General features: G+C 34.4%; 2 protein-coding genes across 2 annotated transcripts; one reads left to right on the top strand and one right to left on the bottom strand.

Moving 5' to 3' along the window:
• The first annotated feature begins 19,997 nt into the window (after positions 1-19,997).
• Positions 19,998-20,501, top strand: LOC130677765 (uncharacterized). Its single transcript, XM_057484621.1, has one exon. It carries the CDS (start codon positions 19,998-20,000, stop codon positions 20,499-20,501), a length of 504 nt encoding a protein of 167 aa, XP_057340604.1.
• Positions 20,502-58,889: 38,388 nt separating this feature from the next.
• On the bottom strand, positions 58,890-128,381 carry LOC130677175 (modular serine protease-like). Its single transcript, XM_057483822.1, has 8 exons — positions 128,266-128,381; positions 128,010-128,197; positions 127,603-127,939; positions 102,095-102,417; positions 89,465-89,716; positions 59,583-60,014; positions 59,214-59,515; positions 58,890-59,137 (listed from the first exon to the last, which is right to left on the bottom strand). Exons 3-8 carry the CDS (start codon positions 127,800-127,802, stop codon positions 59,033-59,035), a joined length of 1,614 nt encoding a protein of 537 aa, XP_057339805.1. The 5' UTR covers positions 127,803-127,939; positions 128,010-128,197; positions 128,266-128,381; the 3' UTR covers positions 58,890-59,032.
• Between the last annotated feature and the right edge of the window lie 15,798 nt (positions 128,382-144,179).

The following is a 144,179-nucleotide window of genomic DNA, read 5'->3' as shown; positions in this document are numbered from 1 at the left end:
TAATTAAAATTTACTAGTGGAAACTTATAAAATCCAGTGATATTAAAACAAGTTTGTGAAGTTCAATTTTCAGGATTTCTTTTAAAATCACAACAAAAAGGTAACGATTTTTGCTCACGAAAGTATGCTCTCTTTCTCCTTTACAATAATTCAGAATTCGTAAACAATTTGTGAACAATTGAATTTTTTTTTCCTAAGAACACTAAATAGTTTTTTTTGTTTGTTTCAATAAATCCAATAAATAGACATTGCATGTATATTCTTGAACGAACCTTCTATACAAATACTAGCTATAAACATAAGCAACAAAATTAACGTTATTTTATATTAATTCGAGTGGATCTAATAAAATTCGATGTTTTGTCGTTTAACTCCATCTAGAACCTAGTTGAGTTATCCGACGGACGAAGGTTGAGGTTTGTTAGATTGATTGTTGACAATTAAAATTTGTTCAACTCAGAATTATTATTCAAATTAATAATTATTTAACTGAATTCAACTTATAATATTTTAGTACTTTAAATAAATTTGTTTTACTATTTTATTTTCAAATCGTCGAAGGTTTATTTAATAATTAGTTTCTTGTTTCCTTTTATTGAATATTCAATCTACTAACGTAATAAAAACATTAGATATTAAATCAGTTCATATCAAGTTAAGATCTATCAATTTAAAAGAATCAATAAACCTATTTTTTTTCATTTCATCATGGATTGAAATTCGTCCAAATCAAACTAGAAACATTAAACAAAAATTCATTAACAATTATATTCAAATGAGGAGTTACTTAAAAATATTTAATTCATCTAATTGCTTCAACTCTGATTAACTTGTTCTGAATTTCTATTTTAAATTCCCAATAACACTTCTCTGTCCATCGTTAATGTATTTTTCTGTAGTTTTATAAAAGGGTTGATTTCTCTCTTTTATTTAACTGAAAAATTCATTGATTGGTTTGCGGTTGAAGGGTTATTATTTCCTTGGAAACCTATTCAGGATCGGAAATTCACTCACTGATTCATTTCCATAAATTGAAATTCGAGTGTAGCAAGGATTTTATTCAAAGTATTTTTTTGTTTTTGTTTGTTGTTTTCCTATTAGAATTTCTCAATTAATCAAAATTTAATTGACATCAGTAAATGTTATTTCAAGTAAAATCACCCTACTTCCTTACCCTCTCCTCTTATCCAGGAAAATAGCTATCTTAAAACCTCCCGTAAAACACAATGATGACAGATAGCAATTAAGAGATCGACCCCCAAGGTGGTCAATGATTCTTTCGTTGGTTCGCTGAGTGTATTAAAAATTTCCTATAATTATATCACTTCCTTTCTGTCCATTTAACATTGTTGAACATAAAGTAAGCTAAAGAGGTTTAAACACTCAAATTCATGAAATCATTTGACATCATTATTGTTTTTTTTTTATGAATCCGTGAAGGAATCCTGCATCCTGAGTCCGGAACAAATTAATTGTTATATTTTCCTTTTTAATAACTAAACCACATTCTGACCTTTTATTGAGAGCGTCTTTCGGGACAAGAATCATTAACAAAATGTTTTCGAACAGAGCCAATGGCGCCAAAGCTACGCAGGTCTAAGGGCTCTGTTCCAAAACTCAAGTATTGTGATTGCTACTCCTGTACGGAGTACGCTAAGATTTGTTTTGGTGAACGTTATCACCAACCTTTAATAAGACCTAACTTATTATTTGTAAGAAGGGATATTTCTCTTACTAAACCTCGTAACCTAAAGAAGTTAAAATATAGATTGATCCCGATCACCGAGGTCGAGAGACCTTTACCTTTAGTTTATATAAGCGAAGCAGATCCACGGTTCCACTTCTACGCAGACCAATTCTTGTCCAGACCGTCGCAATTGGAACCATATACGGGGGTACCCGACGATCACGTGGAATTGATTATTCTGGAGTAATTCAAGGAAAAGGTACCTTTTAAAATAGGTCCCCTTTTCCCACCAATGTGAGTAGAAATAAAATTTTAATTCAAAGATCGGTGAATATTCCTGGGAATCTGTAGATTTCCAAAAATATTAAAATAACAACTATTTTCCCCATCGGCCCAAATATCACCGGGTCATAACATATTTTACCAGAATTAACTTTCGGAAAACCGTTTATCCGATTACTTGAATAATCATTATAACTCTTACAGTGACAGTTTTGTTTTATTTTGTTTATTTATTTTGTACAAAATTTCATTATTCTAACAGAATCAATGTCCGCAATCGAATTTCTTAACGAATGTTATTAACCAGTAATTACAGATTATAATTTCTTATGATTGAGTAGATTATTTATAGTTACTCATCTACCAAATAAATTCAAATTTCCGGTTACGCAAGATGGTTTATTCTAAACCAGTACAAACTAAATAAGAAGTAATTTGATTATTTAAGATTTTATTTTGATTAGGATTTTCAAAAAAATTTTATTTATTCTTAATCTCTTATCGTTCAGTCAAGACCAAACTTGCTACCACCTGAGAACGCCGAGCCTCACCAATAGGTCGGCAGCACTATCGCTATTTGAACTTACGCTCGAGATCTTAGCCAATGAGGAAAATCCATCATTTAAATTAATTAGTTCCAACTATGAATAAAAGAGTTGCGACATGAAACGCACTCATTGGCTTAAGATCTCAACGAGCTGCGTGGATTTTCTCTATTGGCTAAAATTTCGTTAGCGTCGTCTTCTAATTTTCTTATTGGTCTACCGCTCTGACGTCACAAGGAAACCGATGTGTGGTTTCATATATGACGTTTTCATCATTTCTAATTCACAAAGTGCTCTTCTAAAGTTCACCTCGTGTTCTAAAACCGCTTTTGCTTTTTAACCGTTTTCTTGAGTTATTAAACTAAATCTTGTGCTGATTTATATTCAATACTTAGTCAGTATATCAATGCTGCTATTTATTGAATATAAATAAATTGTCATCCGCTAATAATAAATTACTTAAAGTAATTTCCGTGAATTTAACCGCAAACAACCACGTGTTGCTTTTTATACGTGCGTATTAAGTTGCATTCGCTCTCGCGTATAATTTAAGTTGAATTCGCTAACAATAATTATTTCTCACAATAATTTTGTATAAAGTGTAAATAAATAGTTAATTTATTTTATCTAAAAAGTGTATAATTTTTAGTTGTTAAAATTACCATCACCTACACCAGATCCTCTAGTATTATTCGCTAATTTTACACTTGTTTATACTGACACTGTTACAAAAAGAAATTTTATTTTTAATCTCTTTATTATTTTTCGAAAGGATAGCCGATTTTGTTTTTTCGTTTACTTTATTGTTTGTCTACTGATGACGCGTGCGACCAATGCGTAAGCCGGTGAGTTTCGCTTTGTCTACCCGGCGCCACTGGAATTTATCGATTTTTCTCGTACGCATTAAATTTTTAATTTTTATTTCTCTCAACTATTTATATTAATTTTATTAATATTTTAATTATAATTTAATAAAGTTTTGGGCAACCAATGCAATTAGCACAATTTCTGGTGGCATAAATTTCTCTCTTCAACGGTTATTGGGGTATAAAGAAAAAATTTCAAAACTTACTTGTAATTTTTATAATTATAAATTGGTATTATATAACTATCACCAGGTCTTAAAATTTTCAGAACGAAGAACACAAGTTGGGCGCCAAATATAACGGTGGGCCCTGGCGACTCTGTGTCTAGTAGCTACGAACCACAGTTAATTAATATTTTCCGAATTTATTTAATTTAATTATTAATCATTTTAATCTTAGATTTAGGTCGTTTATCATTAGTTCGAAAATCGGGAACATCATGTGTCTCAGGAGTAAATCTGCTCGTCCTGACCGGACACGCGGCCGAAAAATAGACTTACGACTATAGGACTCTGGTGATAATTAACTTACGTGCTCGATAAAGTTCATTGGACAAATTTATTTAACCAAATTCCCATAATATATACAACTGTCCCCTTTTCTTAAGCTAAAATAATTTATGACTATTTACAAATGATTCAAAAAACTTATCAATTCAAGACGCGCGTGTTTCTTATAACAAGCAGAAATAAATAATAGGTAATTAACTACGTTGAAGAGAGAGAAAGCAAATATGAACTAATAACAATATAAAATATATTTATGGCGACCAAAAGCATTAAGGACTTACAGACGGTACTGGTCGTCTTTGCATCCTCCTGGTATTCCACTGCAAAGTCCTTGATAACGATGAGAGACGTGATTGACCCTTCAGATGGTGAGATGGTTCACAGGATCACGAACACACTATCGTAATTTATTATTTGCCACAAGTTAACTTAACTCACTATTTTATACATATAAAGATGCTCGGAAAAGAAGTATATTAGACAATTTTAGAGAGTGTAAAGTGGATAAGACTGATCGGTTACAGCTCTCAGACTTAACTGTCGTCTCTTGATGAATCGTCTTGGGTCACAACCTCGTGTTGACCCTTCCCAATGATGCGCAGTGACCAATTTACGGTCACCTGCTGCGCTAAAACTGCCGCCAAGACTCAGCCACGCTCGCAGATCAAAAAATATACAAGAGAGAGAGAGAGAGAGAGAGAAACAATGGAAGCAAGAGAGCCACACTCTCACGTCTTAAATCGCTGTTGCACGGTTACATCGAATGTGTGAGAAATTGTGTGGCATACTGTGTGGGGTAATGTTTGTCTAAATGTGTGAGATAATGTAAGGTTGAATGTGTAGGATAATGTATGGGAAATCGTGTGGGATAGTGTATGTCTGAATGTGTCGGATAAAGTGTGGGATAATGTGTGGGATTTTGTATGTTCGAATGTGTGCGCAAATATGTGGGAAAATGTGTGGGATAGTGTGTGGATAATGTATGTCTGATTGTGTGGGATAATGAATGTTTAAATATATGAGAAAATGTCCGGGAAATTGTGTGGGGTAGTGTATGTCTGAATATGTCGGATAATGTGTGGGAGAATGTGTAGGATAACGTATGTTCGAATGTGTGCAAATTGTGTAGGATAATGTTTGTCTAAACGTGTGGGATAATGTATTTATGAATGTGTGGGATAATGTATGTTTGAATGTGTCGGATAATGTGTGTGATAATGTGAAGGCAAATGTGTGGAAAAATGCGTGGGATAATGTGTGAGAAAATGTGTGGGAAAATGTGTGCGAAAATGTGTGGGATAATGTATGTTTGAATAAGTGGGAAATCGTGTGGGATAATGTGCAGGATAATGTTTGTCTAAATGTGTGGGAAAGTGTCCAGGAAATTGTGTGGGATAGTGTATGCCTGAATGTGTCGGATAATGTGAGGGATAATGTATGTTCTAATGTGTGGGATAATGTGTGGGGAAATGTGTGGGATAATGTATGTTCGAATATGTGGAAAAATGTGTGGGATAACGTATGTTCGAATAAGTGGAAAATTGTGTGGGATAATGTGAGGGATAATGTTTGTCTGATTGTGTGGGATAATGAATGTTTAAATATATGAGAAAATGTCCGGGAAATTGTGTGGGGTAGTGTATGTCTGAATATGTCGGATAATGTGTGGGAGAATGTGTAGGATAATGTGTGGAAAAATGTGTAGGATAATGGATGTTCAAAAGTGTCTGAAAATGTGTAAGATTATGTATGTTTAAATGTGTGGGAAATTGTGTGGTATAATGTGTGGGATAATGTTTGTCCGAATGTGTGGGATAACGTACGTCCGAATATGTGGGAAAATGTGTGGGATAACGTATGTTCGAATGTGTGAAAAATTGTGTGGCATAATGTGAGGGATAAAGTTTGTCTAAATGTGTGAGTTAATGTATGGTTGAATGTGTGGGATAATGTACGGGAAATTGTGTGGGATAATGTATGGGAAATTGTGTGGGATAATGTATGGGAAATTGTGTGGGATAGTGTATGTCTGAATGTGTCGGATAGTGTGTGGGAAAATATGTGGGATAATGTGTGGGATGATGTATGTTCGAATGTGTGCGCAAATATGTGGGAAAATGTGTAGGATAATGTGAGGGATAATGTTTGTCTGAATATGTGGGATAATGTATGGTTGAATCTGTGGGAAAATGTCCGGGAAATTGTGTGGGATAGTGTATGTCTTGTTACGAAGTTGCTTTGTGCGCCTCCGCTATCACGTGACCTCAGGTAATATCACGTGAGACGGTGCGTCGGCACGTTTATATAAAGGAGCGCGGTCAATCAGTTTTTCAGTTTTGGAATTAGTTTTCGACGTAGCTGTCTAGAATCCTTGTAATATTCTAGCCGGTCTAGATCAGGCTAAACCAGTCGATCCAGCAGTGCTGCATTGCATTTAGTTAATCACCAATAAAGTTAACATTTAGTTTAACTTTATCTCAGATTGACCCAATTTACATTTAGTTAAATTGAGAAAGCTCCCGTTATTAATTACGGTTATTAATTAATTTAACCGGTTTGTGTGTGTGAAGTAGCATTAATTAAGCTTTTCTTTCATAAAGTCTTAATCAATATTATATATACCAGTGTTGAGTGAATTCATCCTGTTATCCTGCCCACCTTTATCGATCAGGCATCATAAGCACATACTTATCCAGTTTACGATCCAGATGGGGTATCCAGAAGGGTCAAGCCAGTCCAAGGTCATCAGGGACATCACCATCGCTCTGAACTACAGTCGAGGCTAAGTACTAGTGTTAGTTTAGATTTGTAAGGCCAGTTCGGGTATTCATTATAAAATAAAATAAAATAAGAGTCTCATTGGGTCTGAGTAGCTAGGGTAACCGACGAAAAGGCTGTTAAAACATCTCGTACAGTTTTGAACGGCAACCCACCGTTTCAATGGCGCCCAACGGGTTTTAATTGATTTATTCAGTTAATTGAGCCTATTGTTTAATCAGTAATGAAGCCTGTATTACTTCGCCGTAAGCAATAACGCAGACGGGTTTAGTTAATTTGATTGAGCTAAAAAATTACAGCATCTAATTATATAAATTCAATTAATCACTGCATAATTAGACCTTACAGATGTAAAACAAAAATTTCGAGTAGAGTCTGTGAAATAAAAATTAAATAAGATCGGAAAAATAGCAAGCGGGTTCAATTATATAAAATTGTTCCAGAACATTCCTAAAGCCTTGACTTTTTAGGCGTTTTATCAGAAAGAAAACGCACACCGCGAGTTTTCATATTTTTTTGCTGTAAAAATATAACATTTTTTTTTCATTTTTAGTTTATTTTTTTATTTTTTTGTTAAAAAATATTACATTTTTGTTTAAAAAGAAAACTACCTGGGAGTAAGTTTTCTAAAGAATTTCTTTTTGCCCGGGAACGTACAAAGAAAAGTGGAAATTTATTTACTTAAATTATTATTTTTAGTTTAAAATTATTATTTTCAATTTCTAAACCGGAAATATTACAAGACAAATTACCCGAGAATTATTTTTCTAAAGAATTTCTTTTAGCTCGGGAAAGTTAAACCAAAGAAAAAAATTCCAAAGGAATTATTGTAAAACCAGTGATAATCATAGTTGTAAGATAAAATATTGTTAAGTGTTTTACAAGTGATAACAGTAAAAATATTGTAAAATTAATTATAAGTATTTTATAAGTAGATATTAAGAATATTAGAATTAAGTATTCAATATAAAAGTATAAATATTTTAGTGAAAAATATTTATCAAAAGATAAAAACACCAGATATATATTTAATTTTAGTAGATTTATTTTTGGTTTACTCTTTGGAAGAATTCATCAAGATGGTCAAGACAAGAAAAACCAAGAACTTAGAGGGAGTAGTAAAATCTCTAAACGAGACAGTTCAGAAGCTCAAGGAGAGACTCGACAAGAGTGATATTCAAGAACTAGACCAGAATCAAATTAAAATGGACGGACATTCAACCAAAAGGGATAGCATCATCAACCAGCAATCTCAGCCAACAAACCAGGGAACAATAAAGAAAATCCCAGTAATAACCGAAAGCAGAACGTTAACAAAGCCACTTACGTTAATAAGAACAAAGCAATGGCAAGAGGCAGCAAATTACAACTTTCAAAAAAAAATGAACGAAGAAGATATATTATTACATGATCATCCTGGACACAGTGATACATCAGGAAGGGATGAAAATCTAACGTTTTTGACAAAAGATGAAAAAGTGTGGAGATTAGACAGATTAAAAGCACAAGTATTTTTGGAAAATATCGAAAAAATTGAACAACTTCAAGCAAAAGAAACAGAATGGATCAAAACGACAGCAAATTGGATCCGATGGGCGAAATCAAAAATACAAGACGAGAAAACTGCAGCATCTCGTATTGAATCAATCGAGTCAATACCACAAATTACTGACAGTAAATTGATAAGAGATCTAGAACGAGAACTAGGTCTGAAGAAAAATGATAACGGTCATTGGCAGAACTCAATAATAAATTACATAGCAAAAGATGTACAGCTATGGGATGATACAGCAGAGCTGGAAGGAATACAAAATTCCACACAAATATTCAACAAGCAACAGCAGAATAAGAAGTCACGAGAGCAGAACGTGAGAACAGATAATTACAGTACTCACGTGGGATATCAAACAGCGCAACAACAGCAAAATAAAACGTATCAACCTGCACAACTACAGTACACATCAGAGTATCAGCAACGCCAACAATATCATAGACCAGAATATCAAAGCCAATACCAAACGTATAGGCCAGATTATTTAAGTGACTGTCATGGACAAACAAACTGTCCAATTACAATTTCTCAAAGTTACAGAGAAAATTCGATGAAAAGAATAGCAGACAAAATACATCTGATGGAAACGCTAATAAGGGTGAAAGGATTAAGATTCACGAGAGCATCACAACCTAAGCAGTGGATCAAGAAATTGACAGACGTATGCAGAGAGCAGAAATTCGATTTTGAAGACAGATTGGAATTATTAAAAATTGCCATTAACGAAGAAGAGTGGATAAACCAGAACTGTGACTTATGGTCAAATTGGGAAGAAGTCGAACGCTCATTGAAGGTAACGTTCTGTAAAACAATGAAAGATACTGATGTGTTGCAAGAACTATTCAGCACATACCAGAGGAAAAACGAAGACACCCAGGAGTTCATCAGAAATATGAGAACTAAATTCAAAGAATTAGACAGACCTCTAGGCCTATAAGGAGAGCTAGATATTTTGATACCAAAATTAACAGCAGAGATGCAGACTGAGCTTAATATTATGCCAGTAATTTCATCTCATACGCAACTACCTGAAGCAATAGCAACAGCTGAGAGAAGACTAGCAGATAAAAGAAAGGCTAGAGATGTAAATAGGTCGACTGTGAGGAGATTACAAAACACTGAGAAAACCAGCAATAAAAAATTCTCCAGATCAAGAGACACAGAGCGACAAATTGAACGATAAGAAAATCAATGTCGTATTCGACAAAAGACATGATAACAAACACAGAGACAGATCGAACTCGAACGATCGTAACAAAAGATCAGGATCAAATACATCCAGATCATCTACAAGGACGGTCGGAGGCACTTACATTTGCCTTAACTGCGGAGAAAGAGGAGGACACAGATCCCGAGACTGCAGAAATGAGCGAGTAAATATCTGTATGAATTGTTTAAAAGTAGGTGAGACTGTGAAAACATGCTGCTGTATAAAAAACTAGTAGCGCGAGTGCAACAAGTACAGGCGGTTGTACTCGCCTGACAGCAATCACCCCACGCCACACATTGGAGGGGACGGGAGGCATGCAGTCAACACTCGAGCGGGAGAGAAATGGATACAGACAACGACGAGCTATCGAGTGAGTCGGACGTATCTATTCAGAGTGAGTATGGTGATTGTAACCATTTAGTGATTGCCAGCATGGGAGACTGTTTAGCAAAGTGTTGCGGAGGCGATTATCTCGAGCCAAGTCCAACCAGAGAGAGAGCAGGACGAACCAGCGGTCAAGAAGTTCATAAACTTACGCTTAATGTAACAGCAGGAGCAACACTGGGCTGCAAAATGCAAATAAATGTGAGTAAACATTTAATTTGTCAAGTAAAAATAAATAAAATTAATTGCACGGCATTATTCGACTCGGGCGCGAGTAGAAATTTTATCACATTAAAGGTTGCAGATCTAATACCGGAAAATATAATTCAAATAAAAATTCATTTCTATTAGCAGACAACTCAGCAATAAAAAGCATCAAGAAAATATTCGTCAATATTGAAATAGATGGGGTCGAAATAAACACATGGTTCGAAGTATTTCATAAGATGCCAGATGATATCATCTTTGGTATGAAATTCATGATGGACCACGGCATTAATTTATGTGCGGATAAAATGATGTGGATGTGGAAACACGACGACCAACCCAAGGTATGTCAAGATATTAAACCAGGTAACCACATATGCACAATATATTTACAACCAGACGAACAAGAAGAACTAACCAAGTTTTTAGATGCTGAATTTAAATTAATGGACCAAGCAGACCTAGGTACATTAAAGGGAGTTGAATATGAAATTGAATTAAATGACTACTTACCGATACGTGTCAAACCCTATAGACGATCACCCAAGGTCACTGAGGATTTACATAAAATTATTGAACAACTGTTGGACCAGAAAATTATCCAGCCAAGCACCAGTGAATGGAGTTTTCAACCAGTAATGGCTAAGAAGAAATTATTACCGGGGCAAGACGCGGATGACATTAAAACATGGAGGATGTGCATCGATTACAGACCACTTAATAAAATCATGAAGATTGTAAATTATCCGATGAGAAGAATTGATACATCATTCGAAGTAATCAGAAAAGGTGCGTACCGAAGTGTAATTGATTGTACTAATGCTTATTATCAAATTCAGATTAAACCAAAACATCGCAAGTATACTGCGTTTGCTGTAGAAGGAATGGGATCATTCGAATTCGTCAGAATGCCGTTTAGACTGTCCACAGCACCAGGAACGTTCCAGCGAAATATGGATTTGATAATACAGACAATGAAAAAAGTTTTACGCCAGCTTAATCTACCAGCGTACTGGATTAATTGGTGTCACGCTTAAATAACCGCAGACAAAATAACCGCGACAAAATAACCGTGACAAAATAAGCAACGACAAAATAACCAAATGACAAAATAAACGTTTAATGGAATATTTGCTGAAAATTTAAATGTTGAGTATGAAACTTCCGTACTTTATTAGCGCATACGATAACAAGCTTATGTGTTGGTCTAATGTCGAATAAACACACACAAAAACCATGATATAAGGGCACAACACGGTAAAAAGCTTATGTGTTGGCGTATATTTCGATAAATACGTACAAAATAATTACGGATTTTTTATAAACTTTGATGTTGTGGATAAATTCTGGATAAATTCTGTGTCACTCTCACAATCACATGAAAATTGTTATGAAAACTTTGGATATCGTTTTCTATCGAACGTTATTATGTTATTATATCATTATCTTTGAATGATGATTAATTCAATAAAATTGCGATATGGAACAATAAATTGTTTTTTTTTGTTAAATTTAAAAATAAAATATTTCAAATATAAGTCGTAATCTTTAAGAATTTATAATTCCTGCTCAGTTTGACTGCAGTGGCGCTCTCTGTCATAATTAATATAGGTAAGTAAGACGGACACCATCTAACGAATTTGTGTGTGTTAGTGTCTCGTGTGTTTTCAGACTACGCTATATTAAGTCACATTCTCTGGAAGAAAGTATAAACTGGAAGAAAGTATAAAATTATTTGAAATAATATAATTGTTTATTTAAATAATTATCATTATATTTTATTGTTGTTAAAAGTGTATTAAATTAATATATCATAATAATGCCGCTAAAATTTATTATTTCTATCAAAGGAAAAAAACAGCTCCAATTGAATGGGTACATGTTTAACCTCAAAAGTAGATATCAAAGTAGCGTGACATGGCGTTGTAGAGCTTATTATTCTGATGTTAATTGCAAAGTTACTGTTTGTACTGATAGTGATAAACGTACTGGTGTGTTTTATGAAATATTTATAATATTATTTCTATTATTCATTTGTTATTTGCTTCTTATTTATCTTATTTTATAATTGAATAGGTAATGTTATTGGTGAGGTGCTTATTCACAATCATGCTGCCGACATATCTTTTGTTGAAGCCAAAAAAGTATTAAGAAAAATCAGTAAACGTTGTCGCAATAATGATGATCCACCGGCATCGGTCATTGAAAATGTTCTTGCGACGGTACCATCGCCAGTAGTGGCTCGCTTGCCAAAAATTGTATCAATGTCACGTTGTTTGAATAATTAATAAATAATTAATTACTAAGTGCGAGGATGAGAGGATCTGGTGTGTGTGAATTGGCGGGCAATGAATAAATTTATTTAACACTGATATTTTAATTAATAACCACTATCAATATTTTATTTACAATAAATACACTTGTTGCTAATTATTTATAATGAGACTTGAGATTATATACTGTCATTAATGTTTATTTTATGAAAATTACACTCGCGATCAACACGTGGCCAAGATGGCGTCGAGGCGCGAAAAGTGCCGGTACACGAGGTGAGACTAATTAATGCAAAATTCTACTGAGATTAATAATGAGACTAAAAATAATGCAATAAATAATTACTATAAATTATTTTGAACAAAAAGCACTGAGAACTTTACTGAGAACGCAAAGGATTATGATATTACGAGACGATTTATGAGAGCACGAGGCGTCAGCCATGAAATCACTGTAACTATATAAGTGAGAGAGAGCGTTGGAAGAGTGAGAGAGACAGCGCATCCGTCTTTTTCATCCTCACTCTAGCAGTCCCTTAAATGAGAATGCGACTAGCGGAGCCGCCTAAAGTGGATGACTGATCGGTAATGCCGGCGATAAGATATCGACGGTGAGAATAGAATAGCTGAGCGCGGGAGATTTGAACATTCTCCCCGCCTTCTCCTACTCATTAGAGAAGTGAGACAATTTCTGAGAATCTTCCGTGGTCGATGAGACGGGCAATAGCACTAGTTTGTTGATTGGCCTTTTGAGAGTTGGTGATGCATTTTTGAGAGTGACCACTCTGATGAGACCATCGGCACCGGGATGTAGTTGGATGACACGGGCGAGCGGCCATTCTGTTGGTGGATACCGCTCGTCTGAGAGCAAGACAAGTGATCCAACTGCGATGTCGTAATGAGAGGTGTTCCATTTTGAGATCGATTGATGAGATTGTAAGCATTCTGTGGACCACCGGTCCCAGAAATGCTGTAAGCGTACTTGTATATGCTGCAGATGAGATAGTCTTGAGGTTGAGATTGCGGTGAGATTAGGTTCTGGAATGGTGTTGATGGCAGCACCTCGGATGAATTGTCCGGGCGTGAGAGCAGTGAGATCGTCCGGATCCTCTGAGAGTGCGCTGAGAGGACGAGAATTGAGAACAGCTTCAACTTGTATGAAAAAAGTTGAGAAATCTTCATAAGTGAGAAGTGTATCAGCAATGGTTCGCTGAAGATGATACTTTATTGATTTTACTGCAGCCTCCCATTTTCCTCCCATATGAGGAGCCTCAGGTGGGTTGAATGACCACTAGGTTCCATCATTGGCGAGATGCTGCTGTAGATGAGATGATTCCTTGAGAGCACCGGTGAGAAGTTGCTTGAGAATGAGATCAGCACCCTTGAAGTTTGTTCCACAGTCACTTCGAAGTGTGCGGCAAATTCCCCGTTTACTAGTGAAACGGCGGAATGCCTTGAGAAAGCCTTCACTGGAGTAGTCTGTGACAACCTCCAAATGAACGGCTGATGTTGAGAGACAGACAAAGACAGCGATCCAGCCCTTGTAGCATCTAGTACCGCATCCTTGAAAGAACTTCAGAGACACTGGACCGGCGTAATCGACTCCAGTGTTCTCGAAGACGAGAGATGGTGAGACCCGATGAGATGGAAGTTGACCCATGAGCTGTTGAGATCTGACTCCCCGCATTCGTGCGCAGGTGAGACAGCGATGGATGAAGTTCTTAATTGGAGCTCGTCCACCAATTATCCAACACTTCTTGCGAACATGAGATAAAGTAAGCCAGGTACCTCCGTGCAAAGGGCGTAGATGAGAGTCTGAAATGATGAGACGTGAGAGCAGACAATCCTTGGGAAGGATTGCTGGATGCTTGCTGTCAGCATCCAATGCTGAATTTTGAAGACGTCCACCGACTCGGATTACACCAGTTTGATCGATGAATGCGGTAAGACGGGTGAAACAGTGAGATTTCTTGAGAGTACTGCCTTGAGATAATACTGAGATTTCTAATGAGAAATATTCCTGCTGAGTTGATTTGATCTAATGAATGAGAGCTGATTGTAATTCAGCAGGTGTGAGAGGTGAGATGCTGAGTGAGGAACCAGGTACTTTCTTAAAACATGAGATTGCTCTGAATACTGTTGCAGTACGCCGTAGTAGAGCTGTGAGTGTGGTCCATGAGTGAATGAGAGATGATAGTGGCATGAGAGGTGGACTAGTAGAGACATAAGACTTGCAAGGTCTCAGTTCTGAGTTTACTTGCTCTGTTTCATCTGCTGCTGAACTGAGAACATGATGAGATGGCCATTGAGAGGGAGGATCAGCTAGCCAGCTGGGTCCTGACCACCATAACTGATGGTTGATGAGCTGAGATGCGGTTAGACCCCTGGATGCACAGTCAGCCGGGTTTTGTTTTCCTGAGATGTATCCCCAGTGTGCATCTGGAGAATTTTGCTGGATCGCTTCAACTCGATTCTTGACGAATTCTTTCCATCTTGTTGGTTCACTAGTAACCTAAGCAAGTGTTGTTGATGAGTCAGTCCACAAATAAGTTGGAACATGAGAGAATTGCAGCGTAGATGAGACATGAGAGGCCAGTTTTGAGAGCAATAATGCAGCTGAGAGTTCGAGTCGAGGAATTGTGAGACGTTTAAGTGGTGCGACTTTAGTTTTAGCGCAGATGAGAGAGATGCTAGTCTGTTCGCCAGGTTGACAGACTCTGAGATATATCACTGCTGACATTGCAGCTTGAGATGCGTCAGAAAACCCGTGAATCTCGATTCCAGATGAATTTGGGATGAGATTGATCCATCGAGGAATTCTGAGATGAGAAAGTTGAGGTAGTTCATCGCGGAAAGTTTTCCATCGGTGAACTAGCTCTGGTGAGAGTGAATCATCCCAGTCGACCTTTTGCAGTCAAAGGTCCTGTATGATGATTTTGGCTTTTGCAATTACTAGTGAGATTAAACCCAGAGGGTCAAATAGCTGAGCAGCCTCTGAGGTGATGGTGCGCTTGGTGATACTGAGAGTTTGAGACGTCTTGCCAGTGAATGTGAGAACGTCTTCTTGACAATTCCATGAGAGACCCAAGATCTTTGAGATGTGGTCTGAGAATGAATGAGAATCTTCTGGACTGAGTGATGATGAAATTTTGCTGAACTGAGGGTGGTTGCTCTTCCATTTAGCTAGTGGAAAGCAACCTAAATTGCAAAGTGCTTCGACATTATTTGGAATGTCGTTGAGATCGCTGAGATTGTCGGCACCGCCGCCGATGTCGCCGACGTAGCTGCCCTTTTGAAAGGGTTCCACTGCTAGTGGATATTGAGACCCTTCGTCGATGAAAAGTTGTTTGAGAGCTCTGCCAGCAAGATATGGTGCTGGTCGAGTGCCATATGTGACGGTGTTGAGTTGATAAGCCACAGTGAGACCATTCTCTGTCCACAGGATGCGCTGATAGTCCCTGTCATCAGAGTGGATGAGAATTTGACGAAACATCTTAATAATGTCAGTCAAGAAGATGTATCTGTGACTTCTGAGGTACAGAAGTACATCACAGATCTTTGCTTGAAGGCTTGGGCCGATATGCAGATGATCATTGAGAGAGCTGGCTGATGATGTCTTGCTTGATCCATTGAACACGACCCTCAACTTCGTGGTTTCGCTGTCTTCGCAAACAACGCAATGATGAGGTAAATAATATACCTGAGAAGGTTCAGGCGATGTAGATGAGACTCGAGTCATGTGTCCAAGTGATTCATACTCGTTGAGAAAAGCAGTATATTGACCTTGAAGTTCTGGGTTTTGAGAAAGACGCTTCATGAGACGGTTGAGACAGCGCTGCGCAATATGACGAGATTCACCTAGCTTCTGATATGATGATTTGAATGGTAGACGGACGATGTATCGTCCTGATGCATCTCGAGAATGAGTTGATAGGAAGTGAGCTTGACACTCAGCTTCCTCGACGGTGAGAGTTTCGTTGCAGGACTCTGGAACTTCTTCAAGTTCCCAGAACTTGGTGAGAGAGTCGTGCAGTTGAGCATTTGAGATGATATGATGAGACAGGCTAGGTAAATGATGAGATTGTTCATGAACTGGGCCGAGAATTGCCCAGCCGAGCATGGTTTGCATAGCGATTGGTTCTGATGAACTTCCTGTTATGAGACCAGGTTGGATAATTTGACCGTAGAAATCTGCGCCGATGAGAAGGTCAATTTTGCCAGATTTGTGGAAATCTGGGTCAGCAAGTTCTAAATCTTGAATATGAGACCAAAGAGTGGATGATATTGAGACTGATGGAATCTGCGCTGTGATGTTTTTGAGAATATGTGCGTTGAGGTATGCGTGTTCTGATAAGATGGTAGACTGCAGTTTGAATGAGACCATGCCTGAGGTTTTCCCTGATGAGATATTGCCAACTCCTTGCAAAGGTATGTTGCATGGCTGAGAGATGAGACTGCAAGTGCGAACAGCAGCTTGAAAAATCAGAGTAAGTTCTGATCCAGGACCAATAAGAACTCTGATACGATGAGACGAACCTGATTGATGAGAGATGAGAGCATGTGCGGTTGCCAGCAGCACTGTCGGTCGAGATGTCACATGCTTGTGATCTGGAGCACGGCTGATGTCAGATCAGATGAAAGCTGCTGCGTGAGAAGAGCAAAATTGTTATTGCTGAGATGTTTGCTGCTGAGCTTCGGGATGAGAGGCAGGTGGTGATGAGACTTGCTGCGTTTCAGCAGCTGCTGCAGGTGGCTTCTTGGTAAGCCTTATGAGACGAGAGTAGTGCAGCATTGAGTGGTGAGGCTCGTCGCACTCCTTGCAGCGACGACGGCCCTTAGATTGCGGTTTTCGAAACTGTGGGCGCCAAGACAGTTTCGACAGAGATGAGAATATGCTGCTCACTGGAACCTTTCATCCGGAGACATTGCCTGGAATCTCGGGCATCCAACGATGAAATGATTGCCCTCACAGCAATGACAATAGTCTGACTTGAATGAGAGTGTGCTTTTAGGCAGTGCTGGATGAGACTGCGTGTGAGGTTGATGAGACTGAGACTGCCCTTGCTGAGATTGTTGAGCCTGAGGTGCTGTTGAAACGTGCACTTGAGCTGATGAGATGCGAGGTTTGGTACCCAGGTGGCTGCGTGAATCATGAGATGGCTTGCGTGGTGAGACACCACTCTCCATGGCTTCACGAGCTCTGGCGCGACCGGTGAGAAACCTACGAAGGTCCTCGTAGCTTGGGAACTCCGTTGACGTGCCCAAATGGACTTCCCAAGCTTCACGTAATGAGAGGTGCAGTTTCTGGACGATGAAGTGGACTAGAATCTGGTCCCAATGCTCGGTGGGCGATCCCAGAGCTTTGAGAGCTTGCACTGCCTTGTTGGCAGTGTTGATGATGGACTTGAGCTGCTTGGCAGAATTGCTGTCAGCTGGTCTAATGCTGAACAGCTTGTCCAGCTGCGCTGAGATGAGCAGACGCTTGTTGTCATACTGCTGTACGACGGCGTCCCAGGCAGATGCAAACGAGTCCCCAGTGACTCTTATATTTGCGATGAGACGGGCGGCATCACCCTCCAATGCCGATTTGAGATGATACATCTTCTCCACAGAAGTGAGAGATGTATTTTCACCGATGAGAGAAACAAACAAGTCGTGGAAATGTTTCCAGTCTTGATACTTGCCTGAGAATTTTGGCACAGGGATAGTAGGGACATTAAGCCTACTTCCAGCTGGCACGATGAGACTTGAGTTGGCTAAGGCACTACCTTATGAGGGCAGTGCTGCCTCCAACTCATGGATGCGGTGAAGCAGAGCATCTGGAGCTCCTTGGAACATCTTGAGGGCTTTTTTGGAAGGACCGTCGGTGAAATATTTGTGTTTGACCGTCACGTCGGTCTTCGACGAGAGTAATTTTTCGTGGTCTTCCGTGAACTTGTTCCAGTGCTCGGTGAGAAGGTCCAACTTTGCGTTGGCTGCACGCAATGAGAGTGATTCTATGATACCGGCTTCAGCGGATGCAGCAACAGAGGTGAAAATTGAGATGCGTTGCATCTGCAGAACAATTCTGTTAGGTACAGTAGCCATATCTGTAAATGAGATAAACGAGACACACAAAAAAAATAAAATGCTCAATTGAGAATATTAATGAGACGAGGAACGAACTGACAATAATGTTCCGCTCGATGATGAGACGCTGAGAACTGCTGCAGAGTAGACACGGGTGCGATGCTATGATGATACGCTGTTCTGAGATGAGAAATAATTTATACACTAGACACTTCACATTAATTAATTTAATCTGTTGTGTCCCTTAATTAATTTACACAAGTGCAGTACCACGTCCAGGGTACTCCGCGATGCACCTGTGTTGAAGTGAAGAATATAAACTGCACTGATTTCACTTAGTGTCACTGAGAATGTTTAATTGAAATAAATTTATTAAACCAATTCACACGATCCGGTTCGAAGGACCAAAAAATGTTTGAATAATTAATAAATAATTAATTACTAAGTGCGAGGATGAGAGGATCTGGTGTGTGTGAATTGGCGGGCAATGAATAAATTCATTTAACACTGATATTTTAATTAATAACCACTATCAATATTTTATTTACAACATATACACTTGTTGCTAATTATTTATAATGAGACTTGAGATTATATACTGTCATTAATGTTTATTTTATGAGAATTACACTCGCGATCAACACGTGGCCAAGATGGCGTCGAGGCGCGAAAAGTGCCGGTACACGAGGTGAGACTAATTAATGCAAAATTCTACTGAGATTAATAATGAGACTAAAAATAATGCAATAAATAATTACTATAAATTATTTTGAACAAAAAGCACTGAGAACTTTACTGAGAACGCAAAGGATTATGATATTACGAGACGATTTATGAGAGCACGAGGCGTCAGCCATGAAATCACTGTAACTATATAAGTGAGAGAGAGCGTTGGAAGAGTGAGAGAGACAGCGCATCCGTCTTCTTCATCCCCACTCTAGCGGTCCCTTAAATGAGAATGCGACTAGCGGAGCCGCCTATAGTGGATGACTGATCGGTAATGCCGGCGATAAGATATCGACGGTGAGAATAGAATAGCTGAGCGCGGGAGATTTGAACACACGTAATATCCAACGTGTACGTAAAGCAAATGTTAGAAATGATGATATTCCTGATGTTGCTGCTGCGAAGTCTTGTCAAGATTTGAATATTCCTGATGGGTTTTTCATAAATCAAAAAGGCGAAGACATGTTCTTTTATGATAGTGGACAGTGTAAAAATCGTATTTTGATATTAACTACTCAATCAAATTTGAATTGTCTCAATGAATCATCCCAATGGGCTGCTGATGGTACATTTTCATCTGTACCAGTAATGTTTAAGCAGCTATATACAATTCATGGATGGAAAAATATGAAAATGTTACCGTTAGTGTATATGTTATTGCCTATCAAAAAAGAACATCTCTATACTGAAGCGCTGACAATCTTGAAAAATCATATGCCTACTTTGAAGCCTACGAGAGTGATGCTTGACTTTGACAATGGTTCTTTGAATGCTTTTAAGACAATATTTCTAAATGCCGAAATTATTGGATGCTTATTTCATTATTTTCAATGCCTCTGCAGAAATATATAGTCAACTGGATTACAGCGCAAGTTTAACACTAATATTCGTTTTGCGTTGAATATACGCATGTTACTTGCTTTATCATTTGTTCCTATTGATGATGTTCGAAGTGCATTCGATCAACTTGTTGAAACGAAGTATTACAAAGATCATGAAGCCGAGTTGCATGGAATTCTTGATTATTTTGAGCGCACTTGGATAGGTGTATTGTCTAGGAGTGGCAAGTCACGATTAAAGCCGTACTTTGCATTAAGGCTATGGAATTATTATGAAGCTGTTATCAATGATTTGATTCGGAGTAATAATGCTGTTGAGGGATGGCACAACTCTTTTAATAAACAGGTCCGTGTTGCTCATGCCAGTTTCAATAAGTTTATTGATGTAATTAAATCAGAGCAGATAAAAACTGATGTATTTATTACGCAAGCTGACATTGGATTAGGCATTGCTAGTAAACGTAGACGTGAATATGTTGATTTGGATAATCGTTTAAAAAATACTGTATTATCATATGATCGTAATAAAATAATTAAATATTTACATGATATTGCGACAATTCTTATGTTGTAATTTGAAAGTTTTTTGAAAAGAATTTGATAAAATGTTTTATATTTGATATGTAAAAGTAATATTAATGATACGACTGTGATTATTAATTATTAACTAAGTTTGTTACAGAAAAAAATGTTTAATACTAGGTTTAATTCATGACTAAAAGTTAAATGTGATTTTCCAATACTAATATAATTGTAACGATGTAAAAAAATATGTTGGTTGAATATAATTAATATGTGGTGTTATCGTGTTGAACGATTATTTTGTCATTCGGTTATTTTGTCGTCAGTTATTTTGTCGCGGTTATTTAGTCGCGGTTATTTTGTCGCGGTTATTTTGTCGCGGTTATTTTGTCTTTGGTTGAACTGTTACGCAACCGATTAATTATATCCATCCGTATATGAATGACTGGGTCATCGCAACGCCAACTTTTAACATACATCTACAGACTCTGGGGATATTATTTCAAGTCTTCAGGGAAGTAGGATTGCATATAAAACGAGAAAAATGCTGTTTCTGCGTTGCCGAGATGAATTATTTGGGGTTCATTGTAAGAGGAAATGAATTATACCCAGATCCAGACAAGCTGAGCGCAATCAGAGATTACCCAGAACCACTTAATAAGAAACAACTCAGAAGGTTCTTGGGAATGGTAAATTGGTACAGAAGACACATGAAGATGGTAGCAAAAATTCAGAATCCACTCACGTCTATCACCAGTGAGAAATCAATTTGGACTTGGGGTCCTGAACAACAAGAGGCGTTCAAGCAGATGAAAGAATTACTACTGACTGCACCAGCTTTAACTGTACCAGACTATTATCTACCATTTGTATTATACACCGATGCCTGTGATACCGGGATTGGGGCTGTATTAACACAAAAAGCTCAAGACCGGGAGTACCACATCACTGCTATCAGCAGATCGTTGAATAAACATGAACGTAATTACACAACCACTGAGAAAGAATGCCTAGCAGTTATTTGGTCGTATCAAAAACTGAGGGGTCATTATGAAGAATATCCAGTAACGGTTGTCACCGATCATGCGAGCTTGAAATGGCTACAGAACATCAAGAATCCAAGAGGACGTCTAGGAAGATGGGTAGCAGAGTACTCACTTCGGACTATAACTATAGTTCATCGACCAGGTGTAAACAACGAGGCGGCTGATGCTCTCTCACGAGCATACGAGGGTGTTGAACCCGAGACAGAGAAGCTCAGTCGAGTCACCGACGTACATCTACAGTGATACACGAGGAAAGTCAAGGAGGTCAAGGCTACACCAGACCGATTTTCTCAATGGAAATATATAGACGACCTATATTACTATCGACCACGGCATCCGACACAGATATTTGAAGATGCGCCAGAGCATTGGAAACTCGTCGTTAAACCAGAGGCGCGCATGTCAATAATTCAGAATGCGCATGACGAACTAGTATCTGGACATGGAGGCATAACCAAAACATACCACCACGTATCAAGTCACTATTATTGGCCGAATATGTACCACGACGTTTTAAACTATGTAAATAATTGCGAAGTCTGCAAGATCCACAAACCAGACACTAATCCACCGTAAGTAGCACCAGGACACAGACCAATAACTGAATTATGGGAGAGTGTATCAGTTGATACTGTTGGACCATTGCCAAGATCACAGCACCAGAAAACTCATCTCATCGTCTTGTGTGACATGTACTCAAGATACCTAGAAGTTCAGCCAATATCAGAACCAACAGGTAATAAAATAGTGTTTTTCTTGAGAGCCGTATTCAACCGATGGGGTTACCCAAGAGTTGTGGTTACCGATAACGGCACAGAATTTGTGAACAAGATTGTTGCAGAATATTTGCAAGACCACCAGATTATACACGAACTAACGCCGACATATCATCCGCAGGCCAAGCCTGGGGAAGAGTAAATCGAAATTTAAAATCACTAATCCGTACTTTTCTTTCAGATAAACATTCCAAATGGGACCAAAATTTACCTGAACTTGTATATGCTTATAATACATCTGTTCACAGCTCGCTGACCGTCAGCCTCGCATATATAAATTTTGGCAGAGATCCGAGATATTTAGATCTACATCGGGGTGGAAAAGTACTGACCGAGTTAAATAAAACTGATAATCGCAATACCGTATTATCATTAATTGATGAACTTCGACATTATATCGAGTCATTTATGATAAAAGCTCAGAATCGTCAGGATGAATTATTACCTGACCCAAATATCGATATTGTCATCGGGGCTGAGGTATATATCAGAAATAAACAGTTAAGTAAAAAGGTTGATGGATTCGCAGGTAAGCTTGCACCTCCACGCAAAGGTCCGTATTATGTACACAGTTTTTACTCTAACAGTTTAGTAAATGTTTGCGATAAAAATAATATATTAATCGGTACATTTAGTATTAATGATCTTAAAATTCCGCGTCGGTCAAACCGAAATAAACCAGAGTCGGATGATGAGTCGTTAGTTCGACAAAATAATAAAATTGAATAAATTATTGTAAAGTGCAATTAAAATAACTCTAACACTAGTACGTTGCTCAGGCTAATCAATTATATTCTTTTAGTATGAATTCGTTGGGGAGCCTGATCCAGACTTCATCAGTCTCTCGACCAGGAGAAGAAGCAAACCGGCAACTACTGCGAAACTAGCGGTTCCACGGTAGAATTGGCGATAGGAATTCCCATTGGCTTAATCCAGCATTCGCTACGGCAGCTGGATATTTAAATTTCAAGATCACTGTGTCAATGAATGTTACATTGTTATCTGGATTTCATCGACGGAATAGCAACGTGTTGTTATACGAAGAGAAAGATTCCGTACTGGTCATCCCAGAAAAACCAGTAACTGCACCAGTGAAATTACCAGAGATGCCAATTTCATCTATTGCAGTACCATGTCAAATTGGTGTCGGTCAAGCATCACAATTGCTTGAGATAAATTTGAGACGCATCATATCCAAATCAGAGCGGCAGGCAGCAGTAGATAAAATTGCTCAAGACATAGTGCCAAAATCAAGGAGAACGATGGCTACGCAAACCATCGAGATCAGGCTTGCACCGGTCCCAGAACCAGGATGTCTAAAGTGCAAAGAAAAGGGGCATTCATTTGACAAGTGTCCAAATGAACTACGAGGGAACGGCTACTGTACTAACTGCAGACGATTGGGACACACCAACAACACGTGCCCATATCATGCCTGGAACAGTGAAGGGTACAGAGCAATGAAGCGGTACTGCCATCACTGTTCAACGCAGTATCCGTTTATGAATGATTCATGTCAAACCTGCAGGGTACGGGTACAAATGAGCAAGGCATCGAGGGGTGCGTATTTAACGTTACCTCCGTAATAAACCAGACTATGACCAGAGTTTATGTGGATTCAAGAAAGTTCAAGAAGTACTCAACAGAAACAGTGTGATATTAACAATAGTGATTTTTATATATACCGGTTTTTTGTTCAATTATTATTTTTATTTTTATTTTTTGGTTTATATACAATTATTATTTGAAACTTTCATTCACATAAGTCTAAAATTACCGATCTAGACAAACGTGAGTTAATTATAAACAGTTTTGTTGACCACGTATTTAACTTACCAGACAGTGACATATCAGGATCTGTAATAGTTTTTATTTTTTGTTTATTATATGTTTATTTTTTATTTTTATTATTGTGTCTACAAATCAGAAAAAAGGTACCTGAATGTCGAGTAAGGGACATTGATGAGTCCATACAGAACTGATACCAGTATTTATTTTGTATTGTTTTTTACTAATATTTATAATATTTATATTGATACTCACTATATGTAATGAAATAGTATATAAAATAATTTTTCATTTTTTGGGTGAGATACCTGCTAATAATTTGTAAAGCAGTATCTCAGTATTTTGGCCACAGAGTGAATGTGATATTATTGTAATGAATGAATGGATATGCTGTTGTCGGCGCTGAAACATCGGTTTAACTTCAACCCTGTTATCATAATAAGTCATTGATACTACCTGGGTTAAAGTTAAGGAGGGTGGTGTTACGAAGTTGCTTCGTGCGCCTCCGCCATCACGTAACCTCAGGTAATATCACGTGGGACGGTGCGTCGGCACGTTTACATAAAGGAGCGCGGTCAATCAGTTTTTCAGTTTTGGAATTAGTTTTCGACGTAGCTGTCTAGAATCCTTGTAATATTCTAGCCGGTCTAAATCAGGCTAAACCAGTCAATCCAGCAGTGCTGCATTACATTTAGTTAATCACCAATAAAGTTAACATTAAGTTCAACTTTATCTCAGATTGACCCAATTTACATTTAGTTAAATTGAGAAAGCTCCCGTTATTAATTACGGTTATTAATTAATTTAACCGGTTTGTGTGTGTGAAGTGGCATTAATTAAGCCTTTTCTTTAATAAAGTCTTAATCAATATTATATATACCAGTGTTGAGTGAATTCATCCTGTTATCCTGCCCACCTTTATCGATAAGGCATCATAAGCACATACTTATCCAGTTTACGATCCAGAAGGGGTATCCAGAAGGATCAAGCCAGTCCAAGGTCATCAGGGACATCACCATCGCTCCGAACTACAGTCTAGGCTAAGTCCTAGTGTTAGTTTAGATTTGTGAGGCCAGTTCGGGTATTTACTATAAAACAAAATAAAATAAGAGTCTTATTGGGTCTGAGTAGCTAGGGTAACCCACGAAAAGGCTATTAAAACATCTCGTACAGTTTTGAACGGCAACCCACCGATTCAGTCAATGTATCGATAAATGTGTGGGAAAATGTGGAGGATAATTTGTGCGAAAATATGTGGGATAATGTGTGGGATGATGTATGTTCGAATGTATTGGATAATCTGTGCGAAAACGTGTGAGAAAATGTGTGGGATAGTGTGTAGATAATGTATGATCGAATGTGTGAGAAAATGTGTAGAATAACGTCTGTTCGAATGTGTAGGAAATCGTGTTCGATAATGTGTAGGAAAATGTGTGGGGCAATGTGTGGAATAACGTATGTTCGAATTGTGGGAAAATGTGTGGGGCAATGTGTGGAATAACGTATGTTCGAATTGTGGGAAAATGTGTGGGATAATGTATGTTCGAAAGTGTGGGAAAATGTGTGGCATATTGTGTGGAAAAATGTGTGGGATAATGTTTGCCTGCATGTGTGGGATAATGTATGTTTGAATATGTTGGGAAATGTTCACGAAATTGTGTGGGATAGTGTATGTCTGAATGTGGTGGATAATGTATGTTCTAATGTGTGGAATAATTTATGCGAAAATGTCTGGGATAATGTGTGAAAAAATGTGTGGAATCATGTATATTCGCATTTATTGGATAATGTGTGCGCAAATGTGTGGGAAAACGTGTGGGAAAATTTATGGGATAATGTATGTTAAAATGGGTGGGAAAATGTGTAGGATAACGTATGTTCAAATGTGTGGGATACTGTTTGTCTGAATGTGTGGGATAATGTATGTTCGAATGTGTTGAAAAATGTGTGAGATAATGTATGTTCGAATGTGTGGGTTAATGTGTGGGATAATGTATAATAGAATGTGTGGGGAAATGAGTGGGATAATGTTTGTCTGAATGTGTCAGATAATGTATGTTGAAATGTGTGGGAAAATGTGCGGGAAATTGTGTGAAATAGTGTGTTGGAAAGTGTGTGGGATAATGTGTAGGAAAATGTGAGGGAAAATGTGTGTAAAAATGTTTTAGATAATGTATGTTCGAATGTGTGGGAGAATGTGTTGGATAATGTGTGTGAAAAGGTGTAGGATAATCTATGTTTGAATCTGTGGGAAAATGTTTGGGAAATTGAGTGGGATAATGTGTCGGATAATGTATGTTTGAGTGTGTGAAAAAATGTGTGGAAAAATGTCCGGGAAATTGTGGGGATAGTGTATGCCTGATTCCGTTGGATAATGTTTGGGAAAATGTGTGGGATAATGTGTGGAACAATGTGTGGGAAAATGTATGTTTGATTGTGTGGAAGAATGTCCGAGAAATTGTGTGGGATAGCGTATGCCGGAATGTGTTGGATAATGTGTGGGAAAATTTGCAGGATAATGCGTAGGATAATGTGTGGAAAATTGTGTGGAGTAATGTGTAGGAACATGTGTGGAATAATGTATGTTCGAATGTGTGGGAAAATGTGTGGGAAAATATGTAGGATGTGTTGGATAATGTGTGGGATAATGTATGTTCTAATGTGTGGGATAATTTGTGCGAAAATGTGTGGGATACTGTGTGAGAAAATGTGTGGGATAATGTGTGGGATCATGTATGTTCGAATGTGTGAAATAATGTGTGCGCGAATGTGTGGGAAAACGTGTAGGAAAATGTTTGGGATAATGTATGTTCGAATAGGTGGGAAAATGTGTAGGATAACGTATGTTCGAATATGTGGGAAATTTCGTGGGATAATGTTTGTCTGAATGTGTGGGATAATGTACGTTTGAATGTGTCGGAAAATGTGCGGGAATTCGTGAGCGATAGTGTGTTAGAAAGTGTGTAGGATAATGTGTGGGACAATTTGTCTGAATGTGTGGGATAATGTTTGTCTGAATGTCCGGGATAATGCGTGGCATAATGTGTGGCTGAATGTGTGGGAAAACGTGGAGTATACAGTATGTTCGAATGTATGGGACAATGTTTGTCCGAATTCTGTGGGATGATGTATGTCTGAATGTGTCAGATATTGTGTCGGAAAATGTGTGGGGAAATGTGTGGGATAATGTGTAGGAAATTGTGTGAGAAAATGTGTGGAATACTGTTTGTCTGAATGTGTGGGATAATGTATGTCTGAATGGGTGGCTAAATGTGTGGGATAATGTATGTCTGAATGTGTGGATAAATGTGTTGCTGAATGAGTGGGAATATGTGACGGATAATTATTATTCAATTGACACAAATTTTTTTTTATACGTTCAGGATGCCAGAATTTCATTTCGATTCATGTTGCGGATTCCTTCTCTTTTATTGAACTATTCTGTCCGATTCAATCGTTTGAATTTATTATTTTCGAATTACTATTATTTTTCATGGCAGGTTCTTCTTTTAGCTCCGAGCATAACCATTTTTTTGTTTTTCTTTGCAGGATTTCGAATAATTATTCTGAATCATGAAATTAGCTGCTCCATTCTTTGAAGTCACGACTTATGAATTTTTAAATTTTACGATTTTCATTTCTTTCTCTAGTCCTTTTTAAACGCGCAAAAGTTTCGACAACATTTATGAGAATCCACAGGAAACTATTTAGGAATGTATAGATTAACATAAAAATCCATGAGAATCAATGCAGAAAAGTATAGATTAATATACACAACCATATAATAGTAAACTATAGACATCGAAATTTCTATTTAGGAAATTTTTATGGAAACTATGGATACCTGGATTCCTATGTAGAAAATCCACATAGGAAACTATGCTTGGAAAGAAATGAACAATATAAATTGAGTATGACAAGTAATATAATGATAAAGTGATCAGTAAAACCATTATTCTAAACAGTAAGTTTTTCATTTATGATAAAAACGTGAATAATTACAGAATAAATATGAAAATTTATTGTCTATGTGAGAAAAAATATTATTCGACTGTTAAAATTCCCCATATTGACAACCGGGTTCCAGGTTATAATTACAAATAGTCATTTTAAAGTTTATTTTTCTTTCATGTGACTAACTGGATTCTCATACGAGAAATACCTGAAAAATCTTGAATATCTGGATACACATATAGATATAAGAACCTATACTCAATCCTTACATGGATTTGGTATGGTGTAAATTCTCATAGAAACCATGTCAAATCTATAAAGGGCTTTATGTCGAATTTATAAAAAATACCGTATAGAAACCCACGTAGGAATCAGGGTTGAATTCTTATATGGGCCTTTTTTCATAAGGTTCCAATGACATTTTAAATAACCGGAAATAAATTGTAAAATAAATTAATAAAATTCATAACTAGATAAAGTTGTAATTTATAACGAGATTAACCTATGTAACATTAATCTTTTTCAATTCTTGAGCAAGTCTCCTCTCATGATCGATAGGTGCTAGAGTCTTTATCTATGTATGCGTTTTGCTGCAGAAACTAATGACCAGATTTAAATTGCAAGCCTTACACAAGAAATTCGGGCCAGATTATAACTCAATTCCGCAGGAAAGCTATGGTCAAAAATAGTAGCGTATGGCTTGCTCTAGATATTTTTAAAACTCCAAATTAACCTTGAGCCTTAAACAGATTTTGAGCAAGCTATGCGTAAGTACCTACTGTAAGTTATACTGGTACAAAAAATACGTCAGACACTGTTTCATTGCACGTGTTCAAGATATCTTTAATTTTCCTGTGTACGATACCATGAGCAAGACACACACAGATCTTGTGAAAGACATAGCTAAGAGTCTTGCTCAAGATACTCACTCCAGATACTTGCTCAAACACGTGTTACTAGGGTGAAGTTGATAACGGGTAGCACGGTAATCGATTGTAATAATTTTTTATCATAATAATTAATGCTAATAAAAAATTTCGAGACCTTTCTGGCGGTTTTGAATCACCCTGGAAACACTCTGGGAACAGGGTGGTTATACGGTGGGCTTTTTTTCATTTTATCACCGTGGAATCAGGGTGGGTACACGGTATACCCACCGCGATTCCACGTACCTCGCGTAATCACCGTGTATACACCATGTATACATCGTGGAATCAGGGTGGGTACACCGTGTAACCACCGTGGAGTCACGGTGGTTACATGGTGTACCCACCCTGATTCCACGATGTATACATGGTGTATACACGGTGATTAAATGGCACAAACCCACCGTGTAACCACCCTGGATCCACCGTGATTCCACCCTGTTTCCACTCCCAGGGTGTTTCCAGGCTGTTTCCAGGGTGATTCAAAACCGCCAGGGTACAGCTGTAGAACCTTGTTGTGATTATTTTTACGATTTCTAGAAAAAGAAGAAACACCTACAAGATAATTATCGTATGCAATGTAAAAAGCCTGGGTAACTCCCATACAGACGGCATAGTATGCAGCTTAATCAAGTATTAAAAAGCAATTATTAATTTCTGAAATTAATATCAACTCGCATGAGACCCGACTTTTATGATTATTCTATTATATATATAAAAAAAAACCGTCTACATAATTAAATTTCGCTGCTCGTATGAGGCAGCTGGGTAAGTCTCACACGGGTGGCACGATATACAGCTTATATATTCAAGTATTTAATTGCAATTCCTATAATTAAAACTTAAGTCTCATTAGACCCGATTTATATAATTGTTAATTTTTATTTATTTATTAAAATTCATCAAAATATTAGAAAAAATAATCGAAGGAATAAGTAACTCAGCTGATATTATAGCTTATCGAATGAACTTTAAGATTAAAAGTGAGATATAAAATATAGTCATTGGCTACGAGCGGCAGAGAATAGGGAGTACTGGTCTTCTCTGGAGGAGGCCTTAACCTTTCATGGAGAGGGTTCTTGCTAAAAAACAGTTTTTCAATATAATTTAAAGTTAATGTTGCAATTGACATAACATAGTAACAATATTTAATGTAATAAACAATAATTAATTTTACTTATATATTTTAAATGAAATTAAAAAAAAAAAAAAAAAAAAAAAAATTGAATGGATTAGAATATAATATTAATACAATCTAATTATTTGATAATCACAATCACATTAATTTTTAATTTAATTTTGTATGCACTTTTAACTTAAATTTGTATGCACATTTGTTAATGAAATTGTAATATGAAATGCAAGAAATAAAAGGCTTTTTATTTTATTTTATTTATTTATTATAAAATATAGTGCTTGGCAAAGACGTAAAAAAGGCGATTTCAGACTTCAGGTGATGTCAGCTCTTACTCCAAATCGAGCACTTCACCCTCGTCTGTAATCAGTTTCTTTTATTTATTACCACGCTATATATTAATCTTAGAATACACTTTTAGAAATTATCTCAAAAAAAAACTTACGCTGACTGCAAAGGTCATAAATAACATTTCGAACATCGTTCTTCACTGATTCGTCAACTTCACGCTTGCCTTTTTTCCTGGAGTATCGAATCCCTCTCCAGTGGATTCAATTTTTACGTATTTCGTGACTGACTCTATTTCTGAAAAAAAAAAAAAAAAAAAAAATTCTATAAAACGTGAATATTCATTGAAACAAGCATTGCCCTAATAATCATCAGACCAGTTTTTTCCATTATTTTATTTATTAAATAATTCGTAAAGTTTAAATAATTACCTAGCTTGATTGAGTGGAATGATCGGTCCCTTGTTTATGGAATCTTCCTTCATAAACTTGTAGACTCAACAAATACAAGTTGCATTTGTGGATTAAAACTTCTTCCGGTTTTATTTGTCGTCTCCGTGGTCCACTTCTTAATTTTTCGAGGCTGCTTCGGGAACAAACCTGGCTTTCTTCGCTTCATAATTTAAAACCTAGTTGAAGAAAAGTAAGAAAATTAAACACCGCAATCGAAAATGAAAGGATAAAAAAAAAGGATAAAAAAAGGATATTGTAGAGATTGATGAGTCGCTGCCGGGTTCAAAACTTTTGGAATCTGTGAAACAATGACAATTCAATAACTAAAAAATAGAAAAATTTATAAGATTTATATTTAAAAAGTAAAACTGTTTTCATTATCGTACTTAATTAAACAATATCCTTAAAGTCAACAATATTCCTAGAAGAATAAAAATGACGTCCCAACAAAGACTGTGACGAAAATTACAATTTCGTAGAAATCTCTGTCAATAAAATCACAATAATTGATTTTAATTTATATTGAAACAATATGAAATAAAAAACGCAAGAGAAAATGTTAATTGTGTTACGTCCCAGCCTGTATGGCAGATGACGTAAGCTTTTACTTCCTTAATTACCGACCTGAAATCTAACTCATTATATCGAATATCGATAATCTAGTAATTCCAATAATATTTGATTAATCATATAAAATAATATAATATAATAATAGAATAATATTATTTAAGACATTTGAACGTTAAAGATATGAGTAATAGTTGATAAACTTATTTTTCTATATTTTATCAAATATAAATAAGCGCTGACGCCTCGAGTTAATCTTCGAGACGTGCAGCTGCACAAATATCTATTTTGTTTAAGATAGCTTTTGTTAATAGATAAGTTACTCATTTGTTAGTAACAAAAGTGGAGATATCGTGAGAACTGATTATTTTCAATAAATATTAGAATGGATCATTCGAGAACATGCGTTATCTTGAATGACCCCTCCATATGACTCGATGCGCGGGTCTGATGCCCAAACGTATTGGTAAGAGTTACTCTAGTTTTTCTCGATCAAGAGAAGTCAGTCTGAGATATAGAATCATAGAGAGCAGTCAGGCTCAATATTAAAACCTCAACTTCCTTCTCACATTCTCGAAGCTATTGTTAAGAATAACTTAACAATATTATAACACCAGAATCGTACGTTTCACAAATTCTCCAACTATCTCTTTATTCATTGAATAAAACAGATCCAGATAATATATTTAATAACATATAAATATAACCAGTTTATTTCAACCACCAAATGGTGGCTGTTCAACCCATACTTAATTATTATTTATAATTATATGTAAGTTTCCATCACGTCCAATTTAAATCGACCGCTCAACAACGCCAGTGCCAAAACATCAACCAGGACGTAACAACTTATATATAATTAAAATTGGTGGCAGCGGTGGGATTCGAACAGCCCCCGAATAGACTGGTCAAATCTCAAAAATCTGAAAATTTTTTTTAAACAAAAAAATTGACATCAAGCTATCAAAGTGAAATTATATCGACAAAAAAAGTAAACTTGTGAAACAAAAGTGAAAAATTAAGTGAGAATTGAAGTGAGTAAAATTAATAATAATAAAAATTCAAATAAACGAAATTAAAATTTTACAAATAATTAAAAGAAAATCATAAAAAATGAATAAAATAATAATATCAAATATTTAAATTAAAAATTCGGAAATTTTTTTTCAATTTCCGAGATCTGAAATTTAATTTTTTGTCGCTCTCATAAAATAATAAATGAAGAGATAAAAATCAATTGAAACAAAAATTACAAATTAAAAATTAAAGACAAGGTAAAATTTTTAATGAGTGAAGTTAGTGAATAATAAAAAAAAATTTATTACCGAAATTAAAAATAAAACTTTAAGACAATATCCAAAGAGAATATTCAGGTCGAATAAGCAGAGAATCTGAAAAATTGTTTTTTTTGCTGATTCAACTAAATTACCATCATCATTCACGGCTTCCGACGGACAGTTCAACACCAATAAGTGCTGAGAAATCTATACCATCGTGTTACCTGCTGACCTTCACCATCAACCTTCCGACGGCAACGAAGATCTTCACATCAACCATAATTTATTTTTTACAATCATCTAAGTAGTAAGTCGATTTATCGATATCATTCAATTTTGTAAATTTTTTTTTTGCGTTATATAAATTTAAAAAACATAAATTCATAAAAATGTCTAAAATAGAAGCTATGGAAGTTTCTCTCACAGAAGCAAAAGTTACAATAGAAACATTAGTGAATGAAATTCAAAAATTGAGATCAGATCATGAACAAATAAAAGATACTTTTAATGAAAATTTGGAAACTGAACTAGCGCGACGCGTACGAGAGGAAATGAATAAAACGAACACCACAAATTTAGATTCACAATCAACAATAAATCCTATCAGAACCCAAAATAATGATAATATCAATAAAATTGATTGTAAAGATTTTCTAAAAACTAGCCCAGACTTTGACGGTACAAAAGACGGTTATCCAATAGAGTCATTTACAAAAGCGTGCAGAAATGTTAAGGAAATTTTAAAAAACGATATTAACGAAGAATTTCTAGTCAAATTATTACAGACAAAATGTAAAGGCGAACCTTTAAAAAGAGTTAGTACCATGGACCTGACAAATATCGACGACTTTATTTTATTTTTAAATTTACACTTTAGACAAAGTAAAGAAATCTCACTATGGATGAGAGAATTTGATAACTTTCAACAATACCCAAACGAACGCGTCAGAGACTTCAACTATAGAATAAGCCAACATTTGCGAAATACATTGTCAGAAATTGCATATACTGACGGGGAAAATAAAACAGAAAAGGCTACGCTAGCTAAAGAAACCGCTATTCGTTCATTCATATCAGGGTTACACCCAAAATTTGCTATTTTTGTACAAGAAGATAAATACTCAAACCTCGATTGCGCGACAAAATCAGCCGAAAAAGTAGAAAAACAACTACAGCAAATGTGAAATGTCGATGATTTTTTCAATATATATGATTCTCGAACACAAAGTTAAGATTACCATCACGACTTAACCCAGAACATTCGTAATTCGAATAATGATCATAAAAATCCAAATCAATTTCAAAAAAATCATCAAAACTATTTTGAAAAATCGAGACAAGATAAATGTCAAAATCAAAGAAATTTTAATTAAAATACTAGATTTTGTAATTTCTGCAAAAGGAATAATCATAATATCGGGGAATGCAGAAATTTAATGCAAAGGAAAAATATTGAATCTAATTAAACTATAAACAAAAATATTTTTCGATGTGATTATTGTAAAATGAACGGTCATTTAATGAATAATTGCAGAAAAAAAATGTATGACGAAAGACATCATGACAGACTAGACTCAAAACCGAGTACAAGTACGGGAAACGCAAACCCGTTCCCTCGAGTCGGCGCTCCGATGGAAAACGTATCAGCTCAGCGCCAAATATCGAACAAAAATTAAGAATACCAACGCGAACTTATGTCGTAGGTGCTCTGTCAATAGATTACAAACCTACGTCTATCATGCTCAAATCTAAAGATATTATATCGAGTTACGGAAAAATTGTAATTAACACGGGATGTAGTTTAAATTTAATAAAATACGGCGAAGTAAAATATAAAAATTTAATTGATGATTCTTATTGCTATAAACTAAATGGAGTATCTGAAGCCATTACTTTAGGTAGAACTAAAATGCAAATTTTTAATGAAACTACATACTTTCATGTCGTCCCAGATGAATATTCTTTAGATTATAGTGAAATACTCGGTATGGAATTTTTACGCGAACATGGCGGAATAATTAACTTAGTAGAAAATACTATAACTTTTAAACATTTAAATAATTTAGAATTATCATTCACGGAGAGAGAATATTTCGTTTTAGAAGCTCGAACAAAAACAGCAATGTTTGTTCGAGTCGACAGTAAACTCAAAGAGGGTTATACACCTCGTATAGAATTTGGAGACGGTATTTTCGCAGGCGAAGCTTTAGTTAGGAATAATAATGGTATTGCTTATTTGTACGCGATTAATACTCTTATAACGTTCACTACTATTTCACACTACCCACGGCGGAGTGTGGTTAGTGTCAAATAGGCGTTATGGCCCACCGATGGTAAAAACTGAAAATAAAAATAATAAACAGAAAAACAAAACCAAAAATGTCCTTTGGAGATGCCCACGATCCCACTGGACACTCAGCTCTTCTCAGGCTGGGTTAGAAATCCGAATTGGGCGCCAGTTCGTGTACCCCACGAACAAAATAACAAATAAACAATAAAATAAGAAAATGAAATGAAAAATGAAAAAATAAAATATAATCAGAGAGCAGTATGCAGGTATTGGAAAAGGAAAGCAAGAAAGAGATAGTTTGCAATAAATAAATAATAATAAATTTTAATTATATCCCGGGTTGGTAGCCATTTACCCGATATATTTTAATTTATAATTATTCAGCGGTATATAAATAATAAAACAATAATAATAAAAAAAATAATAATAATCACTTCACAATATAAATGTACTGACCGTAGTCAAATAACGCAAAAACAATAAATATAATTTGTCTGACTATCACTCGCACGTGATAGCAAAAGAATATAAATAATTATAATTGATAATTATTATGCGCACACATACACTTGTCTCAAATATTTAATTATATAATTCGAAGAAAAACAATAATAATTACTCAGTTGATTGTAATTATTTAGTACCAAAATAATGGATAATAATATTGAGAAATGATTATACCAAATAATCACCCAATGTTGAAAATCATAATCATGTGAATAATTACAACTGATATTTAATTATTCACCGCAAATTTAATCCAAAAACCCACTGGTGATATTAAATAATTATAAAATAATTATACTACTGGTAAATTTTGATCACCACTAAACAAATGGGTATATATTTACCCCAAATAATAAATGATATAAATTATAATCACCATAAAATAATAAATGAGTTCAAACAATAATTAATTAAAGATAAATATCCACCAACAAGATAACTTGCAACCAAATAAATAATTCCCACACTCTTCAACAGACTGATTTGAACGTATAAATAATAGTTATAATAATGTCAATTATTTATCGGCAGCAATACACGGTCACCAATAACTAATATAAAATAATAATAGTAATTAGTATTAATTATTTACCGTCAATAATATACGGTCACCAGTAATTAATACAAATAAAATAATAATAATAATTAGTATTAATTATTTACCTTCAACAATATACGGTCACTAATAATTAATATAAATACAATAATAATAATAATTAATATTAATTATTTACCGTAAACAATACACGGTCACCAATAATTAATATAAATAAAATAATAAGGATAATGGAATTAATTATTTACCGACAATAATATGCGGTCACCGCTAATTAATAAAGACTACAAAATAATGTCAATACATATATTAATAATTATTTACCGTCAATAACATATACGGTCACTGATAATTATTAATATATAAAAATCATAAATTTACTCTCCAACTTTTGGGTTTAAGTTTTGTCGCCGGGACGAAAAAGTACGCAACTATATATATATATATTGAGACCTCTCTCTCACTCACACGTGAGATATACCCAAATGGCCACCAACGCGGGACAAATTACACGCCAATGTATGAAAGTCAAAGGTACTTACAGTCGTCACCAATCTCTAAGACTCGGACAGGCTCCATTGGTTTCAGATAATTTATTTTGACAATAAATGTCCCAACAATTCAATAATACACGTACAGCGTTTCACGCAACTTATTGATAGCCAATATAATTTATGGCGTTTAATGATTCCAAATGGCGTCTAAATATATTTTTGGCACTAACAGCAACACACCTTGCTCTCACAAGTGATTATCCACGTCTGGCCATGGCAGCACGTGAGTCCCATGCCGGCACCTCGGCCGGCGCCATCTTGTAATGGTTTCTCTTTTCAACCAATGGAGCACTATTTCTGTCGCATGTTAATTCACTCATTGACATCAACATGATGCAATGATTCGTTTGGCATGTAATTTGTCCCTTTCCGACCTTAAATGGCCATTCCCTTTTCCAGAGCCAATTAATAATATAATATTATAAATAAATATTCCCTCATTTTATTTATAAACCCCGTAAATTTGTTTAAATTAAATAAATTCACCGAGGCCAACTGTTGCGTTGCCGCGCATGCGCCAACCAATCAAAATAATAATAATAATAATAATCAAATAATTAACTAAATAAATGCGTAATTAATTATCCCGGCGGCTGTAAAATCCATTGGCAAGTTTATAAAATACAGTAATTTTTACTGGTATCGCCGCAATTTGTATCTAGTAAATTAAACAATTAATAATAACACAGTAAATAAAATAAGATAATACATAAGATAATAATAATAGTAGTATAATAATAATAATAATAATGTCGGAGACGTGCTGAGCAGCGTGTGCTGCCATCTGTTGCCCTTCTCGGACCTAATGCGAAGATGCCGCGATATTTAAATATCGTGACACTCTTAGTAAAGATGTTAAAGTAAAAGTGCCCGTAATTCCACTGTACCCCTTTGGGACAAGTGAAGACGAGGACAGTACTTTGACGCAAGACGACACAGACAAATACGATAAAAGTACCACGGCAGGGGAAAATCGTGTCAATAAAGTGTTAAAACTCTTGTGTTTAAAACATTTGAATGGAAAAGAGCGTAAAGCGATAGTTTCTCTTGTAGAAAAATACGCTGACCTGTTCCACATTCCAGGAGAATCATTGCGCGCTACAGAGACAGCGGCACACAGTATACCTACTAACGATGACGTACCGGTAAATACTCGACAATACAGACATCCACCTGCACAAAAAGACGAAATTCAAAAACAAATTACAGAATAAATGTTAATGGACATAATAGAACCTTCGACCTCTCCCTATAATTCCCCTCTATGGATAGTACCTAAAAAGGCTGATTCAAAAGGCAACAAAAGATGGCGTTTAGTAATTGATTATCGTAAATTAAACGAAAAAACTATTAAAGACGCATACCCATTACCGTTGATAAATGATATTCTTGATCAACTGGGTGGCGCAATTTATTTTTCAATTTTCGATTTAAAATCTGGATTTCACCAAATTAAAATGCATCCAAAAGATAAACATAAAACAGCATTTACAACTCCTCATGGTCATTATCAATTTAATAGAATGCCATTTGGACTTGAAAATGCTCCTGCAACGTTCCAAAGGTTAATGGATTTAGTTTTACGCGGGTTACAAGGAGCTGATCTCTTTGTTTACTTAGACGATATCGTTATTTACGCACGTTCTCTAGAAGAACATAATACTAAATTTGAAAAACTGGCCGAACGTTTGCGTGGTGCAAATCTAACTCATCAAGCTGATAAATGTGTATTATTAAAGAAAGAAGTAATTTATCTAGGCCATCTTATATCTGCTGACGGTGTCAAGCCCGATCCCGATAAAATTAAAGCGATCAAATGTTTCAAAACACCCGTAAATACAACACAAGTAAGAGAGTTTCTTGGACTTGCTGGTTATTATCGGCGATTCATTAAAGATTTCGCAAAAATCGCTAAGTGCCTATCTGATCTTACAAATAAAAACGCAAGATTTACATGAACGCCTGAACATCAGGTAGCTTTTGAAACCTTGCGAGACAAACTATGTACAGCTCCGATATTGCAATATCCTGATTTTTCGAAACCGTTAATTTTAACGACCGATGCATCTAACTATGCAGTTGGAGCAATTCTCTCACAAGGAAAAATTGGAGAGGATACTATCGTCGCGGCAGCTTCTCGTGTGCTTAATAAACACGAAAAGAATTATTCGACCACTGAAAAAGAAGTGGTCGCAGCTTTATTCGGTATGAAAACATTTAGACCGTATCTCTATGGCAGAGAGTTTACTCTTGTCACCGAGCACAGACCGCTTGTGTGGGTAAATAATATGAATGACCCAACATCGCGTGTAATGAGATGGAGAGAACGGCTTAAAGAGTTCGAATATACCGTATTATATAATGCAGGTAAAATAAACACCAACGCGGACGCTTTATCGCGTAACCCAGTAATCGAAAACAGCGAAGTTTATCGTATTAAAATTAAATGGCGACCTGGTAAACCTGGAATCGCTAGATTGTGATCTTCGGATCCATCTGACTCCGGAATAGTCATAATAAAGAAATCCAAAAAATATACTAATACAGAGTCAAGTAACTCAGAAGAAAAATTAAAAACGCGAAATATTAATGAAAATAAATTGCATGTAAATTTAAGCGAAAATACGGAAGAAAATGTAAGTTCAGAGGAAAGTTATTCAAGTAGTAAAATAAATTCGGTAATTCAAATTCTCGAGCCAAATACTCGAGCGGTCGATAATAAAAATTCGGTCGAAAAAAGTAAAGTAAATTAATCAAGAACTCAAATGGTTGGGCCCATCGATAAATTAACTACGGACCCAATAGTCAAAAATACTAGCGACGGCAACAGGATTAGCTACTCTATCGATCGGTGATTAGTGGTCAAAAATACGGAAAACGGATATACCGGTGAAAATAAAAACTTAAAAAAGAAAAAATCTAACGTTAGACGGTATAATCCATATAATAAAATTTCAGAAACCGAATCAAGAATGAATAAGAATAAAAATGAAAATGATCAAGTAAATAAAAACTTGAAAAATTATAATCCTCGAAATCTTTTGAATAAAAATTCCAATCTTAATGATGAAAATAAAAATAATAAAGAAATTAATAAAGTAACATCTAATGAAAATTTAAAAAATAATAAAAGAAAACCTTTCGAAAATTTTAAGTCAAATAAATCTATTATACTTCCTGATTATTCTGACGAATCATCCTCACCAGGAGACATTTATGATGCGGCAGCTCTAAGAAAAAGAATCACCCTTCGTATTCAAGTGACGATTCTTGTTTGACAGATTTTGGTCTTTCTTATATAGCAAATAAATCTATAAAATTCCCAGAACATAAGAAATCTCGTAATTTATCAACATCATCTCAATCCTCACATTCGTATATACCTGAAACTCCTAAAATCACTGATCCTTCATTACCATTATTAACAGACGTACAGACGCTAATTACAGCTTCAACCTCAAATTTAAGACCACAGACAAATATTGAAAATACAGAAATCAATAAAAACAAATCAGTACTTTCTCAAATTAAAAGATTACATAGACTAGCAGAATTCACACCTTCCCCAGCAGTTCACACACGCAGAAAAATAGTAAAAACTAGCAATAAGACAAAAAAAATTATTACTCTAAACACCTCAGACGACGAATCAAATACAGACGAGACAGACGGAGGCACGATTCCATGGTCATCAGAAGAAGGTGGTGACCACCCAAAAATTTTAAATGTAGAAGCTTTAGTGCATGTAGATCCTTATGTCGAATCTAACGCTCATGTAAATATGGAAATTGATAAAACTACTTTTAACAACTCACTTACACGACCGATGGACATACAGACGTCATCCGATGATAACGTAATACCGCCGACTATTGTAAACATTGATAAAAATAAAACTAACGTACAGAAAGTAGAAATAAAAAATAATCCTAAAATCAATAATGACGAACCACGACAACAAAGTCCTAGTAAAGCCATAGAAAAACATCGTGTAGTAACAAATAGTCAAACGATAGATAATTTTACTAACAGCGAACCGCAGCTACGCAGGTCAAAAAGACAGCGTAAGCCCAAAACGTGCTCGTGTTGTACAGATAAAGATAAACATACGCATACACAAAAACACATTCCATATAAGATACAAAAACTTTCAGAAAATATTAAAATAAACACAAAAAAACCCAAAAATAATAAAAATAATTTTCTACCCCAATTGCCAAAAATAATGGCTACCCTTGAAGCGATTAATCGCCAACAAAATGCAAATGATAAGCTTTCAAAGAATAAATTGAGAGTAAAAAATAAAAATGTACAACCGATCGATTCCCAAAATTCCTTTCCAAATAGAGAACCACAAAATCCTGCGAAACATATAAATCCACCCATTGATCAAAATTCGAGTTCAGTCGAACGAATTAATTCATTCAATGACCAAAATTTTGATCAACGAGAACAAATAATTTTATTTAACGATGAAAACCATCAAATCGAACAAATAAATTTATCTAGTAATATAACAAATTTTCAACAAAATTTAACAGAACTAAATTCAGATAGTAATCAAGAACAAATAGACAGTGTAATTATAGCAGAAAATAATAATCCGTCTAATGGACAAATAGATTCAGACGATGATTCATCCGTAGTTTCAGTAATGTCGAACGACTTTAGCAACGATAATATAATAGAAACTAGAGACAATTTAGAAACGCAAAAAAATAGTTATTTATGTTTTTTCAATACAGATGGTCCCGTTCCAAGCGAAATAGGAAAACAATTATTATTGTCAGGATATTTAAATTTAAGTCCATTTGCTGAATATAAAGTAGGTCAAGTAATCAAAATGGGAACACCTAAAAGAAAAGTACTTGCGTTAGTTATTCAAAATAACAACACAGATGTAGCTACCGAAAAAGATTATTGTAAAGCTTTTAAAAATTTAAAATTATATATGGAAAAATCAAAATTAAAATCAATTAGTGTTTCTCAAGGACGAAGTAATTTACCCAAAACTGTATGGTCAAAAATTAAAAATATTATAGCTAAAACATTTAAGGGAACCGATATTAAAATAATCATTTGTAGAGATAAAATAATAATACCTCCGGTAGAAGAGAGACAAAAGATAATGGCAGAGAATCATGAAACCCCAATGGCAGGTCATAAAGGTGTCACTAAAACTTACAATAGAATCAGACAAAGATATTTTTGGGATAATATTTAAAAAAATGTCGAAGATTTTGTTAGAAAATGTATCAGTTGTCAAAAAAAAAAATTAGTTAGAATTAAAACAAAACAACCGATGGTAATTACCGATACATCCGCAGAAATTTGGGATAAATTAGCATTAGATATAGTAGTACCGAATAAAACATCGGCAAACGGTTATTCATACATTTTAACGATGCAAGATGATCTCTCTAAATATTGTTTCGCAATACCATTAAAATTCATGACAGCCAAAGACATTGCGATAGCGTTAGTAGAATATTTTATTTTAAAACACGGTTGCCCAAGAGTAATTTTAACCGACCAAGGTCAGGCATTTATAGGTAAAGTTATGAGTTGTTTAGCTAAAACTTTCAAAATGAAACAAATAAAAACAACAGCTTTTCACCCTCAATCAAATAGTTCATTAGAAAGAAGTCATCAAGTCTTAACAGATTATATCAAACATTTCACAAATAAAAACGACTGGGATAAATGGTTGCCTCATGCAACTTTTGCTTATAATACGAGTGTACACGAAGGTACAAAGTTCACCCCATGTAGATTAGTTTTTGGTAAAGAAGTGCGATTACCATCAGAATTTTCATATTTAGACGATATCCCTACATACGCAGATTATGTTAAAGAACTCGCAACTCGATTGTTAGAATCAAGAAAAGAAGCAAGAGAAAATTTAGAAAATTCAAAATTTAAATCCAAAGTCCGATATGATAAGAAAATAAATCTCGTAAAGTTTAAAACAGGTCAAAATATTTATTTAATAAAAAACCAGAGAGACGGTAAATTTGATGACAATTATTTAAGTCCTTATAAAATTACCGAAATTTTTCCAGATAAAAACGACATAGAAATTGAATGTAAACCTGGAAAAAGAAAACTTATCTATTGCGACAGAGCTAAGATAGCTTATAAGTGAATCGAAATTTTTTTTTTACACCAATACCTTTTCGAAAACGCATTAAAGTAACTCTAGGGAACAAATGATTCATTAAAAGTAACAAAAAAAATAAATAATATCAAATAGTTCATGTTCTGATTTAATAACTACGTATGATTAAGGAAATTAAAATTCTAATACGAATACTTTTGAAAGACATAATTGAAATTAAATTTTTAGCAAATATAAGATTAAATAATAAAAAAAAAATATAAATAAATAAATAAAAAAATAATGATTATAAAAACAAACGAATTAAATAACGCTAGAAATATAATATTCTAGAACCAGTATAATAATAGCTAATAATTATAGTTAACAATATAACGCAGAATAGATAATAGGTAATCGTAAAAATGACCGAATAGTAACCAAATTTTTGAAATTAAAACAACATGAAATATTGAAAGTATAAAGCGAATAGAAAAGAAAAGAAAAAGTAAAATAATTAAAAAGATAAGTTAAACAGAATATATTGTATAGATACACTAAAGAAAAATGGATAAAAAGAAAAATTTTATTATAATAAATTAATAATAGACAAATAAAACAATAGAAATTTTTTTTTCTTTTCCAGATGCACAACTGAAATTAATAGTTATTTAATAATTTAGTTATAAAAAAAGAAGGAAATAAAAAAAAAAGCTTATTAAAAATAAAAAAAAAAATAATAAATAAATGAATAAATGGATAAGTAAATAATATAATTATTTTTCAATAATAATCTCAAGAAATAAACGAAATAACAACTTTTTTTTGCTAATGTAACCATTATAGTGAATAATACATTTATATTGAATAATATTACATGAGTAAATTGATATGTGAACATAATTCTCTAATGATTTAAGAAAAAAAAATATAAAATGAACACGAAAATATGATATATTAAAGAAATTAAATATGTAGAGATTTTACGTCGGTAAAATGAAACTTTAATATTTAGTATGTTTCACAGATAAGGCCCGAACGAGCGAGGGCGCTCGTCTACCGGGTTGGGGCGTGTTACGTCCCAGCCTGTATGGCAGATGACGTAAGCTTTTACTTCCTTAATTACCGACCTGAAATCTAACTCATTATATCGAATATCGATAATCTAGTAATTCCAATAATATTTAATTAATCATATAAAATAATATAATATAATAATAGAATAATATTATTTAAGACATTTGAACGTTAAAGATATGAGTAATAGTTGATAAACTTATTTTTCTATATTTTATCAAATATAAATAAGCGCTGACGCCTCGAGTTAATCCTCGAGACGTGCAGCTGCACAAATATCTATTTTGTTTAAGATAGCTTTTGTTAATAAATAAGTGACTCATTTGTTAATAACAAAAGTGGAGATATCGTGAGAACTAAGTATTTTCAATAAATATTAGAATGGATCATTCGAGAACATGCGTTATCTTGAATGACCCCTCCATATGACTCGATGCGCGGGTCTGATGCCCAAACGTATTGATAAGAGTTACTCTAGTTTTTCTCGATCAAGAGAAGTCAGTCTGAGATATAGAACCATAGAGAGCAGTCAGGCTCAATATTAAAACCTCAACTTCGTTCTAACATTCTCGAAACTATTGTTAAGAATAACTTGTTTAAATAATTAATAACTAATTAATTATCAAGTGCGAGGATCAGAGGATCTAGTGTGTGTGAATTGACGGGCAATGAATAAATTTATTTAACACTTCAAATTTGCAAGAATAAACACTATAAATATTTTATTTACAATATATACACTTTATGCTAATAGTTTATTATGAGACTTGAGATTATTTTATATTATAAATGTTAATTTTAATGAGAATTACACTCGCGATCAACACGTGGCCAAGATGGCGTCGAGGCGCGAAAAGTGCCGGTACACGAGGTGAGACTAATTAATGCAAAACTAATACTGAGATTAAAAATGAGAACAAAAATAATGCCAGATATAATTATTATGAATTATTATGAGATAAATGCACTGATTACTTTTATAAAATCGCAAAAGATATTACGGTAAGATTTATGAGAGCACGAGGCGTCAGCCATGAAATCACTGTAACTGAATGAGTGAGAGAGAGCGTTGAAAGTGCGAGAGACAGCGCATCCGTCTGCTTCATCCCCACTCTAGCGGTCCCTTGTATGAGAACGCGACTAGCGGAGCCGCCTATAGTAGATGACTGATCGGTAATGCCGGCGATAAGATATCGACGGTGAGAATAGAATAACTGAGCGCGGGAGATTTGAACATTCTCCCCGCTTTCTCCTACTCGTTGGAGAAGTGAGACAATTTATGAGAATCTTTCGTGGTCGATGAGACGGGCAATAGCACTAGTTTGCTGATTGGCCTTTTGAGAGTTGGTGATGCATTTTTGAGAGTGACCACTCTGATGAGACCATCGGCACCAGGATGTAGTTGGATGACACGGGCGAGCGGCGATTTTGTTGGTGGATACCACTCGTCTGAGAGCAAGAAAAGTGATCCAACCGCGATGTCGTGATGAGAGGTATTCCATTTTGAGATTGATTGATGAGATTGTAAGCATTCTGTAGACCACCGGTCCCAGAAATGCTGTAAGCGTTCTTGAATATGTTGCAGATGAGATAATCTTGAGGTTGAGATTGCGGTGAGATTAGGTTCTGGAATGGAGTTGATGGCAGCACCTCGGATAAATTGTCCGGGCGTGAGAGCAGTGAGATCGTCCGGATCCTCTGAGAGTGCGCTGAGAGGACGAGAATTGAGAACAGCTTCAACTTGTATGAGAAAAGTTGAGAAATCTTCATAGGTGAGATGTGTATCAGCAATGGTTCGCTGGAGATGATACTTTATTGATTTTACTGCAGCCTCTCAATTTCCTCCCATATGAGGAGCCCCAGGTGGGTTGAATGACCACTGGGTTCCATCATTGGCGAGATGCTACTGTAGATGAGATGATTCCTTGAGAGCGCCGGTGAGAAGTTGCTTGAGAATGAGATCAGCACCCTTGAAGTTTGTTCCACAGTCACTTCGAAGTGTGCGGCAAATTCCCCGTTTACTAGTGAAACGGCGGAATGCCTTGAGAAAGCCTTCACTGGAGTAGTCTGTGCCAACCTCCGAATGAACGGCTGATGTTGAGAGACAGACAAAGACAGCGATCCAGCCCTTATAGCATCTAGTACCGCATCCTTGAAAGAACTTCAGAGACACTGGACCGGCGTAATCGACTCCAGTGTTCTCGAAGACGAGAGATGGTGAGACCCGATGAGATGGAAGTTGACCCATGAGCTGTTGAGATCTGACTCCCCGCATTCGTGCGCAGGTGAGACAGCGATGGATGAAGTTCTTAATTGGAGCTCGTCCACCAATTATCCAACACTTCTTGCGAACATGAGATAAAGTAAGCCAGGTACCTCCGTGCAAAGGGCGTAGATGAGAGTCTGAGATGATGAGACGTGAAAGCATACAATCCTTAGGAAGGATTGCTGGATGCTTGCATTCAGCATCCAATGCTGAATTTTGAAGAAGTCCACCGACTCGGATTACACCAACTTGATCGATGAATGCCAGTTTTGAGAGCAATAATGCAGCTGAGAGTTCGAGTCGAGGAATTGTGAGACATTTGAGTGGTGCGACTTTTGTTTTTGAGCAGATGAGAGAGATGATAGTTTGTTCGCCAGGTTGACAGACTCTGAGATATATTACTGCAGATATTGCAGCTCGAGATGCGTCAGAAAACCCGTGAATCTCGATGCCAGATGAATTTGGGATGAGATTGATCCATCGAGGAATTCTGAGATGAGAAAGTTGAGGTAGTTCATCGCGGAAAGTTTTCCATCGGTGAACTAGCTCTGGTGAGAGTGAATCATCCCAGTCGACCTTTTGTAGCCAAAGGTCCTGGATGATGATTTTTGCTTTGACAATTACTGGTGAGATTAAACCCAGAGGGTCAAATAGCTGAGCAGCCTCTGAGGTGATGGTGCGCTTGGTGATGCTGAGAGTTTGAGACGTCTTGCCAGTAAAGGTGAGAACGTCTTCTTGACAATTCCATGAGAGACCCAAGATCTTTGCGATGTGGTCTGAGAATGAATGAGAATCTTCTCGACTGAGTGATGATGAGATTTTGCTGAACTGAGGGTGGTTGCTCTTCCATTTAGCTAGTGGAAAGCAACCTAAATTGCAAAGTGCCTCGACATTGTTTGCAATGTCGTTGAGATCGCTGAGATTGTCGGCACCGCCGCCGATGTCGTCGACGTAGCTGCCTTTTTGAAAGGGTTGCACTGCTAGTAGATATTGAGACCCTTCGTCGATGAGAAGTTGTTTGAGAGCTCTGCCAGCAAGATATGGTGCTGGTCGAGTGCCATATGTGACGGTGTTGAGTTGATAAGCCACAGTGAGACCATTCTCTGTCCAGAGGATGCGCTGATAGTCCCTGTCATCAGAGTGGATGAGAATTTGACGAAACATCTTAATAATGTCTGTCAAAAAGATGAATCTGTGACTTCTGAGGTACAGCAGAACATCACAGATCATTGCTTGAAGACTTAGGCCGATATGCAGATGATCATTGAGAGAGCTGGCTGATGATGTCTTGCTTGAACCATTGAACACGACCCTCAACTTGGTGGTTTCGCTGTCTTCGCGAACAACGCAATGATGAGGTAAATAATATACATGAGAAGGTTCAGGAGATGTAGATGAGACTCGAGTCATGTGTCCGAGTGATTCATACTCGTTGAGAAACGCAGTATATTGACCTTGAAGTTCTGGGTTTTGAGAAAGACGCTTCATGAGACGGTTGAGACAGCGCTGCGCAATATGACGAGATAGGAAGTGAGCTTGACACTCAGCTTCCTCGACGGTGAGAGTTTCGTTGCAGGACTCTGGAACTTCTTCAAGTTCCCAGAACTTGGTGAGAGAGTCGTGCCGTTGAGCATTTGAGATGATATGATGAGACAGGCTAGGTGAACGATGAGATAGTTCATGAACTGGGCCGAGAATTGTCCAGCCAAGCATGGTTTGTTGAGCTATTGGTTGTAATGAACTTCCTGTTATGAGACCAGGTCGGGTAATTTGACCGTAGAAATCTGCGCCAATGAGAAAGTGAATTTTACCAGACTTGTGGAAATCTGGGTCGGCGAGTTCTAAATTTTGAATATGAGACCAAAGAGTAGATGATATTGTGACTTATGGAATCTGCGCTGTGATGTTCTTGAGAATATGTGCGTTGAGATATGCGTGTTCTGATGAGATGGTAGACTGCAGTTTGAATGAGACCATGCCTGAGGTTTTTTCTGATGAGATATTGCCAACTCCTTGCAAAGGTATGTTGCATGGCTGAGAGATGAGACTGCAAGCGTGAACAGCAGCTTGAGAAATCAGAGTAAGTTCTGATCCAGGATCAATAAGAACTCTGATACGATGAGACGAGCCTTATTGATGAGAGATGAGAGCATGTGCGGTTGCCAACAGCACTGTCGGTCAAGATGTCACTGGTTTGTGATCTGGAGCACGGCTGATGGCAGATGAGATGAAAGCTGCTGCTTGAGAAGAGCAAAATTGTTATTGCTGAGATGTTTGCTGCTGAGCTTCGGGATGAGATGCAGGTGGTGATGAGACTTGCTGCGTTTCAGCAGCTGCTGCAGTTGGCTTCTTGGTCAGCCTCATGAGACGCGAATAGTGCAGCATTGAGTGATGCGGTTCATCGCATTCTTTGCAACGGCGACGACCCTTGGACTGGCAATTTTCAAAGCTGTGGTCGCCAAGACAGTTGCGTCAGAGGTGAGAATGCGCTGCTAGCTGGAATCGTTCATCCGGAGACATTGCCTGGAATCTCGGGCATCCGACAATGAAATGATTGCCCTCACAGCAATGACAGTAGTCCGATTTGAATGAGAGCGTGCTTTTTGGAAGTGCTGGATGAGACTGAGACGTGTTCGATTGAGATCTAGGTGGATGAGATTGCTGATGTCTTAGTGGTGGATGAGACTGCGAGTGCGTTTGATGAGACTGAGACTGCCCTTGCTGAGATTGTTGAGACTGAGGTGCTGTTGAAACGTGTACTTGAGCTGATGAGATACGAGGTTTGGTTCCCAGGTGGCTGCGTGAATCATGAAATGACTTGCGTGGTGAGACACCACCCTCCATGGCTTCACGAGCTCTGGCGCGACCGGTGAGAAACCTACGAAGGTCCTCGTAGCTTGGGAACTCCGTTGACGTGCCCAAATGGACTTCCCAAGCTTCACGTAATGAGAGGTGCAGTTTCTGGACAATGAAGTGGACTAGAATCTGGTCCCAATGCTCGGTGGGCGATCCCAGAGCTTTGAGAGCTTGCACTGCCTTGTTGGCAGTGTTGATGATGGACTTGAGCTGCTTGGCAGAATTGCTGTCAGCTGGTCTAATGCTGAACAGCTTGTCCAGCTGCGCTGAGATGAGCAGACGCTTGTTGTCATACTGCTGTACGACGGCGTCCCATGCTGAAGCAAATGAGTCTCCAGTGACTCTGATGTTGGCGATGAGACGAGCGGCATCACCCTCTAATGCCGATTTGAGGTGATACATCTACTCCACGGAAGTGAGAGATGTATTTTCGCCGATGATAGATACAAAAAAAGTCGTGGAAATGTTTCCAGTCTTGATACTTGCCTGAGAATTTTGGCACAGGGATAGTAGGGACATTAAGCCTACTTTCAGCTGGCACGATGAGACTTGAGTTGGCTAAGACATTGCCGTGTGAGGGCTGTGCTGCCTCCAACTCATGTATGCGCTGAAGGAAAGCATCTTGAGCTGCTTGGATCATCTTGAGGGCCTTTTCGAACGAACCGTCGGTGAAATATTTATGTTCGACCGTCACGTTGGTCTTCGACGAGAGTAATTTCTCGTGGTCTTCTGTGAACTTGTTCCAGTGCTCAGTGAGAAGGTCCAACTTTGCGTTGGCTGCACGCAATGAAAGTGTTTCTATTATACCGGCTTCAGCGGATGCAGAAACAGAGGTGAAAATTGAGATGCGGTGCATCTGCAGCACAATTATGTTAGGCACAGTAGCCATATCTGTAAATGAGATGAATGAGACACAAAAAAATAAAATGCTCAAGTGAGCCTGAGAATTACAATGAAACAAGGAACAAACTGACTGAGTAGAGTGCTGCTTGATGATGAGATGCTGAGAACTGCTGCAAATGGACGCAGATGAGAGACGCTGATAAATGAGAATTAATTTATACACTAGACACTTCACATTAATTAATTTGCACTGTTGTGTCCCTTAATTAATTTCCACAAATGCAGTACCACGTCCAGGGTACTCCGCAATGCACCTGTGTTGAAGTGAAAAATATAAACTGCACTGATGTCACTTAGCGTCACTGAGAATGTTTAATTTCAATAAATTTATTCAAGCATTCACACGATCCGGCTCGAAGGACCAAAAAATGTGTAAATAATTAATAACTAATTAATTATAAAGTGCGAGGATGAGACGATCTGGTGTGTGTGAATTGGCGGGCAATGAATAAATTTATTTAACACTGAATTTTTAATTAATATTATAAATGTTTATTTTAATGAGAATTACACTCGCGATCAACACGTGGCCAAGATGGCGTCGAGGCGCGAAAAGTGCCGGTACACGAGGTGAGACTAATTAATGCAAAAATAATACTGAGATTAAAAATGAGAACAAAAATAATGCCAAATATAATTATTATGAATTATTATGAGATAAATGCACTGATTACTTTTATGAGATCGCAAAAGATGAGGATATTACGGTAAGATTTATGAGAGCACGAGGCGTCAGCCATGAAATCACTGTAACTGAATGAGTGAGAGAGAGCGTTGAAAGAGTGAGAGAGACAGCGCATCCGTCTTCTTCATCCCCACTCTAGCGGTCCCTTGTATGAGAACGCGACTAGCGGAGCCGCCTATAGTAGATGACTGATCGGTAATGCCGGCGATAAGATATCGACGGTGAGAATAGAATAACTGAGCGCGGGAGATTTGAACATAACTTAACAATATTATAACACCAGAATTGTACGTTTCAAAAATTCTCCAACTATCTCTTTATTCATTGAATAAAACAGATCCAGATAATATATTTAATAACATATAAATATAACCAGTTTATTTCAACCACCAAATGGTGGCTGTTCAACCCATACTTAATTATTATTTATAATTATATGTAAGTTTCCATCACGTCCAATTTAAATCTACCGCTCAACTACGCCAGTGCCAAAACATCAACCAGGACGTAACAATTGTTTGAGGATTTTAATCATAAAGATCAAAGCAATCGCAATTAACACAAAGAGCTGTTAAATAGACCAGAGGCCATTTAAAAACAGTAGAGCATTAAGTGTAGCTATAGATAATAAACCATAACTTGAAAAAAAGTGCGAAAAAAAGGATTAATTGAATTTAGGCAAACTAATAATTATAATGCTTTATTTTTTAATTTAAGAATCAAGAGTAAATCAAAATTGAATCATACAAGATTAAGTATTAATATTTAAAATGTAATAGATATTTAAAGTGCCAACCGTGCTGCCCGTTTGAGATTTCTAGCTTTCTTACGGTTTATCAGAAATCTGATTCATACGGTACTTTTTTTTCAATTGTGAAATGGAGAATCAATTACAATATGATTATACAAGATCGAGTATTATTTATTAAAAACAATAATTACCTATCATAATAATTTAAATTGCTTACCGTGCCACCCGTATGAGATTTGTCTAGGCTTCATATAGAATATCGAAATTGGGATGATTGAGGAACTTATTTTTGATTATAAAATAAAGAATCAATCACAATGAGGTCACCCAAGACTAAGAATTATTTATAAAAATTATAATTACTCTACAATAATCATTTACACTGCTTACCGTGCCGCCCGTGTAAGACTTTTCTAGCCGTCTGACGATCTATGAGAAATCTGATTCTTGAGATTTTTTTTATTTTAAGTATATGGTAAATCAAACGCAATAAGGTCATATGAGACTGAGTTTTATTTATTTAAATTAATAAATACGCTGAAATAAGTATTTCAATTACTTACCGTGCCGCCCGTGTGAAACTTCTGCAGCCGTCTGACGGTCTATGAGAAATCTGATTCTTAAGTTCTTTATTTTTAAGTATAAGATAAAGAATCTATTGCAATAAGGTCATACCAGACAGAGTATTATTTATTTATATTAATAAATACGCTTTAACAATTATCAAAATTACTCACCGTGCCGCCCGTGTGAGACTTCTAGCATTCTTACGCTCTGACTGAAATGTATTTTGTCAGATATTTTTTTTAGGTATAGAATGAAGAATCGATTACAATCGAATCATACAAGACTGAAAATTATTTATTAAAAATAATAATTACTTTACAATAATTATTTACATCGCTTACCGTGCCGCCCGTTTTTCTAGCCGTCTGACGGTCTATGAGAAATCTGATTTTGAAGATTTTTTTTATTTCAAGTATATGGTGAATTAATCGCAATCAGGTCATACGAGACTGAGTATTATTTATTTAAATTAATAAATACGCTAATTAATTATTCAAATTACTTACCGTGCCGCCCGTGTTAGACTTTCTTAGCCTTCTCACGGTCTATCAAGAATGTAATTCTTCAGGCATTATTTTTAGTTATAGCATGAAGAATCAATCACAATGAGATCATAAAAGACTAAGAATTATTTATCAACAAAAATAATTATTTAAGTCGCTTACCGTGCCACCCGTGTGAGACTTGTCTAGGCTTTAAATGGTCCATCGAAAATGGAATGCTTTAGGTATTTTTTTCTTTAATTATAATACGAAGCATCAATCACAATAAGGACTTACAAGACTGAGTATTGTATGCCAAAATGAATAATTACGCTACAACAATTATTCAAATTGCCTACCGTGCCGCCCGTGTGAGACTTCTTTCGCCGTCTTACGGTCTATCAGAAATTTCATTATTGGGGTACTTTTTTACTATGGGAAAATAAAAAATTAATTACAATAAGATTATCCAAGCCTAAGTGTTATTTACTAAACTCAATAATTTCGATAAAATAATTATCTAACTGCTCACTGTGCCGCCCGTATTCAGAAATGTGGCATTTAGATTCTCTTTTCCTAGCTAGAAAATGATCAACTAATAATTTTGAGGTCTTACAGGTCGTTTTTCAATATTTATCAAAGTTAATCATTATATGTACGTTTTCAACAACTACTACACTTACTATTGTTTATACCACCTTCGCGAAATTCATTGTCTATTTGATTCTATTGTGAATTTTTCCTTTTTTAGGTCCAATTCTTTAATAAGAGACGGAACAAGAACTTGTAATAACGTAAATTTATATAGACAATACTCAACCGAATCTAATTAATGTCACAACATCTATTTTATTGGTCATGTGAATCTTGCATAACTACATCTGTTTCTTGAGAATACTTGGATTTCACGCATTTTATTTAAAATTCGATAAATAATTATTTGCAAGTTCAGTAGGCGGTACTTAGAGATTATAACATATTATATCTATTATTTATTTCAGTACAATTACTATTGACACATTCCTAGATTTTAAACACTAAATTTCATATAACTCTTTTTTCATTTTTTTTGATATTTTTTTCCAAACGGAACGTTTGTTCATTAGTAATACATTTGATCTTCATTTCTTTATAATTTGTATATATTTTTTTTTCTTACTTAATTATTCAGACAATACCTTCATTTTATTCAACATCCACAAGTTAATTACTTTTATTAATATTTTAAATTCATTATACCAACTATTCAATGCAAGTTTAAATTTTGCAGATAATGTGTATTGATGGGGACTACTTTTTCATCGCGTAGTATTGCTTAAATGTATGTGCGCGTTGGCTGAATCGTGTGAGACGCATGCGCTGTGCGTTCTAATCTTTTAGTGGGGGTAGTCCAAGTAGTGGGGAGCTCATCGGGTGCTGAGATCGAAAAGGGAAAACTTTCAGTAGTCCGACTATAGACCATTCTATCGCCACCGTCCATCTTGCGGTATTAATAAAATTAATTATTTATATTTATTAGAAAATTTATTAAATTTATTTTGGAAAATTTGCATAATTTGTGTTATTTTTATCAATTTTGCACACTTTAGTTACAAGGTTCGGATAGATATCTTGTGTTAAAGACATAAATTCATACAGTAAATTCCCTCCGCCGTGTGGTAGAACACGTGAAAAAAGTATAATTATAGATCTTTGAGGTGTGCGCACTTGGAACTTTGGAAAATGCGTGGAGTCGCTATTGTTAACAAATACCTAGTAATTCGCACATTTTTGCAGATACAACTTGTTTCTCAAACACGATCAGGTTAAATTGTATATAACTTTATTTATAATTATATATGAAAAAACGATTTGAATAACTCAACTATCGATTGATTAATGGACATAAAATTTTAAAATTAATTAAATTTATTGATTTTTAATGATTTACATTTTTGAATTAATCGCGAAACGGTATTTGTTAGCAATAGCGACTCTACGCATTTTCCAAAGTTCCAAGTGCGCACACCTTAAAGATCTATAATTAAACTTTTTCCACGTGTTTTACCACATGGCGGAGGGAATTCACTGTATGTATTTATGTCATTAACACAAGATATCTATCCGAACCTTGTAACTAAAGTGTGCAAAATTGATAAAAATACCACATATTATGCAAATTTTCCAAAATAAATTTATTAAATTTTCTAATAAATATAAATAATTAATTTTATTAATACCGTAAGATGGACGGTGGTGATAGAAAGGTCTAACTAAGAGTTACAAAGATTTTTTGAACTCTTGTATAGTAAAAATTGGCATATTTCTGTTATTTCAATACACTAACAGTGTACAATAGCTCACCTAACATTTTGTTGCAAGTAGTTTGGACGGTATCCGCCTTTCTTTGCTAGTATCTGGCTGAAACCCACAAAACAGTTTTATGCCGGTAAGTACTAGTAAGAGATGTAGTCTAAGGCAAGAGTGCGTTAACATAGCCTTACTGACGAGTCCGTTAACGTACTTAGGACGAAACTACAGAAATTATGGCAAATAGGCATATATCTCAAGTTTTAGTGGTTGACTTAAGAGCCAATGCATAGAATAAAAAGAAAAATATGTCAAATGGTGCAGTGTAGCACGGAACAAAAAAATTTCAAACAAAATCACTTAACCAAGCTAATTTATACCTTTGGTATACACGTACAATTTATTGATGCTTAAATAACACCTACATAAGCAATTATATCTTCAATCCGCCGACAAATGCTAGAGAATGAAACAAGTCTCTTGGCAATTTGAATATTTGCTTGATATAAACAGGTGGAGCCGCTATTCTAAGCAATTACCATAAAGTTATATACAATTTAACCTGATCGTGTTTGAAAAACAAATTATATCTGCAAAAATGTGCGAATTATTATATTACTATGAATTAATACTATGAAATATGGCTGATAAGAATTCATTTGTAATCGGAAATACAGCCATGAATTTTTCATAGTTACAAGTGGCTAATAGACGAGCGAAGCAGACTACAATCCTTCAATAACAAAAGTTGAGCAGCATCGAGGTGGATCATTAATTGGATGAGTGACCCATCCCGGAAAGAAATCATTTTATAAAATTCTACAAAATTTTACAAAATATTCTAAGACTTTATACTAAAAATGGCTTGGTAACATTTTATAAAATTTTGCAAAATTTTATAAATTTTCATATAACTTTATAAAATTTTACCAGGCCATTTTCAGTAGAAAATTTTATAAAATGTTAATACTAAAATTTTGTAAAATTTTATAAAAACATTTTTTCCCGGATAATTCTTTTCACTCTATTTATCACTGTTCATCCTATTTATATCTTATTTTACTGGTAAGATTATTAAATAGTTTAATAAAAGTATTATCAATTAATTCATAAATGATAATTCAATCATCAGTAAGAATAATCTATAAATTCTAAGCCGTGAGGTAGGTTAATAAGTTTCAACATACGTGGCCGAGTTTGAATAAGTGCGGGTCTTTGCTTTCCAAGAACCTCAGCTCACTGCTCTGTCCAAGTAATTAAAAATTTTGTTAGAGTCCATCTTAAGACAGGGTTCAACCCGCGAATTCTGGTGAAAATCGTGAAGACAAAAAGCGATTTGTCTCAACTTATCGTAATTTATGGTAAATCCACCGTAACTTGCGGTAGCTCCCACTGAAGTTTCACGGCAGACGGTAGACCGTAAAATAGGTAAATGTATCGTAAATTACGGTAGATTTACTGGAAATTAGGTCCACTAGGGTGGGCATTAATAAAAACTAGGAGTTCTAATCAATAACCTTATGAATTTCAGCCCACTATTGTAAAGGTATGTCCTGGCTTCCTCGTAGCAGGAAGTTCAAGCAATCTTCCTTCAGCAACTCTGGACTAGAGCACTGGGTTCTGAAATACCTAGTATCAGTGAGTACGCAGCTCGATTACAGGATAGGGGAAATGATGTAATGAAGTTATTTAATAGTGTGATTCTTATTATTATCATATTATTTCATTGATGTAATTAATGTTCTCTTTATTTAACAAATCCGAGCGACTGAATGTATGTTTTTGTACGTTAAAAACATATTAAAGAATTATTATAGTGAGTGCGTAAATAGTAGATACTCGGTTCGATCTCATGAGTAATATGATTGATTCGAATAATTTATCTTGTACAATATTACTATTTCTTGTGATAAAATTCAACAGCTTAAGTAATCCATCTTAATTATTTCTTATTAACAAGTTGTGAGTAAAATTTTAAAATTATAATGTTCAACAAATTAAAATAAAAGTAAAATTTAACGAAATTTTACGTACAGATAACTCCGCAAACTTATAATCAACTGCATGTAAACTTAGATCGATGATCTCTTAAAATACGTAAGACATCCTGTGCGTGGACTACAACAAACTTGATTGACCCTTTGACAAGACTATTGGCGACGACTCAACATTGTGCCACTCATTTTTGATACACAGATTTTACGACAAATAAACTGACTAGACTTTTAATGAATAAACGGACTTTACAACAAATCAACGGACTTTACTTTACAACAAGTTGACTAGACTTGAGTAGTACAAAAGATAGAACAGAAATATGTACTTGGTGAGCTGGGTAGTAAAGAGTAAGGACCTTGCTAGGCGTCATGAGCCTTTCTCTACACCTCCCAGCTGATTGCTAGATGCTAAGTGTGTACTAAGTGAGAACCAAGTGTGAACTAAGTGAGAACTAAGTCACTAAGTGAGCCGATTGCGTATGGCTCACCCTTATATACTTGTAAATCCTAGGAGGGGTTATCCACGTGATCTCGTCTGAATTGCCGTCTATGATGTTTGGCCCACTTACCCATCGGCCCGTTTCAAAGTCGTGGTGAACCGGGAAGCGAATATGTGTACTGATAAGGGTAGTGAGTGAACTAAGAGGCTTCCTAAAATGGCGCGACTGATTTGAGCAGTTGAACCTCTTGCTGCCCCGTCACACTCTTAAAACAGAGTAGAAATGGAAACATTATGTAGCCATGCTATTTCCAGCGTGTTTCAAAAGCGGGTTTATTTTATTTGACTATCATGTTTCCAGAGTGTATCCAGAGTGAATACATACTGAAATCGGAATGTACGTACAGTGAATACATATTGAAACTGGAATGTACCGACAGAGAATACATACTAAAACCAGAATGAATACATACTGAACCCAGAATGTATCCAGAATAATAAATACTGAAAAAAAAAGTTTAACCGAAATTTATTATTTTTAGAATATTCAAGAGCATTTATGAAATATAAAAATCACTTTTTTAATTACGTGAAACATACTTTTTGTTTCTGAATTATGAAAAAAAATTATTCAAGGAAACAAAAATTCAAGGAACAAAACAGTTCTAAAATATATTCGTATAGAGGCTGGGCGTGATCTAGCGGCAAGCACCAAACTACACCCACTGCTGCTGCACTGGTGACTTTCCCTCCTCCATGAAAGTAGAACAATTTCTTGGGGAAAAATATAAATGTAATGCGGAGGGGAAAGTTACCGGTACACTCTGATTTCACTCTGAAAACACTCTGAAAACATTATGGAAACACTCGGGTTTCAGTATGTATTCACTTTGGATACACTCGAGAACCATGATGGTCAAATGGAACAAATCCACTCGAGAAACACGCGGGAAACAGCATGGCTACATAATGTTTCCGGATTGTTCACAGAATTTTTCCAAAGTGGGCTTGAAGTCGCGAAGGTATGATAATTCTAACGAAGATTGATTCACTTTCATGAGTGCATGGAAAAATGCAGTTAAAAGTTTGTTTACTTTTACGTCCTAGTCTAAGCGTCTGTTTGTTCCCACGATAGAACTTGTTGGACACAATCAATAAGCTCACATTTTCTTCGATAAGCTTTTATTTATTCTTAAGATGATCTTTTTTTAAATCCGTCAATGGAATTCTAATCATTCAAAAAGTAGTAGCAAAATTTGATGAATTTTCTAAAAAATTTTCTGTAAATTTGTCGCCCATATATCTTTTTATTTCTTTTTCATATAGACATTCGTATAGACCTTGCTCTTTCTCTCTCATACGTTTTCCTAAATTCTCATCTCTTTTTCAACAATCCTTTTTATAGCTCCATGGTGTGTAAAATTGAAAACAAAAAAATTAAAAAAAAAATTGACTGTTGATATCGTAAATTTTTTAAACGTTAACTTGGGGTTTTTATAAACTTATTTTTCAATTTTAACTGAAATAATAATTGGTGAATATTGTGTCATATGATTGTAGAATAGTAATACCAAAATGAAATAAAATGTATGTTAGATTTGTAATCTAACGTGAGTATTGAAGGAGTGGACGTTCGGATTTTCCAAGATTTTTTAAAAAGTATTTTTATCTTCAAATTTTTTTTTCAATAAATGCTTGAGTGCAATTCGTAAACACTGAGCTTAGTCTGATATTTCATGCAACTGTTTTATTCCTTATCTGAAGCATCTTCTCACTTCTTAAACCGTTTAAAGTGTTCTGAACCGCTTACTATAAAATATATAAGAAAGTTGATCCTTAATCCTGTTTAACACCTCTTCAATATTTGGGACAAGAAATAAAACAACCATAAAAAAATTAAGTTTATTGTGTTGATTTATTATCTATCTGATACACGTATCACCTTTTCAAATACTTTGATCTACAAAAACGTAATATAGTTGTTTTGATCCGGAAAAATACCTGCTGTCACTATTTTTCTGCGATTTATTAATCGTGAGATTCAAGAGCATTGAAATTCTATTCAATAATAATATCTGTGTTTGGTAGTTGATTATTATCTAGTGGTCCTATAACATCAAGATTCTTTAAAATACTATCAATCCAAGAACTGTACAATGAAACCTATACATATAAATACCCATTAGCTTTTAAATAATTCAATAAAGTTTTATAACTTATTCCAACATAATATTTTTACTTTTGTAAATACTGTGAAGTAATTTGGATCGCAAATATTTGTTCCTAATCGACGAGGGCTAATCGATACAACTCCATGTAAGTCCCATAATTTTTCATCGGGTCGTTGTAATACTAATCCACCTCCACTATCTCCATTACAAACTGCAGTTCCGTTCTTCCAGCCAGCACAAAAAGTTGTATAAGTTAAGTATTTTCTAAAATCTTTTTTCTGGCTCTCTCGGCACTCATTTTCTGAAATTATTTTGACAGTCGTAACACGAAGCTTTTCACTAAATGTACCATTTTCTGTTATTCCCATTCCTATAATTGAAATAGATAGAAAATCATTTACATAAATAGCTTCAATTAAATCATTCTGAGAACATACCAGTAACTAAACCTATTTCTTCAGATCTTAAAGACACATCTGATCCTGTACGCCAATCTAAACAAACTGGCTTAACACTGTGAGTTATGATAACTGGTTCGTTTAAAATTAAAATTGCAAGATCTGATCCATAATTTCCTTCATGATCTCGATACATTTGCTGTATTTTTATGTCTGATACTTTAAGAATTTGAGTTTCTGTATTTTGTTCATCTACAGTAAAATTACTCGAAAATCCAGAGAAAATAACGCGAATCGTCTCAGGATTTGTATTCCAAACACAATGGCCAGCTGTTAAAACAGCGCGCTCTCCAATTAACGAGCTACCACAAAAAAATTTCCAGTGCCCATTTTCATGTGAGAAAAGCGTCGCGTGCCAAGGCAAACTCTCCTCCGGGGATATTTCCCAACCCTTGACAATCAAAGCAGTTGCTGAAAAATCGTAGAATGAAATAATTTTATTGACTGTAATCCATTAATGTGTGTTTTATATTGATTTGTGTCAAGAAAAGAATAAGTAAACATTCCAAATTAAAAAATTTTCTACTTCTATTGGAATATGACTTTGAAATTGAAGTCGCTAGGTTCGATTTTACATCTCCTGTGAAAAATGACTCATACATGGCCATATATGAATGCTCCATACGTGGCCATGCATGGAAATTGGCCAGACGCCCGTATATAACCCGACGTGGTCATAGATGACCATATATACCCACAAATGGCCAGATATGCCCATATATGACCAGATATGTCCATAGATGATCATAAATGACAGTGTATGAAGAAATTTTCACTAAATTCAAAAAAAAATTTTATTTAGTCGAATCGGATTTTGTTAATTCAGAGAGTAAACGCTAGACTTATTAATGATCGCACCCTCTTTAGTAGGATTCGAACCCAGGACCTTCTGTGCGACAGGCCGACGCTTGGAAGACTAGGCTATGCAACCGACAGTGATAACGAAGTTTAGTTGTGCTACGTAAGATTGAAAGAATTTATCTACTTTTGAATAATCGAAATATAATCATCAATGTCCTGTTAGTGGAATCGAAAAAATTTCTCATTTTTTTTGCACTACAACATCCTGTTCATAAGTAGTTGTAATAGCCAGCTCAAATTTATTTAAAAAATCTGTGTGTCTATTAGGGTGATCCAAAAAAATAACAAATTTTTAACTTCCCGCTAAGAAAATTGTAAATTTTCAAAAATTCGGGAAGTTATTGGTTTCGGTCCGATTTACGAAAATCGAATTTCCATCATGTGTCGACGTTTCGAGGTCCTAGGAAGCTATCCTGACTAATTTCACGATGATGTCCGAGTGTATGTATGTATGTATGTACGTACGTACGTACGTACCTATGTATGTATGTAAACATTTATAACTCTTGAACGGATAAACCGATTTTGATCGTTGATGTGTCATTCGACGCGGCTTGTTAATGTCTTGAAGCCGTAAAAATTTGAACTTAATCGGTAGAGTGCGTTCAGAGATATTTCAAAAATAAAATTTTTTCGAAAATGTTTTATTTAGATAACTTTTAATTTGCTCGATGGATTAATTCCAAAATCTAATCAGCTCTAAAACTCTATAAGCCGCGTCGAATGCCACCTCAACCATCAAAATCGGTTCATTCGTTCAAGAGAAACCGTTGACCAAAGAATTAAAAAAAAAAATTTTCCTTGGTTTTTTTGAAATTTCTCAAAAACGGCTAAATAAATCAATTGCATAATTTAATCAGCTTAGAACTTGATAAAACGCGTCGATTGCCATCTCTACCATCAAAATCGGTTAATTCGTTCGCGAGATATCGTGGGAGAAGGAAATGCTAAAAAATGGTTTTTTACAAAACAATGGCATACAAAAGTATTTGCAAGCTCGAAGAGCTCGAAAATGTATTCACAATAATGTTTTCGAGCTCAACGAGCTCGAAAACAGCGGGGAGTTTTGGGGCTGGCCCGCAGGGTCAACTGACAGACCGATTTTTTTTTCTCGGAAACAGGTTCACAAGTTTCATTTAGATGAAAAAAGACGCCTGTGAAAATTAGAGCTCTTAATATTAACATTAAAAGGTTCCTTATCGCAATTTTCTATTTTCCATAAGGATAACATGGAAAAAATTTTTTTTACGTCTTCTGATTTTTATAAGTAGCTAACGATGCGTCATAGGAATAATTGGCAGGCATGATTTGTGGGGAATTGAGTGCTCTACAAAGGTGGCACGTCTAAATACCCGAAGACAAATCACCTGCGACAAAATATCTGCGACAAAATACCCGAAGACAGAAGACCCGCAAACCAAAACACTCCCGATAAAACACCCGCAATCTAAAACACCCGCCACACGGTGTGACGCTTTTTGGGACCAACACAATTCATTCCCGACAATTTATCATTTGATTCTAATATTCTTAATAGAAATCTAGAAAATTTTTAATAAAAATCAATTAAAAAAAAAAAGAAAGGTGAAAAAAATCTCTTTGTTTTTTTTTTCCGTGAAAAAAGAGTAAGGTACCCGCGGGTAATAAGGCCTGTCGGGTAATAAGGCCTAAGTGAAAGAAATGATATTTAAAATTTAAAATAACCACCTCCGCTAAAGGCTACTCTAGTAGAAGGGTCTAGCATAGAGATGTTACGACAAGTTTATTGGGTCCCGATACCACGTTCCCCATCTACTATATTTTATCATCCGTCGTAGATGTCGTAGGGTAGAAGAAATTATAAAAAACAATCTAGTCTTCTGACTCTTAAAAAGAATACTGATAGTTTTAAGTGCTGTTGAGCAAAGCTATCGAATCTTCTGTCTTTAAAAAAGTATTGTTGCTAAATTTAAGTGATGATTCATCTCTAATACCAATTTCATTAAGTATATTTAAACTATTCCAGTTTGTTTAACCCGTAGGCTTTATCACCCTACCGTAGTAAAATGAGTTCTATTCGTATGGTTTTTGAAAAAGTTTAATTTTTTATTTGTTTGTGGTATAAATTACCATTACTCCATTATATCTTATGGCTAATGTATTGCAATAAAGATTAATGATACATTTCGATAATTAAATGCAATATTTTCGATTCTATTCAAAATCTCCCTTAGCTAGGCCTTATTACCCGCCGGTACCTTATCTCAATAAGGAGGTCCAGGAGCGAAGCCCCAGTAGGGTTCAGGGACTTAGTGCAATTTTTGACATTTTTTTTTCTGTGGTATATTCTTTCAATTGTACACACACAAAATTCATAAAAAAGAGTGCTATTTTCCATACTTTTTTGTGTGTGGGTATATTTTTGTAATTGCACACACAAAATTCGTGAAAAAAAAGCGCTATTTTTCACACCTTTTTATGTGTGAGTACATTTTTTTAATTGCACACACACAAAATCGGTATTTAATAATAATAGTTGTTGTTAGTATTTTATTTTTCGTGAAAAAAAATGTATAATTGAAAAAGAACGTGATGAGATGGCCATTGAGTGGGGGATCAGCTAGCCATCTGAGTCCTGACCACCACAGCTGATGATCGATGAGTTGCGACGCTGTGAGACCCCTGGGAGCACAGGATTAAATGACTAAATAACTAATTCAAAATATCTAATTTAAAATATCTGACGACAAAATATTTTAATCAACGATCATCGTTTTTGGTTTTAGATCAGGTTTTGATTCTATTATGGTACAAGATATTTTTGGATTAGATCTAATTTCTTAGATATTTTGACGTTAGATATTTAGGGTCAAATATTTAGTCGTGACACCGAAGCACAGTCAGCCGGGTTTTGTTTCCCTGAGATGTATCTCTATTGTGCGTCTGGAGAATACTGCTGGATGGCTTCAACTCGATTCTTGACGAATTCTTTCCATCTGGTAGGTTCACTGGTCACCGTTGCTGAGACATGAAATGCAAGTTTTGAGAGCAATAATGCAGCTGAGAGCTTAAGACGAGGAATTCTGAGCCGTTTTAGTGGTGCGACCTTGGTTTTTGAGCAAATGAGAGAAATGAGAGCCTGTTCGCCAGGTTGACAGACTCTGATATATATTTCTGCAGACATTGCAGCTTGAGATGCGTCAGAAAACCCGTGAATCTCGATGCTTGATGAGTTTGGAATGAGATTGATCCATCGAGGAATTCTGAGTTGAGATAGTTGAAGAAGTTCATCTCGGAAAGTCTTCCATCGGTGAACTAGCTCTGGTGAGAGTGCATCGTCCCAGTCAACCTTTTGTAACCGAAGGTCCTGGATGAGAATTTTTGCCTTGACGATTACTGGTGAGATTAAACCCAGAGGGTCAAATAATTGAGCAGCCTCTGAGGTGATAGTACGCTTGGTGTTGCTGAGAGTCTGAGAAGTCTTGCCAGTAAACGTGAGAACATCTTCTTGACAGTTCCATGAGAGACCCAATATTTTTAAGATATTATCTGAGAATGAATGAGAATCTTCTAGACTGAGTGATGTTGAGATTTTGCCAAACTCAGGATGATTGCTCTTCCATTTAGCTAATGGGAGGCAACCTGAGTTGCAGAGTGCTTCGACATGCCGTGCGATGTCGTTGAGATCGCTGAAATTGTCAGCATCGCCGCCGATGACGTCAACGTAGCTGCCTTTTTGGAATGGTTCCACTGCTAGTGGAAATTGAGACCCTTCGTTGATGAGAAGTTGCTTGAGAACTCGGCCAGCTAGGTACGGTGGAGTTCGAGTGCCATAAGTGACGGTGTTGAGTTGATATGTCACGGTGAGATCATTTTCAGTTCAGAGAATGCACTGATAATCCCTGATAACCCCTGGGCGAATGAGAATATGACGAAACATCTTCACGATGTCAGTCAAGAAGATGTATCTGTGACTTCTGAGATACAGTATACATCACAGATCTTTGATTGCGGGCTTGGGCCGATATGCAGATGACCATTGAGAGAGCTGGCTGATGATGTTTTGCTTGAACCGTTGAAGACGACTCTCAACTTAGTCGTTATACTGTCTTCGCGAATGACGCAATGACGAGGTAAATAATATGCATGAGATGGTTCAGGCGATGATGATGAGACTCATTGCATGTGTCCGAGTGCTTCATATCGGTGAGAAATACGGTGTATTGACTCTGCAGTTCGGAGTCCTGAAAAAGTCGCTTGATGAGACGTTTGAGACAGCGTTGCGCAATATGACGAGATTCACCTAGCTTCTGAGATGACGATTTGAATCGTAAACGGACGATGTATCGTTCTGCTGCGTCACGAGAATGAGTCGCTAGGAAGTGAGCTTCACACTCAGCTTCCTCGACGGTGGGAGTTTCGTTGCAGGACTCTGGAACTTCTTCAAGTTCCCAGAACTTTGTGAGAGAGTTGTGCAGTTGAGAATTTGAGATGATATGATGAGACAGGCTAGGTGATTGATGCGATTGTTCATGAACTGGGCCGAGGATGGTCCAGCCGAGTATTTTTTGCATGGCAATCGGTTCTAAGGTACTTCCTGATCGCAGACCAGGTCGTATGATTTGACCGTAGAAATCCGCGCCGATGAGAAGATCAATTGTACCAGATTTTTAGAATTCTGGATCGGCGAGTTCTAGATCTTGAATATGAGACCATAGCGTTGGTGAGATTGAGACTGATGGAATCTGCGCTGTCATTTTCTTGAGAATGTGCGCGTTAAGATATGCGTGTTCTGATGAGATGGTAGAATGCAGTGTGAATGAGACCATGCCTTCTGTTTTACCTGATGAGATATTGTCGACTTCTTGTAGAGGTATATGGCAATGCTGAGAGATAAGACTGCAAGGGCGAACATCAGCCTGAGAAATCAAAGTAAGCTTTGATCCAGGATCAATGAGAACTCTGATACGATGAGACGAACCTGATTGATGAGAGATGAGAGCATGTGCGGTTGCCAACAGGATTGTCGGTCGAGAGGTCACTGGTTTGTGATCTGGAGCACGGCTGATGGCAGATGAGATTAAAGCTGCTGCTCGAGAAGCACCAAATTGTTATTGTTGAGGTTGTTGAGGCTGAGACTCTGGCTGAGATGCAGGTGGTGTTGAGATCTGAGGTGTTTCAGCAGCGACTGCAGGTGGCTTCTTAGTCAACCTCATGAGATGCGAGTAGTGCAGCATCGAATGATGCGGTTCATCGCATTCTTTACAGCGACGACGATTCTCGGAGAGGCAATTTTCGAAACTGTGATCGCCGAGACAGTTGCGACGCAGATGATAGTGAGCTGCTAATTGGAATCTCTCGTCCGGAGCCATTGCTTGAAACTTAGGGCATCCAACAATGAAATGATTGCCTTCACAGCAATGGCAATAGTCGGATTTAAATGAGAGAGTGTGCTTTGGAGCCGCTGGATGAGACTGAGACGTGTTTGACTGAGACCTTGGAGGCTGAGATTGCTGTGTGCGTGGCGTTTGATGAGACTGCACCTGAGATTGATGAGATTGAGGCTGAAATTGACCCTGCGAAGCGACATGCACCTGAGCTGATGAGATGCGGGACTTGTTGCCCTGGTGGCCACGTGAATCGTGCTTAGGCTTACGTGGTGAGACGCCACACTCCATAGCTTCACGAGCTCTAGTGCGACCGGTGAGAAAAGTGCGCAAGTCTTCGTAGGTAGGAAATTCCATTGATGTGCCCAAATGAACTTCCCAGGCCTCACGTAATGAGATTTCCAGTTTCTGGACGAAGAGATGGACCAGAATCTGGTCCCAGTGCCTGGTTGGCGATCCCAGTGCCTTGAGAGCCTGCACTGCCTCGTTGGCAGTGTTGATGATAGCCTTGAGTTGTTTGGTAGAGTTGCTGTCAGCTGGTCTTATGCTGTACAGCTTTTCCAGCTGTGCCGAGATGAGAAGACGCTCGTTGTCGTATTGTTGGACAACAGCGTCTCAAGCAGATGCAAACGAGTCCCCAGTGACTCTGATGTTTGCGATGAGACGGGCGGCATCACCCTCCAATGCCGAATTGAGATGATACATCTTCTCTACTGCGGTGAGAGATGTATTTTTGCCGATGATTGATACAAACAAGTCGTGGAAATGCTTCCAATCTTAGTAGCGTCCTGAGACTTTGGGTACCGGAATAGTGGGCACGTTGAGACGACTTCCGGTTGGCAGGATGAGACTGGAGTTGGTGAGAGAACTGCCTTGAGATGGCAATGCAGCCTCCAAATCGTTAATGCGGTGCAGCAGAGCGTCCTGAGCTCCATGAAATAATTTGAGAGCCTCCTCAAACGAACCGTCAGTAAAATATGGATGTTCTATGGTTACGTTGGTCTTAGATGAGAGCAATTTTTCGTGGTGTTCCACGAACTTGGCCCAATCCTGAGAGAGCAGGTCTAACTTGGTGTTGGCTGCCCGTAAAGACATAGTATCAACTAACCCAGCTTTTGCAACTGCAGAGACTGTGGTGAAAACTGAGATGCGACTTTTCTGAAGTGCAATTCTGTTAGTGACGGCAGCCATATCTGTAAAAGAGGCAAACGAGACACAAAAAAAATAAGAGTGAACTTGTGAAAGTTACTGATATGCGGAACGAACTGACAGTAGTTGCCGCTTTGTGATGATACGCTGAGAACTGCTGCAGGCTGGACGCAGATGAGAGACGCTGTGATGAGACGCTGCAGATGAGAATCAAAAAGTACACTTCACTTCACAATAATTAATTTACACAGTGTTGTCCCTTAATTATTTTCCACAAGTGTAGTACCACGTCCTGGGTACTCCGAAATGCACCTGTGTTGAAGTGAAAAACATACACTGCACTAAACGTCACTTAGTGTCACTGAGAAAGTTTTTTAAATAAAATGATTTAACCAATTCACACGATCTGGCTCGAAGGACCAAAAAATGTTTAAATAATTAGTAATAATTTGATAAGGATGCGAGGGTCTGGTATGTGTGAATTGGCGGGTAGTAAATAATTTTATTTAACACTGAATTTAGCAATAATAAGCACTATAAATATTTTATTTACAATATATATAGGGCTTATGCGATTTATTTATGATGAGATTTTCATTAATTTAATGTCAGTAATATTTAATTTATAAGAATGAAACTCGCGATCAACACGTGACCAAGATGGCAACTTGGCAGTAACTATGCCGGTATACGAGGTGAGAACATTTAAATACAAAAAACACTGAGATTAAATCATGAGAGCAAAAATAATGAATAATTACTGAGAATTATTATACGCAATATTTCACTATTTATTAAATGAGAGCACACTTGATTACGAATAAAATGATAGATTTATTGAAAGCACGAGGCGTCTGCAATGAATAATAGTAAACTATAAGTTCGAAAGAGAACGTTAAAGAGTGAGTGAGACAGCGCTTCCGTCTTCTTCATCCCCACTCGAGCGGTCTTTACGATGAGATTGCGACTAGCAGTGCCGCCTATGATTGATTACTGATCGACTGTACTGTTGATCATGTATCATCAGTGTGAATGATAATGAAAGCGCGGGAGATTTGAACAGAACCTCTTGATGTTAATATTAGGAGCTCTAATTTTCACAGGCGTCTTTTTTTATCTAAATAAAACTTTTGAACCTGTTTCCGAGAAAAAAAAAATTTTTTATTTTTTGGATCAACCTAGTGTCTATATATGACCATGTATGCTTATATATTGCCATAGATAGGCATATACACTCATGCCATAAATTAAAGGAACAAAAATTTTAGAATTTTTTTAGTAATTTTTGCAAGGCTGTGACTTCGTGAAAAATAATCTTATCAAAAAAAAAATCGTTTTGTAGCTTGAAATGTCTAGTTTTGACGCATTTTAAGCAAATTGTTTTAGACCTTCAGCCATTGCGCAAACATGAAAAATATCGCGAGACAAAAATATTCTAAATTTTTTCTTTTCTTTGAGAGAGTTCACGGGCTGCGAAAATTTTTTTTCAGCTAAACCAATGTACAGGTTGGTTAGCAAATTTAATCAGCTTTAATTTGCATTTATTTGAGATTCGGACGACAACTTGTCGCTGAAACATCAGCCTTCAAACGGGAAATGGTCCTTGTGGGTTTGATCATCAATATTGAGGTACCAATGATCACACATTAAATTTAAGGGTGGCGTTAAAAACTTAAATAAATTCCCTACAAAACTCTTTCATCATTTTTTGAAAAAAAAAATTTTTTTCGTATTTTTAACATCCATTAGAAGGAAGTATAAAAAAATGACTTTTTCTTTGGTTTTTTGTAAATCAACCGTTACTTTGTAAATATTGATAAAAAAAATTATGTTGCCAGGTACTTATTAAGCTTGATATACCCCCAATAACCCTGAAAATTTTTAAATTGATCTATCGAACCGTTTCTCGGGGTGAATTGATCAAAGTTTTAGAAAACAATTAAAGGAACACGTTTCGTTCCGTTAAATGTGTAATTATAATCAAGATAAAAAAATAGTTTTTGCGTTGTTTACTCAGAAAATGTTACTCAAAAAAAATCGAAGAAAAAAAAAATTCAGCCTGTTTTTTTGTGTTCGAAATTTTTTTCTTGTTCCTTTAATTTATGGCATGAGTGTATGATATCTAAGATAGTATATGGGTCATTCCACCAAATAAATGTTATGTCCAGAAATGGTAGCTTGTACCGTAATATTTTGGACAAATTATTATTTTTATTATTTTCGGCCCTAGTCTTTCGACCACTAGACCGGGATCACACTGAGTGTAATTATCTGGGAGGTGTGTTGAAATAAAAGATGTTTGATGTACAAATTAAATTACTATATATTATAAAATTGAAAAATTCGATGATATGAATACAATAAACTTGATATTATTTTATGAAAGTATTAGGTGGCTAGTTAGCCGACTCTAATTTACAATAAAATTCGTTTTAATAACTAGAGAGGACTATAGAATTTTGAATACAATACAACTTTCACCATATTTCCGTGTGTTGGAAATGTTTTTGTTTTTGATACAACATAAACTTAAAATTTACAGTACCTGTAGTCGCAGCAACTGGATGTTTGTATGATCGTAGTTTTCACTGACTCTAGGTATTACCTTTGCTAACAATTTACTTCAACAGTTGAATTTAATCTTATAAAACCACTAATTTAAAGAAAATTCTTAATAATGTAAGTGTGCGGACACTTGTATAATATAAACTAGTACGGAACTAGTGAGAAAATTAGCGTGAGGACGCTGTATATAGAACTGAACTAGTACGAAACGAGCGTAAATAAAATTTAAGTGTGAGAACACTTGTATAAAATTGAACTAGTACCGAGCTAGTGTAACTTAATTTTTGTGAAGACACTGTGACTTGAACTTCACTGCCTCAATGGACCTCTTGTCCGGGACTAACTATTTTTTGTTTAACGACCCTTTTTATAATTTCTTATCGAATCCTATTTCGTCTATTGTTTGGGGGAAAATGTGTCCAATCGGAACACAGTTCCTATGGGTCCTTTCCCTTTCTCTAAGATTTTCACCTTAGGAAAGCGGTAAGAGCACACCCCTATGTTGGCCTATGTGCGTGTGCACCCACACATCCATCCACATGTACAATTTTTTTACTTATAACAATATTTTTAATTTAAACGTTTAAATTTATTTATTATTCTTTGTAATATTATGATTTGTTAACTTAAAATATTAATTTTAATTAACATTATATTTTTTTGATTGGCGTTGAGCCTATATTATTTATTTGTCGTTTAAATTTATTTATAATTAACGTTTTTTTTTAATTTTGTTTATTATACTTTGTAATATTATGATTGGTTAACTTTAGAATATCAATTTTAGTTAACGTTATGTTTTTTTGATTGGCGTTGAGCCTATTTTATTCATTTATTGTTATAAGTTTTCTACTATTTTTGTTAGTCAATTAAATCCTAATTTAAATTTGAAATAGGTGGCTGGCAGCCGACTCTATTTATTTGAGTATTAGTTATTCTTTTAATATTTAAATCTAAGAAATATTACGTTTTAGAAATTATTTATTTGGTTATTAATTATTTTTTTTTTAGAATGTCATTATTTGAATATTTCGTTTTAAAAATTATTTATTCGATTGTTAATTATTTTTTTAATTGACGTTTGAATATTTTTTAATTATTTTAAATTATTAAATTTTATTTAATGACTATTTCGTCATTAAAATTTGATTTTTCTATTTGTTTTGTGATGCCAAGATGTCTCGACAAAAGTGCACTCAAAGATAAAGTGAGGGATTAAGATTATTTTTATTTATAACTAAAAATATATTCCACGTACACTTTTTTGATAAAAATATTTTTGGGTTTCTACGAAAAGTGTTTTCAGCTGGCCTTTGGGCCTTTACAATTGCCTGAGGGGTCATTATAATTACATTTAGGTGTTTGCTCTAGCATTTCAAAAAAAATGTCAAAGAAAACAAGTCTAAATCCCTTAAAAGCATTTTACATTCGTCATGTCTTATCACTGAATATTATCGAAACATAAAAATGATAATAAAAAAATGAAATCTGGTCGTCGGCTCAATTTTAATAAATAGAACAGAAATTGTTAATAAAATACAACGTTCAGCATTTTAGCTGGACGTAGCATAAAATTATTTTTACGGGGCGACCCTCGTCGATTTAGTTCAAACTTTGTGGAGTCGTTCTATATATTAAAAAAAAAATTCTCTAAAAATTTTTTTTTTAATTACTATACAGTAAATCCTCGAATGATTTTAACAGTAGACGTATGATATATTTATCGACACAATTGTAAAATTTCGAATCGTAAAATTGGAATTACGGAAACCATTAGAAACACGTGAACCTCCTTAACGCCATCATTGAATAATTAAACCGATTCCCGCCTACCAGATCCCGCTCATCTCTCACTCCTTTTTATGAAAAGTTAAACAGAGATCATTTGTGGAATATAATCAAATAATCTACATAATAGACTTCGTAACATTTTGTGATAAGTCTAATTTCCATATAAAAGTCTTATAGCAATCTTGTCCAAGCCTGATCACCAGTACACTAGTTGTTTACGTCTTAATATAGCCATGGATATTTGTGCAGATACTGATACGAAGTTTTAAATTGCAAGCCTTGTCCAAGACTTAAATAAAAAAAAATTTCGCGTTATGTTGTACTAGAAGAAATGGTCAAGAATATTAAAGATATCTTCTCAAAGTGCATTGCTACATTGACATGAGCTAATCGTGCACCAGAATTTATTTGCATATACCAACGTATATCTTGCGCCAGATCTGTTCCAGAAGTGTCATATTGCACTGTCTGTCTCACTTCTATCTCTGTCACTTTATCCCCTCCATTGGCATATGATACATGATCCTGAGGTAAAGCCACAGAGATAGCAGTGATATATATAGATAGTGTAATATGACACTTCTGGCGCAGATCTAACGCAAGATATGCGTTAGTGTCTACCAGTAATTTGTGGTGCAAGATTCGCTCAAGATCCGCGAAAGTGACTTTGCTAACACATTTTGAGAAAGACATCTTTAATTTTTTTTTCATACGATAACCTGTACAGATCCTACAATATTTTCATTTCAAAATCTTGTATTAATATCCTATGAAAAATTAATAGGTATATAAATACCTAGACCACTAGGAGTCTTTCGCAAGATACTTCCGTAAAATTAGTACTGATACATGCAGTATCAATCAAAAGATTCTTATGATCAGTGTTTTGACCAGAAATTTGTTATGGAAATCTTTACATGGGTTGTTTTGCCGGAGATGTTAAGTAATAGTTAAATTTACTATGAATTCAAGTTTGACCCTAATTAACTCGTGATATTTAATGCAAATAAATCCTGTAAAAATAACAAAAAAAAACAATTTTCTTTGTTACGGCGTAACATCTCAAAATACGAAATGACGTATAATTAAACAAATAAAAGAAAAATTATAAATTAAAAAGTAAACATATCAAAAGTCAGATGAGTGGTCAGAATTTGTTGATGTAGAAAGAAAACATCGTACATTCTTTTTTTATCATTTATGAAGAAATCATAAACTAGCTAATAAATCGAGCTATCAATTGGGCCATGATAAGCTCCCCAATGCTTGAAACCGAAGCAGTACCACCTTCAAATAATGCCGCGTGATGTTCTTCCGTTTTTCTTTATGAAGTCATGTGTCACCACCCTGATAACCTTTACATCGACGAATCGTTGACTTTAAATTAAATTATCAAATCACTTGATCTCTCCGCATTTTCTTCTAGTATTGACTAGTCCAAATAACATCAAAATTTATTTAAAATTTTAAATAAACTTTGTTACGAAGTTGCTTCGTACGCCTCCGCCAGCACTCGATCTCAGGTAATATCACGTGGGACGGTGCGTCGGCACGTCTATATAACGGAGCGCAATCAATTGAACTCAGCTTTTACCATTTGATGTCAGAAACAATATGAATCATTTTACTGCACTAAGACTAAATAATCCTTGAAGTACTTTTGGATTTAATTTAGATAATTTAGAAAGTTTTGGTAGCATTAATAACAATGCAAATAGTAATAATTCAAATCCAGACCCGAGTTTAGGATTAAATAATTTTTCACGGCCTGTAAATAATATTAATAACAATTCAAGTAATCCATCGAGTTACTTGGACTCAAGAAATATTTCTGGAAACCCGGGTAATTATAACCAACATAGAAATACTAATATGAGAGCTGATGTAAGCCAGCCCTCTGTCGATACGGTCGACAATAACGCTTTTCCTGGGGCTAACCCAGTATTGGCTTCCGTCGAGGAGAGGATGGATCTTTTGATGAACTTGATAGCTGCTCAGAGCGCTGTTAATCGAACAAACACTCAGGCTTTGAATAACCTGGAATCAATTTTTAATAGATTGTCGGTTAATCAAGAAACAATTATACAAAATGTGAGAGACCCTCGTCAGACTGTCAGTACCGTGAACCCGGTAGTTCTCGGTCTTGGTGGGGGGGGGGAAATGGTTCATCTCGTATTTTGCATAATGATAATCGTCAAATAACATCAGCAAGTCATGACCTGCCATCAGGAAATTTTCCTGGACCGAGATTTTCTCGTTAGGGTCAGTTTATTGATCCTGCTAGTCTTAATCGCTATAATAACGGTTTTAATAATTTATCAAATTAGCCTATTGCCTCGCGTAATTCTATTCCAACTATGGATAATCGAGCAATGTCGGAACGCAGATGGAAAGATATTATGTACGAACTCAAAGTTTGGCAGTTGAGATTTCCGCAAAGTGAACTCAGTGCGGATCAATTTCTTTTATCAGTCGAAGCTAAAGCGTCGAGACAGAGGTGGTCAGATGATGAAGTTTTGCGATTAGTAGGTCATTTGTTGGTGGGTCAGGTGGCATATTGGTATGACGTAAATTATTCGAGGTGGGTTGGTTATAATCAGTTTCGAGAGGAATTATTGGATACAAATGGTTCAGTAAGAACGGACCAGCAGGTAGTAATGGAACTAGTTCAAATGCGCCCAAAAGACAATGAATCTCCATCTGAGTTTGTTTTCAGGATGCAGCAGATGTATCGTCTCATGTGTAGACCACCGTCCGAGTTTGAGCAAGTCACTACAATCCGTAATCATCTTCAGGGAGAATTGAGGAACCTGGTATTTGCACGGTCGGTGACTACATATGATGGCTTGCACGCTGCTATCCGGGAAGCAACTCAAGCGTTGGAGCAAAGTCATCGAGTTTTTGGTGATTCGGGTTCGAGTAAATTTCCAAAACCGCGTGAAAAGACACGCTTGACCGCGTTACAAGGGGCTTAGTTGTCTCTAAACACTGATGAGGATGGCCAGTCCTTAGTTATTGAAGAGGTCATCCAGGATGAGGAAGGTAATATTACAGTTTGTGCTAATTCAGGTTCTAATCAAAGAACCTGGCGTAATAGCGAGTTGCGACCTCGTCCGCATTTTAATGTTTAAGTTAAAGAAGATAGAGCGATTCCTAAAACGCCGGTACAACTTCTCGCGCCACCTACTCAGTCGTCAGGTACACAGCAGCCTCAATACCCTATCCCTCCTTCATATTATTACCCTTACCCTTATTATCCAAATCCTCAACAATTTCCTCAATTACCAGATCCTGATATAATTCCGTCTCAACCACCAGTTCCATCAAATAATACTCTGGCTCCATTACCTGCTGCTGTACCTGCACCAGTTCATAATCTACCCTGGTCGGCTCCTCAACATAAATATCCGCGTACGTGTCATAATTGTGGGCAAATCGGGCATACTTGTGATGTATGCGTTAACCCAAGAGTTGATGTTTGTAATCTTTGTCAACAGCCCGGACATACCAGAAACGTGTGTAGAATGTATCAAACGGAAACGGGTAATACATCTAACCCGGCAACAACTGCCGTCTAATATCTTCAGGTAGATCAACCTGTATCTCAAATCTCGAATTCTAATTCAAAAAACGATTAACACCCTTTCGAATAACATCTCCGTCGGATAAGGGTGGGAACGTAAGTAACCCGGGGGTGCCAGAAAATGAATTTGTAAAATTAAAATCAAATAAAAGGAAATTCAGCCTTCAGCAAATTCAACGTAGAATAAATTATCAACAATTTATTGATTTTCGAAAGAAAAGTTCTAGTAATTTAAATAATATTTGTCAGTACCGTCCAGTAAAATCATGTGAGTTAAAATTGTTTATTAATAAATTGGGAAATAAATTTCAAGGGAGAAAGGAAAGTAGTCAGAACAAGGGGAAGTCTAGCGATAAGATTAGTGTTAATGTTAGTGTTGACGATAGAGTAGGGGTAGGGGTAAAGGTAGGAGAATTTAAAAAAATTACCGACGTTTCGCGGTCGCGTGATGTTGATGCCTCTGACGTGTGTGTTCGCGTTAGGGATGCCGGTGCAGGTGGGTCATCTGTCGCTGATGCCTCTGGTGTAAATGTTTGCATCGGGGATGCCGGCACAAACGGAGTGTTTGTTGCTGATGCTCCTGATGCAGATGTTTGCATTAGGGACGCCGGTGCGGATGATGTATCCGTATCTGATGACTCTGGCGTGAATACTCAGGTTGGGGATTCTGGGGTCACGGGGCTGGGTTGCGTCGTGAGTCCTGAAGATTTAGATTTGGAGGATGGTACTAAAGAAATCTGTGATATTAGTGATAGTAATATATTTATTAATAAAGAAAATATTTTAAAACTTTTTGACTTAGATTGTTCTAAGGGAACTTTGGGATTAGTGAAGGGGCCCTTAGATAACTCGAAATTATCAATAGATTTCAATCTAGTTCATGGCAATTCTTTCAATTATTTAAACCAATTTTTACCGGACAATGATTTTAAAAATTTTATATTAAATGATAATGAAGTAAAAAAACTTTTAGATAAGGTCGGTGATGATGAATATACATTTGTTTTAAATCATCTCTTTCATGCTCTGGAAGGACTAAAATTGCCTAGTAAATGTCCGGAAATAATTTCTGTCGGTCCTGACGAATTCGAAGAAAAAAGTCAAATTGACTTTGTAGACGCTCCGTATCTTTGTGGACTTGAACCTCTTTCTTCTGATCACGAAAGTGATTCTGAGATAGAAGAGGACATCAAAGACGAAGAATTTGATGCGGGTTTCGAGTCAGATGATTTAAAAACAGGGCAAACCCCTGATACGTCTTCCTCGTTCGATACTTTAGCTGAACAATCATCTTCTCGAGCGTCCTTTTTACCATCCGTGTTGAGAAATCGTCCTTAACCAGCTCGAATAAAAAACCGTCTTGCGTATCGTAGAGTATTTCTAACAGGTACCGGACCTGGTCCACCTATAATAACAGCTAGAATTCCTACTTCGGTTTGGGTATTCGGAGTTCAATTAAACGGTCTTTTAGATACGGGAAGCGAACGCTCGTATATAAATTCTAAGGTTTATGAAAAAATTTATGAACTAAGTACTGGTGAACTCCTGTCTGATGATACTCAACGTCGTGGGGTATTATTAGCAAACCATACTCTATGTAAAACAAATGGAGGTGCTCCATTTGTTATTCAGATTGGATCTGTAGCAGGCGAACAGTACCTGAGCGTAATGGATGGTCTCAGTCATTCAATCATTCTTGGGATGGATTTTGCTTTGGCTTTTGGTTTTGGGGCCAGTACAGAGTTGCATCCATTCGAGTCTATTAATTGCAAAGAATCTCGTGTTTTGTGTGCGGGTTTAATATCTGACGAGAAGGAGGATTTGGATCAGTTCATCCAATCTGAGATTGGGAAATTTCAGGCGATACCAAATCAGGGTTTAACAGATCTGGTTCAGCATTCGATTGTTGTCCTTCCTGGTGTCAAGCCGGTTAATATTCGTCCATATCGTCGAAGTCCGGTTATCTCAGCTGAGTTAACTCGTCAGGTAAAAGACCTGCTGGAAAAGGGGTATGTCCGGGAAAGTAACAGTCCGTGGTCATGTTCACCAGTTATGGTACCAAAAGCTAATGGGGAACTGAGATTTTGCGTTGATTACAGACCAATAAATCGATTGTCTATTGTTCCAACTCATTCTCTTCCAAACATGTTGAGAATTTTAAGTGCTCTTCATGGTGCCGTGTACATTAGTACTATGGACCTGAAGGAGGCATTTCATCAAATTCTTATAGAAGAGTCGTCTATTCCGCTAACAGCTTTTTCGGTTGAAGGTCTTGGACACTTTGAATGGGTGAGGATGCCGTATGGTCTGTCTGGAGCCCCTGGGACGTTCCAGTAAGCAATGGATAAATTAAAAGAACGTTTTACTCAACGTCTTGTAGAGCGGAATTTACCTAGGATCTGGTCAGATAAAGTTTTCGCTTATTTGCATGATTGGGTAATAATCAGTGAAAATTATCAAGAAAATAAGGAGATCTTGTCGCTAGTCTTTGAGATATTCCGGGAAGCAGGTCTCACCATTAATCCCGTTAAATGTAAGTTCGCTCGGTCTGAAGTAAAGTTTTTGGGCTTTATTGTAGACCAGGAAAGATTGAGGCCTGATCCTGAAAAGATAGCGCCAATTGTTCAATATCCACGTCCGGTAAATCGAAAACAAGTTCTTCGGTTCTGTGGTATGGCAAATTGGTACCATTTTAAATTCACTTAGACTTATTTTCTTTATTTAGTTTCGGCAATGGCTACAACATCGGTGTTTCGTTCCCCAAAACAAAACTTGGCGGCACATGCAAGCCGCTTTCGCTGCTTACCGCGAAACGAAACTTTCACGGTATAAGACACGTCGTCGCGCGATTCAGGCCATAGCGCCTGCGGCCATACCGGAAAACCCAGAACTTGAAGAACCAGTACTTCCAGTACTGCCCGACCTGGAACCTGCAGTGCCACCCATGGAAGTAGAGGGTTCAAGATCTCCTCAGAAGGAACCTGCTGTGGAAACTGAAGATATAGCGGAAATTGAAGCTTCCTTACGGGAAATATTAGAAGTCCCAGTCCCGGGAGTTGGTGACCTAGTTCCCCTTCCCTCCGTTCCTGAAACTGGTTATTCCCGCTATCATCGGGTTGTACACCCTGTCTTTTTCCCTGCTCCTAGACGTCCTGGAGTCTTCTGCTCATCATCAGCTCCAGCCGTAGTAAATGGTTCGGGCCTTCAGCCCCTACGCCCGTTAATTGTTCGGCGTGCTCCCCAAGCGCTCAAAGGCGGACTCACTTACCGTCTTACTCGCCGTATTTTCCGAGGGCGTGCTGACGCTCCACCCGCGCTTGACTTTTAAAGTCGTTGAGGCCGTTAAGCCAGTTGCATTTTTCTTTTATATCTAATTATTTTTATTATATTCAATTTACTATATTATTATTTTGTTTAATACATCAAACTTATGTAGCCATTTCATTAAAAAATTCAAGTACTAGTTATGCTGTCTAATTCTGTATTCATTTCCAGTATACCTCCAACTTCTGTTCAGATACCATAGGCAGCACTGATCTCTGTATAACTGGATAGAGCATCCTGTAGCTAAGAAATGAAAATATTTGAATCATACACTAGCGCCACCAAATGAATGGCTAAAACTAAATTATGTCATACGGCCCATGCGCGAACGTAGCTATTAGAAGTAGGGATGGTCATTTTTCAACCGTAAACATACCTGCTATTTTAAAATTTAACCTAAAAAATATACTCGCAGATGCAGCATATCGTTCACGTTTCTCGTCCAAAAAGTTTATTATTGTGCAAGTGAAATTTATGAAACAAAGTGATTATTGTGAAAAACAGTGAAATTTTTAATTGAGTTCATATATAAAACTGAAAAATTGCGATCGTGCGTGTTTTGTAAAAAAAAAAGATACAAAATCAAGCGATTTATCTTTTTATAAGTAAGTACCACAAAAATTAAAGGTTATAATTTTTCATAATTATTTTACTTCATTTGAATAAAATTTTCTTTCAAGTCGTTTTAATTTAATATTTCTATCAAAAAATTTGTCAGCTTCAAGAAAACACGGGGTTAATTATAAATTTTATGTAAAGTTTGTTCTCTACATATATATATATATATAAAAATAGAACGACTTGACAGAAAATTTTATTTAAAAGAAGAAGTAAAATAATTATGAAAAATTATAAACTTAAACATACATACACTCATATGAATCATTGCTAATCTCATATATTGACATTTAAAATAGATTTCCAGCAGATAAGAAAGTTCTCCAACTCTGGATCAAAAATATGAACTACGAGCCAAATTGGAAACCATCCAAATATCATCATTTATGTTCTCAACATTTTTCAAGCCAGTGCTTAGATTTTCGCGATCAACTATTTCGTTTGCGAAAAGGCAGTATTCCAACGATTTTTGATGGACACAAAGAGAACTCACATCACAATTAACCTCAGATATTGGAAAGCAACAATCTGAATCAACAAGATTCTGATTGTTTACAAAAAAGTAAATTCCTTTAACTTTTTCATGTATATAGTATAATGAAATATTATTGTAACATTCTTCTTAATCTAAAACATTTTCTACAATTTATTTTTGTAGGACCAAAATTGCAAGATAACAAAAATTTTTTGCAAGCGATAAATGATGCAGCGTATAGTTATTCTACTGTTTTGTCAGCAACCACATCTTTGACAACCCTGACACCGAATAGTCAAATAACTGTCATTAGTTTACCTTTGCGAAGCATGCCAATCGAGAAACAAAAAGGTAATTTTTTCGTTGTGTACATTATTAATAAAATCTGAAAGTTTCTAACACACTGAGGAAAAAAATACTTTTATTATGAATATTTACTCGATACAAAAACATGTATTCTTGATTATTTTCAAGAATATATAATTTTGTCTCAAGAATTCGTAGAATTGATCGAAATAATTTTTATTTAACGTAAATGAAGCTATTCTTTTATTTACCCATACTATAATATCAAAAGCATAAAATAACAAAAATAAATTTGATGTTCTTATCTCAAGAAATTGATAATTAAAAATAATGAAATAAATATTTGTAACGGATTTTTTGAACCGAGAAATCCTTGTTTGGACAATATTATTTTATTTTCTCAGTGTACATTATAATATAATTTGAAGTACCGCATAAAAAAAAATTGTCGATAAAAATTTTTCATTAAACAGTACACTATTTTCAATTACACTAGTAATTTTATAAATAATAAGTTTTGAAACCGCTATTCAAGATTACTGGTTAAAATAAAGAAGTTATGAGAATTGAAATGAAATCATTTCATTTCTTTTTTTTTTTTTAGATGCAGTAGCTAGCAGTCGCATTATTGACCACAATCATTCATATGTGGGAACTGCAGAAAAACTGAAGAGCAATTTGATAGCAGCGAAAAGCAAACTCCATCAGCTGACAGTCAATAATCAAGTTTTGTCTCAAAAACATAAACGCAGTAAGAAGAAAATCGCCTCAATGAAACAGATTGTTAAACATCTGACAGAGAAGACTCTTCTCAAAGAGGGTTCGTATACTTTGAATGGCCTAAAAGATATTCCCGCGGAGGTTTTTTCACGCATGCATAAGAACATTCTTCTTGAAAAAAATTGTAAAGACAAGTATCCCCTAACTTACGATGCTTCGCGCTAACTTTACATTTTTATTCTCCTTCGGCTTATGATTATGTCCGAGAAAATTTTGAATGCGCGCTTCCTCATCCGGCTGTACTTCGTTCTTGGTACAGCAGCATTGATGCAGAACCAGGTTTTTTAGACGAATGTTTAAGAACTTTGAAATTAAAAAGTGAAGCTCTACAAAAAGATGATAAAAAACTAATTTGTGCTTTAATTTTTGACGAGATGGGAATTAAAAAAGGCTTTCAGTGGACTCGAGATGGCAAAATGCGAGGAAATGTTGATATTGGTACTGGCATTCACAATAACTGTCCAGAAAACATGAGTAGCAATCATATGTAACGGGGTGACCTGGTGATCGACTGCCAGGTCAGCAAAAAAATTAAATTTCGCGCCCTTTTATCTGCACACCCGCCCTTGCGTCGAACTTGGTTCAACAGCGCAACGGTAGGGGTAGACTGGACACCTCGTCGCTAGACAACCCAACCAACAATTAATTATCGTCAACTTGCTGAACTGAGCGGTCGCTCAAGTCTTTTCTCTTCTGCATTTTAAATTACTTGATCTCAGAACGTTCAACACAGTTTATTATTCAGGCAGACGCCATTAGCCGCAAGTGTAGTTTCCTTTCTTAAACATATACGTACAATCTTAAGTTTCGTTGGAAGGAAAGATCCTGTTGTTTCTCGCCAAGATGACCAGCACTGCAAAACACCTGGGACAGGTCGATGTAAGTTCTTCAGGATAAAGGTTTTTGAAATTTATAATTTTATGGTTGTCAAACACGTGGAGGAGATTCCCTCAGTTATTTTATCGTCTTTCCAAATTCTTTTGTTACGTTCATTCAAATTATTTCGTTCTCTATGCATGCGAAAATTTATTACCGGTTAACTTTATTTGTCAGGATTTTCCCTCGACATCGTTGAATCTCTTCATTAGTTTAAATTAAATAAAAGACTCGTGAATCATTTTTATAATTAAATTTATTAAGGAAATTTATATTAAATAAAGTTGGGACTGGTATCCCGGTGAAACAGAAGTGGCGCATGCGCAGTGGAACTACGTCGCGAAACTGCTAATTTATTAATTATTAATTATAAATAGATTTAACATTAAGTGTATATAGTAAACAAATAATTATTTATTCATAATAAAAGAGCAAGAATTAAATTTAGAATCAATTGTTACATTATTTTATCAACCTTCCCCCTATTCCAAATCGAGCCGCGTACTCGGCTGCATCAGACATTTCAGAACCCAAAACTTCATACACCCAAGTTCCAACCTGGAGGATTGTCCGAACTTCCTAGTACGGGGAGGCAAGGGCATACCCTTACACATATACGTTAAGATTCAATCGCAAAAGACGCTTTGGTAATGCTTGTAGTTCCATTTGATAACAGTTGGAAGTTACCTGTAGCGTATTTTTTAGTGAACGGTTTAACAGCAGATACTAAAGTAAATTTAATTCTCGAAACTTTACGACGTTTGTATGATGTAGGGGTTGAAGTTGCATCATTGACTTTAGATGGCCCAGCAGATCATATTTCAACTGTTAAAAAACTTGGAGCAGTAATGACTATGGACGAAACTGCGAAGCCTTTCTTTCTCCACCCGATTATCAACGCTCCAGATATTCACGTAATTTTAGATGCTTGTCATGATTTAAAAAATATTCGGAATGCTTTTGCCGAATATTCAATATTATGCGATGGTGATGGCAATCTCATTAAATGGGAATACGTTAAAAATTTAGCAATTCTTCAACAAGAGGAAGGATTGCGTTTGGGAAACAAACTACGTGCTATGCACGTAGAGTACAAAAGCTTAATAATGAAAGTGTTTTTGGCTGCCCAAACACTCAGCGCTAGAGTTGCTGATGCAATAGAATTTTGTGATAAAATTTTACGTTTGCCACAATTTAAAGGCTGTGAAGCGACAGTAAGGTTTATACGCTGTATAGACTGCCCTTTTGCTTTTTTAAACGTTCGTAATCCTTGGGGAAAAGGATTTAAAAGTCTTTTAAGGCGAAATAATGAACACGTTTGGCGTGCAAGAGTTTTAGACGAACTAAATTATTTACGTAAACTGAAACGAGATAATGGACAGCTAATTTTTCATAGCCAAAGAAAAACTGGATTTATTGGTTTATATACTGCCGTACTAGCTACAATAAGGATTTACGACAGATATGTTAAACCTGAAAATTCTCAATTATCTTATTTGCTGTCATATAAAATGAGCCAAGATCATCTTGAGTTATTTTTCGCCGCCATTCGAGCTAGAATTGGTTGGTGTCCTAATCCGACAGTAGCTCAATTTATTTCGGCATTCAAGAGATTACTCATTCGACATGATGTGAAAGTTGCAACAGGGAACACAGCAATAATGGATAATACAAAAATTTTACATGTTACCACTTCGAACTAAAAAGTAGCAAGGATTAAGCGCTATGATTTATCTGTTTATAGTACTGTGGAGAATCAGCAGACTTGAAAAATATGACTTAGACTGTGATAGTAATTCTGATGTAGTTTTAGACGAGCTTACTGAGTATCTAGCTTTTGCTTGGTCTTCACCCAACAATCTCAGTGAATTCACGTGTAATGTTGTTGGGTACATTGCAGGATTCGTGGTGAGAAAACTTGAAAAAAACATTAAGTGTCCGCTTTGTATCAGCGCTTGTCATGGGATATTGTCAAGTCATCAAAACGTGGACTATGATCAAAATAGTGCTACAAATCTGATAAAATTCAAAAACCGAGGCGGATTAATCACGCCCTCAGAGAGTGTTATAATAATTTGTAAAACTGCTGAAGAACTTTTTAGAAAAGCAATTAATGCCAATATGGGCAAACCACCAACGGAGAAGAACTTTTCTGCCGTATTATGTAACACAGCTTTCAAAAAGTTAGTAACGTTCCGTCACAAACTGTTCCCAGATTTTTCTGAACATTTTCGTGATAGTTTAATCGCAGATAGTTGCGTAGATCATTTTTATTCACTTTCTAAGCAAATCCTTTCTAATTATATTGAAATTCAAATGTTTGCAACCACCAAAAATCTTGCCCTTACGATTACAGGGAAAAATGTTCGGCACTTTTTAAAGCGCCAAATAGTCTGGGCCCACCAATAATAGCTTTATATCTTGTGGTTTTTATCGATTGTTGCATTTCTATCTTTGTACTTGGACAGTTTATTGATTGAACAATTTTCAAAAATATTTTGTATGTTTACATACTCGTTGTTGATTAGTCCTATTGATGATCAAATATTTATTGTATTTTATATTTTTGTACTTGGACGCTTGAGCGCCTCAAAAATTGTTGGAAAAATTTTGTATCTTTACATACTCGTTGTTGATTAGTCCTATTGATGATCAAATATTTGTTGTATTTTATAACAAATATTTATATTTTTGTACTTGGACGCTTGAAGCGCCTCGAAAATTGTTGGAAAAATTTTGTATGTTTACATGCTGTTGTTTAGTTTTATTGATGATCAAATATTTATTGTATTTTATATTTTTGTACTTGGACGCTTGAAGCGCCTCAAAAATTGTTGGAAAAATTTTGTATGTTTATATGCTATTGATTAGTTTTATTGACGATTTTATGTTTATTTACTTCTTCCCGATTAAGTATTTATTGCTCGTATTTTCTGTGATTTCGACATAATTCAGTCAATATTTTATATGTACGGCTGTGATTTTCAGAAAATATAATTTTGTTTGAATAGAGTAAGGCTTGTTGTTATTGACGTAATTGAATAGTTTTTATTTACACTCAAGAACACAAATTTATAAATCACATTGTTTTTTGATATTTTAAACAATATAATCGTTTGATTGAGGTCTAATGTACTCTACTCGCAGCTCTACTTTTCTTAATAGAAATTTTTCATCAGATTTGTATATTTTTTTAATTTTCTAATTTTTATTGCAGACTATTCAGCCACATTAATCACAATTTTGGAAGCTGAGGATTCAGAATCTTCTATGTGTTTGTAGGAGGAACTAACATCACGAGTTGCCGATCAATATTCCCACGACGGAATGAATTTACGTAAATTATACATTTTTTATTGTTAAAAAAAAAATTAATTTAGTTAAGTAATGACTCATTCTAATTGTATATAACATAAATTAATTTTTATAATACATTATAAAGAGTAAACAGATCATGTTTAATTTCGTTAATTGTGTTTTTTTCTTCCAAGACAATTTTTTATAACTTTTTTCTAGTTTGTATTAAACTAATAAAAAAAAAAAATTTTAGTGATGAAAATTTGAACACGGCATATATTGAATTTTGAAACTTGCGTTTGTTATGAAAATTGATAACACTTTTGTTTACTCAGTGTACAATAAAATCAGATTAATGCAAATGTAGCAGAAATACGACAAATTTTTTTAAGATACATAAGAAAATTAAATAATTAATACAATAAAATTAAGAATACTGCATGTACTGAGTTTAGAATTTTCAAAACATGGATTTTTTTTTATTTTATAAACATTTTTATTTATTATTTCAAAATTTTAGAAATTGTCAGATGTCCGCTAACTTGACTATCATAAAATCACTCGTAAGAAATTACATTTAATTGTATTATTAAAATATTTTGACAGTTCTTAGTAAATTATGGTTATTGTTACAAAAACATTTTTTTTTTGTAACTTCGTTACGGTAAAATGACCATCCCTACTGATATAGCCACAATTCGCGCAAGCGCTCATTTCCTTTATTTAGTTTCCAACCACTCATTTAGCGGCGCTAGTGTATGCTTCAATGAAAATTATTTTTTTTATTTCACGCCATATGGATGCGTTATCCAGTGAAACGATGTTGAGGTCCACCCTCTTTAATAGTGGGTGAATCAACCGTCCGTTACCTATTTCTGACTTTCGTAAGAAATAGGCCCCTGTCCCTTTTAGCCAGCGAGCTAATTATTTGGTAACTGATCCTGGTGTTACCTGGTTCGTAAGGACCAGACGACCGGTTGGCCTTGAGTTTATATATGCAAAATGCACATAAAGGATCGGGAATCGTGGGGCGTTACAAATTATATAAAAAGAAATTCGATTACAGGTATTTATGTAGCAAGCCAAAGAGTGATAAGCACGAGAGGTTGAAAAGGTGTGAAAATAATGGAATTATACTTACTTATAAATAGCTGGTTCAATGATGCAGGTAAATAGAAATAGCAGGTAATAATTAAAAGAAACAATTGTGGTCTAAGCCCCACAATTGTTGATTAAAAACCACATAAAAGGTGGATTACGGGGTAACCGTCTTCTATAGGAAATGCTATAGGCTGTGGTGTACAACCAAGGTTGTACGAGGCTGCGCAAGGCACACCTCTACGGGGTTGCCGTCTTCTGCAGCGCAAGGATACAGGCTAGGGTGTATGATAAATTCATACGAGGATATAGGAATGTATATCCCCACGGGATTACCGTCTTCTGCAGCGCAAGGATACAGGCTAGGAGGTGTGAAAGCACACAGGATAAACCAAGGTATATCCCTACGGGGATTCCGTCTTCCATAGTGAAGCTATGGGCTAGAATTATCTAATAGTAAGGCTTAGAAACTAATAGATAAGCAGGTAAAGTTTAAAAAATAAAAAAGGTTAAAACGTAAACTAGGTTTATTATAAAGACATAATGAAAGGTATATTAAATATGAAAGAACTAATAATTATCGGCGCGTAGGCCTTTTTATAGATTCACGTCGATGCTTACGCGTCGACGTGATGCGCATCCCTTCCATTAAAAATACGAATGGAGAGGGATTATTAAATAATAATAATAATTAAGTAAAACCAAAGCGGGTAAACCAGGTAACACGAGGTAAATACCCTTGGTAACTGCCTATTATCATAGTACGATAAGGAGGATTTATAAACCTCGTTACACCAGTTATGTAGAGATCAGTGATAGGCAGACAACAGGCCCACTGGTTAGAGTTATGAATCCGAGGCACGAGTTTGGTGGGGGGGGGGATTGTAACCGGGATTCAGTAAATATATTTTTAACGTCATGCTCGAGAGATAACCAGAACCTGGTGGCTGCCTACGGTAACTGGACAACGAGGGATAAACCAACATTTACTTATACCTACTGGATTTGCCGAGGCAAAGTTGCAGGACGCATGCGCGAACCTGGAGTACGAGGTAGTAACCGACTCGTTGAGGGGCAGGACGGACAATTCTGAGTGAACAGCTGTATAGCTCACTTTCCTTATTATTATTTCAATTATCATCACGTTATACATTTCTACTCGATATCTCTTAATAAATTTTGGAGAAGCAGTCTACGTCAATCCAACAATTTGTGAAAATTATTTTGAAGTCCCGGAAAGCTGTGGAGTTTGTTTGGTTGTAGTTTTTCTGGAGAATTGGAATCGGTATCAGCAACGGAAACTTTGAGATGTGGTCCTGGGCAGATCTAGACGCTAAACGTGCAAAGATGGCTGCGTCACGAGACGTCGGTGATTTCAATTAATAAAGTTTTGAATAAATTAATTCTTACTCCGGTAAGATTAAATATTATCATTTAAATTATATAAATTAACTTCAATATAAATAATAACTCTCAGTTGGAGAGCATATAATAAATTGGAAGTTTTATAAAGTAGAGAGTGAAAATTAAATATACGATAGTAACTGAAAATTATAAAGTAAATTCAAGATGAAATTGTAAAGTCGAGTCAGTGTTCTGTGCCTGCCATTTTGGCGTCAGTAATTCATCAAGATCAACTTCACTCTCACTAGCTCGTGTCGTTCAATTATTGTCTCGGTTTTTATTTAATTAATTATTGTAAAGTGGGGTCAGTTGTCTGGGTGAATTGGTTAAATAAAATTTTCATCTATTTTTATATATGGGGCATTCCACGCCAAATCGACCACTTTTGAACTCGACCCCTTTAGATTTGGCTGAAAATTTTTTCTCTTTTTCTACCCTATCAAAAACGTTTCTCATAATTTGTTCAAATTTTTTCACCCAACCGAAAAAAAAGTTATAAATTTTTGAAAAAAAATGACTTTTTTCTTTTTAAATGGCAATGACTTTTTCAAAATTCGACTGATTGGGACGTTTTTTTTTCAAAATTTTTGTTTTTAAATGTACTTATTGAAAAAAAAATATAAAAAAATTATTGCAACCTATCTTCATTGTTTTTTTTGTAGATATTTAGAAAAAATAAATAATTTTCCGATGTTTGCCATTTTTTATTTTTTTTTTTTATATAAAACTTTGAGATTTTCTGCAGATCCTTAAATTTTTTCAGAGTGATGTTTTTTCGATTTATATTTTTTTTCCAATTGAAAAAAAAAATTGTTATAACTAGCCTTATTTCTCATAACACCATGCTTAAAATTTTTGAGAGTGCTCAAAAAGCTTTCAAATTTGGAAAAAAAAATTAAAAACAATAAATTTAAATGGTTATCATCGAAATAATTTGAATTTTGTTCGAAAAATCAAGTTTAAAAACAGAAGAACCTTCTGAATAATTTTTTTGTATTTTTTTCTCAAAACAACGTTTAAAAACGAAAAAAAGAAAAAAAAAAATTTTTCGTTTGGTCCATTTTTGAACAGATGCTGGCAATTCAATAAAATTCCTTCTACACTTATTGTTTCATGGTTAAAAGAATTTTATTTTCGAATTGCTAGCACTTGTCCAAAAATGGACTAAACGAAAACTGTTTTTTTTTTTCAATTTCTTCGTTTTTAAACGTAGTTTTCAGAAAAAAATACAAAAGAATTGTTCAGAAGGTTCTTCTATTTTTAAACTTCATTTTTCGAAAAAAATTCAAATTATTTCGAGGATTACAATTTTAATTTATTGCTTTTATTTTTTTTTTCAAATTTGAAAGTTTTCTGAGCACTCTCAAAAATTTTAAGCATGGTGTTATGAGAAACAAGGCTAGTTATAACAAATTTTTTTTTTCAATTGGAAAAAAAATGTAAATCGAAAAAACATCACTCTGAAAAAATTTAAGGATCTGCAGAAAATCTCAAAGTTTTATATAAAAAAAAAAAAATAAAAAATGGCAAACATCGGAAAATTATTTATTTTTTCTAAATATCTACAAAAAAAACAATGAAGATAGGTTGCAATAATTTTTTTGTATTTTTTTTTCGAAAATTACATTTAAAAACAAAAATTTGAAAAAAAAAAACGTTCCAATCAGTTGAATTTTAAAGAAGTTATAGCTATTTAAAATGAAAAAAGCCATTTTTTACAAAAATTTATAACTTTTTTTCGGTTGGGTGAAAAAATTTGAAAAAATTATGAGAAATGTCTTTGATGGGGTAGAAAAAGATAAAATATTTTCAGCCAAATCTAAAGGGGTCGGGTTCAAAATGGTCGATTTGGCGTGGAATGCCCCATATATATCACCTATACTCTCAGGATTTCTAAATATTCCTTGTGACCAGGATCGGGTATTCCCCGCCTTGTAGAAGAGCTAGTCACACAAAACAGTTGATTTTATCAACTGAATCTAATCTTGGCTTCCTGGACAGGGGGTCACACCCTGGACTGGGGGTCTTGGTTATAATTATAATTCGCTAATGCAGCTTTATCTATGAACCTAATAATAGTTGCAATTTATTGAATTTTTATAATTAAAAATAGGTATAACATTTAAACTATTAACGGTAAAAAGAAATAACTATAATTAATCGAAAAGTAATAACAAAAGGATTAATAACCATTAAACACCTATACCATAAATCTAATTAATAACCCGTAATTGATAGCCCAATTTCAAAGATATCTAGCTGAAATTTGGTGAAGATCTTTATAATATAAAGTAACTTTTGAGCCTTTAAGTCGTTAAAAAAATTTTTTTTTGTGACATTCTAATATATAAATACTCCCATAAAGTACCTGTGTCGTCACGTAATCCACAGATAGGCTGACATCGTAAAGGAAGCTGACTCCAAGTACCATCATGAAGACATGTTGTGTGAAAAGCTCCTGATTGTCGTTCATAAAATTCTGAACACTCTAAGGTGACATGAGTGCCAACAGGTATAGATTCATTGCATGAAATCCAACCTTGTTTAGGTCCCCATAAAACCTCACAACGTTTTTTAGTTGCAGGTGCATCTAATGGTGGACAAGTAATTTTTTTAAACTCTGAAAACATAAATTAATTTCATAAGATATCATAATATGTTCATAGGGCATTCCATAACGAATCACCGAAATCGTAACACTCCTATAGCTTTCCATCTCTAGGAAAAAACAAAACAAAGTCTTAAGCGCTTGCTGGATCTTAAAAGTATTCCAGATTTAAAAAAACGAATTTTTTCCGTAATCGAGATCTATTAGTATAATATTATTTCAGAATTATCTTCTCAATGAGAATAATTTTTTGTTGGACATTGTTTTTTTTTTTCAAAATGAAAATTTGTTTTGTTCAATTTTTCAATGATTACGAGTTTATAAGTGATTCAAAGAAAAAACAGAGCATTTGAGGTAAAATGATGTACTTTGAAAGTTTCGAATAAAAAAACTATTTTTTTTTCGGACAAAATAAAAGTTTTAAAAAGATCATTTTAGAATGATATTTTAAAAGGAGACCAGTTGTTTCGAAATATAGATTTTTTTGTCATAGACAGTGATTAACTATCAATTTATTATTCAATACAGGTCAAATTGAAGGATACTGTTATCTAGAAAAAAAAATTAATTTTCAAATTTATTTGTTTTTTTAATGATTTTTTGCACGGAGAAAAAAAATTAAAGAATTTCTACTGAATTTAAAAAAAAAACCGTGTGGTGTCATGGAACATGTGATGGTGCGGTGGTGTACTGCCAAAATGACCAGTATTTGAGGGCGCCTGTGATTTTTTTTTGTTGTGATATACTTGTGCTTATATTTCTTATTACTATGACTACTTATCGTTTATATATAACTATACTTACTGTTACTACTATAATTACTTAAAACTAGTATTGATACTATTACTATGCTTAAAACTAGGACTAAAGTTCTAATACTATTTTTTATTTGTTTAAACAACTAATTACTAATTTACTATTACTATGTACTCATTACTATTCTTATATCTACTATTTCTTATTAACATGACTATCGTTTCTATATATGATTATTAAAACTTATACTTATGTTAACAACTAATTTCTTGTATTATTTTTATACTATGGGGATTATTTTTCTTATTATAAACATTATTATTTCCTTTCGGCAATGACGTATTATTATTTATTTATACTTATATAGCTGTGTTTATTGACTTTTAAGTTTAAGTTGAATGAATCTAGCGAAATATAAAATTATATGGATGGACTGTATGAGTATGTGAATGCGCGCCCGAGCGAAAATTATTTCAAGTCCTGAGCAGGCAAAGTCAAAGGAAATAAAATAAAAACGCTTATAGAGATTTCAAATGAATCTTTTAAAAGATTCAAGAGATAGAAAAGAATTATAAAATAAGTTGAAATACGAGAAATATTAGCTGAAAATGAAATTAACTCTAATATTTCAATCGTTCATTCCTTCATTTTCTATCCGTCCACCCGGATTACCGTCGCTCGCACGGCTAAGTTCTCGGTAGTTAGTATTTACTTAACATCTTAAACGAATTCTTCTGCTTTAAATTCAGTTTTACATTTGATAAAATTATTTTTTTCTCGATTCCCTTTGACTTTATAACTCTGGACTTAAAAAAGTTTCACCAACAGTATACTTTCGCTGTCAACAACAGAGGGCGATGGAATTTATTCCCGTCCATATCTACAGCGGATAGATATAATGATCAAACCGCGCATATAAGCCCGTAGAGGCAACTTAGTCTCTCCAAGAGGTTGTCCGAGGAAGACCATTCCCAGTCAACATCAAGGAAGGCCGTTTACCAGGAGTTCGACAGAACCAGGTAAGCGAACCTTTTCTCTCATGGAGGGTTGATGGTCCCTACCCAGAGGCCTTCTGCCAAAGGGTGAATTTTGCCGAGTAGATGGGTTTTTGTCGAAGACCATCCGCTTACCCTCAGGGGAAGGGAACTCGTGTAGGGCCGACGGGATAGTCGACCAGACTCCCCTGAAGCAACCGGGAAGGGATAGACCGCGATGTTAGGCCGCGTAAATTTATGCAAAGGATGTATGTGTGTGTGTGTGTGTGTGTGTGTGTGTGTGTGTGTGTGTGTGTGTGTGTATTTTGTGTGTTACTTGACCGCGTGGAAATACTAATAACCAGCGATATTTTGTTTCAAGAGAGTTATTAACCCGCGTTTAATTATGGATGTTAATTATTGTAAGGGTAGTAGAACTGAGCATCGGAGCTCCTGTAAAAAAGGTTTTTGTTTTGTGTTCTTGTTTAAATAAAGTTTTGATTATTGTTTATTTATAAAACTGTCAATAAATTAAAAACCCCTTTTGAACCCTAGACTCCGGCGAGCTAAACCGAGCAAAAAGGGGTAACTATTTATTTAAAATTGTCAATGTGGTGATGTATAATTGATAACAAATTACGGATTCATCAAGTTCTGATTTTCTGGTATTTAAAATGATTTTGATTCATAATTATTTTGGTTTCTATTTAATGTTGAATTAATAAGTTTAATTTAACCCATTATTTTACTCGTTACAGACACCAGATTGGAACGAAGTTCCTCATTATAAAAATATTAATTTCAAGTTCTATTCGAGGTATAAAGAAAATAATTATCCGGGTATACATTTTTTATTCCAAAATAACATTAACAAATAAGTTTAAAAATATAAAAATGATATATTTGAATAGTTTAATATTCGGGTAACAAAAAGGTCCAGAAGAAAATTTGTCATAACATTATTTGTTAATGAGATATAAGCATTGTAAGAAATAGAAAATATGCTAATTCTTATACACAAATGCGTGTAGTTAGAGAACTATAACAGATAACCGTTAGGTTAAAAATTTATAAGAAAGCTTCAGTCATACTGTATAAAATATTGAGAGTATAGAAATTTCGTGGAATTATTCGTAACGTTATAAATACCGCGAAAAAATATTTTCACCGGAATAAAACCATGTGTGACTACTTTTATAAGCGAATAACGCGTTTCAGAGCGCGACGGCGTAAACAAACAGCTCTAAAATAAAAGCTATTTATTGGATCAAGTCATCTAAGCTCTTATTTTAAAGAGTAAGAATCATAAAAAATGTGTACTGATTTTCGAATCAAAACATTCAAAAATTTTTTAGTTATTTTATTATTAATGATTTTTTTCTTTGTCAAATTTACTGTCAAAAACAAAAATTGATAAGCAATTACCCATACAAAGTTTGGAAACCGGCCCTTGGATGGCCCATCGCCGGGTGAAGTATGATGATTAACGGCCAGTCAATAGGAACTTTTAATGGTCCATGAACGGCTGAATATACAAATAATAACGTCGGCCCATTAATGGCGATCGACTATCGGCGGATTAATGGCAGCCAGCAATCGGCCAAGCAAGCAAATAAATTTAATTTAAAAAAAAAATTTTTATTTTTATTATCCTAGTAGAATTCATGATTATTAACGTTTCAACTATTCAAGTGGGGTAAATGGTGTAAAAATAACCCGGTGTAAATTATGCTGGGCTCTGGGCGCGAACTGCCGTCCTTCTGATTGCTGGGTCTGAACATTGGCAACTGGACGAACCTACTAATGTTGAGTTGATTCTTTTATATGATCTACCTATTCAGTCTACTTCAACCATTCGGTTTTATGAAATATAAAGAGAAATTTATTAAAAATTTTCGATTATTTAGAAAAAAAAAAAAATTATTTCGTACCATTCTTATTATAATCACATTGTCACGTAGCGATTCAAATGTGAATCGCTGCGCGCGCTTTTCCATTTCGCCGTGAATTTAACAACACCTCCTAGCTATTAAAGCGCATTTATTTACTATAAAATTTTATTATATAAGTATTTATATTATTTTGATTAATTATTTAATTTTGATTTATTTATGAATTATTGGAATTATTGTTTATTATGTTTGTGTTTTGATAATTATTTTGAATTTTATGTATTTAATCAATATTTTCATTTCAGTTAGTAGCACACGTGCGCGTATATATTGTATAAAAACATCGACTGAAGGGAGAGTAAGTCGATATAGTGGGGATAAAAATCAATATATCCCTCCCGCCACGTGGTGCACTGAAATAATTATTACTTTATTGTGTAAAGGGTTAATTATGATTATGTTTATGAATATTGATGAATAATATTATTTAATTTATTATTATCATATAACTCAGGTCGGGTAATATGTATAAATATTTTATTTAAAACTATTTTTTTTTTTCAGGTAGAGAAATGTTGAAACAGACTTTGGTCAACACATAAAAATTTTTGGATAAAAAAATTTTTTCATAGAATTGTTGTGTCATAGATATCTTCAGAATCGAGAAATATTAAGGAGAGTTGTATAGTTATGGAGAAATTCCATAATATAAATACATGTCAACACCTGATTCTGTCGTAATATAGTAAATTTCGTAGAGACTTTATTTTCATAGAGATATTTTGGACATGAATTATTTTCGCATATATTTACATTAAAGAGAATAATAAGTTTATATGGAGATAATTTTACATAGAGTTATTTCGCAACATATATATATTTGATATTGATGTATTCGCATAGAAATCTATTTAAAAGAGTTGTATGTTGGTAGAGTATTATGTATAAAGAAGTAAAAAGTACGCTTGTAACCAGGTACGGTATGAATACACTATGCTGATTGTGAATGGGAAAATTTTAAATTTATTTAGCGAGTACTTAAATTCAAGTTAAGAGCTCATCTTTGATGAGAACTTTTTTTTAAATGTGTACAATTATATTTTGATACAGGACTTGAAAAAAAAAATAGTCATCTCAAACGATGCACCCTAATGTATATGAATACATATATATAAGGGCATGTCAAAAAAATCAACTATTTTTTTTTTACAAATGCGACGCAAAAATGGGTTGCTAGACCCTTTAAAAAATTCTCACTAAATATTAGCTCTTAATTTTCATCGGAAGATCCTCCGCATCGCAGTTTTTTTATTCTTTCCTCAGTTCAATATAAAAAAATTCATATCAGGAGGTCAGGATGTGCGGTACAGCTCGGTCGCGGGATTCGCGGTGTTATCGCAGACCTCACCGAAGGTCGTCCGAGAATTAAGTCGGAGGAAGTTCTTATTGAGCTTTCGAGCTCATGTGTTGCTGAGCCTTCAAGCTCTTGTGTTGTTGAGCTTTCGAGCTCGTGTGTGGTTAGGCTTTCGAGCTCATGTGTTGCTGAGCCTTCGAGCTCTGGTGATTGATCGACCAATTGGGATTACTTTCCTCTACAAAGGAAGGAACCGAGTCTTCGAAGCTCGTCTCGTTCGCACCCAGAGGACGTATCAAGGGATTAATTGGGCCGACTTATGGGGCCCATAATCCCCACCATGGTAAGTCACTAAACTTTTTGCATAAAATGAAAGGTCAACAGCTGATGCAGCTGGGGTCTATTGACACCCTAACGACGTCAACCTGGTCAAATTAAAATTATTCTGTCTCATATGTTGAGAAGCCAGAATGTAACACTTAACAGAAGTAAATTGACACCTACACGACACGTATCGATATTTTATAAATAAGTTAATTAATTAACTAGAACTAAACGATAATCAAATAATATTCGGTAAACTAGAACAGTAATTACAAATTCGATACTCTAGAACGTTTTCTTTAGCAAAATCGTAAAACTAACGTACATGGGTCTCATAGCGATGCTAATTAGACAATAATTGGTTTAATAATAGAACATATTTTATAAAAATAATATAAACAATAAATTGTGAACGTGACTCTAACTGTAACAATATTTTCATAATTCTCTCAGATAATAAATCTTTCCTTTAATTTACACAGTAGCATAGTACTTCAAGACTTTTGATTCGAACTCGATTAATTATTTATAATAATTGTTCCATACCTGATGTCTGATGAATAAATATCAAGTAACGTCTCACACTGTTTTTAAATAATACTTCTGTAATAATAATCTTATCCTGTAGCTCTCCGCAATGCCTTGAACTGTAGCGCCATTACTGCACCCGTCTACTCGCTTCAAGCGACTAGAGTCGAATGCTCACATCAGTACTCTTCGAAGGTCTCCCTTCGACTTCTCTCTTTCAATTCAAAATTCTAAACCCCAAACTCAATCTTATCGTTCTTAATAACTGACCTCTATATTCTAAATTCCTAAATCAAACGAAATCTTTACTATATCGGTAACTGGAGGCTCAAGTCCTCACCAAACGTACTCACTAAACCCATTTTTAGTATGGATATCCTTGGAAGTTGCTCTCCTGGGACAGACTTCAGCTGGGATCATAAAACATAAACTAAGTGACCTATAACTTCTTCAGCAGTACAAGTGGTCATGGCTTGTCCTCTGCGGCCCTTTAGACTAATAATTAAAAATGACCAAACGGCTTTCACAACAGCAACGGTCACAAAATTACTGTTGAGGCTTGCCAAACCTAAACTCCAAAATTGATCCTATTATGCATCCGTAAAATTCCGTATATACTGGAGCGCTAGCATCTCAGCTAGACCTCTGCAATCAACCAAGAAGTCTCAGAGGGATAGAACTAGGTTCTATCATCAGATGATACCGGGTGACTAATTGAAGTCCCGCTCCACGATAACACTGACCCGTCCACATACTCAAAATACTAAATCCAGAACCCAAACTTTATCATTTGCCAAACTTTAATCGCAACCCATATTCCACATTCAATTTCCATAATTCTGATTCTAATTCTTTACTATAATTTTTCTATTCAAAAACCCCATAACTGTAGCCAAACGTTACTCCATATTTAATTCTTAAACTCTAACTTAAATCAAAAATCTGTATCAAAAATGGTAAATTACTGTAAGCTAAATTATAAGTCTTGAGTTACCATGCTCCGGAATACAATAAAACTTGTTGGTGCTTGTGACCTCTGGTGAAAATTTTTCGGACTTCTATCTAAAAAACTCAGTTCTAGAGTTCTAAAGACTTTTTCGGACAAAAGTCCGAAAAATTTTCACCAGGGACGTTCACTTAGACTTGACCCTATACGAAAAATAACGTCACAATATGTATATCTGTAGAAATCTAAGTAAATATTAAAAATGTCTGAAAATTAAAAAAAATTGATGTTGTTGTGATGAAAATCATTTTTTTAATCAAAACAAAATATATATTACGGTTCTTTGATTCGCGAAGTATAAATTTAAATTTATTTTTCAGATTTTGATGGCTTTCCAGTCTTGTAATTCTTTATTAATTTTAAATTTCGACAATTTGTAAATATATATACATTTAAAGTTTATTTGGCCTGTTAACCCTCAAAACAATTCAGTTAATGCGGAAAATCGCACATACAGCGATGAAAAAAATATTATATTACATATATAATATTTTGTTTTGATTTAAACAATGCTTTTGATCACAACAACATCAACTTTTTTTAATTTTCAGAGATTTTTTAATATTTACTTAGATTTTTACAGATATACATATACACATAAAAATCATGATTGATCTATTAATCGAGCTCTGTAGAATTTATTTTATCACAACGACTGCAATTTTTTGTCATTTTCCGCAATTTCCATGGGTTTTTTTGCAATTTACTTGAATTTTAAAAGGCTTATGGTTGAATAAACTCTAGATTTTGATTCAGCGGACCAAAATACATAAAAATCATACTTGATCTATAGTTTCATAAATTGTCCTATTACCAAAACTGCGAATTTTCGGCGATTTTTTGAAACTTACTCAAAATTTTGAGGGTGTACGGGCAAAACTGACTCCAGATTCGGATTCAGCGCGTCGAAATACATAAAAATAGGTAGGTCCGGTCAAAAGTACTGAACACTTTTTTTTTTGGGCTGGCGTTATTGAAGTTCGTATAACACTGAAACTAAATATCTTAGATAATGTGTACCTAATGAATTTTAAACGTGACTTGATAGGCTTCAACTTTGTCCCTTAAACTTGACATTATTACTGTTTTATGAAACTTTTAGAGCATTGAAAATTTTCTTTAATATAGAAACGTGCATCTTATATGGTTTTAAGTCTTAATAACTTATGCATTACACATTGAAATCTACTGTTCGAATCTCCCGCGCTTGCGTTTCACGTCGCTACTCTGAGGCCGGTTAAATAGAGTTGCGTCGGCGCATTATCATGCGCAGGCGGCTCCACCGATCCCATTCTCATCTCAAGCTCCGCCCACTGATCCAAGTGGGGATGAAGAAGAAGGCGAATCCATCATTGTTGAAAACTCACCGACGCTATAAGCCACGTGTTTTTTTGTGTTAAATTCAAATCTTTTGCAATCTCGCGATAATTATCACTTATCATCTCCAGCTCAATATAAATTAAACAGTGAATAATTTTCACTTACTGTTTTTGTAATTATTTAAGTTGTTATCTCCCTAAATAATTACTTCAACTGCCATCTTTATCTCATCTCACCGCGTGTTCCCACGTTTAACACTTTTTCTCAACATTTTTACCAAAATTACCAGTGCAGTGTAAATAGTGTATATAATTATAATAAATAAGTAATTTATTAATATAATAAAAAATAAATAAGAGTTAAAAAACGTTTATTTTAACACCATATCATCAACACCTCAATCCCGCCAATGAAGCATCCCAGCATCTCACCTCCTCACTTAAAATTAATTTAAATTTAATTTTAAATATTTGAGTGAATTAAACATCCACTTCCGTTAAATTCTTCTTGTCGATAATAAAATAATCTTCTAATTCGTTTGTACTGAAAGATAATGCTTTGTTAATAGTAATACTCTTAGGTTATAGTCATCACCAAAAATCAAACAAACCATGTAGGCTATAAATATAGAAATACTTTACTTGCGTAAAGGTTATACTGGTATATTATCTATACAATTTTTTATCAATTTAACTATCTGAAGTTCTTCGAGAGTGTAAGTCATTGTCCTTTTTTACCCCCACTCTTAGAAAACAAGCATAATTTCATACCATGACTACATACTAAGATTGTTCACAAGATATTGATGTATGAAATTAACTTATTCGATCGATTGAGTAAGAAATCTACCTTCCATTTCGGCTGCCAAATGGCCTATTTTTTGTTCTACAATTGTCGAGAAAATCAAGTGTTGACTTGACAATACTGCTCCTGTTTGCAGAAATAGGTTCAAAGCGTCTCGAAATCCTTCACTATTGCTAGTTATTAAAAAAGTCCAAAACGATTGACTCTGTCCATATTCTCTATCATTGGATGCCTCAATATCTAAGAATATTGTTTACTCTAATCCTGAGTCTTTCGTAACGCTGTCCAACTGCTGGTTTCTTTAAGACGTCAATGGAGGTTGACTTTGTCCATCTTTATTAATATCGAATATCTAGATGTCTCAAGAATGCTGTGATTCGAATATTTCTACATTCTTTTTCAACTGTTGGTTCTTCTGAAAGTTTAAGGGAAATACCATCTAGTTTAATAAACTTTTTGGTTATTTTTTTAATTCATGCACTAGGAAGATCGCTATTACGGCAGCAGTAGGGGACTTGTTTTTGAAGCGTTAAGAGATTGTGAATAACTTGCTGAATTTTGAATTGTTTACAAATTTTATCTTGAATTCATTACATATATCCACAAATATATATTTTTAGGACATTAAAACATTCGAAACATGAGTTTTCGTCATAAATTCCCAAAAATCATCTTTTGTTAAGGCGAGTACATTAGTGGTCCCCGTTAAAAAGCTAAAAATATTGAAAAATGTTTTTTTATACCTCGGTCGAAAGTACGTTTCTCCAGCAGACAGTCTAAGATTTGAACATTAGTGGGATTATATGAACGCGCTCTGTAACAGCGCGTGCAAAAAAATTTTATTGTACACACCGATACATGAGACTGCTGCGACCACCGCCAACCAGTAGTCACTGCTAACCACCCTCATTCTTGTTTTTACGGTTAACTTCAAAGCTACTTGCTTAGGATATATTCATGTCTTGATGTGCCAGTGAATATGAATTAATAAGCGATATCAACTAAAAACTCAATGGAAATATTATAAATAATTTTTATTATTCATGTTGAATCGATTAGTCAAATTGACTCAATTATCTGGTACAACTACCTACACTGATTATAATAAAAGGAATATTAACTCTGGTTATAGAAGTGAAGATAATAACAATTTCTTTAACTTTGCGTGCTTGACTCATGAGCCAATAACATTTACCAAATATATACAACTATTTACAAAATACGATAATACTCAATTGTCATTTGGCACTAAGTCTTACTCAAATACAACATAAATTAGCAACTCAAATAATCAGTATAACCTAAAGTATTATTCGCAGATTACCATGGCCAAGTTTGTCGCTCCACGCACAATAACCAAGAGTGATGGTCTTCCCTTCAAAAAGTAATCTGGTGACTAGGTTTCAGTACACCAACTGCGTGGTGCCCAGGGGATTGCTTGGGCCCTTTTTTGTTGTCATTCCTGCAACAATGTTGAGCGATCTCACGCTTTGTCGCTCAATGCATAAAATCAATGCTAATGGTTTCTTCCCTTTAGAGATAGCACCACATAGGCTAAACTGGCCTCATTTCGAATGAGCCAGCCACGTGAGTCCCTGCAAGGTGGTTTGCAGGGCACTGGACTAAAGTCTGTTCCAGTGGGTCGACTTAGGGGCTCTGAGATGGGACATCGTGCCTCCTGGGAATAACGCGGACTTCGCCCACTAGATACTAATGGGAGTCTGAATGTAAAACATGAACGACAAAAGTCATTACGTGATTTTTAACCTCTTGGTTGTCGCGATATCGGTCAACTAACTCGAAAATTTATTCATGAATAATTTTATTGGGCTGGAAAATAGTCTCGTCACGTCCTCCCTTCCTTAGCTAATTTACTCCGTGACAACTCTCACTTGGTCGTCCTTCTATTTTCTTGCTCAACAATACACAGACAAAGATGATACACTAGGAGTGGGAAGACACAAGGATAATGTTAGAAATACGAATTCGCGTGCGAAGTGAGACAGTAATCTGCGATTTATCGGCATTCTATTGCTACACACTAAAATCGGAACCGAAGTCTTTAGCTACTGAACCTGTTCCTATCAAGAGTTCAAACCCGTAGGCCGCTACATAGAATTTATTATCAACGGGTGACACGTTGTTGGGTTGACTAGCGAATAGGTAAACTCCAGAGCCATCTTTTCCTTTAAGATATGACGAGATGATTTTCCAGCCCAGTGAAATTGCTCGTGAATAAATTTTTGAGTTAGTTAATTCACATCGCGACAACCAAGAGGCCAAATATCACGTAACGACTTTTGTCGTTCATGTTTTACATCCAGACTCCCATTGGTATGTAGTGGGCGAAGTCTGCGTTATTCCCAGGAGGCGCAATGCTACACCTCAAAGCTCCTAAGTCGACCCACTGGAACAGACTTTGGTCCAGTGCCCTGCAGACCACCTTACAGGGATATAAGAGGCTGACTAATTTTAAATGAGATCCAGTTTAGCCTATGTAATGCTATCTCTGAGTGGGAAAAAACAGTAAGCATTGATTTTACGCATCGAGCGACAGAGCGTGGACTCGCTCAGCATTGTTACAGGAATAACAAGACACAAGGACCCTAGAAATTCTCTAAGAGCTACGCAGTTGTCACTCTCGATATTTGGTAACCAGACAATAATTTGGAGGGAAAACGAGCACTCTTGGTTATCAAGTGACGTAAGCTAGACACTTTTGAGATTGCAATTTGAATAAATTGCTGTTTCCTCATTATTAAGTAAATTCAGTGTAGATATTTTCATTAATATTTCCTATGTAAATAATTAAATATACTAGTAGTCATAGGTTAATGTAAATATCGTTCCTGGGTCGCTGTCACGTATTCAGTCCAGGTTATTAGTCAACGTTGTTTGTCAACAAGAGAGATTACCCGAACTTTTGAGATTACCCGAACTTTTCCGTTGTCAATACCAGGTAAATCCTTCGATTTTTATTGTTCTACATTCCCATGATTGATTGTGAAAGGTAACAAAAGTCAATGATTTTCTCACTGAGAACAGAGCTACGTAGAAAATAGTACATAGGGAAATTGGTCTTCGTGACCGCAAGTCTGTCTACGTACGTCTCCACTGCGTAGAGGAGACTTACACTCTGAAACCAAGTGTATTATTTTAACATATATTAAATGTGTTATAAAGGGAAATAGTATACACTACACACGCAGTGAAGGAATTTCAACGCCCTCCCCTTGCAGTCTAATATACTACTAAGCTGTGAAAAACTTCCAACTGCTTAGAGTTTTCATGTGAAGACTCGAAAAAAATAATGAATGTGCGTTTAAGGTCAAACAAATAAAACGGTCATCGAAATCCAGATCGATTAATATCATGACCTCAGTGATTTGGAATGTCTCATATAGAATGCAATAAACTATAAAGATTTTTTACCAGAGTAACAAGTAGGAACATATGGAACCCATTTATTATTTTGACAATACACATGAGAAGATCCTTCTAAAGATTCCAGGACGTCACACGAAAAATCGATTCTAGTAAGTTCAGGAACTATTTGTCCGGGACGACCCTGAGGATACTGAGAAACTGAGTAGTGAGTACCTGGTTGGGCTGGAGGAAGACGACATGCTCCGTCAGGAAAACTTGAGTTACAAACATACTCATCACTCCAATCATGACAATTTGGTTCTTGATTACATATTAGGGAATCAGAAATGCATGCACCATAATCGCATTGGAAAAACCCGCTTGGGCATCTAAAGATTTAAAACAAAAAAAAATCCATAATATATCCAAACAAAATGCGAAATAAATATTGCATTTTCAAATTATACACAAAGAATTTTTTTTTGTTTAAAATTCTGTTGTAATGCTAAGTATAATTAAAGAGATATATGATCCATTTCAAAATGAATTTATTGAAAATATTTAGCTAGTTACATGTACTAGCATCTTTGGAGCAATTCTATTAACAAATTTAAACTTAACAGGTTCAGTGCTAAGTTTTCGAGTAAAGGCGACAATTGGAGGCCGAAATATTATATACTGGTCACAAAAATTAAAGGATATAAAAAAAATTCTTAATTTTTGAGTGATTTTCAACATGCTGTAACTCGGTAAAAAATGGTCGTCGAGCAAAAGTAAAAAAAAAAAGCAAATTGTAGCCCCAAGTTTCTAGTTTTCAGATCTGGACTCCAATTTTTTTTATCATGCACGATTCCGAAGTAATCCTAAGAAAACCGACACAAAAAAATTTTCCAAATTTTTGCTCTTCTTTAAAGAAGTTTATGGGCTTCAATAAATTTTTTTTGATAATCTAACCTTATGACTCTTTTAGTAAATTTTAGGCCCTTTAATTTTCCACCCTCAAAAAGTCTCTACGATGACATCCAGATCTAAAAACTAGAAACTTGAGGCTACAATTCGCGTTTTTTATTTTTACTCTACGACCATTTTTCACCGAGTAACCGCGTGTTGATAATCACACAAAAATTTGGAATTTTTTTTATATCCTTTAGTTTTTGTGACCAGTGTATTACTTTGATTTGACTGAAAAACATTTCAAGTGTTATTGGCTATTTTCAGCACTACCCTCATTTTCGCAAGCTCGCTCTTGCTTTAAACGAAGGCGACCCTTGTTCATTTTAACTAGGGTCAAACCAATTTTTTAAGGTCAGTTTTTCAATCCCAGATTCTATAATCTACGATTTAAAGATTGTTAGTATACTTATATGTTTATCTACACATGTACGAGTAATACTAATTTAATAAAGTATTACTAAAATCTCCGATTGACTACTTAGCTTTGAGTAAGTGTGATTATATCTATAGATCTAGTTATTGATATTACATTTGAAGTCTGCTTAATGTTTGTGCGTACTCATACGCTGCAAAACGAAATTAGACATACCTTAGCAAATGTATCACAAGACGAGATAATCATAGGGCGTACAGGTACATTTGAAACGTCATGGGTAATAGAAGAAATACTTTTAAAATATAAAATAGGTGTGAAATTTATAGATTATCTTGTGCACAATGAAGTACAAATGACGAAATTGGATTATAACGGAAAATGAATAAGTTATGAGGAATGAAAGCCATAGTCTCAAGATTTTTTGATTCCATCAAAACTTTCAAGGCTATCAAATTATTGGAAGAAATGGTATAATTATAAAGTTTGAGATTATAAATTGAAGCTCATTAGGCAAGCATGAAGATACTTTTTACGGAAATTGTCTATAAGTACAAAAATATGCCTGCCAATTATTCTTATGAAGCATCGTGAGCTACTTATAAAAATCAGAAGACGTAAAACAAATTTTTTCCATGTTATTCTTGTGGGAAATAGAAAAGTGCGATGAGGAACCTCTTAATGTTAATATTAAGAGCTCTAATTTCCACAGGCGTCTTTTTTCATCTAAATGAAACTTTTGAACCTGTTTCCTAAAAAAAAAAAATTTTTGTTATTTTTTGGATCACCCTACTGTACATGTTAAAATTTAAAAGTTTTCGTTTAAATGTTTGAATTTTATTTGATTTCATCGTTTTCAGTTGAAATGTCGCTAGGTTGAACTGTCGTTCGGTTGAAGTGTCGTTCGGTTGAAGTGTCGTCGGTTGAAATGTCGCGGTTGAACTGTCTTCGGTTTAAATGTTACAGAACCGTTCGAATAGACTCAAAGTAATTACTTCAATTATTTCAATTAATTACTCGAGCTCAATTCTATAATTTTTATTCAACTAATTACGTATTCAAGAGCTCAAACAATTAACAGTATTAATAAATTAAATCAACGATTTAATTTTGTAACCCAGTGAAATTTGTCACGATATTTGAATATCGCGGCATCTTCGCATTAGGTCGGAGAAGGGCAACAGATGGCAGCACACGCTGCTCAGCACGTCTCCGACATTATTATTATTATTATACTGTTGTTATTATTATTTTATGCATTATTTTATTTTTATTTACTGCGTGATTATTACTTGTTTAATTATCTAGGCAAAAATTGCAGCCGAATCATTAAAAATTACTGCATTTTATAAACCTGCCAATGGATTTTATAGCCGCCGGGATAATTAATTGCGTATTTATTTATTTTAATTAGTTGATTATTATTATTATTATTTTGGTTGGTTGGCGCATGCGCGGCAACGCAACAGTTGGCCTCGGTGAATTTATTTAATTTAAATAAATTTACGGGGTTTATAAATAAACTAAGGGAATATTTATTTATAATATTATCTTATTAATTATGCTCTGAAAAAAGAATGGCCATTTAATGTCGAGAGGGGACAAATTACACGTAATACAAGTCATACATCATGTTGGTGGTAAATGAGCAAATTAACATGCGACAGAGATATTGCTCCATTGGTTGAAAAGAGAAACCATTACAAGATGGCGCCGGCCGAGGTGCCGGCATGGGACTCACGTGCTGCCATGGGCAGACGTGGATAATCTCTTGTACGAGTAAGGTGTGCTGCTGTTGCTGAAAAAAATAATTTATTGAGACGCCATTTGAGCTGCTTTGAATAGTTGGATAATTACTGGCATTTTGTATATTTATATTAATTGGAACCAATGGAGCCGATAAAGGTGCTGGAGATTGGTGAAGACTGTAAGTACCTTTGTGTATAATTCATTGGCGTGTAATTTGTCCCGCGTTGGTGGCCATTATTATTATATACCTCACGTGTAAGTGAGAGAGAGGTTTCAATATATATATATATATATATGTGTGCGTAATTCTTTGTCCCGGCGACAAAGCTTAAATCCAAAAATTGGAAGGTAAATTTATGATTTTTATATTGATAATTATTAGTGACCGTATATATTGCTGGCAGTAAATAATTATTAATATTCACGTGTATTTTTTATTAATAATTATTGGTGACCGTATATGTTATTGACGGCAAATAATTATTAATATTCATTGGTATTATTTCGTAATTTGTATTAATTATTGGTGACTGTATCTTATTGACGGTAAATAATTAATACTAGTTATTGTTGTTTTATTTTTATTAATTATTGGTGACCGTATATGTTATTGACGGTAAATAATTATTAATATTCATTGGTATTATTTCGTAATTTGTATTAATTATTGGTGACCGTATCTTATTGACGGTAAATAATTAATACTAGTTATTATTGTTTTATTTTTATTAATTAGTGGTCACCGTATATATTGCTGACGGTAAATAATTAATACTATTTATTATTATTTGTTTTAATAATTATTAGTGACCGTAGGTATATATTGGCGGTAAATAATTATTATCATTTACAATTATTATTTTATAGTGTGAGTAATTATTGATGATCGCTCATATATTTTGTATGTAAATAATTATTAACCTTTACGTGGATTAGTTATCATTTTTGAGAGTGTTGTGAACCTTTACCTATTGCGGTGGATATTTATAATTAATTTATTATTATTTGGAAGACGTTTTTGAGTGAATGCGACAATTATTATTTATATTATTGATGATTTTTGCGTTAGATATCCACCCCTAGGAAATTTTGAATAGTATTTTATCAGTATTCACCATTTGGAAATATTGCACTTATTTAAATATCACCAGTGGGTGTACTATTATTTTGCGATAACGATCTAAGTTATGATCAGTGCTAATTTATTTTGAGTTTAATAATTAATATTGCGACATTTATATCGTGCGTATAAAATTTATTATAATTAATCATTTATATTTATTGTTTACCACGTGCGAGTGGTAACAAATGGGAACATTTGTTATATTAATTATTGTTTGCGTTACTTGACTGCTGGTCAACAATTGATATATTGTGAAGTGAAATATTATTATTTATATTTTTTCGTATTGTTATTAATACCCGTTGAAACAATTTTGTTTATTGATTTAAATTATATCGGGTAAATGGCTACCAACCCGGGATTTAATTAAATATTATTATTATTTATTTATTGCATCTATCTCTTTCTTGCTTTTCCTTTTCCAATACCTGAATACTGCTCTCTGATTATATTTTATTATTTCATTTTCATTTCATTTTCTTTCTTTATTGTTTATTTGTTATTTTGTTCGTGGGGCACACGAACTGGCGCCCAATTCGGTTGTCTAACCCAGCCTGAGAAGAGCTGAGTGTCCAGTGGGATCGTGGGCATCTCTAAAGGACATTTTTTTGGTTTTGTTTCTTATTTTTATTTTCAGTTTCTACCATCGGTGGGCCATAACGCCTATTCGACACTGACCACACTCCGCCGTGGGTAGTGTGAAATAGTAGTGAACGTTATAAATTATGTGCTGTGACAAATAAAAAGATTGTTGTATTTTTAAATATGCGTATTTCTCAAACACCCTAACAACCAACCAGTCCTGGCATGCATTTATTTAATTATTATTACAACATTTTATAGTCCTTCGAGCCAGATGGTTAGTTGGTTATGTCGGTAGCATCATCAGTAGGCAGCTGCATTCATGTACACCCATTACAGCTTACGGAGCTCAACATGGGGGATAAAGAGAAGAAGGAGGATCCTTCAACGGATTATCAGCACTCAAAGGTTCTGGAAGGCACCTTCAAGAATTCAAACTTGCCGCTGACGATCGACGTCGATGACGCACTCCAGCACTCGAGATGAAGGTGATCAGCCAGCACTCATAGCTCAGAGCCTTCTCAGACTGGGAAACTCTGGCTGCCACACTCACCGTAGCCGACTGCTTGGCTCAACTCAAGTCTAGTCTTGAACTACTCAAGGGTGAATGGCATCAATTCAACCTCACCCATGACTCATTAGCGATCGACTGCACCAAGGAGTTCTTGGAGAGCTCATATATCAAGGACGGTGTATACGATCTTGTGTATCGGTCGTATATTGCCGCGAAGGGCAAACTCATCGCACTCACCAACTCAATACCAGTTCCAGCTGCTGCTCCAGCTGTGGTGCACTCAACCTGGGCTTCTACTCATCTGCCACCCTCGCAATTCCCAAGTTCGATAGGCATTACGAGAACTGGCCTGAATTCAGGAACTCATTTACCTCAATGGTGATCAATCCTAAAGAACTCGCTCCAGTTCAGCGTCTTCAGTATTTGAAGAGTTGCCTTCAAGGGCAAGCCGCACTCAGCCTTGCCAGTGTACAAATGTGTGACGACCAATTTGTACGTGCTTGGAACTAGCTCAAGAAGAGGTACAACAAACCCCGTCTACTCATCGGTGCTCAATTGGACAAGCTCCTAAATATGCATGCACTCACAACACTGTTTCGGAGGTAATCAACGCACTCAAAGCACTAGGTGTGCAAATGAACTCAGATATAAATCCGCTGTTTACGCAGTTGATCATATCCAAGCTGGATTCATACAACCGGGAGCTCTGGGACGACAAAATAGGCTCTTCCACGGAATTCCCAAAACTCAAATCACTCCATGACTTCTTGGTCAGTCGTGCTCGTGCTCAAAAACGAGTGCAACAGGCGTCTAAGTCAAAACCACCGTGCTCGTGCGGTAAAACAGCTCCATACGCTGCTGCAGCAGTTTCGCACTCATCCAATGCTCAACCTCCAGCCACGCAATCATCTGCTGCACTCACGAAGCCTCCCAAGAAGGTGTTCCCTCCTGCACAATATCCTTGTGATTTGTGTAAAAGAGACCACATTATTGTGAGATGTACTCAATTCTTAGGACTCAAAATGCTCAACGCACTTAAGTTGTTGTTGACAAGTGGCTGTGTGAAACTTGTTTCGGGCATCATCTACCTGATGCTTGCAACTCACCATTCAAGTGTAAGGTGTGTCAGCAGAAACACCACACTATGATACACCCGGGACTTAACAGCACTCACAAACCATATAGCTCAACCACTAAACGCACTCAATAAAACCGTCTGCTTCCACATGACGACTCGAGCGAGGTTCAATGGAACTCAATTGCGTTCAACACGTCTGGCACTCATCCTACTTGCACACATCACCCAGCAATCTTACCCGCAACTTGCCGAGTGGACTTGATCACCAAGTTAAGTACTCATCCAGTACGCATATTGCTGGATCCAGGATCTAAATTATCATTTCTTTCAGATTCCTTGGTGAACTCACTTAAACTCAAACGCACTCACTCATCTATCCAGATCATTGGTATTGGTGTTGCCAATGCTGGTAAAACTAAAGGTCAAGTCGCACTCAAGCTTTCAACCAGGCGTTCAAACAACTCAGTCATCATCAGTGCTCATATACTAGGTGGTCTTTCTACTCAACTACCATCTGTTGCACTCAACACACTCAACTGGGACCAATACAAACAACTACAATTGGCAAATCCAGCGTTCATGAGACCATGACCAATCGATATCATCATTGGTGCCGATCATTATGGTCTTATCATTAAAGACGCACTCATTAAAAGGTCTGAAGGCCTGCCAATCGCTCAAGATACCATCTTCGGGTGGATACCACTTGGTCCAGTCACTCAACACACTCATCGACCATCACAACTAAGCTGCGAGTAGTCTTCAACAGTTCAAAACCCACCAGCTCAGGTCTTTCACTCAACGATGTGCTTCACACCGGTCCAAAACTGCAACTAGAAATCTCTGACGTACTCACAGGAGTTGGCACTCATAAGCTCATCTTCATAACAGATATCACGAAGATGTCTAGACAGATTTTGGTCGACGAACGCGATCAAACACTCCAACAAATACTCCGGTTCAACAAATAAGGCCAAATCACTCCATACAAACTCACCACGGGACCACCTACGAGACCAGACCAGCTCCATACTTGGCTGTTTGTGCTCTACTTCAACTGGTTGAAGACGAAAGACATCGATTTCCTCTTATGATCATTCCACTCACACACGGAAGATACGTTGACGATATCTTCGGTGGTGCTGATGACTTGAGCTCATTACAACAAGCTGCTGATCAACTTAAAGACTCTGCAAGGCAGGCGAATTTCCTATTGCTAAATGGGCGAGCAATCATTCAAAATTACAGCAACTCAATTATATGGAAGCGATCAAGAATCACAAATTCAAGGATACAGACTCCAGCACCAAGATTCTGGGTATGTACTGTCCTTCACACTCAGATCCATTTTACTTTATATACTCACCACTATGCTCTACTCAAAAATTTACCCACAGGATCATCCTATCAGAGATGGCTCAAATATTTGATCCTCTTGGAGTTCTTGCAACACTCATCGTTCGAGCCAAGGTATTTATGCAGAAGCTTTGGCTCGAAATGCTCAACTGGGACACACCATTGGCAGCCAACCATCGGCATAAATGGAGAAACTCATCTCAGAAATCAAAATTCCAAGATGGATCCACTCATCCACGTGCTCAACCACCGAGACACATGGATTCTCAGATGCCTCGCAATTGCCAATGGCAGATGCCGTGTTCATCAAAGTCCACACACCTGCCCATGGAGTCAGAGTTACGCTGCTCTGCTCAAAAACCAAGGTAGCTCCGTTAAAACAATCAACGATACCAAGGTGGAACTCACCGCAGCTCACATGTTAGCAAAACTCATTAAACACTGTCAGAGCACTCTCAATCTCACTCAATCGCCAACATACTTGTGGACAGACTCAACGATCACTCTCACGTGGATCAAATCTTATCCGTCTCGCTGGAAAGAGTTTGTTCAGAATAGGGTGTCACGAATTCAAAATCTCGTTCCAGATGGCCACAAGAATTTTATTTCGGACACACAAAACTCAGCAGACTGCGCAACACGAGGGTTGACACCTACTCAACTCCGTGATCATTAACTGTGATGGACTGGCCCACCATGGTTGCTCAAGAGTTCATTGACCTGGCCTAAATGTCCATCAATAGATGATACAGGAGCTCAAGCAGAAGAATGGCCTGGACTGGCCCTATTCTCATCGAATTCATCAATGAAATCAAGGTGGCCTTTTATGGAACGGCCAATACCGCTATTACGCATGTTACGAACTACTGCAATCTGCTTTAGACTCCATGACATGATTAAAAAATCACTGAACTCATCACTCAATACTCCAATTACTTCTGACGAAGTAAATTATGAACTTAATTTCTGTATCAAAGAAACTCAACGTATTCATGTTGCACACGACATCAACATACACTCCAAACACGCACCATGGCCTAATGGTCATCCATTTGCTCGAGTGGTTGCACTCATTGACACCGACGGCATCATTCGAGTAGGTGGACGATTGGAAAATGCTCCAAATTAAGACCAAAGTAAACATCCTGCTATTCTACCACGGAATTCGGCAAACATAGATAGATAGACAACCAGTATGCTCAGTTATACTCAAATGTATAAAATCCCACTGTTTTCGAGCTTCTTGAGCTCGCAAACTTTGTCGTGAATACATTTTCGAGATTGTGTGCCATTGTTTTCGAAAAAAAAAAAGTTTTTTAGCATTTCTATCTCCTACGATATCTCGCGATCGAATTAACCGATTTTGATGGCTGATGCGAGAATCAACGCATTTTATTGAGTTCTAGAGCTGAGCAAATTTTGGAATCGATCGAATGAGTCCCTTCAAAGATAATCGAAGAGAACCGTTTTTCACCATTTCTTTCTCGATCGATTTCTCTTGAACGAATAAACCGATTGAGGTGGTTGAGGCAGCAATCGACGCATTTTATTGAGTTTAAGTGCTAATACGATTTTGGAATTGATCGATCGAGCCATTTCTTAAGAATTTGAAAAAAACTAAAAATAAATTTTTTTTTGTATTTCTTCTATATCTTAGAGTCCATTTGATCGATCGATTTGAAATTTTCGGAAAAGCTGACGGCCAACAAACTCTTTCGATTGCCACCTTAACTATCTCAATCGGTCAATTCATTAAAAAGATATCAAGAGTTTATCTCCATACATACACACACACACACACACACACACACACACACACACACACACACACACACACACATACACACATATATACACAGAAAAATTGAAACCTGACTGGTTCCTGTGGAGCACATGACTGAGTCGTGTGCAAGAAAAAATAAGGGCAAGCACACGACTAGTTCTGGTGCGCACACTAACCAGTCGTGTCTAGCACCGTACTCAGTCTCGTGCAGCACCTGAACGGTAGCACCGTAATCAGTCGTGTGCTGCCGTTGTTACCGTTTGGGTGGCGCACCAGACTGAGTACGGTGCTAGACACGACTGGTTCGGGTGCAAAACCGTAACTACTCATGTGCTACTCACGACTCATTCCGGTGCAGCACCGTAACTACTCGTGTTCTACAATTGAATGGTTGCTGTTTATAACTAAGTGAGTGTGGTTAAAGAAAGTATCAATAAATTTTAAAACCAGAAAACATCAATATTTGAAAATATTTTTAATACTTAAAATATATTGTAATACTGAAGTGTGAACGATGATGAAATATATTTTCAAATTTTTTAACTTACTAACCTTAATATTTAAATGCTATTTCTAGACAATAAATTTCAAATATTAAAAATATTTTCAAATATTGATGTTTTCTGGTTTTAAAATTTTTTGATACTTACTTTAACCACACTTACTTAGTTATAAACAGCAACCGTTCAATTGTAGTACACGAGTAGTTACGGCGCTGCACTGGAATGAGTCGTGAGCAGCACATGAGTAGTTACGGTTTTGCACCCAAACCCATCGTGCCTAGCACCTTACTCAGTCTGGTGTGCTACCCAAACGGTAACAACGGCAGCACAGTAATCAGAGTGCACCAAAACCAGTCGTGTGCTTGCCTTTATTTTTTCTTGCACACGACTCAGTCGTGAGCTGCACAGGAACCAGTCGGGTTTCAATTTTTCGGTGTACAGACACTCGGACATCCTTCTGAAAATAGTCAGAATACCTTCCTAGGACCGAAAAACGTCAACACATCTGATAAAAACTCGATTTTCGAAAATCGGGGTGAAACCAATAACTTCCCGAATTTAAGAAAATTAACAATTTTCTTAGCGGGAAGTTAAAAAACAACCCGTCAACTCGTGGACTCGAACCCGATACCTATTTATTCAATGTCTGATCTGTTAACCATTATGCCAAATCACTTACTTTTTCATTACCACTGATTGACTGCTCCGATACTCATAGACTATCAAAACACTATTGGTGGCTAAAAGAAGATGCCAAACATATTGACGAAATCCGAAGAAGGTCTCTAAGAATACACATTAACCCTCATGAAACTGAGTAACTGCACCAACCAGTGAAACCCAACTAGGAATGTCACCTTGTGACAGGCCCAACGCTTTGTATATAGTATATATATTTAGTTATTTAATCATACTTTCCTCAGTTAGATGTTTTTTTTTATAGCAGTAATTTTTTACGTCTATCAACAAATTAATAAGATTTGCTAAATTTCCTGGCACACCTAACAAATAAGCTCAATTAATAAATGACATAACACTCTAAATTAAGTGTAGTAAGTCAGTTAGTGAGATCTACTGCTGGTATCAAGTTAACTAATATTATTATTAACAAGTGAAAGTATTTTTAAGATGATTTTATACTTGTTAATGCTATGTATCTGTTTTTCTGCTGAATAAAACTATTCTTTTCAAACAAAAAAATCGGTCTATCAGTTGACCCTTCGGGCCAGCCCTAAATCTTCCCGCTGTTTTCGAGCTCAAGAACTTTGAAAACATTATTGTGAATACATTTTCGAGCTCTTCGAGCTCGAAAATACTTTTGTATGCTGTTGTTTTCGAAAAAAAACATCTTCACCATTTTTTCTCCAACGATATCTCCCAAACCAATTAATCGATTGAGACGGTTAAGGTGGCGATCGACGCGTTTTATCAAGTTCTAAAGCTGATCAAATTTTGAATTCGGTTTATCGAGTCGTTTTTGAGATATTTCAAAAAAAAAATAAAAAATAAATTTTGTTTCAAGTCTTTAGACAACGGTTTCTCTTGAACGAATGAACCGATTTTGATGGTTGAGGTGGCATTCGACGCGGCTTATAAAGCTCTAGAGCCCAGTCCATTTTGGAATCAATCCATCGTGCACATTAAAAGTTATCAAAAAAAACACTTTTGAAAAAATTTTATTTTTGGAATATCTCTGAACGAGCCCTACCGATCAAGCTCAATTTTCTCACGGCTTCAGGATGACACCTTAAAGTTCAATATCGATTCATCCGTTCAAAATATACAGGTATTTACATACGTACGTACGTACGTACGTACATACATACATACATACATACACTCGGACATCATCGTGAAGTTAGTCAGAATAGCTTCCTAGGACCTCAAAACGTCGACATCTAATGAAAACTCGATTTTCGTAAATTGGACCGAAACCAATAACTTCCCGAATTTTTGAAAATTTACAATTTTCTTAGCGGGAAGTTAAGAAACGATTTTATTATTATAACATTATCGGATTATTATAGTTCTTATATAACATTTGTTTGGTAAAAGTTCGGCATTTTTATAGTAATATTACTATAGTAATCTGGTAACCCTACAGCATAAGTATAGTAAATATATGGCATAACTACAGGAAAAAAACTGGTCAGGATAACCATATTAATACCAAATTATTACGGTAAATTTACGGCATGTGCATAAATGCCGAAAATTCACGGCATTTGTACGGCATTCTCAAAACCGCGAGGGCTGAGTCCTCTTCAAAAACAAGAAAGTTTCGAATTTTAGGGTTACAAGTAGCATTGAAAAAAATTCAAATAAATTGACAGTTTTTAATCTTTCTTAATCTTCCTCAATACCAAACTAGTTCCATATTTCGGGTTAAGAGTTGGATTGAAAAAGATTCTAATAAATTGACATTTTCAATCTTTTTAAATACTTCTCAATCACAAAATAATTTCACATTTCGGGTCACGGGTAGGATTGAAAAAAATTGAAATAAGTTGAGAATCTTTAAATTTTTTGAATCCTTCTCAATACTAATAAAATAGTTCCGTATTGGAAAGTATTAAAATGATGAAAGATTGAATTCTTTTCAATACTTTTGGATTCCATGATAAGAATTCGAAAGTATTCAAATGATCGAAATTTCAATTTCATTTAATATTTTCGGAAAATTTTCGTATGGATTGAAAAGAATTGAAATAGTTTTCAATTCCTGATTAAAAAAAGGAATTTGGTAGGATTGAAAAGGATTTAAATATTAATACTTTCAAATCCTGCTGAATACTGTAAATCCTGTTTCAACATTCACGATTAATCATATTAAATACTTTTGAACACTAAAATGATCGAAAGAAGTTGTAGGATATGACAGAATTAAACCAGCATTTAAACTTTCTGATTCTACTGAATACTTTTTAATCCTGAAATAATGTTTTCATTTCATTATCTTTTTAGGATATAAAATGATTGAACAAGTATTTTAAATTTCTGTTTCTACTGAATACTTTTTAATCCTGAAATGATGTTTTTATTTCATTATCTTTTTAAGATATAAAAGGATTTAACCAGTATTTTAAATTTCTGTTTCAACTGGAAACTTCTTAATCCTGAAATAATGTTTTCATTTCATTATCTTTTTAGGATATAAAAGGATGCAACCAGTATTTTGAATTTATGTTTCTATTATTAAATGCTTTTTAATCCTGAAATGATGTCTCTACTTTAATATCTTTGTAGAATATAAAAGGATTCAACCAGTAGTTTAAATTTATGTTTCGATTAAATGCTTTTTAATCTTGAAACAATGTCTTTATTTCAATATCTTTTTAGAATATAAAAGGATTCAACTAGTATTCTAAATTATTGTTTCTATTGAATACTTTTAAATCCTGAAATAATGTCTTAATCTGATTATCTTTTTCGGATATAATATGATTTGAATCGTATTCAAATTTTTTATTCTGTAGAATACTATCAAATTCTGAATTATCGTCTCAATTTAATTATTTTTGTTGGATATAAAATAATTCGATTATGCTTGAAATTTTTTAATTCTGTTGAATTCTTACAAATCTTGAAATAATGTCAAAATTTGAGTATTTTTTGGTAATTGGATAATGATTTAAATAGACATAAAAAATTCCTAATTTTGTTGGTTACTTTTACAGCCTAAAATAATTTTTAAATTCAATTATTCTTCCCAATTATATAAGAATGTAACTGCACAGAAAGAAATAAATTAGGAAAACGGTTGACTCTAAAATCCATCCCTGCAACTTCTCGCTAATTTCATACTTAAGCGCTCAAAATTGCACTTATTACGTTTTTGAGCTCTTTGAGCTCAAAAATATAATTTTCGTGTCATGAGCGCTCCGAGCTCAAAAGTCTGATAGAAGTTTAATAAAAGACTGTTTTTTAAATTTTCAAGCGGCCATAACTTTTGAAGGAATGAACCGATTTTCACGCGGCTGGCGTGAATCGACGCAGTTTTTTGAGCTTCACGAAAAATTTTCAAGTTTGAATTGATCGAACTAGGAATTTCAGAGTAATTCCGAAAAAACACTTTTTCGGTTTTCTTTCGATAACGATAACTTACGAACTCACACACACACACACACACACACACACACACACACACACACACACACACACACACACACACACACACACACACACACACACACACACACACACACACACACACACACACACACACACACACACACACACACACAGACACGGTCGCAAGAGTAGTCAGAGAAGCTTCTTAGGACCTCAAAACGTCGAGATCTAATGAAAACTCGATTTTCGAAAAACGGGGTAAAAACAATAAGTTCCCAATTTTCGAAAATCTTTAATTTTCTCAGCGAGAAGTTAAAAATTTTCCATCCCTAATAAGTATTTTTAATCGCGTTTTTATAAAAAAAAAATCGGTCTATCGGTTGACTCTGCAGGCCAGCCCTAAAACTTCCCGCTGTTTGCGATCTCCTTGAGCTCGAAAATAGTGTTGTGAATGCATTGTCGAGCTCTTCGAACTCGAAAATACTTTTGTTTGACAAGCTGCGTCGAATGAGACGTTGATGATCGAAATCGGTTCATCCGTTCAAAAGTTACAGGTATTTACATACGTACGTACATACATACATACATACACTCGGACATCATCTTGAAATTAGTCGGAATAGCTTCGTAGAAGCTCAAAACGTCAAGATCTCTTAGAAATTCGATTTTCGAAAATCGGACCGAAACCAATGACTTCCTGAATTTTTGAAAATTTACAATTTTCTTAGCGGAAAGTTAAAAAGTATTTGAGAGTGTTTCGAATCTCCAATTATTTTGAATCTTTTTGCATCTTATTTCAAGAATGAAAAATTACTGAATAGTATTTAAAATTTTGAGTCGCCTTAAATCATTATGAATCATATTTTTAGAATTTAGAAGTATTTGGTAGTATTAAAAATTTTCAATCATCTTAAATCCTAATTTATCATATTTTCAGGATTCACAAGCATTTGACAGTATTTAACAGTTTAAATCATTTCAAATCCTGTTAAATCATATTTTTAGAATTAAATAGTATTTAACAGAATTAAAAAATTTGAATCATATTGAATCTTTCTGAATCATATTTTCTGGATTGGATAGCATTCATGAAGATACAAGTTTTTTTAATCCTGTCAAATACCTTTTTTTAATCAGGTATACTTTTCAATGAGTATTTTTAATCAGAGAATGCTATCCATTTCATTTTTAAAGAATATGTAACAATTGATTTTCATAATCATAGAGAATCGTACCACATTACGGCTCAAACAAATGCCTCTTATAAAATATTAAAAGTAGATCTAAATAATTTGCTGCGGTCAATAAAAACGCATATTTCAGCAGAAGGCTATCTCATGATTTCAAAAAGAGAGTGAGAATAACAAGTTAATTATTAAATTGTGATTATTATGTTATGATTATTTTCATTTAACTGTAAACTTTATCCGATGTATTTATTAAATACTCTATGTGTAATATGTTGTTACTGTTCTATGTATATTGTTTACTAATAATATAAAAATAAATAATTCAAACAAGTGTAATAAATCGATATATTCATTTATATATATATACATATATATATATATATATATATATATTGTAACGAATGTGAAACTGATCTTTTAAATATTTAAATAGCTAGAAAACAAAATGCCTTCTTCTCTTGTTTTATAGATGCGCGATTAAAGTCAGTCAGTCTTATTTTGACAGCTTAACAGCAAACATTGTACCTCAATAAACTATATATTGCCCTTGCTTTCTTTTACTGCTGTTAATTGTGGTGTTATTATTTCTAATATAAGTGTGTTATCATTGTAGTGTATAAGTGATATTAATTTAAGATACCAACCACTACAATTTGGTGTCAGAAGTGCGCGTAACCTTCGTGTGTATTTACAAATATAAAATAAAAATAGCTGTCAAAATATTGCGACGTGACGGGAAAGGCAAAGATTTAAAACGACCGTGTTTTTGATATTAAAAAAAAAAGACGTGAATTCAGTGATTAATTAAATGAGTTTAGTGAAAACATATTTTTTTAAATTTGTGATAAAGTGCGCGTGTGAATTTAAATAAATTTAGTGATGAATTAAATAAGTTTTGTGAATATGTGTTATTATATTAAAGTGCGCGTAGTAAAATAAGTAAATTCGGTGATGAATTAAAAAAAAAAAAAAAAATTCTGTGGATGTGTTATAGTGTTAAAGTTCGCGTAGTAATATAAATAAATACGGTGATGAATTAATTAAAATTTTTGAATATATTTTATCATATAGATTCCAAGTGCGTGTAATAATTTAAACGAAGTCAGTGATTAAATAATTAAGTTTTGTGAAAATATTTTTCTTAATCGGTGTCAAAATGCGTATTTGAATTTATTTGTGTGATGTACTACATAAAAAAAAAAGTTTGGGATTAATGAATTAGTGTTGTGAAAATATTTTTATTAATTTGTGTTAAAGTACGAGTCTGAGTAATTACGCGTGTGATAAAAATATAAAATAAAAGTGATCGAAACACCAAACGACGGATAATCTTATTTTTTTTTTAAAACAGGAAAAAGTAAAGACGGTACAATTTTTCGTAGAATTGATTGAGAAGTTCAAATTGAACTTGTAGACAAATTACAATTGGAAAAGGACAAATTTGGTGATGTATCATTATTTAATAATAATTATAGTTAGATAAAATTAAAAAAAAAAAAAAATACAAATTAACTAAAAATACCGTGACATCTAAGCGCTCTTTTGTTTTGTAATCGATTGACATGATTAATAAACCGGGTACATTTGATGATTCTATGATGTGGAACAATACATAAACGATTTTGTATAGATAGTAATTTTTGAAAATTTTTATCTGGGCTATATAATACCTCAAGTATTTTATCAAGTCATTGAATAAGTTCTATACGGATAAATAGGAAAATTTTGTGAAACTGCTGAGATTACTATCATGAGTTAAATTTAAAAAAGAAAAAAAAAGAAAAGTCGATATGAACGGAAATAATTAAAAAATTTATTTACTTCAATGCGATTGGGAGGGTCCTTATGAAATTGAAATAGACTAAATAACGTAGTTTATAGAATCAGAAAAATCCCCAAAGGAAAATATAAAATTGTCCATGTAAATCGTCTTGCGCCGTATTGTGATCAATAAGAAAAAATAAAAGAGAAGTCCGGCTGGGACCCTGAACGATCTCAGTGTAGACGTTGTAAAGGGTTCCCGGGATTCTGTAGTCAATTAGTAAGTCTAGGATATCTTGCAAACTGATAGAATTGGAGATGTCTGAACGACTACTAAAGACTAGTATAGTCCTTAGGAGAAGTCTGACAGTGGACCCTGAATAACCACACTGTAGACGTTGTTGAAGAGTTCCCGAGATTCTGAAAGAAGTCTGGCTGAGGGCTCCGAACGATCTCGGTGGTAACGTTGTTCGAGGGATTCCCGGGATTCTAGAAGGACTGGAATGTTCTAAGTTCGGTTATTAGCTGAGGGAAGTCCGTCTGAGGACCCTGAACGATTAGTCGTTGTAAGGGGTTCCCGGGATTCTTGGGCCTTTGATGAGAGACTGGATATTTCTTTTGGTTTAAGTGAGCTCAGCTCAAATCAAAAGTTTGAATTCTTAGGACTTATCATTGGTCAACAGTATCCTGACTGGAGCTTTGGGATCCATCCGGAGTTGGCATAGTCAACATTTCTCTTAAGTAGTGCACGACTTCTGAGAGATAGGTGGATGCCCTGGAGAGTTTCCGAGGAACTTTTAGGGGGAAAAATTGAAATTCGTTGCAACGTGTATTATTCAGTAATCATTGATGTGTTAGCTCGAGATAACATATCGGCATATGAGCTGAATGGACCGAGCGGTAGAACATTGAGCATTTAAGATCGAAAAAGTAACAAATTGATCACACTAAAAGTTTATAATGAACAACTGATAAATAATAGAATGTAATGATGAAATATGTTTAAAAAAAAAAAATAAAATTTAGTAAATGTTGGAGATACTCGTTTTGTTTTTTCTATTATGTGCAGATAATATTCTCAATTTCATTGAGAAGGAGAGAAGGAGTCCATTCCTAGTCCTTCAAGGAGGAGAGGAAGGAGTTCCTGTTCCCACCCCGTACCTGATCCCATTTCCATTGAAGGTCTATTCAATCAAGAGGAGGGTTACATTTTAAATTTTATTTATTTGATTCGCTGAATAGGAAAATAGAGTCACGCGTATCGATTAACTATTTAGCAGAATATTTTATTTTTTTATTATAAATTCTTAGCTCAATTAAACTATAGACTATTTTTTTATGTTTTTATTATCTTTGCGTTAGCCTACAGGGTTGTTTTTGGGCTATGGTGTTTTTTTCCCTGTAGGGTGATAGATAGGGTGTGTTGGGACCATAGCGGAATCGAACGAAGATTGCAAATGGTTTTAATTTCAATTAAGTTCGATTCTTTCAACACAATTTTTATCGGGACGATAATTTTATTGAGAAGGGGGTAGTGTAACGAATGTGAAACTGATCTTTTAAATATTTGAATAGCTAGAAAACAAAATGCCTTCTTCTCTTGTTTTATAGATGCGCGATTAAAGTCAGTCAGTCTTATTTTGACAGCTTAACAGCAAACATTGTACCTCAATAAACTATATATTGCCCTTGCTTTCTTTTACTGCTGTTAATTGTGGTGTTATTATTTCTAATATAAGTGTGTTATCATTGTAGTGTATAAGTGATATTAATTTAAGATACCAACCACTACAATATATATATATATATATATATAAATATATATATGTGCTGGTTCGGCTTTACTCCGCGAGATGACATTTACAACTCGCGCCTCTCGCAATACCTCATCCCTATGCCTGTTTCAATATATAACATTTCCAACATGTTACTTCCAACACGGCGTCTTAAGTGGGGTATACGATAGACACACCTAACTGAGGAGTCTCAGCTATCGTATACTTAGACGAATCGCCTCTCTCCCCACAAATTCATTTTTCTATCTCTCCCCTTCTCATCATCTCTCACTTAGGCAGTGATAATTGCAATCTAATCCTAAAGAATTGTCGCCAAATATATATTAGGGTGTCCCAAAAGAAACAAATGTTTTTTTTTAACGTCTTATGGGCTCAAAAGTTACTTTATATTATAAAAAAAATCCTCACTAAATTTCATAGATAATTTCTGTAAAAAGTATTTCAAAGTTTGACCAATAAGTTTTAATTTATGACCTTAAACTTTATATTTTGACCATTTCTTTCACTAATTTGATAGCCTTGAAAATTTTAACGGAATCAAAAAATGTTGAAAATATGGTTTTCATTCCACATAACTTATGCTTGTCCCATTATAATCCAGTTTCGTCAAATGTATTTTATTGTGCACAAAATAACCTCTAAATTTCACTGTTATTTCATATTTTAAAAGTATTTTTTTTAGTATTTATGATCTTTCAATCGTACCTGTACGTCTTATAATTATAACTGGTCTTGCCATCGTAATAGCGATTACAATTATGATCTCATACTAATTAAATTTTCTATACTTCGTTTACGTGAAGGTTAGTTTGGTATATTACCTATATAATGTTTTGTCAAATAATGTTTTATCTGAAGCTTCTGTCGACAATAGTCGTTGTCTTTTTTTACCCTCACTCTTAGAAAACGAGCCTAATTTCATATCATGACTATACACTAAGATGTATCACAAGATATGTATGTATGAAACTTTTTATATGGATTAATTGGAAAATCTACCTTCCATTTCGGCTGCCAAATGGCCTTTTCTATCATGCAATAATTTCTCGTGAACAAATTTCTCAGTAATAATTTCTCGTGCAATATTTTCCCGGCCGTAATTTCTCATGGTCAAAATATCTTTGGATATATTCTCTCATGCAATAATTCATTCTGTTAATCAAAATACGGGAGGGTTAGTAAAAATGAAAATTTTGGAAGGGTTGAAAGGCGGAGACGCCGCTGGTTGGGGGGGGGGGGTGAAGCCACCCAGTTAAAAAATCAAAAATATATACTGTACACTATACATCATGCATAATAATTGCTCTAATGAAAGTACATTATCCCCTCTTATTGTTTCTCCTTCCCTTGGGTGTATGTAAGAGATAGATAATGATGATGATGCAGGTATTTTTAACTTCCCGCTAAGAAAATTGTAAATTTTCAAAAATTCGGGAAGTTATTGGTTTCGGTCCGATTTACGAAAATCGAATTTTCACCAGATGTCGACGTTTGGAGGTCCTAGGAAGCTATTCTGACTAACTTCACGAAGATGTCCGAGTGTATGTATGTATGTATGTACGTACGTACGTATGTAAATACCTGTATCTTTTGAACGGATGAACCGATATTGAACTTTGAGGTGTCATTCGACGCGGATTGTCAATATCTTGAAGCCGTGAGAAAATTGAGCTTGATCGGTAGGGCTCGTTCAGAGATATTCCAAAAATAAAATTTTTTAAAAAATGTTTTTTTTTTATAACTTTTAATGTGCTCGATGTATTAATTCCAAAATGGACTGGGCTCTAGAGCTTTATAAGCCGCGTCGAATGCCACCTCAACCATCAAAATCGGTTCATTCGTTCAAGAGAAACCGTTGTCGAAAAAATTAAAAATAAAAATTTTTTTATTTTTTTTTAAATATCTCAAAAACGACTTGATAAATCGAATTCAAAATTCGATCAGCTTTAGGACTTGATAAAACGCGTCGATTGCCACCTCAACCGTCTCAATCGGTTGATTTGTTTGAGAGATATCGTTGGAGAAAAAATGGTGAAAATGTTTTTTTTCGAAAACAACAGCATACAAAAGTATTTTCAAGCTCGAAGAGCTCGAAAATGTATTCACAATAATATTTCGAGGTTCTTGAGCTCATAAACAGCGGGAAGTTTTGGGGCTGGCCCGCAGGGTCAACTGACAGACCGATTTTTGTATATGTGTCAAGTGTATTGCATAATTAATATTTATTCGAGTAATTAATGTTACGAAAAATTTAGATGCGAGAAATTCTCGCGGATAAAAGAAGGCATGGGAGCTATACACACATGTATTCATTTGTTTATTGACTTAGTATATTTTAACGAATAAAAAAGTTTCACTTTTTCTGTGACCTAATGTCTGTGAAGTTCACACGATTTTTTTATTTAAAGGCCAATATCTGAGCAACAAATTGTTATACAGAGACAATACAAAAAGCAAATTGTGGCTGAATAAATTTCCTAATGAAGTTACCCATTGGTTTTCTCGAAAAAAAAAAATTTTCCAGACCCACAGATCCAAAAATCAATACCAGGAAATTTAAAAAATTTTCGTCTCAAGCTATTTCACGGCTGTTGAGCTAGCATAATCCAGCAGATTACGAGATTTTTAAGACGAAATTTAGTGCTAGTTGAGTGCCAAAACTAGAAATTTAATACCTTGGGAGAGATCCTGGAAAGGAACATTGCTAGCTTTACGTTAAGCTAGCATACCACTACCGAAAAAAATCAAAATCTGAAATATATATAACAAAATTCAGTTCGAGATAATTTAGTGCTCGATGAGTGCTGGCTACATCAAGAATAAAAATTAAAAAATTAATACTTTTTCTACTATTTCCACAGTCCGAAATGCTAGCTTCACTGATGCAACTTTCTATGCCACCAAAAAATGGATGCTCAACTTGGCGAGCTCTTGACCATCTACTTGAAAATTAAGTGCTCATTAAGTGATACCAGTACAAGAAGAAATATAAGTAAAAAAAAAATTATTCTCTATTTCTTATACATGACAATGCTAGCTTTACGGATGCAACATTATATGCCACCAAAACATTGATGCTTAACTCGCAAGCTCTTAACCATCTGTGTAAGAATTAAGTGGTCATTAAGTGTTGCGAGTACAGGCGGAAATATAAGCGATAAAAAAATACTGCATTCTCTTCCGTCAATAATTAGTTGCTTAGATTAGCAAGTTCTTTAAATACATGTAGAAAATGTACAAATATAATTCACATACAACGTAAATTCAATTACCATATATTTCAAATGTGTAACAATCGGCCATTTCACGTGCATAAACAATGTTTTGTTACATTATTGAAAAACATATTCAACATATTTTTTATTATCAAGCGAATATAAACATTCAAAAGTATTTAAAATACTTGTGAAATATATTTGGAATATGCAAAATAAAAAAACGTAGTGGAAGTACTAATTTCTCCAACCATCCGAGATGGCGGGGTCACTTTTTTTACCTCTCGTTATGAAAATTGCAAATTTTCGAAAAAGGGAAGTTATTGGTTTCAGTCCGACTTTAGAAAATCGAGTTATCATAAGGTGTCGACGTTTTGAGGTCCTAGGAAGCTATTCCGACTATTTCCAGATGGACGTTCGCGCGCGCGCGTGTGTGTGTGTGTGTGTGTGTGTGTGTGTGTGTGTGTATGGAAACGTTTTTGTCCGACAATATCTTTGAAACAAAACAACCGATTCGAACGTTCTTGGTGGCAATCGAAAGGGCTCACCGAAACTTAAAATTTACTAGATTTTGAAGTCGATCGGTCATCTAATTTACATGTTATACGGAAAATAAAAATTAGAAAATTGTTTTTCTTGGTTTTTTGCATATAATTTATAAACCACGTCCGATTTGCCTTAAAATGTAATCAGTTATTAATCTTGATGAGCTATTTCAATTGCCACACGGAAAAAAATGTGTAGTTAAATTTACTACAAATGGAGTTCCATCTACTACACTGACTAGTAATATATAGGATAACTACAAGTTTAGTACCAGTTACTAATATACTGTGGTACACAACTTGTAGTACCATTTACTACACAGAAAAAACAGTTAACTTGAATCAAGGAAAATATTCTTGATTCAAGAAATTTTTTTTGATCTATTCGGAAAATAAAAATTTACTTGCCCCAAACAATCAACGTTTTGAACGAAAAAAAGTTTAACTTCGGCCAAAAAACTTTTTCTTGCCCCAAGAAAAAAATTTTCTTATTCCAAAAAATCTAAGTTTTGAACGAAAAAAAGTTAACTTGGGCTAAGAAAAAATTTCTTGGCCCAAGGAAAAAATTTTCTTGCTCCAAAAAATAAACGTCTTGATTGAAAAAAAAAAAAACCCTTGGGCCGAGAAAAAATCTTTTGGCCCAAGAAAAAAATTCTCTTGCTTCGAAAAATAAATTGCTTAAGTGAAAATAAAAGTTGCTTGGGCCAAGAAAAAAAAAATTTCTTGCTCCAAAAGTTTGCTTCTTCAATAAAGACTTAAATTTTTCTTAGTCAAAAATGTATTCTCTCTCCAACGGGTTGACGTGTTAATTCTTTTTTTTTTTTAAATCTGAAACGTAATTTATTGTGTTATTTTTTCCGAGCAAAATAATTCAAAATTTGAATTTCAAGTAAACTTTAATATTAAATATTAAAGTCATGATGTATTATAGGATATACTATAGTACATATCAAAAGGATTCTTGTAGCTCTGTCAAATGACAGAAGAGTACTCGAACAATATCGTAATGAAATTTGGAATTTAACACTTCTGAAATAAATGTCTTACCAGGGACACTACATGTCGTAGGCACGATCTCGTGGCGAGCACCGAACTACTCCCGCTGCTGCTGTCTAGCACCGGTGACTTTCACCTTCTCCATATCGATCTTTTCTCCCAAGAAATTTTTTCTCTTGGCTTAAGCAACTTTTGTTTTCTTGGTCGGAGAATACAAAAATACTTGCGTGAAAAAGAATAGTACTTGTTCCGAGAAATTTTATTTTCTTTAACCAAAAAAAAGCAATATTGCTACAAAAAAATAATGTATCTTGCTCCAAAATAAATATCTCTTACTTTAAGAAATATAAACTCTTGGAACAAGTGAAAATTTTTTGATTTAAGCGTAAAAATATGTTGACGTGAGAAAAAAAATTTTGATTCAAGACAAAAATTTGAAGATAATTGTTTACTTGGGGCAAGTAAATTTTTATTTTCCGAATCGATCAAAAAAAATTTCTTGAATCAAGAATATTTTCCTTGATTCAAGTTAACTGTTTTTTCTGTGCTTCTTCCCATCATTTTATCACACATTGGAGTAGATTGTACAAGTAATCTGGTATTGTATACTCCGAAAATAGTAACAGATACCAATTCATATAAAATTGTGTGGTTCCCAAAACCTCAAAATAAGTATTTTATACTACATTGAGTAGTTGTGGAGCCTACAAAGTTTTACCACATTACAGTAGTAAGCAGAACCCCTATAGTAGTAAAATATCACGCACACTGTGGCTTATGTTACTGCAGTTGTCAATGCGGCGACCACAAAGTGTAGTAAAATTTTTACTAGTTTGGTGTGGTAAATTCTACTCCAGCATTTTTTTCCGTGCACCAAGAACGCTTGAACGGATCATTCGTTGCAAAGATATCGTCGGACAAAAATTATTTTTTTTTAGTGAAACGTGTGTTTAGCCGGTCTAACAGTTTTTTGAGCTCGACGAGCTCTAAAATTCGCAAGTCATAATGTTTTTAAGCTCCTTGAACTCAAAAACAGCAAAAAGTTTTGTGGCTGGCCCACAGGGTCAGACGGTTTTCAGATTTTTTCAGTTTAAAATACCATAAAATTAGGGATGGTTGCATGATCCAAGTTGGAGTCAAATGCAACAATCTCACGGGTCGTCTGAATGAAGTCAAAGATTTAAGGGCACTGATAGCTGCTTTCTCCACACACACATTTTAGATAGTAAACCGGAGAAAGAAACGCAGGAGTAAAGAGTAATTAGGAAAAATTCAGCAACGCCACCAGACACTGCGGACTCCGATTTATTCACCCTGCACGATTATACAAACCCTTAAAGACCTTAAGGAACTCGGTGTCTTCTCAGGAAGGCCAGAATTTTCTTGCATTCTATCTAGCTCACTAAAAATTCGAAACAATCTATTGTATCTTGTTACTATTCAATTGTACCAGTCGTAACATAGGATCAAAGATTCTTTGTGTGTGGATGCCGAATCAACAGCTTCTACGAGTCCAGAACTCAGTGAACCCAGAGCATTCGGTTTCCCTTATCACTTGTCTCCCTGAGAAGACACCCAGTATTTTACACATGCCCACTTAATTCTGACACAGATAGTTAAGAGCTTGCGAGTTAAGCATCAATGTTTTGGTGGCATATAATGCTGTATCAGCAAAGCTAGCATTGTCAAGTATAAGAAATAGAGAATAATTTTTTTTTCACTTATATTTCTTCTTGTACTGGTATCACTTAACGAGCACTTAATTTTTACGTAGATGGTTAAGAGCTTGCCAAGTTGAGCATCCATTTTTTGGTGGCATAGAAAGCTGCATCAGTGAAGCTACCAATTTATATAGGTAATTATGTTTACTCCGCATATAATCATATACAACTATATATGATTTGGCAAAATCATTTTTCCGGGATTACCTTATTTTTTGAGGATTTATCCACCCTTCCTTTTTCTCATTACTAAATGTTACTTACTGCTGATTCTTACAAACTTTTGGGTCTTCATCCGAAGCATCTCGGCACTGTTGAGTTCCATCACAAACACTAGATGTAGGAATACACTGTCCACCACTTTGACAAGTGAATTCATTTAATTGACATTTATAAGCAAGACAAGCATCCCCAATACATTTCATTGCAGCACATACTGTCAACTTTTCATCACTACCATCCATACAATCATTTGTACCATCACAAATTGTTTCTGGATGAATACAGCCACCATAATCACACTGGTATGTGTGAGTTGGACACAAAAAATCTTTGCACGACGTCGAATTCTCATCACTTCCGTCCTCACAATCTAAATAACCTAGTGTACAAGAAATTAGTCGACCACATTAAATTGATCTTTAATTTTTATGACAGCTTTCAAATTTTACCGTTGCATTTTTGAGAAATTGGAATACACTCAAGTGATTTGACACACTGATACTCTTGATCCGCACAAACATTAGGTACTCCACAATGAATTTCATCACTACCATCAATACAATCTTGAAAACCATCACATCGTAGTGATTTTAATATACAAGCACCATAGTTACAGCGGTACAAAGTCACAGGACACCTAATTGAAAAGCATTAAAAAATCTTTAAATTTATTTTGCATTTTACCAAAATATATAGAAGACTCACACAATATGATAGCATAACTTTTTTAATTCATCTGAAGAATCCGGACAATCTACAATGCCATCACAGACTTGAGTAACATTTATTTTCAACCCATCAACACAAACAAAAAGTGGAAACTCGAGTGCCTGGGCATAAGAAAGATTAGATGTTAATATAAGTAAGATAAAAACATTGAACATTTTGATTTTTATATCAAATTTAATGATCTCATGCAAATCAACAAGGGTATTATATACACATTTGAACAATTGTTAAGATTCCGGAAATGTCACGGTGAATCATGCAAAATATATGTTATTACAAAAGTCATAAAAAATCATAAATGTGTTTTTTAATAAGAAATTCTATTATATTCTTATATACCGAAAATAACTAAGAACTTTAGAAAAAAATTTTTTCCTGAAATTTATGGTAAAAATTTTCATGCTTAAACAGGATAAAATTTTGTTTTTTAAGTAGAAAAAACAGAAGGTTGGCCTTGATGAATAATTTATACACCATGAACAAATTAAAGACGAGTATCTATACCAAAGTTAAGTGCAAAGAACTGTTAATACTCTGTTGTCAGCACTAAACATCTAGTTGGTCACGTCAAATTACGATATCCATACATTATTAAGCATAATAAAAAACAACTTTTTTTTATTATCTTTTAACTCAACTTCCGTGTTTTCCATTACAAGAATAAAATTTTAATACTGTTTTTTTTAACTTCCCGCTAAGAAAATTGTAGATTTTCAAAAACTCGGGAAGTTATTGGTTTCGGTCCGATTTACGAAAATCGAATTTTCATCAGATGTCGACGTTTTGAGGTCCTAGGAAGCTATTCTGACTAATTTCACGATGATGTCCGAGTGTATGTATGTATGTATGTACGTACGTACGTACGTACGTATGTAAATACCTGTATCTTTTGAACGGATGAACCGATAATGAACTTTAAGGTGTCATTCGACGCGGGTTGTCAATATTTTGAAGCCGTGAGAAAATTGAGCTTGATCGGTAGGGCTCGTTCAGAGATATTCCAAAAATAACATTTTTTTAAAAATGTTTTTTTTTTATAACTTTTAATGCGCTCGATGTATTAATTCCAAAATGGACTGGGCTCTAGAGCTTTATAAGCCGCGTCGAATGCCACCTCAACCATCAAAATCGGTTCATTCGTTCAAGAGAAACCGTTGTCGGAAGAATGAAAAAAAAAAAAAATTGTATTTTTTCTGAAATATCTCAAAAACGACTCGATAAATCGAATTCAAAATTTGATCAGCTTTAGAACTAGATTGAAACGCGTCGATTGCCACCTCAACCGTCTCAATCGGTTTATTTGTTTGAGAGATATCGTTGGAGAAAAAATGGTGAAAAACGTTTTTTTTTCGAAAACAACAGCATACAAACGTATTTTCGAGCTCGAAGAGCTCGAAAATGTATTCACAATAATGTTTTCGAGGTTCTTGAGCTCGAAAACAGCGGGAAGTTTTGGGGCTGGCCCGCAGGGTCAACTGACAGACCGATTTTTTTGTTTAGAAACAGCCCTGATTAAAAGAAGCGATTAGAAGCAATTCAAAAATTTTGAATTTTTTCGAATCCAATTAAATTCTTATACGGTATTTAAAAGTATTTTAAAGGATTTGAAATGTCAAAACTCGAATACTTTTAAATCACCTCGGCGATTATATATACATTAGGGTGATTCAAAAAACAAACAAATTTTTTTTTTTCTTCTAAACAGGTTCAAAAGTTTCGTTTAGATAAAAAAAGACGCCTGTGAAAATTAGAGCTCTTAATATTAATATTAACAATGTCCGCTTTGCACTTTTCTATTTCCCATAAGAATAACATGGAAAACATTTTTTTTACGTTTTCTGATTTTTATAAGTAGCTAACGATGCGTCATAGGAATAATTGGCGAGCATATTTTTGAAGGGAATTGAATGCTCTACAAAAAACGATTCTTAACATTTTTTCAGGAATCTGTTTCTTCAAAAGTTATTTGAGGTTAAAGTCGAATTCATATTAAATTTTGAGATTTTCTTACTCTTCTGGCGAAACTATCAGACCTATTACAAAATATCATTGGACCTTTTTTGTAGACAATTTCATTCCCTAGAAGTTATTTCCATTAAAGTTTTTTCGGATTCCGCATTGTTTTCTAGTTATTTTTATTTTAATGTCAAGCTCTTAAAATCGATCAGAAGACTAATTTTTTTTTATGAGCATGACATTGAAATAAAAATAACCAGAAAACAATGCGGAATTCGAAAAATCTTTATCACAAAAACTTCTAGGGAATAAAATTTTCTACAAAAAAGGTCGAATGATATTTTGTAATAGGTCTGATAGTTTCACCGGAAAAGTAAGAAAATCTCAAAATTTAATATGAATTCGACTTCAAACTCAGATTACTTTTGAACAAATAGTTTCCTCAAAAAATGATAAGAATCATTTTTTGTAGAACATTCGATTCCCTACACAGATAGACCTGCCAATGATTTCTATGACGCATCGTTAGCTACTTATGAAAATCAGAAGACGTGAAAACAATTTTTTCCATGTTATTCTTATGGGAAATAGAAAAGTGCAATGCGGACAATGTTAATATTAATATTAAGAGCTCTAATTTTCACAGGCGTCTTTTTTTATCTAAACGAAACTTTTGGACCTGTTTGGAAGAAAAAAAAAAATTTGTTTGTATTTTGAATCACCCTAATATACATACACTGGTCACAAAAATTAAGGGATGGAAAAAAAAACCGAAATTTTGAGGTGATTTTCAACATGCTGTAACTCGGTGAAAAATAGTCGTATAAGAAAATTAAAAAAACCAAATTGTAGCCTCAAGTTTTTAGTTTTCAGATCTAGACCTCAAAATTTTTTATCATGTACGGTTCCGGAGTCATCATAAGACTACCAATGAAAAAAAAATTTTCAAAATTTTTGCTGGTCTTTCAATACCTCTATGGGCTTCAATAAATTTTTATGAATAATCCGTGTTAGAATACTTCATTAAATCATAAGCGCCATCTACATTATTTTAAATATACAAAAAGGACTGTCCAGGAACATAATAACAACTGAGACTCGTCGCTTAGTTTTATCTTTATTATTATTATTATTTCACTTTTTACTTTCCGTTTGTTTCTCAAGCCGTCAACAGCTCTTGATTTAAGTTCCATATATATTAATATTTTATTAAAATATAAGTTTGATTCTGAAGTTTTAGTTTGTGTATTAAGATTTAATAAACTTAATTAAGAAGATTTAAATAAAGTGATTAATTATTCAATAATAAATATTAAATAAAAGTTAATATAATCTAACAGGTTAAGGGACCAGGGCACGCTTCCACTGCGCAGTGAAAATTAAAAGCGTGTTTGATAATTATTAATTTTATTAATTAATAAATTATTAATTAAGAAGTTATCAAGGTAAGTTTATTTTATTAATAAACTGATAAGATGTTAAACGACAAGATGAAACTTAGATGATATATAATTAAATGAAATATGTATGAGAATTAGATGAAACGTAATTATTACGTTTGCATAATTTAAATTTAAATTTAAACATTAGATGTAAAATAATTAGAAAAATTATTATTATCATTGTTATGTACATGTACATGTTCATTTGTTTAAATTATTCGTAGATGTTGTTTTATTTAAAAATAAATGACGATCATAATTTTTGGTTACTAGGACGCTAAAACCAAAATGAATAAAAGTTTTTTTTTTTTAATAATAATAGAATCGGGGCTAAAATCTGAATAATATTTGTTGTGCGATATTATTGGATTATTAGCTAGGAATTTCAAAACATTTGTACAAGTGTCCCGAATTGTGTGCGTGATCAACCGCATTTGATGAAACTTTATTGCTGTGCGTAAAGTAAAACATCAAAATAGGTGTGCACGTTCGGGGTGATGCTGTATTAATTTTTGAAGTTCAGTTTCGAGTCAGAATAAATTGTTGTACGTTTATTTTGGTTCAGAAGCACGAAACAAATTAATAAGAGTATCTGGTACTAGAAGTTAATTTGATATAAGATTTAGAATAATGAAAGAATATAATTAATTGATTAATTAATTATTTGAATTTGTTTCACAAACCCGATTCAGATGTCTGGAATGAATGACATAGTCAATGCTAATGAGATCCTAGATGATAATCAAGAAGAGCTAGAGTTCACAAATGTGCTACAACTAGATGATAGTGTTGATTGGCTTGAACAAGTCAATCAAGAACAAGCTAATGACAATCAATCAGAACAAGGAATTACTGTAGTTGAGGTGGCTGATGTTCATGCATCGAACTCTGGTGTTATTGCTAGCTCAACACCTTTTATTACTAAAACTAATGAATGTAAGTATGAATTTCTTTTTACTAAGAAATTAAATTAATTAACAGAAGTTTTGGTGAGTAAAGAATTCTGTAAAAAAAAAAAAAAAAAAAATTTAAGAAGTTAGATTTATAGATTTGCAAATATAAATTAAAAGATTAATAGATGATAAGATGAGGCCTAAAATTTTGATAAAAGATTTAAATAAAATCCAGATACTCATTAAAAGAATTTTTTTTTTACAGTAAACAAAGACGACAAAGGTATTAAGATTGCGGGTAACGAGAAAATGGTCTTCGTGAATGTTAAGAAGATGGAAGAAAATAAGAAATTGATGGATAGAGCAACAATATCGATTATTCAGGCTGGTGTCACAATGAATAAAACGGCTAAACGGTTAGAGGGAGTAGCCATCGAACTCAATAAGATGTTGAGTTTAATTGCTGATTCTAGATCTAAAGAATTAGAACTAGCAAAAATAAAATTTAAGACGTTAGAGGTAAAAAATTCACATTCAGAAAATTCAGATAATTCAAAAGATAGAAAGAGAAAACCTGATACACCTGAAATTGTTCCTTCTCCTACTAAAAAAAACAAAACTTTAAATGAAAATAGTAATATCTCTAAAGAATTAGATGAATTTAAGAATGATTTATTGTCAAGTTCTAGAATTAATATTAAGAGAGATTATAAATTAACCCAAAAATCAAATTTTGATATTTGGTATGATTGTTTAAAATCAGAACTGACAAGTAGTTATTTAGTAGATGTATTAGATGAAAATCAATCGATAGATGATTTATCCGAATCAGTTCTATTTAAACGTAAGAGTTTAGTTAGAGATATTATTATAAATCATTTGGATGAATCCTATCATAAGAAAATTATTAACATTACTGATCCTGTAAAAATACTGCGTAAGCTAAAAGGTTGTAGAAAAAATGAAATTAATATGACTGGAAGTTCAGTAAGACAAGCTTTATATTTAATTAAGATGGAAAAGAATGAAAAAGTGAACGATTTTTGTGAAAGATTTGATAATATACTTAGGGAATATGAAGTTTGTGGTAACGGTGATATTATAAATGAGCATGAAATTAGAGCAGCCTTTTATCAAGCAGTAACCCCTGTAATCCCTGAATTAAGACAAGCTGATTTGATTAGACGTACTTATACTTCTAAAGAAATGAATTTAGAAGAAATAAAATCATATTTGTTACAGTTAGAAGCTGAAAAGAAACAACAAAAAGTAGAAGTAAAAGTACAAAGAGCAAGTACTTCCTATGAGAAATCTGGAAAGAATAACTGTTTCCGATGTGCAAAGTTTGGTCATACTATTGAACAGTGCACTTTAGATCCTGACACTTGGTTTTGCTATTGGTGTCAGGACTATAAGAAGCACAAAGGTTCTGAATGTAACGAGGCTAGATTAAAAAACAGGTCAGTAAAAATTAATAAATTTAGACATTATGATAATAAAAAGAATTTCGTTAAACCAAATTCTTATTATAAGAATGTGAATTTTAAAAATAATAAGAATTTTAAAAATAATAACAAGAATAATAATAACAATAATAATAAGAATCAATACAACAAATCTCAATCTAATTTTAAGAAAACTGATTTTAATAAGAAATACAAACAAGCACGTAGAGTTGAGGTTAAAAATGGTGAACAAGATGATAAATCAGGTAATGAAAAAATAATTAGAAATAGAGAAATAACTTTTATTGCAGACTCAGGAGCAACAGATCATGTAATAAATAATAGTTTGATACTTAGTAATTTTGAAAAATGTTCAAATAAAATAATTAAGAGTGCAAATAAAAATAAATCAGCTGATATAATAATTGATGGAAAAGGTGATCTTTTGCTTCATTCAAATTTAATTAAAAATGGCGTATTTAAATTATCAAATGTAATTTGTGCTAAAGATATTTCAGAAAATTTGTTATCATTAAGAAAATTAGCAGATGAGGGATTTAGTATTTATTTAGATGATGAAAGATTAAGAATATTCAACAAAGAATCAGATGAAACAATTTTAGAAGGAATATATGAAAAACCAAATTGGATTTTAAATTTTAAAGTAAAAAATATTACAAATGATAATTTAAATAAAGACTTAGATTACAATGAATATTATTGTCGGGCTGTTATGGTTAAAGATGTAGAAATAAATTGTAATAATATTGAATCAGGAGACACGGTAGTGTCTCGCGCCAAGTACACGTTCCAACACATGTATATGTGTGAAGTGTCATGGCGCGAGCCTGCTGTGTATCTATTCCGTAGACATAGTGGTTTTTGGCTCTTTTTAGCTCTCATTTTTAAAAACTTTTTTAAAATAATAAATTTTCAGAAAATTCCTTCTTCATTCGAAAGATGATTGATTGTTCGTCTTAAAATTATAAAACTTTATTCATTTTAGTTATGGGAACTAATTTAAATAATGAAATTAGGCCAGCATATACTATAGCACCCCCAATTTAGACACTTTTATAAATTTTTTCATGCAAAAAGGGCACTGCCAGAGAATAAAAAGTTGTAAGAAATGCCATGATTCAGTAAAACATTGAAATTTTTTTATAGCAATGATTCAATTTTGCGCCACCAGCGGTGCTTCAGTCTTCATTTTTTACTATAGTTTCATTGAGTTATATAGAAATTCTGATATAAAATTCAAACAATCCGTACTTAAATTATCGACATCATACCAGGAGATGACGATCAATAGAATGTAAGAACGTTTTAGTTATCAATAATATAAATAAATCCTTGTTAATGTCTAAGATGAATATTTTTTATTTATTTTGCATTCAAAGTTTACTTGTATTTTTTAAATGTTTCCTGATTTTGCATACATATATAGATGTATACTTATACCACAGAAATACTATTTGTGGTTTGCTAAAAAACTTTTTTTTTATTTTCTTAAGTTCTATATAGTTATATCCGCTAGGTGGTATCAAAAAATCGTATAATATTTAGCGCGGTGACAGATACAGATGCCTTAATAGTGACTTTAGCTTGAAATTGACGGTAATTTGATGTTAAAGTTGGAAAAAAAAATTTTGCGGTTAATTTTTGCTCAATTTAAAGGTTAATTTTTACTACAAAAAAAAAGTCTGTGATGTTCGTTCTTACCATTGCTGAAGATGAGCGAATTTATATATAAGAATGTCTACATGACGGTAAAATACTTTACAATTTTTCAAGTCAACAATAAATTGATGTAAAAGTTTGCCTGAAAATTGAAGATAAATTTTTTCTAGTTAACTTTTGAAGTAAATTTGCATTCTAATTCGGGTAGTAAATTTACGTCAAATTGTATAGCAGGTTGTAAATAAGCTGTCGTCAAAAACGGAAAGTCCGAAGTTGACGGACATTCGACCAAAAATTCAAGGAGACTTTTGTAAGTAAACTTTTGTCAAAGCAAACTGTGCTACTTCGGAAGTCTCCATGCTGTGCAGTGAAGTTTCCTTGTGTTATGTCTTTAGTGGTCTCAAGTGCCTCCACCTATTAATTAATTAGTGAACTTGAACAACATAAAGAGGCGTGCATTTAACTTCCATTTGAAATTTACATATTGAGATCTTACAACATTTATTGCATCTTATCAATAATAAGTCGATAATTTAAATAATAAATCAATGTATTACATACTAATTAGATTATCTATTTAGATTTTTAAGAAAGTTGGAATAAATAGATAAATAAATCATTATATTGTATTCAGAAAAATATAAACCTAGTTTGAGTGGTTTTGGAATGTTTCCTGTCACCCGATACCTAAAACCTAAATAACACGCATAAAAATCATAAGTAGACCCTTTTTTAGTTTGAATCCTTTGAGATTCTGAAAAAAATGCATTTCATTGGGTCAGAGGGGCGGGAGGGTAAGTAGTTAGCACCATATGCTAGTTGTAATAGGTGGAAGGTGCTGAGAGGTCAAACTACTAAGCCATTTGATGTTTTATAATTATTAATAGAAAAGTCCGACGTTGACGGATATATTTGACGTTAACTTTAAAGGGAACTGTCGTTATACAACTGCAGCTCTATCCCTTGCGACATTAAAAACATTCTGGATACACTCTGGAAATATTCTGGTAACACGATGCAACCATACGGACTCCAGAGTATTTCCAGAATGGTTTTGTGCCTTTTTCTGAGAGTGAACCCAGAGTATTTCCAGAGCGGATACGGAGTAAATCCAAAGTGTTTTCAGAATGTTTCCAGAGTGGGATCAGAGTGGGATCAGAGTGAATACATACTCAAACCAGAGGGTATTCAGAGTAAATGAATACTGAAAGAAAAAAAAATTTACCGAAATATATTATTTTAAGAATATTAAAGAGCATTTATTGAATACGAAAATCAATTTTTTTTTGTCATTACATGAAACGTATTTTATGTTTCTGGATTATAAAAACAATTTTTTCAAGAAAACAAAAATATTTGACATTATTGTCACAATGTAATATAGCATCTACCATATGACCATCCAAACAGGCACTTGTCACTCTGTCAAATAACAGAGAAATACCCGTGACAGAATTATTTTTAAATATAGAATATAAAAACTCTGAAACACCTATCTAACCAGGAACAGGACAATCATAAGTTGGGCGCGATCTAGCGGCGAACACTGAACTACTTCCACTGCTGCTTAGCACCAGTGACTTTCTCCTCCTTCACATATATCTTCTCCCAGCAAATTTTTCTTTCAAGTCTTTCACATTAAAACCCGGGTCAAAGCAAAATTTTTTTTTTTGGGATAAAAATACTTAATGAAAATAACAATTTTTAAAAAAACAATTGTTTCTTAAAAAATGTTTTTTATTGCTAAAAAGCGAATTTGCTAATTAATGACTTTTTTGTATTTATTAAAAAGTATTCATAAAAATTACTGTTATTCATAATTCCTTAAGCAATTGAGTTAGAGCTTCGGTTACAAGCTCGATTTGTTTAATGATTAATGGATAATAAAAAAGACTTGAAGTGTTGTAGTTGTGTCTTCAATAAGTTATTTTAATAACAATAGAGAAGAACAGAAAGGTAGCGACAACTCCAAGTGTACAATAATTTAAAAAATTATATAAAAGATTAAAAAAAAATTTTTTCTACAAAATCAAACGCATGGTTATTTTTAGTATTTGAAAAAAATATTGCGTGAAAATTTATTTGTTTACAACAAATTGTTTGTTTAGTAAACAAATAATAAATGAATGAAAAAAATTTTTTTTCTAATATAACAGAACATGATAAATGATTATTTAAAAAAAATAATGGTTCCTTAATATCAATATTGAGTAAAAAAAAAAATTGTTAATTAGCTAATGCGCTGTTTAGCAAAAAAAAATTTTTTTAAGAAACGATTTTTTTCTTAAAATTCCTTATTTTTATTAAGCGTTTTTTTCCCAAAAAAAAATCTTATTAAATCTAATTAGCAATGTATTTGTTTATGACAATTATTTAAACAATGCAAGTAAAAATTTTTTTCAAATTATTGTTATGTAGCTTTCAGCAATAAAAAAACAAAATAATCAAAAAAATAAATTTTCTTGATTGCTTTATTTACGTTTTTTTGTTTTTCAATGGCTTAGATTGTTAATAAAATCGAAATTTTTTTATTTTTTCACCAGCTATCTTTTCTAAACCCTTTCAAGAATAGCCTGGAGAAGTAAAAAAAATTCGGGGTTTTTAGTTTGGAAATAATCAGGGTTTTTATGTAAACTTTCAACAAGTAAAAATTAACTTATTAACAAAAGCATAGTTAATTAAAAAATTGGGGTTAAAATTATTTTTCTGTAAATTATTATTGATTTATGAGTTTAGAAAGTACCCAATTTTTTTTATTCCTTAGTATTTAAATTTTATCGATTCTGGGCCCATTTTGAAAACACTCTGATTTCATCCTGTACTCATTTTGAGCCCATTTTGAAAACACTTTGATTTCATTCTGGACTCACTGTGGGCCCATTCTGAAAACACTTTGATTTCATTCTGGATTCACTTTGAGTCCATTTTGAAAACACTTTGATTCCATTCTGGACTCACTGTGGGCCCATTCTGAAAACACTTTGATCTACTCTGGATCAATTCTGAAACCACTTTGGTTTCACTCTGGAAAAAGGGCACAAAACCACTCTGGAAACATACTGGATTTAGAATGTTTACATTCTGACTATGATTCCAGAGTGTTTCCAGAGTGGGTTGAAGGTCGCAAGGGATGTCTTATAAGAATTAATTAATAAGGTTATGATATTTAGCAGTACAAAATGACTACAATTGTTAACAAACAATTTTATTGTTTCTACAAGAAAATACTATAAACAATATAGGCTCACTTGTCTTAAATTATAAATTGATTTCTAATAGTGTATATTAAAACCATTAACAATCAACATGACAAAAAAAAGACAAATCCTACCAAAAACAGATTCTCTGTATAAAATCGCGCCAAGTACACGTTTAAAATTTTTACAATTAAGAAAAGATTCTTTTTACAAAAAAAATAAATCAAATCGAAAAAATACCAAGTACTATATTAGGTACTTGGTATTTTTTCGATTTGATTTATTTTTTTTGTAAAAAGAATCTTTTCTTAATTGTAAAAATTTTAAACGTGTACTTGGCGCGATTTTATACAGAGAATCTGTTTTTGGTAGGATTATCAAATCTCGAGGGAGTTTTAGAAGAAAAAGAAGATTCAATAACTACGAGGGAGAGTGATGATTTAGAAAAAGGAAAACAAGATCAAGTTCATTGGGATTCAAGTTTAATTAATAGAGAAACAATACAAATAGATGATTTAGATGATATACAAAATTTAGACGAAATAATTGTGACATGTCCATTAGACTTCAATCCAGAAAAAATTAATAAATTTAATGAAGGCATGTTATGGCATGTTAGACTTGGACATGCATCTCTAAATTATTTAAAGAAGTTACAGAAGATAAATAAACAATTAGAAAATGTCAAATTTGACAATTCAATTGTAGATTGTGAAGTTTGTATCATGGCAAAAATGCAGAAGTTACCTTTTAAGGAATCAAGAAGCAGAGCAAGCAGACCTCTACAGCTGATACATACGGATATAATGGGACCTATAAAACCAATATCACATCCAGGACGTAAACGTTTTATAAATGTTTATATTGACGATTATTCAAGACTTGCTCGAGCTTATGCAATAAAAACCAAAAATGAATCTGGTAAAACTTTAGAAAATTTTTTAATATCAACAAGAAATTTACTTGGTAAGAATGAAAAAGTGTGTTATATTAGATCTGATCAAGGAACAGAATTCACTGGACATAAATTTTTAGAAGTTTTAAGAAGAGAAAATATTGAAATTGAATTAACTCCTCCATACACTCCAGAGCATAACGGAGTATCAGAAAGATTCAATGCTACAATTCAACAAAAAGTGAGAACATATATGATTGATTCAGGATTACCTTCAAGTATGTGGGAACTTGCATTAGATGCTGCAATACATGCATACAACAGAACACCACATAAATCTATAGATTATCAAGTACCATTATTAAGATTTAATTCAGAAGAAAAATGTCATTTTGACAAAATTAGAAGATTTGGATGTATTAGTTATATTAAAATTCCTAAACCAACACTTAAATTTAAAGAACGTGCTATTAAAGTGGTGATGATTGGATATAAACCAACAGGATATTTATTATGGCATCCAAGTTCAGGTAAATTTCTAGAATCAAGAAATGTGAGATTTAATGAAAAATTAGTGTATAAAGATGTTTACAAGAAAAATGAGTTAGATAATAAAATGAATGACGAAGAAGAAATTTTTGAATTAGAAGTAGACAACAAAGAAAAAGAAATTCCATCAGAACCAGAAGAAAAGAAGAAAAGAGGGAGACCTTGCAAAAATACACTTAATAAACAAGAAAATGTTAAATTACAAGAGGAAATTAATAAACCACTTACCAGAAGTCAAACTAAAAGACGATTGGAAGAAAATAAAAATAAAAAAGAAAAGCCAATAGAAGATATTAGTTTCGCTAATTATTTAAAGATAAACACACAGGCAGAAGATGATGAATTAAAACATTGTCTTTTAGCTTCAACTAACAATGACCCAATAAATTTTGCTGAGGCTTTATCATCAGCTGAGAAAATATTTTGGATGAATGCAGTAAAAGAAGAAATTAATTCAATGATTGAAAATAGTGTTTGGAAATTAGTAAATCGTAAAGACCTTCATCAATCAGGAAAAACTCCAAACATTATTGATTCAAAACGGGTCTTTAAAAAGAAATTAGAAACTAATGGAAGTACAAGATACAAAGCTAGACTTGTAACAAGAGGTTTTTAAGACAAAAATGATTATGATTTAAAGGAAACATATGCACCTGTATCTAGGTTATCATTAATAAGAGCTGTATTTATCATAATTAATAAATATAATCTAGAAGCTGTGCAATTAGATGTAAAAACAGCATTTCTCAATGGAATTTTAGATGAAGAAATTTACATGGAGATACCAGAAGGTTTAACAGACAATGAAAATATCAAAAGGACAAAGGTATGTAAATTATTAAAATCCTTATATGGTTTAAAGATAAGTCCAAAGAAATGGAATAAGAAATTTACAGAAGAAATTAAGACATTAGGATTAGAAAATGATGTACATGAACCTTGTCTTTATACCTGGAGAAAAAATGGAAAACTAGTATTATTAGTTCTCTATGTAGATGATATAATAACAGCAGAAAATGATATTAAAAAATTACAAGAAATTATTGACCATCTATGTAAAATTTTTAAAATGACAATTTTGGGTGAGCCAAAGAAATTTCTGGGAATGGAAATTCAAATAAATCGTCAAGAAAATCAGATTATTATAAATCAAAGTATGTATTTAGAAAAAGTTTTAAAAAGATTTAACATGGACACATGCAAATTACAAAACACCCCAATGGTCACAAAACAAGTTCAAAATAGAAGTAAGAAAAGAAAATTAGAAGAAATTCAAACAGATTTACCAAAACATAAGAAAGAAATTAAGAAAGTACCTTCCAGAGAAGCTATTGGAAGTCTTATGTACTTGGCTAATGGAACTAGACCCGATATTTCGTACGCAGTAAATTATTTAGCAAGAAAACAATTAGAACCAACTGAAAGCGATTGGCTAGATGTGAAAAGAATTTTCCAGTATTTAAGAGGAACTACAAATTTGGGTTTAAAGTATTCTGGATTATCCAATGAATTAGAAGCTTTTACAGATGCAAGCTATAGAGATCTACCTGGTTCAGTCTCAACTGGAGGATATATAATAAAACTATTTGGAGATGTTGTATGCTGGAGAAGTCATAAACAAACTTATGCTTCATTATCTACTTGTCAAGCAGAATATTTAGCAATGAGTGACGCTTGTCAAGAGTTAATTTCATTAGATAAAGGAATAAGATATATAATTGGAAAAACATTATTCCCTACAACGATATGGTGTGATAATAGATCAGCAGTAGATTGTACAAAGAAAGATGGTAGTCATAAATTGAAATTTTTTGATGAAAAATTAGATGAAATTAAAGAAAGTTTATTAGAAAGAGAAAAGAGTGGTAGTAGAAAACATATGGGAGATACACATGGTGATTTTATCAAACAATGTGTAAATGAAAATAAGATGAAAATATTTTGGATTAATACTAAAGAAAATATTGCCGATATTTTGACTAAGCCTTTACCAGCTGAGTCATTTAGATATTTAAGAGAAAAATTATTACATTAATTTAATTATTATTAAATACTAATTTAAATTTAAATAATGTTACAGATAGAAAGAGCGAATAAAAGTAGAAGCTGAACAATCTAAGTTAGAACAGCAAAAGAAGATTTTAGAAGAACTAACTAAGATTCATAAGAAATAAGACTTAATGAAGTGAGGGAGTGTTAGAATACTTCATTAAATCATAAGCGCCATCTACATTATTTTAAATATACAAAAAGGGCTGTCCAGGAACATAATAACAACTGAGACTCGTCGCTTAGTTTTATCTTTATTATTATTATTATTTCACTTTTTACTTTCCGTTTGTTTCTCAAGCCGTCAACAGCTCTTGATTTAAGTTCCATATATATTAATATTTTATTAAAATATAAGTTTGATTCTGAAGTTTTAGTTTGTGTATTAAGATTTAATAAACTTAATTAAGAAGATTTAAATAAAGTGATTAATTATTTAATAATAAATATTAAATAAAAGTTAATATAATCTAACAATCCGACCGTATGACTTTTCTAGGAAATTTTATGCGCTTTAATTTGGAGGCCTGAAAAAGTTTCTACGACAATGTGGCATCGAGTTATCATTGATCAAAGGAAAAAAGTCCATTTTGGCTTTGATAATCAATAACACCCGATGTATTGGTCATACAGAGAATGGAAGCATGGTTTTGAAAACTGGAAAACATTCTCTATAAGGCAAAATTAGTGGCATTTGATAAAAAAAATTTTTTTAAAGCGATATTGTTTAGTAAAAAACAGGTCAAAATTCACAAATTTAAGGATATTCAGAAATTTTGCTATAACTTTGGATATAACAGATGAACAACCCGAAGCTTTAGATTTATCGATTTTGTCAAAAATCACCATAATCGGTAGTTTCTCGGTTTTTGTTCATTTTTTCGATTTGAAAATGTTTTTTTTACCGATAACCTTCATTTTCTTGATCAAAAAGATTGATTGTCGAAAAAAATTGAAAAAAAAAAAATGTTTTTTTTCAAAATTTTTTGTTTTGTTGTATCCACTATGATTTATCATTGTCAACAAAAATTCCTCAACTTTTTTTTATTACCGGCATTAGCGTTACTCAGAGCATATGTTTGTTAAGTTGACATTTAAAGCAGATGCAGTTACAGCGAAAAAAAAATCTGAGGAATTTTTTTTGACAATAATAAATCATTTCGGATACAACAAAAAAAAAAATTTGAAAAAAAAATTGTTTTTAAAAATTTTTTTTTTTTTCTATTTTTTTCGACAATCAATCTTTATGATCTAGAAAACTAAGGTTATCGGTAAAAAAAACATTTTCAAATCGAAAAAATGAACAAAAACCGAGAAACTACTAATTATGGTGATTTTTGACAAAATCGATAAATTTAAAGCTTCGGGGCACTAAGAAAGAAAAATCGCAGCGATTCGAAATTTTCAGGGTTTTTTCAGGACACTTTGAGGTTAAAAAAAAGACGAAGATATCCTTTGTTCAATCGTTATATCCAAAGTTATAGCAAGATTTCTGAATATCCTTAAATTTGTGAATTCTGTCCTTTTTTTTACTAAACAATATCGCTTTAAAAAAATTTTTCTTTCAAATTCCATTAATTTTGCCTTATGGAGAATGTTTTCCAGTTTCCAAAACCCCGCTTCCATTCTTTGTACGACCAATTTATTCGGAGTTATTGATTATCAAAGCCAAAATGGACTTTTTTGCTTTGATCAATGATTACTCGGCGCCAAATTGTCGTCGAGACTTTTTCAGGCCGCCAAATCAAAGGGCATAAAATTTTCTAGAAAGGTCATACGGTTGG

Source organism: Microplitis mediator, chromosome 11 (assembly GCF_029852145.1).
Source record: "Microplitis mediator isolate UGA2020A chromosome 11, iyMicMedi2.1, whole genome shotgun sequence".
NCBI classification, from domain to species: Eukaryota; Metazoa; Arthropoda; class Insecta; order Hymenoptera; family Braconidae; genus Microplitis; species Microplitis mediator.
The sequence above is the reverse complement of the archived record's forward strand: the minus strand, read 5'-3'. Positions and strand labels throughout refer to the sequence as shown.

What these genes read in the sequence shown, in the direction of transcription:
- LOC130677765 (XM_057484621.1), top strand. Translation starts at nt 19,998, where the DNA reads ATGTTACTTGCTTTATCATTTGTTCCTATTGATGATGTTCGAAGTGCA.
- LOC130677175 (XM_057483822.1), bottom strand. Translation starts at nt 127,802, where the DNA reads ATGGATGGTAGTGATGAAAAGTTGACAGTATGTGCTGCAATGAAATGT. An exon ending in TGGATTACGTGACGACACAG is followed by an intron (nt 60,015 to 89,464) that starts GTACTTTATGGG and finishes ACGATTTTTCAG; the next exon opens with CAACTGCTTTGATTGTCAAG. An exon ending in ACTTCACAGTATTTACAAAA is followed by an intron (nt 59,138 to 59,213) that starts GTAAAAATATTA and finishes TTATATGTATAG; the next exon opens with GTTTCATTGTACAGTTCTTG.